The 131,255-nt window shown below is 54.1% G+C and overlaps 5 protein-coding genes and 1 long non-coding RNA gene across 38 annotated transcripts; 2 read left to right on the plus strand and 4 right to left on the minus strand.

Annotated features, from left to right (window-relative positions):
* The first annotated feature begins 5,340 nt into the window (after positions 1 to 5,340).
* Positions 5,341 to 62,501, plus strand: AXIN1 (axin 1). 7 transcript variants are annotated; one of them, XR_011424427.1, is made up of 11 exons: positions 5,341 to 8,265; positions 15,250 to 16,208; positions 41,448 to 41,588; positions 45,619 to 45,715; positions 51,874 to 52,011; positions 53,368 to 53,897; positions 54,562 to 54,732; positions 56,711 to 58,921; positions 59,079 to 59,186; positions 60,553 to 60,720; positions 61,676 to 62,501. XR_011424427.1 is itself a non-coding variant. In XM_070231287.1 (11 exons), exons 1-11 carry the CDS (start codon positions 8,200 to 8,202, stop codon positions 61,800 to 61,802), a joined length of 2,751 nt encoding a protein of 916 aa, XP_070087388.1. In that variant the 5' UTR covers positions 5,341 to 8,199; the 3' UTR covers positions 61,803 to 62,501. The 7 variants fall into 7 exon arrangements, 5 of the variants coding, with proteins under 5 accessions (XP_070087388.1, XP_070087390.1, XP_070087391.1 ...); XM_070231287.1 differs by having other exon boundaries at positions 56,711 to 56,956; XR_011424428.1 differs by lacking the exon at positions 5,341 to 8,265 and adding an exon at positions 10,970 to 11,107.
* A 408-nt stretch (positions 62,502 to 62,909) lies between these two features.
* Positions 62,910 to 66,130, minus strand: PDIA2 (protein disulfide isomerase family A member 2). Of its 2 annotated transcripts, none has more exons than XM_023616764.2 (11): positions 65,805 to 66,130; positions 64,996 to 65,202; positions 64,795 to 64,928; positions 64,573 to 64,710; positions 64,386 to 64,502; positions 64,171 to 64,296; positions 63,903 to 64,100; positions 63,689 to 63,809; positions 63,438 to 63,619; positions 63,161 to 63,271; positions 62,910 to 63,011 (listed from the first exon to the last, which is right to left on the minus strand). In XM_023616764.2, the coding sequence occupies exons 1-11, from the start codon at positions 66,019 to 66,021 to the stop codon at positions 62,931 to 62,933; spliced, it is 1,632 nt and encodes a 543-aa protein (XP_023472532.2). In that variant the 5' UTR covers positions 66,022 to 66,130; the 3' UTR covers positions 62,910 to 62,930. The 2 variants fall into 2 exon arrangements, with proteins under 2 accessions (XP_023472532.2, XP_023472533.2); XM_023616765.2 differs by having other exon boundaries at positions 62,910 to 63,036; positions 65,805 to 66,128.
* Positions 66,131 to 66,175: 45 nt separating this feature from the next.
* ARHGDIG (Rho GDP dissociation inhibitor gamma) lies at positions 66,176 to 68,875 on the minus strand. Its single transcript, XM_023616766.2, has 6 exons — positions 68,673 to 68,875; positions 67,403 to 67,582; positions 67,125 to 67,208; positions 66,811 to 66,887; positions 66,671 to 66,734; positions 66,176 to 66,582 (listed from the first exon to the last, which is right to left on the minus strand). The coding sequence occupies exons 1-6, from the start codon at positions 68,743 to 68,745 to the stop codon at positions 66,383 to 66,385; spliced, it is 678 nt and encodes a 225-aa protein (XP_023472534.1). The 5' UTR covers positions 68,746 to 68,875; the 3' UTR covers positions 66,176 to 66,382.
* A 1,829-nt stretch (positions 68,876 to 70,704) lies between these two features.
* RGS11 (regulator of G protein signaling 11) lies at positions 70,705 to 81,412 on the plus strand. Of its 22 annotated transcripts, none has more exons than XM_023616759.2 (17): positions 71,097 to 71,242; positions 71,633 to 71,729; positions 71,808 to 71,858; positions 72,042 to 72,148; positions 72,874 to 72,925; positions 73,045 to 73,103; positions 73,284 to 73,360; positions 73,493 to 73,574; positions 74,784 to 74,852; positions 75,936 to 75,965; positions 76,042 to 76,103; positions 76,221 to 76,334; positions 76,422 to 76,537; positions 76,650 to 76,737; positions 76,818 to 76,956; positions 80,155 to 80,237; positions 80,336 to 81,412. In XM_023616759.2, the coding sequence occupies exons 1-17, from the start codon at positions 71,180 to 71,182 to the stop codon at positions 80,448 to 80,450; spliced, it is 1,404 nt and encodes a 467-aa protein (XP_023472527.2). In that variant the 5' UTR covers positions 71,097 to 71,179; the 3' UTR covers positions 80,451 to 81,412. The 22 variants fall into 22 exon arrangements, 19 of the variants coding, with proteins under 19 accessions (XP_023472527.2, XP_023472528.2, XP_023472521.2 ...); XM_023616760.2 differs by having other exon boundaries at positions 75,942 to 75,965; XR_011424894.1 differs by having other exon boundaries at positions 70,705 to 71,242; positions 71,633 to 71,858; positions 74,784 to 74,839.
* On the minus strand, positions 77,180 to 79,226 carry LOC138917194 (uncharacterized). The gene is made up of 2 exons (XR_011424896.1): positions 78,712 to 79,226; positions 77,180 to 78,544 (listed from the first exon to the last, which is right to left on the minus strand). It is a non-coding gene; the product is annotated as an uncharacterized lncRNA (long non-coding RNA).
* A 1,265-nt stretch (positions 81,413 to 82,677) lies between the features above and the next one.
* FAM234A (family with sequence similarity 234 member A) lies at positions 82,678 to 116,785 on the minus strand. Of its 5 annotated transcripts, none has more exons than XM_001496735.4 (12): positions 116,358 to 116,785; positions 93,989 to 94,289; positions 88,300 to 88,419; positions 87,795 to 87,986; positions 86,667 to 86,797; positions 86,162 to 86,294; positions 85,711 to 85,840; positions 85,261 to 85,401; positions 84,866 to 84,941; positions 84,506 to 84,661; positions 83,884 to 83,986; positions 82,678 to 83,794 (listed from the first exon to the last, which is right to left on the minus strand). In XM_001496735.4, the coding sequence occupies exons 2-12, from the start codon at positions 94,254 to 94,256 to the stop codon at positions 83,583 to 83,585; spliced, it is 1,662 nt and encodes a 553-aa protein (XP_001496785.2). In that variant the 5' UTR covers positions 94,257 to 94,289; positions 116,358 to 116,785; the 3' UTR covers positions 82,678 to 83,582. The 5 variants fall into 5 exon arrangements, with proteins under 5 accessions (XP_001496785.2, XP_070088637.1, XP_005599149.2 ...); XM_070232536.1 differs by lacking the exon at positions 116,358 to 116,785 and adding an exon at positions 103,066 to 103,745; XM_005599092.4 differs by lacking the exon at positions 116,358 to 116,785 and adding an exon at positions 94,517 to 94,851.
* Positions 116,786 to 131,255: the final 14,470 nt, after the last annotated feature.

Consider the following 131,255-nt stretch of genomic DNA (forward strand, 5'->3'; position numbering starts at 1 on the left):
GGGTCTGCCTGCTCTGGTCCTGGCAGTTGACTGAGGGGTACTGGGCTCCTATCAGGGGCGCTATGGGAGTGACGATGTCTGGACGGTGCTCAGGGAGGCAGAGGCCAGAGGGAGCTGCAGCCAGGCAGTGGGCACGGCTGGGGCCGGAGGTCCCGGGGCTCCTAAGGAGGTCATTGAGGGGTGTGGCCTGCCTTGCCTGGGGGTAGTGCCCAGGGGTCTCTGTCCCCAGCTCCTCCAGGGGTGCCTGTGACCCCGCGTGTGCTGAAGCTTCCTGCACACGAGTGTTTTCTCATGTAATCCCTGCCTGGTGAACAGTTTTTAATTCTTAAAAAATTTTACCAAAAGCTGACAACACCCAGCTCTGCTCTGGTGGGCTGGCAAGTCCTAGCCACTTGTCCGAACGACAGCCTCTGGCTCCAGCCAGATCCGTGATGCTCTGGAGGGACCAGCCCTCCCTATGTTCACGTCCACATCATGCTTTTCATGTTAGCCCTGAACTGAGTCACACTCATGCCTCCGCAGCCCCTCAGCCTGTCACTTGGGACCCTGAGATGTGTACCCAGGACATGCCCCGTTCATGGACCTTGGGCCTCAGTTACCCTTGCTCACCTGCTCTCCCGGCCCCAACTGAGATCACTGGTTGAGGGGCTCCTGTGTCAGAACCCTCGGGCTCCCAGGGACCTGGGGCTGGCACAGGGTGAGTAGCTGGAGCAGGGAGGGGACTGGGCCTCCTGTGGGCCATGGTGGGGAGGGGGTAGACCCACGCCTCAGTCTGCCCATCAGCACTGGTGGGATGAGCGAGTGTCGGTCTTGCCCTGCCCTGACTCAGGCTGCCGCTCTGCTCCCCCAAGGGCCCCTGGGTTACCACCAGGATGGCCCAGTGCTGCTGGCTGGTAGGGGGAGCTTGGCGTGGCCTCAGCCTGTCACTCACCTCCCCAAAACCTGAGGCTGGCTGAGGTTGGGGTCTGAGTGTGGCCTTGACCCTGAATCTCCAAAATGTGAGCCTTTTTCTGGTTGGAGGCAGCATCAATTTCATCAAGTTCTCACGAATATCTTTGACTCAGGAAAGGTTAAGAAGCCCTCAGTGAGGGACACTTGCCCCCCGCCCCATGTAAAGCAATAACCCCTGTCTGGGACAGGCCCTGGCAGGCCGGTCTGCTGTGCTGTTCCACTGCCCAGAGTCGGGGCAGGGAGGGGGACACGGCTGCACTTGCCCACATGGCGCACAGAACCAGGAGCTGAGTTGTGGGGGCCCATCTGGTGAGTGTCCCCCTCCAGGCGCTGAGCTGCCTTCCATGTCTCTCCCCCGTCAACCACAGCTCCACCAGTCCTTGGTTGCCCTGTCTGTCTTGCCGGGAACCCCCAGTTCTGCCCTCGCTGAGGCCTTGCAGCCCCTCGGCCCCTGGATTGGTCTGGGAGGATTTGCATTGACCGAGGTCAAACCTGCAGAAGCCAGAGCTGCTCTGCCCTGGCCCATGGCGGGCAAGCGGGCATGCCCCTGTCCCCGCACCAGCTCAGTCCAACCCTCCCCAGCTGTCCAGGGGCAAGCCCCCTTCCTCCACCGTGTGTCCCACGTGTTTTCATGACAACAGAGCTCAACCAGTCAGCTTCAGTGTCGGCCATGGCTGGGCCATGGACGCGAGGGTGGACCATCGCTGTGGCTGTGGACTGGAGAGGGGTCCTTGACAAGAAAGCGGCCATCAACACATGGTGTCCTGAGGCCCTGTTGTGTCCGCTCTGTCATTCAGATGTCCTTGAGTCCCAGGAAGGGCGAGAGGATGGACTCTGTCTAGAGATGGGTGACCAAGGCCAGGAAGGGTGGGCCCGGGCCGGGGCTCTGTGCCTGCCCCCTCCTCCTGAGGGTCTTGCCTGAGTCTCGCTCACCTGTGCATTGGCTTCAGGGCGGCAGGTGTGGAGAGAGCAGGCCGGTCCTGGGCCCCGTCAGGGTCTTGGGTGCTGTGAAGCCCACCCACCCGTGCTGTTTGCCCTTCCCCGGGCCTGCGCTTGGACTCCACCTCCACCTTCACCATCCACTGCGCACCCTTAAACCTTCTGCTGGCTGTGGGCTCCCTCCCACCCCTCCCAGCCCCGCCCATCTGGCACCCTCTGCTACAGCTCACTGGAGCCCTTTCTGAGCCAACAAGCCCCAGAATGGGGCTCCAGCCCCTGGACCCTTCTCCACTACCCGCAGCTGGTTCTGGCTTCTGTCTCCACACACACCTTGCCCCTGGGCGAGACCAACTGGGGCTCGGTCCTGTGATGAGTTGGCTGGGGGTTGGGCTGGGCAGTGTAAGACCAAGTCCAGGGGGCTGGCTGGGGGCCCTGAGCCCGTCCCGTTGGATGTGCAACCCCTGTGGACCTGTGTTCCAGGCTCCCTCTGGCTCCTGGGTCCCTCTGGCCTCAGCAGTAGCCTCGCCAGCAGTCTCTGGGCCCCCAGGGGCCTGCCTCAGCCTTGGCCTCCTCCCTGGGGCTCGAGGCTCGAGGCTTGCCTTCTGGCAGCCCCGCTGCTCCGCATTTGATCTCTTTAGCAGGTGGGCTGGGCCTGGGCCAGGAAGTGGGACGTGGCCTCCCCCAGCTCACGGGGGCCTTGACCAGGTGTTGCTGATCCCAGAAGCATTTGGACAGGCCAGGAGCCTTCACAGAAATGGAGGAAGGGTGGCCTGGGGCACTCACTGCCCTGCAACACCCTGGATGGTCAGTTCTTGAAGTGAGGCTGCGTTGTGGCCTTGCTCAGAAGCCCTGGTCTTGAGACATCTGGGAAGGCCTCACTGAGGGGCCGGTGCTGACAGTCTGGGGGCGCAGGCCAAGAGAAGAGCAGGTGCAAGTCACAGGTGTGTGGCAGTTTGCACAGGGTTGGAGAGCGCTTAGCGTGGTGAAGTCCCAGAGTCCTGCCAGGTGGGGACGCAAGGTCTGGGGCAGTGGAGCCATGCTGGGGCCTTTGAAGAGTCTTGGGAGGGCACTGTGTGAGCGAGTCCATGAGTTCAACAGGCTAATGAGGGTGTGGAGGAGGGCTTGGCAGGCAGGGGTCTAAAGTGGATTGAGACTCTTGTGGTCTGAAGTGGATGGAGAGCTTGGCTCTGCCCCCTGCGGCTGGGGAGTGCCCTGCTCTTCCTCCCCTTGCCCTCGTCCATTATTTTGTCACTAGACTGAGCCTGGCCTCCAGCCCCTAGGGCAAGCCTGACCTGAAGTCCTTCTCTTAGCAGAGGCTACAAGGACACTGTTCCTGCCTCTACCAGAGGGTCAGGCAGGGCATGGAGTGGCCTGGGACACGTCCCAGGGACAGGGACTTCTCACATTGGACATGCGTGAAACACACACATGAAAACACTCAACAGTGGATGCAGGAGTGGTCACTGTCTGGCCACACCTGACCCAACCCTCTGAGGGGATCCCGGCATGGGCCCACTGGCAGCGCCGCCTGCTCCCTCGGCAGTCAGGAGTGGCTCGGGGGTGGCGGTGTCTAAAGGGGCTGGTTGCCATGGCTACCATAGGGTTCCGAGGCCGTCATCTGGTCCCTGCCTCAGCCAATCGGCGGTGGGAGCCCGAGCTGCAGCCTGGAGTCACGCTTCTTCCTCCCAGCCACACAGTGGCCAAGAGCAGGGACCCGCTTCCTGGAGTGGCTGAAAGTGCTCAGACGGACGGCCAAGCCCATCATGGCGGACCGAGGGATGGCGGGGCGCGAGCAGGCACACGGAGCCAGGCAGGTGAGGTAAGCCGAGGGGGTGGATGGACAGACGGACGGACAGGTGGACAGGTGGACATGCCCTCTGCTGCCCATTGTTCTCGTGGCCGAGGCGCTGCCCTCAGCCCACCCCGCCCTGCGCGCCCTCCCTTGCACGCACACGCACACGCACACACCCACACCCGGACCCCCACCCTGGGACCCTCTCCCCAAATGTCCCAGGGAAGGGTCATGGGAGAGACAAAGGAAGCAGCACGAGGCAGAACGAACCCCACCGCGCCGCGTCCCGAAGCTGGCGCTCACAGCTCACGTCAGATTTCACATGGAGGCGGCATCAAAGACCCCCAACTGGCTGGGCCCTCGGCAGGACGGCCACCGGCCCTTCTCCCGGCCACCGCTCCCAGGGCTAGGCGACAGGTCACGTCAACTCAGTGCGGTTTAAGGAGCATTTTTTCGAGAAGAGAAAAAAGAAGCGAAAAAAAGGGAAAAAATGTCCACCTATGACGGGAGCAGCCAGCCCAAGATGGATCAGAAGCGCCAAATCCCATTACTCGGGACTTCAGAGGACAGGCCTGGAAAAGCAGCTGCGATTACGAGCTTGCAAATGGAGGGTCCTTTGGAGATCAAAGAGTGACACGTTTGTGTGTGTGTGTGTGTGCGCGCGCGCGCGTGCGCGTGTGCGAGTGCACGCGTGTGTGCAGGAACGCGCACTGTGGGGCGACGGCAGTGGGGCTGTGCGCCGCAGCGTGGTGGAGCCTGCCATGTCACCTGCCCACCACGGCCACCACCACCCTCCATGTTGCTTGTGTCCTTGCTGCTGTGTGCAATGTGTGGATGCGCCGAGGGGGCCGGTCTGGGTGCCGGTGAGGCCCGGGCCCCACCACCCACACCTGGCCTCAGGCAGTGGGCCCTCTAGAAGGTGGTCCTGGCTGGACCTCGTCTGCCCACCTGGGCCTCCACCTTCTCCTGGAGTCGGTCCCGTGCCAAGTTTGGCCCAGATGGGCCTGGCAGGAGCTGAGGGGGCAGGCCCGGCTGCGGGCAGAGCCGGCGTGAGGACAGCCGGTGGCTGCCTGTAACCACCCCTTCTGCTGTCCTGCCCGCAGAGGCCGAGAGCTCCCAGATGGCCTGGCGAGCGTGTCCTGGAGGTTCAAAGCCTCCGTCAGCGGGATTGTTAGGTTATTAGGTAAACTCTGAGAAGCAAATCTTTTAATCCACTGTGGCTAATCCAGTGCACTTTTGTGTGCCACGCAGACCCTGCAGCAACAAAGGGCCCAGGGACCCCGGCATACATAATCACACACTCAGACCTTGGCCCCGGTGGCCGCAGGGCTCCTAGGCAGCCAAGAGAGACATCGTGGGGCGGCAGAGTGGAGGGCGGGTGGGGCAGAGCTGGAGGGCGTGGGCTGTGGGCGGGGCAGCTGGCCCGCCTCCCGTTATGAAGCCCCCCCGAGCTGCAGTGAGGGGGTAGCCCCTGGTCCCCGTGACCGTGCAGGCCTGCGGGGGCTGAACGAGGTGCGTCCGGTCCGGTGGTAGGAGAAACATGAGCTCCCAGCCCCAGGAGAGGCCTTCGGGGATGGAGTGGTCAGACGGGGAAGGGCATTCCTGGTGAGGGAACAGCAAGGACAAAGCAAAAGTCCGCCTGGCGTGAGGGTCAGTGCAGCAGGAGGGCAGGCATGCCTGAGTCCAGGGGGGAGGTGGTCTGAGCCTACCCGGAGGGTGGGCTTCCGCTGCTGCTTCCAGAGGCCAGAGCCCCCCCGTCAGGCACACGACCCCTCCTCTCAGACACTACTGTTCCTGGGGTCCGGGGAGGCCAGCAGGCCCTTCCCTCTGCTCATGAGGGGTCTGAGACACTTGACAGGGCCACAGCCAGCATAGGCTCCAGCCTGCACCCTAGGCCATTCTCGGAGGGTCACTCACGGGCCTCTGAGCCCAGCAGGGTCGGGTCAGCACCCTCACTCTGCTGGGGAGGGTACTCTGGTGTACCCAGGGCCACCAGCTGGCCAGAGACACAGTAGACGCTCAAGTCTCCACGGAGGCGAAGGCTGGGCAGCGCTGGCCACACCCCCAGGTCCCTGAGGCTCCCAAGTTGGCGAGGAGCCTGGTTGGGGGTGGGTGGGCTGCTCTCCCCTCCTCCTTCCTAGGCCCGCCGGTGGGGGCCATCTGGGACCTCAAACCCTCAATGCCACCCCTTTCGCCCTGACCCTACTCAACCATCTCCTGGAACCCTGCACAAATCCCTGGGGTCAGAATCCTCCAGAAAGGCAGTGTGGGAAGGTGTCCCTGCTGTGCCCCTCAGCCTGGGTGACAGGACCCCCATCAGGACATGAGGTGAGACCCGAGTTGGGCTGTGGAGGGCACCCTGGGATGGAGTGTACTGCCCTGGGGGCCACATCTGCCGCCATGCCGCTGTTGTCCTGTCTGCCCGGGGTGGGACCCTCGACTCACGGGAGCCATTGGGGCTGTGGGGGCTGTATCAGGTCTGCTGGGTGAGTTGTCCATGCAGGGGACACAGGATGAGCATGGCACTGGCCGGCTGGGCTGGGACCCTGCACTGAGAGTGAGTGGGAACCAGCACAATACACAGTGACCACACTGGCCTTTTGTGAGAGGATGCCAAGTACCCGTGGTGGGGGGACCTCCTCCCCTGTGAAAGGGGAGAGCATGGAAGGTGTGGCAAGCCCTGAAAGCAGCTGACAATGACTCTTAGGAGCAGGGATTCAGACCAGGACGACATACAGCTGCAGGATAGAAGCTGACAGTCACGCCAGGTGTCATGCACTGAGCGGTGGGCACTGGGCTGACACTGGAGCTGGCGTGTTTGAGGCAAAGCCCTGGTCTCATCCCCCTACCTTCCCAGATTGGCCATGAGAACCCTGTCACGCCTAGGGCATCTGCTTGAGGCAGCTTCAGCCGAAGGGCTGGCCAGAGAACTCCAGATAGCAAGAGGGATGCAAGATGCCAGCCTGGACGACACACCTGCCCCAGGTGTGAAAGGCAAGAGGAGCCGAACACAGGAGGAAAGAGGCAGGGGGACCTGCCTGAGGCAGAGTCAGGACCCAGGGAGCCCCAGCCCAGGGTGCCCACGGGGAGCCGGGCTGGCCCAGGAAGCTCAAGGCGGCACCGTCTTGCTGGTCCTGGGCCCGACTTGGGGCGACTGCAACAGTTTCAGGACAGGGCCCGCCACCCTGCCCCACACTGCCCAACTAGTCAGTTCTGTCGACCCCAGGCCTCACCCCCCGCCCCCCCCCCCCACTCGCTCCAGCAGATTAATTTATACTGACGTGGAGGTAGAGACTGTGCCTGCTGCAGAGCTTTGGGGTTTCCCTGTGATTGGAAAGGCAACATTGTTGCAGCACTTCCCCCTGAAGGCACAAAGGAGAGAAGGGAGCCTGACCCTACTTTCCAGCAACAACTGCTGTCAATGCTCCAGGACAGTTCTTTAGTCTTCTTGACTCTGTGCCCACATTTCCTGTGTTCACGAAAGTGGGCACCGTGCATGCACCGTCTCCTAATCTTCTTGGTGATACATCTCTCCACCTCGGTGTGGTGTCACCGCATCCTCTTTTGGGCCTGCGATGGGGGCAGAAACAACACACGGCCCTCCCCCGAGCTCAGAACGGATGGAAAAAGGACACTGAGGGACCAGACGGAGCCCAGGGGGCTGGGCTGATGGCCAGTGTGGCTGGGGCTGCACCTCGGAAGGGAAGTCCACTCCTGTGGTTGGAATTGGACGAGCCAGGCCTCACCTGCCTGCCCACCCCACCTCCAGAAGCCCTGTCCTCCCCTCCCAGGGAGACGATGGGGATCTGCCAGTGTCGCATCTCTGCAGCTGCCCCTCTGGGGCTGGTGTTCACCGTCGCGCATCGGGCCCAGCATGCCTCCTCACTGCATCCTCGGCGATTTCTACGCATCGCTTTTCAGAGCTGGTCTCCTCAGCCAGGAGGATGAACGCGTGTGAGGCTTCAAAGCTGACTTTATTTTAAAGTATTCCTTTTTTTGTCTAAGTTGAAGAAAATAATTTCATTTCTGCTCTTAAGTTTTTCGCTTAGTTCCTGGAAAGCCTGCACATATGTCATCAACAGTTAATCAGATTGAAGCCTCAGTGGCCAACTCTGGCTCCAGCGAAGGGGAGTTGCATTTTAAAGGACCTTAAAAGAAAGGAGGCTGCTCCATCTCGGAACTCGCCTGTTTGGACTCCCTCGGCTCTGCCTCTGGTCTCAGCTCTGGGAGGCTGACGCAGTCCCCACCAGGTCACCCCTGCTTCATCACAGGCCTGCAGTGCTGCCCTTCCCGCCTCCCTCTCTTCAGAGGCTTCCCTGAGCTCCCTCATCCAGCCCACCCCTCCCCCTGCTCGGACAGTGTCGCCTCCATGCCCACGGCCGTACCCACCGGGGCAGGGCTGCCGCAGTGCCTCCAGGCTTTCTGATTCCCTTCCTGTCCCTGCAGGGCGGGGGCCCTGAAGAGCTGGAAGCCCAAGGGCCCTGTTCTGGCCCCAGGGCCTGGGGGCACCTGCCGCCATGGGCCAGGAGGAGGATGGACATGGACGCAACCCTGGGACGCAGCAGCAGCTCTGCAGAACCAAGGCAAGCATTGGGGGCCCGTGTCTGGGAGTGGGGAGGCAGCTTGAGAGCCAATGTCCAGGAGGTCCTGCTGTCTGTCCAGCCCACCCAGGACTCCACACTCCACAGAGACCACACTGTGCCATGAGGGCCACCACTCTGCCTCCTCTGAGGCTCTGAGGCTTAACAAGTTGGGGGAGGAGCTGCGAGGGCGTCCCCCATGCCCAGCACTGCAAGGCCTGGGGCCATTCTAGCCGGATGCGGGCGAGAGTGACACTGCTGCCAGGACCCCAGTGGGGTCAGTGTGGGTTCAGCAGTGCAGCTCCTGTGATGTGCTGTCCTAACCCATGGCCTCCGCCCCTGCCAAGCCGGCCCCGAGGCATGATGATGACCCTAGGAGGGGGCCTGGGCCCTTGGCAGGCTGGGGATGCTTCCCTGGTCCTCATTCCTCACTGCTCCTCTTTCCTACAAAACCCTGGGCAGTGGATGGTATGTCGAGTCCTCGGAGAGGCAGGATGCCAGTGGCTGGGGGCTGGGATGCCTCTGTACCCACTCCCCCCAGGCAAGCACCACCAATGGGCAGCTGGGTGGGAGGTTGGCTGGTGGCTCAAGGAACACTGAGCCAGGACTTCTGTCCTTGCTTGGGAGCTGTGAAGGATGAGAGTGGGCAGGGAGGGTGAGCAGTGTCCAGGAGAAGATGCGGTGGCATTAGAGGTGACCTGGGGGATTCGGGGGGGCAGGGTAGTGGAAGGATGAAGGTGGGCAAGTGACCAGATACACCCAGGGAGGGTGGTGTGGAGGAGATGTCAGGGAGGGGCCCTGACGGGCTATGGGAACCAGAGAGCAGATCAGATGGGGGCTGTTGGGGAAGGTGTGGGATGGACGAGGCGCTGGGGAGCCCTGGGCTAGGAGGTTAGGTCTCTCTGTGGCCTGAGCTGTACCCTCCTCGTCTATAGAATGGGGGTATAGCCCTTCCCTGGAGGCTGCTGGTAGCATTTCTTGAGGTGCCAGGCCTGGCATGGCTCTGCAGAGGACAGGGTCCTGGGTGGTGGCAGAAGTGATTCCTTAGGGGCAATAATCAATTCCTGGTGCTCACATCCATCCCTTGGGGAGGAGTTGGTGGTGGGTGGGAAACATGGAGTCGGCCACCTGGGCTTGTGCATAGGACAAGGGCTGCTATGGTGACAGTGGGGGGTGTGGGGAGTGCAGGGGATGGGGAGGGCAGTGGGTGCAGGGATCAGCACATCCAGAAGCCCTTGCTCTCAGGCTGGCCTGGGCGAGTGGGACCCACAGCCTGTGGTGGGAAGGGGAGCCCTGTCCAGAACCTGGATGGTGCCTGGGAGAAATCGAGGCAGATGGGCCCAGCTGGGGTGAGGCCTCAGCCAGTCTCAGCCACAGCTCTTTGGCAGTGGGGTTACTGCCTAAGTGACAGCCAGCATTTATGGGATGTCTCCTGCCCACTGTGTGCCTTGGCCCTCTCTGAGTCCAGACTGCCTGGGGACTCAGGGAGTGCAGAGCCCTGGCCCATCTTCTCAGGGTCCTGGCCAGCTAGGGGGCAGCCGGCATGGAGAAGGTGGAGACTGGGGCTGGTGGTCACCAGGGGCTCAGGTACCGGTCAGCCTGGCTCTGCCCTCCAACCACCCAACTCCTGGACACTTGCTTCCTTCAGTCCGCGGGCAGTTGGTGGCCGTCCTCCTGCAAAGGTCCTCCTGTCCAGGGTGGCGGGCAGGGAGCCCCGAGGTCTCCAGTCCGTCTGGCCACCACGTCCGCCCGGGCACCAGCTGCTCGCCCCGAGCGGGTGGGAGGCCGGCTGGGCGCGGGCCGACCTTGGGAGGTGGACACCGGTGTGGGCGGCAGAAATGGGCTGCCTCCTAGCGTGTGCCCACATGAGGGGCACCGGGCTAGTTGGGTGCCAGGCCGGTCCTCTCGGTGGCCGGGGTCCTTCAGGGAACCTCGCGGGGACGTCTCCCCACGCCGCGTTCCGGGACGCCATAGCCCAGGTGGACGAGCGTAGCGTCCCGCCGCCCGTCCAGGGTCCCTTCGACGGCATCCTCGCCGCGCGGCGCGACCACGGCCCCGCCCCACGTCAGTGCATCTCGTCTCGCCCGCTCGCTCCGCCCGCCTCGCGCCGCAGGCCCGCCGGGACGCTCTGGCCCCGCCTCCGCGCCCTGGCCCCGCCCCCCTCAGGCTCCGCCCTCCCCGGCGCTCCGGCTCCGCTCCCGCTCTCGGCCCCGTCCACACGCTTGGCCCCGCCTCCGCGGCAGAGGCTCCGCCCACACGTTCCCCGCCTTGTTTCCGCAGTCTGGTTCGGTCTCGCGTTCTCGGCGCCGCCCCACGTCCCGGCCCCGCCCCGCGCTCCCGGCCCCGCCCCACAGTCTCAGTTCCGCCCCACGTCCCGGCCCCGCCCCCACGCTTGCGGCCCCGCCCCCGCTCTCCGCCACGCCCCACGCCCTTGGCGCGCCCCACGTTCCGGCCCCGCCCCACGCTTGCGGCCCCGCCCCGCGCCCGGCCCCGCCCCCGCACTTCCGGGCGGCGCCGGCGGGGGCGCTCCGGCCTGGGCTTGTGCGTCGGGTCCGGCTCCCCGCTCGGGGAAGCGATCGCGGCTGCTGCCGCCGCCGCAGGACCGGCCGGAGTCGGGCCGGACCGCGTCCCCGGGACCAGGCCAGGGAGAGCGGCGGCCGGCCTCGGCGGCGCCCCGCGGCCTGCCCCGCGCCCGCCTCCGGGCCGCCGCGCCGCCGCCGCGATGGGGGCCGCCCCGGGCCGCGCCCCCGCCCCGTCCCGCCCGCCGCGCCGCCGCTGAGCGCATGGGCCGCGCCGTGCCGCGCCGCTCCGGGAGCCGGGCCCGGGGCCCCGCCGCCGCGCGCGGGTGAGTGCGGGCTGGCGCGCGTTCCCGAGGGCGCGGGCCTGTGCGGCCCCATTGTAGGCCGCGTAGGCCGGGCGGGCGGGACCCGGAAGAGGGGCTCGGGGGGTGCGGGCCGGGAGGGGGTGCGGGCTCCGCGGGTGTGCGGGGAGGCTGTGCGGACCGGGCCGGGCGTGGGGAGGGTGTGCGGGCTCCGAGGCTGTGCGGGGAGGCTGTGCGGGCCGGGAGGGTGAGGGGAGTCTGTGCAGGCTCCGAGGGTGTGCGGGGAGGCTGTGCGGGGCCGGGAGGGTGAGGGGAGGGTGTGCGGGCCAGGGCGGTCGAGGGGAGGGTTTGCAGGCTCCAAGGCTGTGCGGGGGAGGCGAGGGGAGCCTGTGCGGCCCGGGAGTGTGCGAGGGGAGGGTGCAAGAGCAGGCATGCCGGAGTGCCCAGGCTGTGCGTGTGGGGTCCAAGGCGGTGGGGGCAGGTGTGTCAGAGGGGGCATGCTAGCGGGGGATGGAGAGTGCAAGGACTCTTGACACTGGCCTGTGTGAACGGGGAAGACTGCGGGGCTTGGTTCAGAAAGTGCAGACTCTTGGTCTAGGGGAGTGGAAGGGTGTAAGGAAGACCCAGGTTTCTGAGCAGGGGTGGGGGGTGATCCTGGAGGAGCCTGGAGTTGGAAGCTGGTGTGTTTGATTGGATGGTGCCAGGTGTGCTGTGCTCCTCCTGCTTGGGGCATGTTTTGGGATGTGGGTGGGGTGCAGAGTGGCTGCTGGGGCCAGACATTGTGGCAGGGATCCTGGAGAGAGGCAGTGCGGTGGAGCGTCCCTTCCCCCTCCCCAGCAAAGAGTGGGAGTGAGTGAGTCTGAAACCCAAGGAGGGCACTCCCTCTGAGGGCAGAGGTGCCCTGGGCTGGATCCAGCTGTGGGTGGCTTGTCCGAGTGGCTTTGCTCTCTCAGACTGACGCCTTGCCCCCAGAACTCTCTCTCGGGCGTGGACCTTAGATTCTACCCCCACCGCGTATTTTGGAATTCAGACCCCGCAGAACTAGAGCTGCACAGCCAGGGCAGTGAAACTTTTAGCTGGGCACTGAGGACAGTAGAGAATGATATGTCAGTTCTCTGGGGATTTTTCTCAGTCCATCTCTAAGGGAATTTATAGAGTTCTTATGGTGCATCTTGACTACTCCTTTTTGCTTGCGTTTATGTTCTTTGTTCTTTAGGAAGAATCTCAGGGGTATTTGGACCCACAGGCTCTGTTTTGGAGAACACATACACTCTAAACTTGACCTCCCAAGATGATCGGCAATATCTGGGTTTCAGTTTTAAGAACTATTCAGGGACAAGGATGGGAGAGCATGCAAAACACAATGTTTCTGTTTGATTTTTGGCAGGTGTTGATGTTTCTTGGATTTCTAGTTTCAGAAAAGCTAAGTGGACCTTTTTGGGTTATATTAGTCATTGAGAACTTATGTGCTGGGGGAATGGATTACATGTAAAACAGCAGACCTGACCCTTCAAGAGTTTAATTAGTGGACGGTTTGGAAGATGTCAGAGTCATTCTCTGTTACTTCCATACTCCACATAAATCAAAAGTCTGAAAGTTGTATTTAAGTAAAATAAATAAATACATGCACATCTATAGCATTGAGCTGGCTGCCGTGGTACCCAGGAGGGATGCCTTGGTGACTAGATGGGATTTTAAATGCGGTATCAGAGTTGTAGATTCCTTTTATGGAAGCCCTTTATTGATGGTGGTTACTGGCTGTTGGCCAGATTCAGTGCTTGTGGGCATTTGACTCTAGCCTGAGTTAGTGTGACTGCATTCTGCGTGGTCTGCACATGTGCGTCCACTAACTGCTCGGTGTGCCTCTCTGTGGGGACCCAGAGACTGCGGGAACTGGAGCACATCTCAGTGCTGTCCATACCTTGGAGAGGTGCCCATGTGCTTCCAGGGACAGGAAAGGTCTTCTGTCAGTTGACAGCCAAAAATAGATGTGAATGGTAAGGAATGCTTCTTTTGGGCAATGAAAAATAGTCTAAAATGATTAGAGGGACTTGTTCACACATGAATTAAAATGGTAGCCTTTTAAGACAGCCATGGTTTTGTAATCAAGGGCTAGGTCATGAATTTGCTGCTGTCTATAGCACGATAGTTCAGCATCTGTAAAGAGAGAACATTCGGCATCGATGACAAGTGTTGTTTTCCTTTATGTCAATGAATTAAATATTTGTTGGTGTGTCTTAGTTGCAAGACTTTGTGCTGGCTGCTGTGATGCTGCAGAAAGCGTCTGAATCAGCCTGCTACAGATCATTTACATAGGACACATAGCGCCTTAGGAGGAAGTGGCAGTGGCTCTTACTTAGCTATCCGTTTGCAAACAGTGACTTGGTTCTTTCTTGAGGCTAGTGACACAGGGTGTCTCCAAGGGTGAGGCTCAGGGGCCAGGTGCGGGCCTTCTCTCCTAGGCCGGCGTCCCGGACACAAGGATGTTAGACATCCAATCCAGGAGCTGGTGTGGGTGCTTGTTCTGTGTTGACAGGGCTCAGAGACAGCGACTTTGCATTTGAAGTGGTCCCGAGCAGCAGGGGGCCACAGCCCATGGGCCTTGACCTTAAGAAGCAGGCCGTTCCTGCTGAGGCCCAGATTACAGCCTACCAAGTAGTTTACATACGAAGTCATTAGCTGCAGAAATGTCGTTTGGGGCACATAATTGTGACCCACTCTCTGTCTCTAGATGCTTCTCACTTCTAGCCATCGGCAGCCGCTGGCAGGTGAAGTGTGTGCCGTGTGATTATGCAGGTGTGGGGGCGTGGATTACATGTAGGCCATGGCTGAGAGCGCCAAGCGGTGGCCAGGGAGAGCTACGCTTTATGCTGAAACCAGATTTTAGGGTTGTCCTTTGCTCCCTCTGGCTTTTTCAGTGCTCCAGGCGTTCGGACCTGACACGCTTCTCTCCAGCCCACTGCTAGCCAGCCCTCTTACGTCATGGCGGGCTGTGTTGTAGTCACCCCGTTGGCTGGGTTGGGAGGTGTCGCCGGAGCTCGTGGGCTCCGCGAGCTCCTGTAGGATGCGGCAGGAGGACTGAAGACCATGGCAGAGTCCTGATCCGGGGCAGTCCTCCCTCACACCCCGGGAGGTTTGTAGCTGCGACAGTAGAACCCGTAGTTCTCTGACCTCCAAGAGGGCGGGTGGCTTGGTTTTCAGCTTACGAGCTAAATCTCCTGAGCTGTATGCTTCCTGCGCTGAAAGGTTTGACTATTTGGCTGTTGTTTTTCTGTATCTTCTCTGTTTCTCAGAGTGCTCACCATTTGTTGTCAGAAGGACACTTGCCTTATAAGTCAGGTTTTAGAAGTCAAGTGCAGCTTTCTGCTGGAAGCATTTTCCAGATGCTCCACATTGGTGGCGTGAGGGCCCTTGCACGTGTGCGTGTGGGTGGTGTCCTTTGATCGCCCAGTTGAAGATGCTGAAGGTGACCCCCGTTAGCAGCTCTTTCAGGCGTGTGCTGAGAGTTAGACAACTCGCCGTGTGTGTGCACACGTTGTGAAGCATACAGAGTGTGATGTAGTGGGGTAGGCAGAAAGCACAGTGGCTGTGGGCCTACAGGACATGCGAGCAGATGCCCGCGCCCGCCTTCTGGTGTGTGATGTGCCTTCCCGTCCGTGTCTGAGTCTCACAGTGACCCTGTGGGGCCCGTGGGATGGTCATCTTCATCTCTCACGTGAGGGACCGGCTCTCACCCAGGTGTGTACAACTAGAAGGACCAGAAGCCCCTTTCTCCTCCAGTCCTCCTGCCTTCCTGGAGCTGGCAGAGAAGGCCTTCCTGGAGCTGGCAGAGAAGGCCTGGTCACTCAGCTCTGCGGCCGAGATGGGGTTCCCCAGGCTGCTGGTCTCTGATGTGCTCGCAGTATGAACTTGAGGGGAGTGCTGCTCTCCCTGTCTGGGCAGTCCTTTCTTAGCGCCAGAGGCATTCCTGCAGTTGTAAGAGTTTCCAGGACGTGTTTTAATGTAGCACAAACCTTGTGACAAAAGACTGAAAACTTAAACTGAGTTTTTGGCCTTGAGTTCGAGCGGGAGGGCGTCATTACGAGTCTTGTCTTGAGAAAGCCTCTGTGGCCATGTTTCCGTGGACCCACCTTTCCTAATCCTTGTCCTCTTAATGGTTTCAACAGGACAGATTGATTCACTTTGGAGCCGTAAGTACTGATGTATTAGGGTGCAGCCCTCGTTGTTCATTGACGCAGAGCCCCAAAATGAGTGTCCAAGAGCAGGGTTTCCCCTTGGACCTCGGAGCAAGTTTCACCGAAGATGCCCCCCGGCCCCCAGTGCCTGGTGAGGAGGGTGAACTGGTGTCCACAGACCCCAGGCCCGTCAGCCACAGCTTCTGCTCCGGGAAAGGCCCCGGGATCAAAGGTGAGACATCAACAGCCACTCCGAGGCGCTCGGATCTGGACCTGGGGTACGAGCCCGAGGGCAGCGCCTCCCCCACCCCCCCGTACTTGAAGTGGGCCGAGTCACTGCACTCCTTGCTAGACGATCAAGATGGGATAAACCTGTTTAGGACTTTCCTGAAGCAGGAGGACTGTGCTGACCTGCTGGACTTCTGGTTTGCCTGCAGCGGCTTCAGGAAGCTGGAGCCCTGTGACTCGAATGAGGAAAAGAGGCTGAAGCTGGCCAAAGCTATTTACCGAAAGTACATCCTTGATAACAATGGCATCGTGTCCAGGCAAACCAAGCCAGCCACCAAGAGCTTCATAAAGGACTGCATCATGAAGCAGCTGATCGATCCTGCCATGTTCGACCAGGCCCAGACGGAAATCCAGTCCACCATGGAGGAGAACACCTACCCGTCCTTCCTCAAGTCCGATATTTATTTGGAGTACACGAGGACAGGCTCAGAGAGCCCGAAGCTCTGTAGCGACCAGAGCTCTGGGTCAGGGACAGGGAAGGGCATACCTGGATACCTGCCCACTTTGAATGAAGACGAGGAGTGGAAATGTGACCAAGATGTAGATGAAGACGATGGCAGAGACCCTGGTCCCCCTGGCAGGCTCACGCAGAAGCTGCTGCTGGAGACGGCTGCCCCGCGGGCCTCCGCAAGTAGACGGTACAGCGAAGGCAGAGAATTCAGGTGAGTGAGACACGGGCGTCCGCTTCTGTGCTCACCTCTGAGACCCGGAGAACTCGCGCGGGAGAGGTGTTGCTGAGGCGTGGTCTTGTCTTGCAGCCCAGAGTGGGCATACGCCCGCTGCCGGGGGTGAGGCGTGCATTTCGTTCTTACTGATGATAGCTTCACCTTTGTCATTAGATGTTTTTAATGTTTTTATGTTGAGGATACTTCTGTGCAGAACAGACTGAAATATATGGCTTTGTAAGTCATTAGGAGCAGTAGAGTTCTTAGACGGCATCATGACATTTAAACTTACCCTTTAGCAGTCGAATATGTATCCTCACGCACAAACGATTTACCTGGTAGGCATAATCCTTGTGGCTTAATAAAGGGAGGAGTGGACGTTTAAATGCATTCTGGAATCACTGCTTTTTATAACGATCTTCTAAGATTCTTCCTCGAGGTTGGGAAGTGGTGGTGGGGCGGCTGCCGTGCGGCAGCTCGAGCACTTTGGGAACTCCTCTGGCTGTGGCCACAGTTCCAGGGTTGGACCCTTGCCTGCCCACCACATGAGTCAGCGCTGCTGTGCAGTGGGTCCCAGCGACTGGGCTTCCTGAAGTTAGGGTCACTGCCTCGGCGTGCAGGCACACGGGCACCTTGGCCGCTTGGCCTTGGTGGCCTTTGCAGGTGTTAGCAGGGCACCGCTGTCTCTCACTCCTTGCCCTGGAGCCGTCCTGGTCCTCGACGCACCTGCCTGTGGCTCCACTGGTTCAATCAAGAGTCTGAAAAGACAGTCCAGCGCCGGGGGTCTCCCGTGGAGCTGTTAAAAACCTGGACTGTTTCTCCAAGCTTCCTGTGGCAGAGAAATTGACTGCTTGCTAATAAACACAGGATTAAACGCTTCTAAGACTTAACCATCCTTTAAGTGATGTGATTCGAGAGACACTGTTTGAGATGATTTCTTTGCCTTTTGTTCATTGTCTTTAGCTAAGCGCTGTCGATCTTGCGAGGTTTTGAGGACAGAATATGCCATAAAGTTGTCCTGTTAAGTAAGGCTAGTAACCGACACAGTTTTAAACCTCACCTGGAAGTTTTTGTGGTTGAATAGAACAGTTTTAAGATGGCATTGTGTTTGAGGCCCGGGTTGCGGGGGGAAAACCTTGAGCTCAATTCTGATTTCTAATTTTAAAAGTTCCTGAGTGCCACTCCTCCCCCAGCCAGCCCAGTCTGCACACTTTTCAGTTCTTGGTCGTAAGTGGCAACTTTGCCTTTTCCTTCTTTGGTTTGTTCTATTTGTAATAAGTAAGCTTTGCTGTCAAATTAATAGAATCTGTTGGCTGTGCCCGTCTCATAGCGTGCAGCTGTGAGGACTGTGGCAAGTTGTGGTTTTAACTGTTGTGGAGCTGCTGGTGGCTGGCAGAGCCTGGAGTTCAGGAGTCCTGTGTGTGATGAAACACCGTCCCACTCGTGGTTGTCCGTGGTAGTTTTGTGAGTGGAGGATCTCCGACATCGGGGTCATCGTTTCTTAGTACTGACGGGGTATGGAGTCCATCACATTCTGCTTGTCCTGAGAGCGTGTGCAGTCAGGGTACATCACGTTGGAAGTCACAGAAAATCCAGGCCGCCTGGCTTAAACAGTACAGGGGTTGACTCAGATAAATAGAAAGTCTGGTGGCAGTGCCAGCTTCAGATATGGTTTGATCCAGGCTCCAGCCATTTTTCTTTTAAAGACTTCAGCTTTTTAGAGCAGTTTTAGGTTACCAGAAAAATTGAAAGGAAGGTGCAGAGAGTTCTCCTGTCCCCCTGCCCCACACATGACAGCGTCTCCCATTGTCAACCCCTGGGGTGGCACGTTTGTCCCAGCTGATGAACCTCCGTGACACATCACGGTCACCCACAGTCCGCAGTTTACATCCATTGCCAGTTTTCTTCTATTTTGTATGTGGGACACCACCACTGCGTGGTTAGTGAGTGGAGCGGGTCTGTGCCTAGGGTCCGAACCTGTGAGCCCGGTCCACCGAAGTGGAGTGCATGGAACTTTAACCACTTGTCCACGGGGCCAGACCCCCAACCTGTGCCTTTTCTTGATGCCTCTTTGCCTCGCCTTCCTCTGGCCAGCTTTGCTGTCTGGTTGGCTCCCTGTGTTGGAGGTGGCTGCCACACCAGCATGACCGTGTGTAAGGCCTGAGCCTGTGCCGCTAAGCTGACACCTCCCCTCAGAGGGGCAGTGGGGTGCCCCTCCCAGATAGCATCTCCATTCTCCAGTGGGGGAGAGTATCCTTCAAAGGAAGATTGGGGTTCATGGAAAGGGAAAAGGAAGGTGGCGCTGAATAAATAGGCAGATAGTGAGCGCCCGCTACAAAGAGGAGGGATGGAAGCCGAACCCTCCACGTGGGGATGCAGGTCTGTGGACAGCAGGTGCCTCAGCGTTGACTGCGTGTGGAGGAGCGTCATGAGGGCGTGTCTAGGGCAGGACAACCCAGGGATCCTGAACCAAGAGCATCCTGGTCCCACGGGCTCTGCAGCGCGGGCTGCTCCGACTGTGCTCGCTGGCGTAGTTCCGCCTCCCTGTCCCACGCACGTGTCTCAGGCGTGGTGCTCCCTGTCCCCGGCAGGAGGCCTGAGCGGCAGCCCTCGTTTAGCTTTATGTGTGCGCGCGTGGCTGTTTTTCATATAGACAACATGAGAAAAGTTAAGTGAGTTTTACTCAGGTCTCTGTCAGAACAGTGATGCCCTGGCCCTTTTCTGTGTTCGTCCTCCTCACCGGGGGTCGTTGTGAGCTCTTGGGCTGAGGGACTTTCTTGCCGCTCTGCGTTTTCTGTGTCTCTGTATGGAAGACTTCCCCAGTCTTTAGTGCCTGTCATCGTCAGTGGAATTTTGAACGTACCTTTAGTTGGTTCACGCCCACCGCTTAAGTGTGGTGGGAATTGTCAGAGGGTCCTGTGATGCAGGTGCTTGACTGGCCATTTACTTGTGATTTGGCGTTAGGGCTCAGGGGCCACAAGACAGTAGCTGGCAGGCTCAGGCTTCGCTCCCCTCCAAAGCTTGGCCTGGTGTGGGTGCCGAGTGTGGTCAGGGCCTGGCCATGGGAGGGCCCAGCTAGCATTCTCCTGCGCGGCCTGGTTGGTCAGGCCTGACACCAGGCCGGCTCCCTCAGCCCTCCACCGCCTGTGCTCACCAGTGGCTGCTGGCTTTTGACGTGTGACGTCAGCAGATGTCTCCATTGCTGTTTACTACCCTTGCCTTCCTCCTCGGCTGAGAAGTTCCCCCAGGACAGCATCTCCAGGGATCTTTTTTTGAGTCTTCTTGATGGGCCAGCTGAGTTAGGTGCTCCTGGTCAGGGCTGGTCATCATGGCCGAGGCCGAAGGGTGGACCACCGATGCCATTCACAGCAGGAGCAGCTCGGCGACTTGTGGGTCCTGGAAGGGGTAGGCGACCAGCCTTGCTCTCCAGGGTCCCCTCAGAGTTTGACTGAGGAACTGTCTGACTTGTTTGTTGGTTTAGTGACTGTATTTCTGGTGACGGCTTAAAAGGTCAAGAGGAGAAATGTAGAAAGAGGAAGCGCCCAAAATGTGTACAATTGTATATGGAAAGCAGAAAAGTGAGATTGATTTGGGGTTTTGATTGGTGTTCGAATGGGGTGGGGTGGCGTTTGGGCGGGGCCTCTGGTGAAGGCCTGCAGGGGGGTCCCGTCAACAAGGTGGAATGTGTGCCCGCTGTGTTTGGGGATGGCCACGGCCCATGGGGTCTCAGGACACACTTGTGAGCAGCAGGCCTGTTTGATTTGACCTCTAGCAAGTTCTCTTCACTGTCAAGCTTTCAGGCCATTTGTGAAGGTGGGTAGCTCGTTTTTAGTCTGGCTCTCCCTGCAGCCCTCCCCCTTCTTTCCTACTGCTGTGTTTGTGGTTACTCCAGGCAGGGCTCGAAGCTTAGGGAGAGAGCATGGCCCTGCTGCCCTTCCCTCGTCATCTTCCAGATGTGTGACTTGTCCAACTGGGTGAATTCTTTTAACTGAACAGATGCCCCCAAAGGAGGCGACTGGAGATGTTTTCAGACAAGACTGGTACGCAGCTGTGGGGCTCTCGAGACAGGAGTTTATGAATCTTTTCACTCACCTTGCTGGCTGGATGAGGAGGACCTTAAGCTTGGGGGCTTAACTTAATCTCTTGCGTGATGACTTTTCCACTAGGCGGCGTCTTGTGGGGTCAGCTCTCTCTTGGCTTTGTGACGGTGGGAAAGTTACTACACCTGTCTGTACGTATCTGTGAAATGGAGAGGATGAAGTAAGGACCTCCAAATGTGGTTGTCATGGAGGTTCCGTGAGATACACCTAGAGGTGCATAGACCAGCCAGTGCCTGTACACAGCAGGTACACGGTACATTTCAGCTCTTGCTGAAACTTCATCGTCAGCATCATCATCTCAGTTTAGTGGTCTGCTGGATGTTGGTGAAATTCACATCCAGGTTACAGGTGGTCTCAAAGACAGGGTAGTAAATGACACATTCAGATTGTAATAATCACATTTCCTTAAAGCAAGGCATGTTAATTCGCCACCCTAAACCTGTTCCTCTTGTAACCATTCTTGCAGTGGCACCACGATTGACCAGGTCAACCCAGACCACCGGGTCCTGCTTTGCTCCCCCCACCAGTGCTGCAGCAGGTCCTGGCCCCTCCTGTGGGAACCCTGTGCCTCTCGCTGTCTGCGCTCTGCCTCCCACTCCTCCCGGACCGCTGCACAGCCTTCTGGTCGGGTCTCTGCCTCCGTGTCTTCTCCCCACAGGGCCAAAAGGATCTTTTCTAAATGCAAGTCTGGTCACGCCGTCCCCTCTCCCAGCGCTGCTGGGCCTTCCCACTGCCCCTGGCGTCAGCCCCAAGCTCCTAGGACACAGAGTGCCGTGGTGGACTGCGTCACAGCAGCACCAGCAAGCTGTGTGCACTTTATATGCCTGCCAGCGGGGTAGGACTGGCCGTGAAAATATTTTTAAACCCAAGTTATAGGAGGGTCTAAAAATATTTTTTCTCTGCCTAAGTCATACAAAACTTAGGATCTTTGACAGGTTCCAGCAGGGTCCAGGAAAGTCTCCCTAGTTAGCCGTCAGGCTGCGGAGTTCTGGGTGCAGGGGCCACTTTGCCAGGGCCTCCGTCAGTAGGTTCTGGAAGGGAAGCCCTTGTAGCGAGCAGGTGGCAGACGCTGGCCGAGTCCTCTGGTGGGCCGCTGCCCCCTGCCCTGACGGCAGCAGCCGTTTCAGGAGAGCGCAGGGTCGATGTGCTTGGCGGGGCGTGCGGGGCGTGTGTGTCCCGTCCTGCCGCTGTTGGAACGGAGCCATGCCCGTGGGTCAGCTGCCTGGTGACCGGCAGAGCTTGGGTCTGTGCGCCCATCGGCGTCACAGATTGGAATTTGATTTGCGCTCCCTGGCTCTGTAGATCTTTTCTAGAAGCCTGGCTTTGTTTATGCCCGTTTACCCTGCAGTTTGGAGAAATCGGGCCTTGGCTGAGTGGTGGCGCTTCATTGAGGAAAGGAAGGCAGGCTAAGAGTCCTTTCTTTAGTGCATGAACCACGTGAGGCTGCAGACCTGTGTGCGTGGGGGAAAATCAGCATCGCTTTGTTGTCCCCTGTGTCACATCGCTACAGGTGCAGAGTTTTGTGGGTCACTCAGGGTCCTCTCAGAGCCCGTTAATTCCAAAAAGCGTGTGATCTGAGGAAATGACTCAGGAAATCTCGGTCCCTTCCCAGGACCCAGGCTGGCCAGCGGACTTGGTGACAAGGGCTCAGCCTCGCCCCTCCCCTTCCCCTCCCGCGGTGGCCCCGGGCGCCAGTGTGTTACAGTCTCGGCCTGCAAGCCTTCCCTGTGCACCAGGAAACTTCTGGTAGCAGCTGAACTCAGCTCTTTTGTTGGGAGCAAACTCCTCCAGTTTTGATGGGCAGAGGTGAGCCCTGCACAGCGTGACTGGGTGGCTGGGTGGGCACTGCCCTTACCCCCCAGCGGGAGAGGCCTCTTCCCATTCCTGAGCCTGTGCCCGCCCAGTTTTGTGCCCTTTGAGTTATTTAAATGTTGGGTTTTTTGGTATTGGCCCTCTCTGGACCTTTACTAACTCATCTTCAGTCTCTGGGGCCAATGTCTTCTCTTGAACAAACTTTTGAAAATAATCATAAAGAGAGGCCGGCCCCATGGCCCAGTGGTTAAAGTTCCACACGCTCTGTTTTGGTGGCCCAGGTTCGCAGGTTCGGATCCCAGGTGCGGACCTACTTTACTCATCAGCCATGCTGTGGAGGCGTCCCACATGCAAAGTCCAGGAAGATTGGCACAGATGTTAGCTCAGGGCTAATCTTCCTTAAGGAAAAAAAAAAGGAGGATTGGCAACAGATGAATCTTCCTCACACGCATGCAAATAATAATCATAAAGACTGCTGTTTGTAATAGCTGATGGCTAAAATAACGTGAATGTCCAGTAGCAGGGCTGGTTGTACAGGGATTTTTTTCTGTATGGTTAGAGAACATAGGCTCGCTGTTTTCTTCTGTTTGTTTTTCTACATTTTCCAAATTCGTATAAAACATACTTCTTTGTAATTAGAAAGTGTATTATTAAAATATATACAATAATATATATACAAGTAAACAATATATATAGATATACAATACAATAAAATATGTACCAAGATATATCACAAGAAGGTCCGTGATGTGCAACTTTACAAAAGCGTATTTTTTTCTTTAAAAAGGATGCATGTAAATGTTTCCTTTTCATATGACCTTAGGTCTTCTTGACGTTTGCACTACTATACCAGTATTTTAAATTAATTTTAATTTTTATTAAAACAATGGAAACAAGGAAAATTTCAAATCATGCTGAAGGCTGATAACTAAACTTTACCGTGTGGTGTCCCCCTGGTCTTTCTGGGATGGTCACGTCCCGCTGTTTCCTCCCCTGGTGTGTTAGTCTGCTCAGACTGCCACAGTGCAGCACCATGGACTTGGGGCTTAACAGCAGGCATTCACTCACTTCTCACAGCTCTGGAGGCGCCGGCACCATAGTTTCATCGCGAGGCTGCTGCTTGTGGCTCGTCGTCGGCCGCCAGCTCCTGTGCTCCCCTGGCCCTTCCTCAGCGTGGACAGCTCCCTCTTGGCTCAGGGCCCCGGTCCTGGACCTCAGCTAACCTCTGACTTCCTTAGAGGCCCCGTCTCTGAACACAGCCACACTGGGGGCCAGGACTTCAACACGTGGATTTTGGGGGGACTCAGACTTCCAGTCCATCGCACCCCCTTTTCTGAGCACTGTGCTCATACTGCTGTCTTGGGCCATCTGTTCTGAGACACCCTGTTGGTGGTCTCCCCTCCCACCACCTGTCCTCATTATTAATGTATCCTCGATTTGGTTTAGATCCGTAGTCGGTGTTCTCATTGCTGAGCCATGTTGGGCCAAGTGTTTTCTTTCTTGTACTATTTTTTAGTGTATCTTTTTGGGTTATAATTGCTGCATTTTTTTCATTTGCTTAGATATTTGACTTTCTGACATAAATCTTCCTTTAGGCTGCATCTGCTTAAAAAGTGCCTATGAATATACTTCTCCACATTATAAAACCTGTCAGATAAACTTGTTTTGTATTTTTTTACAGGCAAGGATTCTCCCTGAGCTAACATCTGTTGCCAGTCTTACTCTTTTTTTCCTCCCCAAAGCCCCAGTACATGGTTGTATATTCTAGTTGTGAGACCTTCTGGTTCTTCTGTGTGAGCCCTCACCACAGCATGGCCACTGACAGATGGATGATGTGGTTGTGCGGCCAGGAAGCGAACCCGGGCCACCAAAGCGCTGAGAGCACCGAACTCTAACCACTAGGCCATCAGGGCTGGCTCCAGATAAACTATTTTTTCCCCAAGAGGCATCTCCTGAGACCTTCCCTGTCCCCACTGCACTGGAGATGGATGCTCTTCAGGCGTGCTGTGTGACTGCCGCGCCGTGTGACAGGCGTGCCGTGTGACAGGCGTGCCGTGTGACTGCCATGCTGTGTGACAGGCGTGCCGTGTGACAGGCGCACTGTGTGACTGCCGTGCCGTGTGACTGCCGTGCCGTGTGACAGGCGTGCCGTGTGACTGCCGCGCTGTGCTGATGCTGAAAGTCCCTGGAGGCAGCGCTGGTTGGGTTTAGGATTCTTGACTGGGCGGCACCTCCCTCAGAAATTAAAGGGCTAGCCTCGTCCCCTCTGTCCTCTGGAGCCGTCCTGGAGAGGCCCTAGCCACTCTGTGTGTATTCGCGTGTGACCCTCCCCTCCGCGTTTCCTGGGCGTTTTCTTTATAGCTGTGCCTTTTCATAGTACTGTGTCTTGCTCTGGGGCACTTTTCCTTTGTTGTGCTGAAGAAGCTAGTCTTGCAATCCTGGGAATTTATTGAATGTTGCTTCTTTGGTAACTTCCTGTTTTCTGTTTTCACATTTTAGAGCTCCTATTATTACGATGTTGGACCATCTGTAATGAGCCTTTGAATTTTAAATCTCTTTTTCTCCTGTTTTCCATTTCTTTTTGTGGCATTTTCAGATCTTTTATTAAGTTTTTCCCGCCCTTGTTTTCTGAATATACACTCTAAAAAGAAATGTCATCCTTTTTTTGTTCCTGGATCAACATTTAAAAATCTTTCTGGAGATGTTAGTTATCATTTCTTAGTTGTTATTTTGCCCTGCTTTCTGCACAGTGTAGTGTTTGTCCTCTGAGTTCCTTTCTTACAGGTTTGTTTTGGTTTCTGTTTTCCTTGCTTGAGGTTTTACCCAAATGATGGTCCTTGGCTGTTCCCTCTTGTTTACAAGTGAGGCCCTGGAGACGCTGATTCAGAGCTGTGTGGGGAGGGCCTTTGCGACTGCTGAGCTTGGGCTGTTCAGGTTGCCGGCTGACTCTGGCGTAGGGATCCCCTGTCTGTCTTTTTTCTGGGGTGATTGGCTTCCCCAGAGAGGGACGCGTGGTCTCCTTGTGGGGCTGGCTGTTGGATTCTGGAGCTGGAGAGGTGAAGGAGTTTGAGCTTTCCCAGGTGAGGATACAGATTTTCACCTGATTTCTGGGTTTTCATCCTAATCCCCTATCTGTCTCCTGTACCTGATTTCCCTGGATCTGGAGCCTTTCATACTCATTTTACAGAGATGACTTCTCCTGTGTCCTAGAGGGGCGTGTCAGGGGAGTCAGATGACTGCTGGGTGTGAGTGAGGACAGTTCCTGTCTCTGGCGTCCTGCCCCCAGGAGGGCAGCGTGGCTGGTTATCGCCCGGAAGTCCTCCGTGTGCTTGAGAAAGGCTGCCCCTTGTTTCTCTGATCATAGAGCTAGGCCTCGTTTGCAAAACTTACCTTCTTTTAAATACAAAAGGACGAGAAGAATTCAGTGAAGGGAAAGGAGATATGGGGCCTGGCTGTTCAGGGGCCGTGTGGTGTGAGCGCCATGAGACACACCGTCCACACTGCATGTTTGTCCAATGTGGGGCCGTGTCGTGAAAGGGTTCTTTCTTTCTCAGTGAAAGTTCACTTTGGGGTGCCCTTAGTAGCCTCAGGGTCACTGGTGAGCGAAGATTACGTCTGCACGTGTAACTTCAGGAGCCCCTGGGTCCATCCGGCAGGCTTTCCTGTGTCACACACAGCTGCAGGGTTTGGAGTCTTGGGGTAGCTGTGAGGGTTGTTTTTCACTCCTATATGACTCTTGGTTTTCTTATTGGATCTTCTTCTTTTTTTTTTTAACATTTTGTTCTTTTTTCTCCCCAAAGCCCCCCGGTACATAGTTGTGTATTTTTAGTTGTGAGTCCTTCTAGTTGTGGCATGTGGGATGCTGCCTCAGCGTGGCTTGATGAGCGGCGCCAGGTCCGCACCCAGGATCTGAACCAGCGAAACCCTGGGCTGCCACAGTGGAGCGTGCGAACTTAACCACTCGGCCACGGGGCCGCCCCTCTTGTTGGTTCTTCTCGAAGACCATTTTGTTCATCTTAGAGAGGGCGATTGATCCCTGTCCTGGTAATGCACTGTTAGATGATCACAGTGTTTTGGATTTGGGAGAACAAAAGGAGATTAAAGGACAGTGGCACGCACGTGTCTAAGGAGAGCGTGTCTGAACAGACAGGAGAAGTTCTCTCCGCTATGTGACCCAGATTCAGCTGACCCTGTGAAAGGAGAATCGACACATGTGCAGATTCATTCGTTCATCGAGCGCCCTCAGTGTGCCACATACTCTTCTGGGACCTGGGGATTCATGAGTGAAAAAGGCAGGCAAAACGCCTCCACTCTGGGAGCTTAAGTTTTACCAGGGAGAGACGCAGGGGAAAATGAGTGAGAAGGAGAGTGTTTCAGATGGTGACAGATACTGTGGCAGACCGTGGGGTGGGGAAGGACAGTGAGGGACAGAGGGAGGCGTGCGACTTTAACAAGAGTTGCAAAGAAGGTCCCATTCAAGAGGGTGACTTGGGAGCAAAACCTGAAGAAGGTGAAAGTGCAAACTCTGTACCTGGAGGAAGGTGATACTCACACCGAGGGCACTCAAGGAACGAGCCAAAGGCCAGAAAGGCCGCTGGGCTGGTGGGGAGGGAGCAAGGGGGCTCGCTCGGCAGAGTGGCTCCTGCTTGGCTCTCTCGGGCATCAGTGCGTGGATGGTATTTGGGCCGAGAGCCTCGTGGAGATGCGCAGTGAGTGACGTGGGCGGAGGAAAGGGGGACTCGAGTGACACTCCCGTGCTGAGGTGTGGGGATGGGAAGGAAGCAACAGGGAGATTGAGGAGACCCAACCAGTGAGGGAGGAGGAAAGTAGTGGAGTGTGGCATCTTGGCAGCCAGCTGAAGAAAGCGTGTCAAGAAACGTGGAGTGATGGGCTAGCAAAGGCTGCTAATGGTGAAGGAAAGGGGGACTGACAGCCGTCCCGCTTGGCGGTGTGGAGATGCCTGGTGACCAGGTTGTGGCGGAAGTCTGGGAGATGGCAAAAGCATGTGGAAATGACTTTCAAATTTACCTTTAAACAACTTAAAGCCCTTTGAGAAGGGACCGTGTCTTGTCTTACTTGTGGCCTTTGGCCTAAGATAGTGTCTTGCAGGTCTGCTCTTGGTAAATATGTGTTGAACTGAAATGACTCCAGCTGTGAGAAAATACTTGCAAGACTTGCAGGCTGGGATGGCTTTGTGCTTCTGAGCCGTGGCGTTCACAGCATCTTGGGTTCCCGTCTTTTCTTAAGGAGGCTGCAGCTTACACTGTGGCTTGTGATCATAGCCAGGAGCCACCTTTGCATTGGTTTTACACTTTTGGCCCTCTCACTTTTGATAAAGAAGTAGGTAGTTTTTAAAAAAAATTAGATAAAGTGTGAGATTCTGATTCCTTTTATTAAGTGTACGGAAAATGTTTCAGGAGTGCCACTGCTGTTGAATGTTGAGGCTGAATTTATTGGCTGCTATCTCTGATTGTGAGTGTGGGTTTCTCTGTATCTTATTTCTGTCAGGTTTTGCTTTATGTGTTTTGAGTCCGTAGTTTTATGTGCATACAAATTTAGGCTTGATATATATTCTGTGGATTGACCTTTTTATTATTAGGAAATCTCTCTCTTTATATCTCATAATGCTTCTTGCTTTAAAATCTGCTTTGTCTGATATTGGTATAGCTACCCACTTCCTTTTATTAGTATTTGCATGATTTATGTGTCTCCCAATATTTTTTTTTTTTTGAGGAAGATTAGCCCTGAGCTAACATCTGCTGCCAATCCCCTCCCCTTTTTGCTGAGTAAGACTGGCCCTGAGCTAACGTCCGTGCCCATCTTCCTCTGCTTTCTATGTGGGACGCCTACCACAGCATGCTTGCTGAGCGGTGCCATGTCTGCACCCAGGATGCTAACTGGTGACGCCTAGCCCACTGAAGTGGAATGTGCACACTTAACTGGTGCGCCACCACGCCGACCCCTATATTTCTGTATTTAACTTATTTCTCTTATTTTCTGGATATGGTTATTTTTTTAAAAATCCTTATTATCTACTTTTAATTGGCATATTTAGTTGATTTATATGTGTTGTAACTACCGATACATTTGGATGTACAGCTTTCTCCTAGTATTTATGTTCTATTTGTTCCACCTCTCTCTGGCTTTCTTTTGGGTTAATTGAATGTCTTCTGTTATTCAAATTTCCCCCTCTGTTAGCTTGTTGCACATTTATGTACTCCTTTTTTTTTTGAGGAAGATTATTTCTGAGCTAACATCTGCTGCCAATCCTTCTTTCTGCTGAGGAAGACTGGCCCTGAGCTAACGTCCTGGCCATCTTCCTCTACTTTATATGTGGGACGCCTATCACAGCATGGCTTGCCAAGCGGTGCCATGTCTGCACCCGGGATCCGAACCGGTGAACCCCGGGCTGCTGAAGTGGAACGTGTGCACTTAACCGCTGCGCCACCGGCCGGCCCTGTGTCCTGCTTTGTCAGTGGTTGCTCTATGGATTAGAACGTGCATCCCGGACCTAGTCAGGTATAATGTGAGTTGGTTCTTTCATCACTTGCCAGAAAATGCAAAGATTTACAGTTAAACTAACACTAATTACCCTTTACCTACCCCCCAGTGCTCTCTTTGCAGTTGTTTATTTTATTTATATATGTATTTTAAATTCTGCAAGACATAGTCATCATTTTTATGCAGGTTGTAGTCATTCAGATTTACCCAAATATCTACCCTTTCCATTTCCTTTTCTTCCTCCCTGCTTCTCTGAGCTCCCATTGGGATCATTTTTCTTCTATGGGTGGAACTCTCTAGTGTTTCTTTTGGTGTTTACTGGCTGGTGATGAATGCTCAGTTGGGTGCCTGGAACTGTCTTTCTCTCCTGCCCCCTTTGAGGAGTGCTCTTGTGGGCACAGAGCTCTGGGTTGGCATTTCCTTCCAGCTGTCCCCCCATTGTCTTCTGGCCACCAGTGTTTATGTGCAAAAGTCCAGCGTCTGTCTTACGGCTGCACATTCGAAGGTAATTTGTCATTTTTTGATGCTGCTGTTAAGATTTTCCTCTTTGTCTTTGGTAAAATGCTGAAGTTTTACTGTTGTGTTTATTTCTCTTTCTTGGGGTTGGAAGAGCTTTTGAATCTGCAGCTGGATGATTTTCGTGAATTTGGGGACGTTCTCAGTTACCTGCTCTTCAAATATTGCTTCTGCTTTATTCTCTCTCTCCTCCTTCTGGGCTTCCGGTTACTCGTACCTTAGACCTTTCCTCTTTTTAAAGCGTTTTCAGTCCTTTCTGTCCTTTGTCCTTGCCTGTTCAGTGTGGATGTTTTCCAGACTGTCTGCTGGCTCACTGGCTCCTCTTAGCTGTGTGTGCTCTACTCTTAGACCTGTCTGTGAGTTCTTAACTTCACTTACCATATTTTTCAGTTCCAGCGTGTTCATTTGATTCTGTTTTTTTTTTAAATTTACAGTTCTCTGCTCAAACTCTCCAGCTTGTCTTTTAACTTACTGAGTGTATTAATCACATATATTTTAATGTCCTGTTATTTCAAAACGGGGACTTTTTGCGATTCTGTCTCTCTTGTCTGTTTTCTCTTTTTTTCAGTCACTTGGTCTTGTCTCCTGGTGTGCTGGGCAGTTGTTTATTGAATAACTAGACATCGTATACGAGACGTTTTGAGATAGTTTGAGGGTCCCGATCATGTTTTTCTCTAGTGAGGGCTGCTTTTGCTCCTGACTGGCCCTAGTGTGGGGACACATCCCTGTGCTCCAGGCAGGAGCCAGTCTGATGGACACAGGGCCTCGGGCTTTGGGAAGGCTGGTTGAGTGCAGACGCATCCCCTCTCGGAGGATGTGGCCCGTGGGCTCTGCACCAGGGCTCGCCTCTCTGTGTGCTCGGAGCCCCCACGTAAGAATTCTGGAAGTTCTCCCTCCTCCGCCTCTAACTCACCACTCAAGGGCCTCGAGGGAGGAGAGTGGGACCAGATGTTAGACTTGCCTCTGTTTTCCCTTTTTCTCTCGTGTTTTGGCCCCTTAAGACCTCATTGCCTCCATTAGCTCTCTGGTGCCTTTAAACAGATCACAGCGTTTTTTTCTAGTTGTCCTTACTGTGGTTTGGTGTGCAAGCAGAGGTCCAAGGTCGCAGTGTTTTACGGATCAGCTGTTTGTTTAGAGCTTGATTGCGAGGAACCCTTGTATTCGATAGCTCTGTCATGTGGTTTTTTTTCTTTTCTCTTTTTCCCTGAGCAAGATTGGCCCTGAGCTAACGTCTGTGCCAGTCTTCCTCTCTTTTGTATGTGGGTCACCGCCATAGCGTGGCCTGGTAATCGGTGTATAGATCCATGCCCAGGATCTGAACCTGTGAACCCCAGGCCACTGAAGCGGAGCGTGTAAACTTAACTGCTATGCCACCAGGCCAGCCCCCTTAATACATTTTAAAATAGGAATTTTCTTATGAGAAATGGATGTGACCTAAAAAATTAGGTCAGTCTCACAGAATATGGTACATGTTGAGTATAAACTCTCCATCTATTGCACATATATTCATTTTTCAGGTTTAGAAATGACTTTCCTAGTTACCGTACACATTTTTAGGATTTTCTTTGTGTTTTGAGTTACATTCCTTTTACCCATGTGAATGTATTTGCCTGTTCCCCTGTGACAAAGGTACCTGGGTGTGTTAGTGGCCTGAGTTCATTATTGAGGAGGATGTTGAATGTAACTAACGGCCTAGACGAGGAACGCACTTGGCCTTGGCAGGTGTAGTGTTGCCAGGTAACACCTGCCACGTGGATTCCGCTCCACGTGTCCTGTGTGTGTCAGGCTGTGTGCAGGCCGCACAGGAGGGGGCTGTGCCCAGCGATGAGCTCTCCTCAGCAGACCAAGTGTTCAGACGCTTTGAGCCCGTGTCACTGACACTGTCACTGAGGGCACAGAAGACAAAGGCCATGGGCGCACCTGTGCTGGGGCCCTCCCCACCCCCACCTGGAGTGCCCAGGTGTTGGTCCTCGGTTCCCAGCATGTGGCCATGTGCCCCTCAGGGTGGCCTCTGCATCCACAGGCATGGGCCTGGTGGTGCTGCGCAGGGCCTGACGAGGCCTGGGGCTGACTCGAGACGGTGGTGGCCTTGGGGTTAGGCCAGCGGCAGAAAGCCTGCCTTGGTGGTGGTCCCAGCCCTGGAGGGGACAGGGCTGAAGGCATGTAGGGTCTGCGCCGTGGCTCTGTGAAGTTCCGTTTGCTTTGCAAAGTCAAGTTTTGTGGTGCTACCTGGAGTTGTGTGGAGACGTTTCCATGGTGAACGAACGGACTGGCGAGTGAGAGCAGCCCAGGCCCTTTGTTCCCACGCGTCCCGGTTGTCGCTGTACATCCTCTGTGCACGCGGGGGTCTGGGCAGCTAGGCTTTCCTGTAAGGGGGTCGTGTTAGCTTAATTGTTGATAAAGTGCAACTCCTTTAAAAAGAAAATCCTTTTGAAACAGTGTGAGAGAAAACTCATAAGCAGAAAAATCAAATAGCTCATAAAAACAAAGTTCCTAAAGATTTCCTCTTCCTCCCTCAGGGTTTCGCTTTCTCCAGAGGCTTCTTCCAGGTGCTCAGTCAGGGAGACGCGGGGCCTGCGGGCATCGGGGCTGTCAGCTTGGAAGAGGTCTTGAGAGCTGCCTGATGAAGTTGTGAAGCAGAGAGGGTGACCCGAGGCTTGGCATTTGTGATTTCTGAATTACTTCAAGGGAATAAATCATTCCGGTTTAAGAGCATAATTTTGACCTTGGCTAGATTCCTAAGTGTACGTTTTTTAGTTTTAATAAGCCATGTTTTTCAGAAGTCACTGATTTGGTCGTGTGGCTTCAACACTGGGAGCTGGTCTCTTGACCAGAGTCTTATGAGGTCTTGGGGTTGCGACTGTGAGTGTCCGTGTCCCGTTTCGGGTACTGATGGATTCAGACCTGTGTTAGAGAGGCTGCGACTGACACGTGGCTGCCGTCTCGAAATCAGCAAGGCCGTGTGCGGGTCTCCTGCGGTCCTCTAGCTCACGTTTGATGGCCCTCGGAGGGATAGGCACAGATAGCATCTTGCTAAGTGACTCTGAATTGCCTGCAGTGTGTTGGGAATTGCCCCTTCTGAATGCTTATCGCAGTTGTGACTGTTTGAGGTTGTAAAGTGTGGTTGGCGCTTCTTTGGAACCGGTAAATTCCTTGGCGCTTCTGTTTGAAGGTCAAGGCTGGAGTGAGGGGTTGGGTTCTCCAGGCAAGGCCGGTGCCACGACATGCAGGTGCAATATGCTGACCCGCATCGTTGCCATGAGAACGATTCATTAAAAATCATGATGGCAGATTCTGTAACACATGTCTTGTCCGCTTTTTAAACACAGCCACAAAAAGCTCCTCTTCATCAGATGCATGCGAACCTAAAAATCTGTGAAACGTTTGTATCGATCCAGGTCTGGAGGGACTTGTGCTGACGTGTAGGAACCCAGCGGTGCAGGCAAAGCTGAGTGGCACCGCAATGTTGATGCCGAGCAGAGGGGAGCGGGGCCTCCAGTCTGGTTTAGCTCACCACGTTTGAGCTCTCACCAATAAGTTCCTCAGCGGCTTCTGTAGGGTGCTTTTTAATTTTCAAAGTGCTTTTCACGTACATTGTTCTGTACACGTCATAGCTGCCCTGAGAGATAACGTACAGAGACATATTATTGTCAAAGCTACATAAGGAATACGTTTGTGCGGGGCAGTTGGAAAATACAGATAAGCAGCAGCTGATCTGATACCCACGGCCCAGAGAGCCCTGCTCTGTCTGGACCCCTCTCGCGTCTTCTGGGCGCGCCTGTTGTCCCCCACTGTGTGTGTCTTCAGCAGGTGTTTTGGGGAGTTGTTGGTGTGAGTAGCACAGCTACATAGAAGGATTGTGGCAAAGAGGAGACGATGCCGGGTGGGCCCCGCCCGCCCGCCTTCTCTCCTGTGGGGCTGCCTGCCTTTCCGCGTCCCGCGTGCAGGGGCTCCGTGGGGACGGGTGTTCTGACTCCAGAGCCTTGAATCTGGTTCCTTGTGCACTTGTGTCCACTCACAGAAAGTTGGAATTGTGCGATTTAACTGTGACCTGCATCTCTTACCACTCAGTCCTCCTCCCGCTGGATGCGAGGGGCACATGCCCGGACAGTGGGGTCTATGTCCAGGGCTTTCTGCGCCATATGCTGACCCTCAGCGAGCACTTTGGGGTGCGAGTCCTTCAGACGCTTGGAACCCTTATGAAGGAGCAGCTGTTGTGCTTCCTCTTTGCAGGGGAGGAATGCGACTTGCAGCGGTCAGGAGCTGGCACGTGGTGGTGAGGGGCCACTCTGGAGCCAGGGTCCTCCACTGCCTGCCTCTGGGGGGGCAAGTGCCAGTGGCCACTCAGCGGCCACGTGGCCCAGTCTGTGCCGTGCCTGTTCCACAGAACATGCGTCCTCCCATCTTACTGTTTGATTTCGCCCATGAAGGGCCTTTGATGTGTTGTGCAATTCAGAGTTCATTTGCGGCGGTGGGTAGGGTGCGCCAGCTATGTAATAAAAATAAAGAAAAGGCCTGCAGGAGTGAGAAAGCACGAGGTGACCGACATGGTGGCTGAGCAGGAAGCTCCCACCCAGTGCCGGCAGGTGACTCATGCCCTCAGCCTCTCCCCCCCATCCCGATCCATCGCTGAGCATTGTCGGAGCGGCAGGTGCCCTGTGGTCGCTGTGTGAGTGGAAGGCTGTCCGTTCAGTCTGACGTGTCTGTTCCTGCCCCCGCGGTGACCCCGAGTGTCTGTCATCTAAGTAGAGCTCACCATGGTTGTAAGAGTGGGGGCGTGTGGGGGACTCTGTGGAGGGGGCTGTTAACTTTGGCTGAGCGTTTGCATAGATGCCAAATTCCTGGTTTCTCGTGGAGGAAGTGAAATAAAGATTTTTTTAGATAGTGGTTTTATTTGTCTCACAGTTTTTAGTGTAAACTTTTTGACCTTTGGATGGAGAGGTAAGTTATTTGTTCTTTAAGTAATAGTATGTGTGTGTGAACACGAGCAACACGCAGTTAAATTGTTGCTGCTGCTCAAAGAAACCAAAGCACGTCTCACCGCGGTCAGCGCCTCCACTCTGTGCAGAGAGGAGTGTCATCCTGCACATTCTGGCACCTTCGTGTCCATCGTTTCCGTGTGCTTTGGAGGCCGCCGTGTGTGAGAAGGCGGAGCTCTCGGGGCATGTTCTTTGTAGGGAAGCTGCCCGCCGCCTCCTCCTGAGGGTCAGGCCTGTGAGTGACACACGGATGCCAGGCAGAGCCCTGTCCCAAGGCTGCTGGTGTCTCTGGGTTTGGGTGGTGACCTTCTCACTCAGTTGTCAGCTCCCTGAGGGTGGAAAGGAGCTCTGGTCTGGGACCCTCCACCCACGTTCGGGTCTAGACTCACACTCCTTCCCGTTGTAAAGTCGGGGGTGGGGTGCTGGGCTTTGCCAGCTGTGAAGTGCTGTGCACACGCGAGCTGTTGCTGTGGGAGGTGTGTGCCCCCCAGTTCTAGGAACAGGCCAGGCGGCCTCTGCCAGGCAAGTGGAGAAACAAGCCGCGGGGCCTCCGTACCACAGAAGACCACTCGGGATGAGACGACGGGCTGGTTGATAGGGCAGTGGCCTGCGTGGATCACAGGATCAAAGTGCCTGGTGAAAGAAGCCAGACAAAAGGGAGCGTGTACTCCCTGTGTGGTGCCGTTTATACAGAATTCTGGAAACCTCTAGGGACAGAGGTGGGGGTGGGGGGGACTGGAGAGAAGAATGGCAAAGGAGCTCGAGGAAATCTTGTGGTGATGGTTGCGGTGATTGTCTTGGTTGTGGTGATGGTTTCATGGGTGTAGACATACGTCAGCACTTATCGCATTGTCTGCTCTGATTATGTGAGTGTATTGTATGTCACACTTGAGTGAAGCTGTTTTTAAAAAGCAGTTTACGCACCTTCATCTGAGGGATCTGGGCTTTTAGGAGTGGAGGGCAGAGCAGTATCCACCTCCCTGAGGGCTTGGGCAGGGCCCAGCTGTCCGCTTCCGCAGGGCTGTGACCGGTGGGCTTGTGCTCACGGGCACTGTCCATTGGGCCTCAGTGAGGACCCGGCTCTGGGAAGGTGCTGGTGTTGGCAGGAGACTGCTTGGTAATGGGCACTGGCTGTTCTCGCCTGCCCCGTCTGCTGGCTCCCTGGGTCAGGCTAATGGCCACCCTGGCAGCGTCTGGGCTCAGCGGATCCCCCTGCCCCTTGGTGGTTCTGTGGAGATGAAGTGAATAGCACGGATGGTCACTGTTTCTAGTGTAAATTACTCGTCTCGTCAGAATAGCTATCAGGTGAGTTTATCTGTACATCTCACAAGCTAATGTGCAGTTTGTGACTCTGTGATCTCATGCTGTGAGCTTCTAATGACATTATTTCCAATTGTTTTTGTCGAGCTTCTGTTTACCCATAAAGCCTGACCGGTACTGTTGACGAGTCAGTCTGGAAGCTGCTCGTCACCACCGGCCACGTGGTCCCTGTAGACTGCACCAGACAACCGTCTGCTAAGTGGTGCCTTGTGCCTGAGTGTCCCTCCAATCACTGCTCATCTCCCGTGCCTGTTTCCAGCCTCTGCCAGGTGCGTGCGTCACGCCTCCACCCTCTGCCTCAGGAGGCTCGGGAAGGACCAAACAGGAAGATACACTTGATGTGACTGGAGTGCTCGGTGAGGTGGCCATGTCCTTGTGCTGACCATCCTGCGATCAAGAACCACCTTCTGACCCGGAGGCCGTTAGTGCGAGGGTCCTGGGCGAGTTGGGTTCAGCTGCCCATGGGCTGGGCCCCCATGGGCTGGCTGTGCACCTGGGCTCTTTATTGAGCACAATGTTCAATCCTCTTGTGCAGTTTATGCCTGTTCCCCCTTGTCCCTGAGGTGCCGAAGGCCATGTGCCCCCAGCTGCACCCCTAGGTTTACATTTCTGGTAGCCAGCGGCAGTGGTGTCCATGCATCTGTCTTCCCAGTGGCAGTCCCTTGCCTTTCTGGTGCCAGAACCCTTTCCCTGGACATGGGCAGGGTCCGACAGTGGGAACGTGGCTGAGGCCAGTCCCTTAACTGAGGTCAGCTGTGGACTCTAGGCTCGGGCAGGAGCTGGTCTGAGAGAACAGGCCATCCCTCGTGGAGAGCCAGCCATCGGCTTGCCAGGTCTCTCCAGACCCGCCCAGCTGCCTGCTGCAGGCTCCCATGGCTTTCTTGCTCTCTTTTTTTCTCACATTGTCTTGCCTCCTTGAGTGTTCACAGACCGATGGGGCGATGCTTGGGTATGAGCAGAAATGAAAGGAATGGATTATAATCCTCTGGATAAAATCCGAATCCAGGAGTCCACATGTAAATAAATGTAGGCGGAGGGAAAGTCGTCCTTACAGTAGAATGCCACCTAGTAAATGCAGCTCAGATGGTGAAGTCAGAAATTACTGGGTATTAACAGAATTTGTGTATAATCTCAAAGTAGCTCCCCATAAATTACCTGCTAATTAGGAAGAAAAGTAATAAATTTAGGGTGGAAACTGGGCAGGCACTTGGTTTGCCACCAGCGATGGGACCACCCAGCATGGCGTTCTTCTTGATGGGGGGCAGCGTCACTTCCGTGCATTCCTGCCGAAAACGCCCCACACGACCTTGGCCCCGAGGACAGAGGGACGTTCTGCAGCATGACTGCCCTGGACTCTTGAGAAAATCACGGCTGGGACGGATGAAGACTGAGGAGCCGCCCAGTTTAGAGGAGACTGAAGATATGTGACGATCAGTGGAGTTATGGTCCCTGCCTGGGAAGAAGACAGTGACTCGAAAGGCCATGGCTGGACAGTGGAGGGAACCTATGTTTGACTTTTGGATTATTGGTATTATCTCAGTGCCAGGCGGCCTGCTTCCGTTGGTCTGTGGCGTGTCAGGGTTCGGCGAGGGAGCAGAGCCTCTGTGAGCTACAGGAAGGAGTTGATGTGGCTCCTTGGCCTTGAGCGCTGGGGTGGGAGGAGGAGCTGTCACAGCCCGAGACCCTGGCGCCAGTGGCCACAGTAGGGCAGGTGGGCGGGGCTGGCACCTTGTCACCTTCCAAGGAGCGGAAGGTGGAGAAGTCAGTGACAAGAGTGGCATTTCCAAGGGCCTGGGTGTACTAGTGTCTTTCTGACCGTGCTTTCAGTTCTTCTGAGTGTGTACCAAGGGGTGGAGTTGTCAGATCATAAGGTAATTCTGTTTTAATTTTTTTGCCATATTGTGTTCCATAATGGCTGCACCATTTTCCATTTCCACCAGAATGCTCAAAGGTTCCCTAGAAGTTGAAAATAACTACCAACCTAGAACTCCAACCCAGTGACAATACCCTTGAAGAATGAAGGGGAAACAGAGACAGCTTCAGATCGACAAACTGAGAAAGTCACCAGCAGCCGCTTGGTACAGGGGATATTTCAGGACTTTCTTCAGGCAGAAAGAAAATGCTCCGAAGTGGAAACTCCTCGATACAGAAAGGAAAGGGCAGATGTGTGGGTGACTCTAGGTGACTGCCGTTGGGGTAAAACAATGCAGTGATGTCTTGTGGGGTGTAAGCATGCATAGAATTCAAATACAGACGCAGACCGCACAGCACTGTGTGAGGAGGTGATGGAGTTAATTCTGACCTTGTCTTGCCTGGGAGGAGGTAAAATGGGCTAACTGGACTTTGATACATCAAGGGTACTGTTATAATCTTTACGAGAACCACTGAAAGAAGAGTAAAAGGGTTACTTTATTAGTGGGAGGAGATGGAAAATAAAAAAACATTCCGGAAGAGCAAAAGAAAACAGAAGAGATGTCACCAACAGAAAGCAGATGATAGGCTGGTGGACCCACCCTCTCAGTGGTCACACCAAATGCAGAGGGACCAGATGATAGGCTGGTGGATGCACCCTCTCAGTAGTCACATCAAATGCAGAGGGACCAAATGATCTGATTAAGGGGAAAATTGTCGAAGTGGATTTTGAAAAGGCTGGCTGCTTACAAAAGACACAAAATAGAAGACTATAGAAAGGTTAAATGTGCAAAGATGGAAGATAGCAACAGAGAGAACGGCCGCGTGGAGGCCTGTTCGTGTGGGTCCCATCGAGGTTTTGTTCTGAGAACATGGAAGCTACAGAAAAATTGGGAGTTTCCTTAGAGGCACCAGCTGGGAAGTTTGCCGTGTCCTCTGTGCCTGTCTCTGTGTGGGTGTGTGTATCTGCACACAAGCACACACGTGCATGAGCACACACATGCACATGCATGCCTGGACACACTCCCTCCCGCCCCCGGTTCCCGGCTGTCTTGTAGGGTCTGGTCCTGGAGTCCCCCACATGACATTTCCTCTCACACATCATTGGCCAGACTTTCTGTCATGTCTGTCTACAGCGAAGGCCCTGCGGTGTCTGTTTCCACTGCAGGAGATGGGCACTCGTGGTCTCTGTCCCAGGAGCCAGCTTTCCTGTTAGCACAATAAACAGGTGACAGCTGTTTCTTCTCTCTTCCCTTTGTCTAAACTTGGAGCTCAGGTACATAGTGAGGTTTGCTCTGTCCTGGGGGCTATAGAAAATTCAGAATCCATGTTTTTCCTGCTTATTGCCTTAAAGATGGATTTTCTATACATGTGAAAGACACACCTGGGACCTGTCAGGGCAGGAAGGCAGACCGTTTCAGACGCATCAAAGCTGAAAGCTTGTTCCTGCTGGACGTGGTTCTCGCCACACTGGAGGAGGGTGAAGGTGGGTGCGTGTGGGTGTGCGGGGTACAGAGCACAGACCCCCATGCTCGTCAGCTGCAGTGTGGGCTCGGGCTTCTGTGCTGAGAAAAATTTTTTCTCTTTAATTTGAATTCTCTTTTTTTTTGTTTCACCAAATAGATGTTTATAGAAAGTTGCCAAAGTTTAATATTCCTTAAATGTAGCAGAGAAACGGAAAAGTAGTATAGCACTTAGCCTGTGATCTGAATACCGTGCAGTGGTCATTATGGTGACAATATGTGTGGTTGTATTTTTTTCAGCACCAGAGGAATAGCAGTGTCCTTTAAAAATAATGGTTTATGATGCTTAAAGCAGAGTGTGATGTTGCAGGTGGGCATCGTCTTGTCTGCTCCCTGTCCGGCATTATCCAGACAAGGAAGCATACACAAACACAGGAGCCCGGACGGATGTCCAAGTCTCTGAAGATGTCCCCTCCCTCCTGTAAGCCTTTGGACGGGCGCAGTCCTCAGAGCCTTCGCAGCCCTCTCACTGCCCTCCTGTGGCTGGAATGTGGCAGTGGCCTGCAGGGATGCCCTTAGGCTGTAGTAGGGAATGAGAAAGACTGTGTGTGGTGTTGGACAATGACTAACCCCTCTGAGCCTCATTCCCCGTCTGTGGAGTGGGGACGATGAGCACCTGCTTTCTGAGCTAGCGGGTTAGTTATGTGGCTGTGTCACCATCCACTGCGGTGGCCTCGAGGGCTGGAATAAGAGGGGCATCGTGGCTGGCACTGTTTTCATGTTTGTGGCCTCAGGTGCCGCTCCATCCAGAAATGCAGAGGCCGAGACCCCTGGGGGAGGTGGCCCAGCTCCCTAGGGCCTCTCTTCCAGCCACAGTGCCTGGCCCAGCCCAGCTACCACGTCCTATGTGATGGATGTCCAAGATACTGAGGCGCCTGGTCCTGCCGTCTTGTCAAAATGCCTTTTCCTGAGTGTGCACAGCACTAATTAGGGTTTCCAGAAGGTTCTGTTCAGTAGGCGATGAGTGTCCACAAGGGGTTCTGTTGCCTTAGAAACTATCTGGTTTCCCCTCTTTCTGCATTGAGGGCACTGAAGTCTGAGGGACGAGGTGACTCCTCCAGGTCCCTGGCGTCAGTCACTCACGGCAGGCTGTCACTCACGAATATGGCAAGGGCCCGGGGACTGTTAGCAGCAACGCCCTAGTCAGAAGTGAGCCTGGAGCTCTGAGGGCCATGACTGTGGCCGAGGGTGCAAATCGCTGAGCATTCAGCAGGTACCCAAGCCACCTGCACAGGCTTGCTGGGCCCCATCACCTCATGGCCTTCAGGGGACCTCTTGGTCATTGCCCACGTTCTCTGTGAGCTATGGAGATGTGACAGATGTTGTTCTCCAGGGACAGTCTTTGGGAAGGGGAGGAGACACTGCGGACGGCAGCGAGGGGTGGGTAGAGCTGATGCGCGGATCAGCGGAACAGCGCAGAGCCCAGACTGGATGTGTATGTGAGGGGAGTTAGGATATGAGGAAGAGCAGGTTTAAAACTATTCAGAACAAGAGGGATTGTTCAGTAGGTAGCGCTAATAGCTGGCTCTCCACCTCAATGCGAGGGAGTGAGGTAGACCTTACACACGCATCTCAGGTCAAGATCTGAATTAAAAAAACTACTGAACCATTTGAAGAAAAATAGAAGGATGTATTTATAGTCTTGGAATGAAAGATACAAAAAAAATCTATGAAGAAAAAGATTGGTAAATCTGATTTCGTAGAAATAAAAAACTTGTGTGTGACTAAAATCAACATAAACAAAGTTGAAAAAGAAGAGTGACATTTAGGGAGAAGATGTTTTTGCGTATTAACCAGAGGTTGATGGTAAGAGTGTTTAAAGACTTCTGTAAATCACTAAGAAGCTTCCAAACAGCCCAGTAGAAAATGGACAAAAGGTATGAACAGATAAGGAAAAAGAAACTTAAGTGACACTAAAACCACCAGCCTGACATTAACCAGGGAAATGCACACTATAGCTAATCACGTGACAACAGGTGGCAGTGAATCCACCCAGGGATGGTCACTGCTCCTGGTAGGAAGTGACTAGAGGGCAGTGTGACAGCCTCTGTTAAGCCCACACTTCCCCCACGTTCCATCTGGTGGCGCTTCTCAGACTGGTGCACAAGAGTCCTGGTTGGCTCTGTGACGGGGTTGTGACATGCTGTGTCATCAGGTTCTTGTGAGAACCAGCACCAATGTCAATGCTGCTGCTGCTGGCGACACCCAGGGGGGCGGTTTCCTCTTGAGCAAATAAGTCTGCATGCAAGGCTCTTTAGGAGAAGAAAGAGCAGAACAGCTGGGTCCCGTTTCTAGTTATATGCGTGAAAACCAAACCCAAATGATGACCTGTGTGCTCACTTGCTTGTCTCCCTAAATGCCCTGGGCATCTTCCGGTCTTAACCAGCCCCTCTGGGAAGAGCAGTGAGGCAGGAAGCAAGGTGGAGACGCCAGCCCTTTGTGCTCTGCGTTTTTTGTGAATCGTTTGCATTTGTAGTTCATATATTAGGATATCTATCCAGATGACTCTGAAAATGTGGGTTAATGCGAGAGGGCCTTGTGGAGCCGCTGCTAACGTGCCCTCCTTGTTCTCAGGTATGGATCCTGGCGGGAGCCTGTCAACCCCTACTATGTCAACTCCGGCTACGCCCTCGCCCCAGCCACCAGCGCCAACGACAGCGAGCAGCAGAGCCTGTCCAGCGATGCCGACAGCCTGTCCCTCACCGACAGCAGCGTGTAAGTGCCCCGCCTGGGCAGTGCAGCCCCTCGGAGCACAGCAGCCCGTGCCAGGCCTAGCTGGGCTTTGTCTTCATGGACGGTGTTTCACTGTCCTCCCCCAGCTTGATGGTAGCGCATCGGTTGTGGACAAACTGCATTGCAGGAAGAGTCGTTGAAAATCCTTGCGCACGAGAACTGCGTTTTGCATTAGTTGCTTCTCTCTGAGGCCAAGGCTGCTGGAGCTTTTGAAAGGGGAAGACCAGGGGGTGATGCAGAGTCCAGAGCTGCTGGGGCTGGAGTGCTTTGCTGCATAGTCTAGGGGTTCCCTTTAAAGGTAGGCGACCAAGTGGGGTGACTGCCTGCCCGGGTGGTGGTGACACCAGCCCTGTCCTTGGAAGGCCGCGTTGCTGTGTGAGCACATCTCTTGTTGATGCTGTTCTGGACTTGTCAGTTTTTTTAATCCAGAAACTGTCATATCAGGTCAGCGGTCACTGTCGTCTGCTCAGTGTTGGGGGACGGAGGCAGGAGCAAGAGGGGAAGTCGGCGCAGCTGGTTCTGTGCGGGCTCTGGTGCGCGCATGACTCAGGGACAGCCGCTGGGGCTGTGTCCGAGAGGCCTTGGTGACCACATTGAGCCTCTGTGTCCCTTGGTGGGGACAGCGGACCTCACTCTTTCATCATCCTCTCCAGGGAAGCCCTCTCTTTGAGGGAAAGTGCTTGTTTTCTGACACCTCCTTTGCGTCAGCAGGTGGCTTTAGGAGTTTGAAGGTGTGCAGCACTCTCTTGTTATGTCAGGGCATTGCCCATCCAGCCCTTGAGGTCATTTGGGGGCTTGACTGGGCCGCCAGGAATGTCAGACTTGCCCAGCTTTCGTTCCGTACGCCATTTGCATCTGACCACCCCTGATGGGAAGTTTCTGGTCAAGGCCGGGGCCTCAGGCCGGGGCTTTGGGCCGGGGGCCGGGGCCGACCCTTGGGTGCCTTCCATCAGTGTCAGGGCAGAAAGGAAGCCTTTGGCTGTGATGATGAGCAGGAGTGAGTCTGCCGACAGTGACAGCAGATGTCTTTTGCCCACGAGGCCGGTGGGCCCGGCTGGGACGCCTAGTGGTGGGGCATCAGCTGCCAGCTGGTCACCAGGGACTTCTCCCCACTCGGCTTGTCTCTTCATGCGAAGAGTTTGGGAGTCAGATAGGTTTAAATAAGAAAGAAGAACAGGGCTCCTAAACCCTTGTTTTTGTCGGTGGACATGTTTTTGACTCGCTGTCCCCCTTGATATGCTGTCTCTATAGTTGCCCCTTTCTTTTGCTCTGTTGTTAAGCGTCTTCCAGCACCTGACGTGGAGCACCGGACAGCCTCTCACAGCTGTTCTGAGCCGGTGGCCAGCCCTGTCACAGTGCAGCTTGGGCTCTCTCCCCTGCAGTGACCACACGGTGGTGACCTCACTGGGCGGCTCTGCCCCTGCAGGTCGGGCTTCTGTCGGGGTGTTTCTTGTTGATCATTTCATTCTCCTTTAGTCTGAATCTTCAAGATAAAATGTTCACATGTTTTCAGCAACTTCTTGTTTGAAATTTGAATATTTTCAAACAGTATCTGCCATGACTATAAAGTGTCATGTAAAACACTTGTAGCCCACACAGCCCCACTCAGCCCCACACAGCCCCACACAGCCCCACACAGCCCCACACAGCCCCACACAGCCCCACTCAGCCCCACTCAGCCCCACTCAGCCCCACTCAGCCCCACACAGCCCCACACAGCCCCACTCAGCCCCACTCAGCCCCACTCAGCCCCACTCAGCCCCACACAGCCCCCACAGCCCCAGCAGCCCTACACAGCACCCCTGCAGCCCCACACTGCCCCACTCAGCTCTACACGGCCCCACGTGGCCCCACACAGCCCCATGCAGCCCCACACAGCCCCACACAGCCCCCCGCAGCCCCCCGCAGCCCCACACAGCCCCCCGCAGCCCCACACAGCCCCACGCAGCCCCACTCAGCCCCACTCAGCCCCACTCAGCCCCACACAGCCCCCACAGTCCCACACAGCCCCACACAGCCCACACAGCCCCCACAGCCCTACACAGCACCCCTGCAGCCCCACACTGCCCCACTCAGCTCTACACGGCCCCACATGGCCCCACGCAGCCCCACGCAGCCCCACGCAGCCCCCCGCAGCCCCACACAGCCCCACGCAGCCCCACGCAGCCCCACACAGCGCCCCCGTAGCCCCCCGCAGCCCCCCCGTAGCCCCACGCAGCCCACACAGCCCCTCCAGTCCCCCAGAGTCCCCACGAGCAGCTGGCAGCATAAGATTGTGCATTTGTAGCATCTGGTTTTCCTCTTCCCTGAAACTCTGTTACTATGATGAAAATTAATCTGCCCAAGCAGTTTTCTCGAAGTCTCTTAATTCTCTCCAAGGAAAGGACATATGTTTGCTAAAGGGAAGATCTAAAATTTTAAAAATAGAGTTTTTTCCTGATATTCTGTTCATCTTGGTTTACACTGAGACTCAGAAATGTAGGAATAGTCAAGAATTGAGAATGTCAAGTTGTGACAGATATTTGAACATGTATCAGAGGCAGAAGACGCGATGGCGTGTTTCGTCTGCACTATTTCTTGGGGGGCAGCTACATGCAGTGCCTCCCCTGCGCGACAGAAGCATGGGCTGGCCTAGTGGTCTGTGACTGTGGACCCGACCCTGGCTCAGGGGCATGTGACAAACCCAGGGGCAGGTAGAGACGTTTTAAATGTGAGTGACTCACTTGTTCTTGATGCCTGTCCCCTCGATGGCCCCTGCCCCCCTGGGTCGCTGAGCCAGCTGCACGGCAGCACCCGTTGGCGCCCTGACAGCAGGGTACTGGGGTAGCGACAGGAGGGAGAGGCCGTCACAGCCCCTCTCACCCCTGCTCTGAAGCAGAGCGCGCCCTTTCCATCCAGACTGGGGCTCTGAGGCCTGTGGTCTTAAGAGAAGGACATTGCAGCCCGGCCTGCTGACGGAGCTGCCAGGCTGGTGGTGTACGGCTGACTAGGACATGGGCTGGGCACCAAGGGGCACGGTGGTGGCTGCGCTGCGCCATCCAGCAGTTAACACAGCCAGGACAGAATGGTTGCGGCTGTGTGTGCATCCTGCTGTTGAGTGAGAGCAGCACTGCTCTGGCAGCACCCCGGCCCCTGCGACGCGCCCCACCCCCTGGGCATGCTGGGGAAGGAGGCGAGTGGCCAGGAGTCCTGATGTGGATCTCCACCGCACCGCTGGAGGACGGGGAGGCCGTGGTCCTTCCATAGCTGGACGCTCAGAGACCCTCCTTTTTAGCCGTCGGAGGCGGTGGCCCCCTCCCGAGTCCTTCACTGAGAAGGGAAGCCACTCTCTGGGTGTCTTGCCCTGGCAGGCGTCTTTGGGTGGCGCTGCTCCTCTTAGCTGCTGCGCTCCCCAGGGTAGCTCTTGAAGAGTGGGGAGAGGACTAGAGAGTTTTTAGGGACTGCATCTGTGGGGTGAATTTTGTGTTAAATCTGGCATCCGTCTTAAGTAAGCGCATTTACTTATATTAAAGACAATGTATAATTTTCTTTAGATGTTTGTCATAACCTTCAGAAGGGTTCGTAACTAAAACTTACGTCAAGAGATCTAATTGGAGCCTCCCTCAGAGAGGTTACACTGCTCTGCCAGTTCACCCTGGAAGGAGGCGGCACGATGGAGTCTTGGAATCTCTTTCCATGGGGTCTCGGTGGTCCTGGCCACCCACTTCGTAGTCCTCCAGTGCTCCCGGTCCATCTAGAGCCCCCGCCCAGCGAGGCACAGCGCGTCCCCCGCCACGATAAAGCAGGAGTCGGCCAGCCTTTTCTGTAAAGGGCCAGTAGTAAATATTTTAGGCTTTGTGGCCACATACGGTCTCTGTCACATATTCCTTCTCTACTTTAAAAACGTAAAAACCATTCTTAGCTCTTGGGACTAAGAAGAACAGGCTGTGTGGGCCCTGCTGTGGGTGAAGCCAGCACAGCGAAGCTTTGTGGAGCTGTTCATTGTGCTCACGCCAGGCTCTCTCTCTGACAGGGATGGAGTCCCTCCGTACAGGATCCGCAAGCAGCACCGCCGGGAGATGCAGGAGAGCGTCCAGGTCAATGGGCGGGTGCCTCTACCTCACATTCCCGTAAGTCCGGCCGTGTGGCCTCGTGCTCCTCGTCGCCAAGTTCGGGGCTCACCAGTCCTCTTGGACCTGTGCCCATCCGTTCTCCCCACCCTGACTGGCAGCTGTGGCACCGGCAGGTGGGAAAGGTCCTGGCCTGGCCTCCTGTGAGCTTGGCTCGCGTCCAGGCCGAGTGTGGGGCCAGTGGCTTACTGGCCTGGCCCACGCATTGGTTCAGAAGAGCAGGAGTGCCCTCACCCAGCACCCACCATTTGGTCTTTGCCCACCGTGTTAGCAAGATGCTTCTCCTCTAGGTGGGCGAGCGGCTCTGAGCCTCCGTTGCCGGCTCTGTGCCCAGGCTGGGCTCCTGCACAGGCCACCTGACTGCAGCTCTATCAGAAAGCCTGTAGGCGCCCCTTGGTGCCCCCGATCTCAGGTTACCTTGTTCTTCAAGTGAGCACTGCTCATTTAAGATGAAACGAGGCGTCGGCCTCTTGGGGGCTGAACGGTGGCAGTCATCACGTGGTCATCCTGACTTCAAAGCTTTGACTCCTGGATAAAGATAATAAGATGACGGTGGTTCTCCCGATTGTGGGCACTGGGGGCTTCTCAGAGCCCAGTGTGGAGCGGGCGAGCACAGCCTGCCTCCCTCCGCCTGCACAGAGCTCCTTTGTAGATGAGCATGTGGAACACAGGGACTCTAATGGGAAGGACTTGCAGAGGGAGAGTGGAAGCCTACGAGGGGGTCTTCACCCGATGGGCCTGCAGCCTCCGAGGGTGACGCCATTCATTTGCAGTTTCTTTGCAGGGTAGCACCCACCCTAATCGGGATGCCTTGGTTAGTCTTTTAGCTTCTCTGCAGATACTTGAATTTCCAAATAAGAAAAGTGATTGTTTATGACTGAGAAGAAAGGATGTTGGTTTGTTGTCACTTCTAAGAAAAGGATGGTTGAGCATTTTGTCACCTCCCAGTCAACCCTTGACACAGATTTGGCCTGAACGAGACACTGATGGTGTCTCCTTAGGGACAAGTGGAAGGCGCTGTGGGTAGTGTGTGTGTACACATATGTGTGCACATGTGTGCCTGCACGTGTGTGCATGCTGCAGGTGACCTCCCAGGAAACACCCAGTCTGGCTTGTATGACCTGGAGCTGTCTGGGCCCCGGCCTAGGCAGGGGACTGCACACATCTCCGCCTTGCTTTGCAGTGATGCACATGGCTGTTCAGCTCTGCTTGGTGTACACTCACACTCAGGACCAGGGCTGAGCAGGGGAAGCAGAAGGGAGCCTGGCTCCTGTGTCCCTCACTCTCTCGCTTTTTGCGACACAGGAGCCACTCACAAGGGCTCCTGTCCCCCAGACAGTAAGAACATCCAAGTTAGTGGCAGTAAGGTCAGAATTCCTCTGTCTACACTGACATAACCAGTGACCTAGGTGTTTGACGAGGAACAGGATATTTACGTTGTCCCAGATAGCCCCTCGCAAAATACTGACTCACAGTAGGGAAAGCAACTTCAGGGGACTGCCTGCAGGCCCTCCTGGGTCAGTGGTCAGGGGCTGTCGTCAGCGACAGGACAGACGGATGTTGGCCCTGCTAAGACAGTGAGAAGGGCCTGGCACCCCCGGGGGGCCTCCTGCCGGGAATGTCACCAGAACATGGCCCAAGTTGAGGGCCGTGCTATATAAGAACTGGCTTGTGATTTTCAAAAGTCTAGGGGTCATGGAAGTCCAGGTAAGACTGAGGCTTGGTCCAGACGGAAGGTGGCCTGAGAGACAGCCCAGCTGAGCCACCGTGGGGCTTCAGGGCCTGGGGGTGCTTGTGTCAGAAAGTCCTCATGTGTGGGAGACATGCCAACAAATTCTGCATGATGGGGCATCAGGTAGGCAACTTCCTCTCAAAAGATTTGGAAAAAGCTTCTTTGTATCATTCTTGCAACTTTTCTGCAAGTTTAAGGGTTTTCCAAAGTAAAATTGTTATAATTCGATAAACAGAATATTAGGCAAAACCTAAAGTGCAAATTGGCGAGCTGGAGAACAGACCTGGAAAGACTTCTCAGATGTGCCACAGAGAGGAGGGTATGACAGCTGGGGGGAGGCAAGAGTCAGGGGTGCCGCTGGGAGAGTGTTCCAGGATGAAGAAAAGCTAGGTGTCCTCGGGTTCTGGAAGATCTCAACTAACTGTCGGTGGGAATTGGAGCTGAGAGAGGCGGTGGGCACTGGTGAGAACCTGGCCTGACCACTGGGTGGACAGTCCATAGCCTGGCAGGCCACCCGGCATGATCTCTGGGCCGTCGCATGGTCGCTGAGAGGAGCTGCAGGTGCAGCACTCAGATCAGGCCTGGCCCTGGCTAGACCTTCAGTGAAAGCAGGAGGTGCTGTGTGTTCCAGAGAGAACCCGGTGGTTTCTGAGTCCTGAGTGCTGGCCAGGGGAGGTTTAATGAGCCAATGCTTTTTGAGCTGTGTGCACGTTCAGGGGGATGGGCTGAGGCCCAAGTGGCCTGGGCACAGTGAGGCAGCGAGCACCGAGGGGGCACAGCTCCACCACTGCCTGGCCTTTGTTCCCAGGGCCTGGCGAGAGGAGAAGCTCTCGGTGGCCTGCTTCTCTGCAGCGTGGGAGCTTCTTGGTGCCCGAGGCCTGGCTGTCATCGTCATTGGCGTGTCTGGAGGCTCAGCGGAGGGGCCTCGAGGTGCCTTCTTTGGGGGGTGCAGCTGCGCGGGACTTGGAGAGGGTGGGGCCGCAGGGGGCGGAGCTCTGCCTGGGAGGAGAGGCTGGGTCCCTGGAGAGCGGCCGTGTGGCCGTGCTGGGAGGCATGGATGGCGGCCTGGTGCTCAGCCCAGCATGTGTCCGGGACAGAAGGTGCAGCCTTTGGCTCAGTGATGGTGGTTTCAAGTTCAGAGTGAAGAGACTTGGCGTTCCGTCCGTGTATCCCACGTGGACGCCCGTCCCACAGACGAGGAGGGATGCTGTTTCCCGTCCTCCTGGCGGCTGCCGAGTCTTGGGAGTGGCCGTCTCTTCTGTGACCGGTGACCGTGCCGCCTCAGGAGCCTGTGCACATTCGCTTCATCGTCGGGCCAGAGGTGTGGTGGCGGGCGGAGGCGGGTCCAGGGAGTGTGGTGCTCCCGCTGGACGCGCGTGGCCCGTGGCCTCCTGCCTTCCTCCGTTGCCTGAGTTGGGGATGTAGCTCAGGCTCTGCTGGAGTCTCTGTTCTGTTTACGAGCTGTTTCTCTTTGTTATTATTATTATTATTATTATTTTTGAGGAAGATTAGCCCTGAGCTAACATCTGCCACCAGTCCTCCTCTTTTTGCTGAGGAAGACTGGCCCTGAGCTAACGTCTGTGCCCATCTTCCTCTACTTTATATGTGGGACGCCTGCCACAACATGGCTTGACAAGTGGTGCCATGTCCACACCCAGATCCGAACCGGCGAACCCTGGGCTGCCGAAGCGGAATGTGAGAACTTAACTGCTGCGCCACCAGGCTGGCCCCTAGGAGCCATTTCTAAGCGGATCTGAGTGGCCTGCCGCATGCAGGGGTCCTGGCGGCGTGACCCACAGGGTTTTGGGGGCCAGCTTAGGGGGACAGTGTGGGTGACTGCTGTGGCACGGAGGTGCCAGCACTTGGGGGACCCTGGAGTCGTGAAGTGTCTGGTCCTCAGATCCTTGCAACTGAGGGAGGGGTCTCTTTTCTGCCTTTATAATTCTGCAGAAGTTTCACATTTTCAATTTACTTAAATTTTTTCCTTTGTGTTTTTTTTCTTCCTCCAAAGATAGAAAGGTTACCATCGCCTAAGTCTGGTAATTGTGACTTTGGGCAGTTTTCCTGTTTTCAGAAGTGTAACTGCGCAGCCTGGAGGCTGTTTCTAGGATGGACTGGCTCGGCAGGTCTTGGCCGTCCCGGGGCTGAGCCGGCCAGCGTCCTGTCGTCAGGTCGCCTGGTTCCATGTGTCTGGGCCTCATGGAGGGATTTTTTTTTCGTTTTGCCCTTGCTCTGTGTGGGCCGTCGGCCAGTTAGAACCATGAGCTCTCGCCATCTGGGCATCCGGCTGTCCCCTCTCAGTCCTGTGTGTGTCATGGCACTCTGCATCAGCACTGTGCCCAGAGAAACTGGCTCTCCAGGCCTCTCCAGCCAGCGGGCTTGGCAGGGCAAGTCCAGCCTCAGGCCCTCTGTTGTCTGTCCAAACACCCCACTGGTGAAGACTCTTTCCAGGGTCTTCGCCTCTTGGCCATCCCCGCTGCCCAGTCCCTGGGGCTCTCTGTCCACGCCCACCTTCTCTCTCAGGCTCCTCTTCTGGGATCATTTAGAAGCCTGGACACCCTGACTGCCCCTTCTAGGGTCTGGCCTCCTTGGCTCCAGGACAAACTCCAGCCCCTTAGGCACTACCCGGCCTTCTGCACCAACTTTTTCCACCACTGAAGCATTGGCCCGTGTTCTGGGCTTGCCCTCGGCCCCCTTTCCTCTCCAGGCCCCTCATAGGTTCCCGCGGCCGCCTCTGAGCCCATCGTGGTCAGCGTCAGCCCCACACGTGCATGTTTGTCTCTGAGCCCTTCACACGATTTTTTACCTAACCTTCCACGTTTCCGAGGTCTTAGGCACAGTCTTCACTCCTGTTTTGTAGATGAGAAACGAGTGGGCAGAGTGGAGGCTGCGCAGAGCCCTCCAGCGGGAGGGTGGCGGGGCAGCGCCTCGCTCAAGGCCCCCTCCCCGAGTCTTCCCTTTTCGCCTTGCTCACGCGTAGAGTCAGAGAGCACCCCTGTGTGCCAGCCTGTCCGCAGGCCACCTCCCTCTCCACCGTCTGCCCTCCTGCACCTCCTCAGCCCTCCTCCCTTGGGCCCCCTCTGTCCTTGTCCTCACAGCAGCAGCCACCCTTGCACAGACCTTGGTGGCTGAAGTGTTTAGAACACGTTTTGCTGTAAAGGGCATTGTTGGGACAGCTGGTGAAATTGGAATAAGATCTGCTAAAATAGTGTTGTTTCAGTTCTTTCATGTGTGGTAGTTGTCCTGTGGTCAGGAACCAGAACATCCTTGGTGTTTGTTAATACGCTCTCGGGTGCTTAGGGGTGAACAGGCATCGTCTCTCTACTGGCTCAGAGGAGTGCGTGCCTGTCTCTGTGTGCATGTGTGCAGTGCCTGTGTGTCTCCATGTGCGTATGTGTGCACCCATGCATGCATGTCTGTGTGCATGTGCCCACATGCCTGTGAATGTGCGTGCGTGTGTGCACATGTGCCTGCGTGTCTGCGTGCATGCCCATGCGTGTGTGCGCGCATGTGCTTGTATGCCTGCGTGTGAGACAATGACAGGGTAAACATGGCAAAAGTCAGCAGTTGGGGGATCTGGGTGAAGGGTGAACAGGAGTTCTTTGTGTTATTCTTGCAACTGTTTTGCATTTGAAATTATTTCAGAATAAAGCCACTCCCCCGAAAAAGTTACAGTGTTTTCCTGTAAAATACATTGTGGAGTTATATTCTCTGAAAAGGGGAGTCCTCCGTGTCCCTGCCTTTCCCTGATGTTTTCCCCGTGCCCAGTGTGGCGGAGCCCGAGGAGGCCGCAGCCTGGCCTGCAGACACCTGAGTGCCGGGGGCTGCTGCCCTCTTGTGTGCGGGGCGGGCACTGCAGGGAGAAGTTGGTCCGGTCCTGTGTGTGCTGCAGGCTTGTCTCTGCCATGCTCTGAGCTCAGCCCCTCCCTCCTCTGCAGTCTTTGCAGCTCTGCCTGCCCAGATGCCTCGGCCCCAGACCCCGGGCCTCACTGGGTCTTTGCCTGGCCAGTCGCTTCTCTGGACAGGCTGGGAGGCCCTTGGTGCAGGGCATCCCTGGGCTCAGGGCATCAGAGCCTCCCAGTCATGGGACCTGCAGGCCACCGCCCTGACGACCCAGCTCCAGGAGACCGCGTGCCTGCCCTGCTCAGTGTCTCTGGTCTGTGGTTGTGGGAGGCTAGAGAGAAACGGTGTCGGTGCTCCGTTCTCCTCGATCAGCGCTGGACGAGGGGGCCTGTAGTCTGATGAGGAGACAGGGCACCGACGAGGCCGGTTCCCAGGCGAAAGGGACAAAGGCAACACTGGCTTTACAGCAGATGCGGATTTCCTGATACTTCCTCTCACCCAGAAAGGGCCCAGGGCCTCCTTGGCACAGAGCGTGGTGGCGCGAAGCTGCCCAGGGCCACTGATCAGCAGTGTCTTCTCACAGCGCACTTACCGAATGCCAAAGGAGATCCGCGTGGAGCCGCAGAAGTTTGCCGCGGAGCTCATCCACCGCCTGGAGGCCATCCAGCGGACGCGGGAGGCTGAGGAGAAGCTGGAGGAGCGGCTGAAGCGCGTCCGGATGGTGAGTGGGCCCATGTCGGGGTGGCCCCTGGTGGTTTGGCCGCGGCCAGATTGAGTTCGGGGCAGTGTCAGGCCCCAGGAGCTCCCTCCAGGGCCTCCCAGACTAACCTCTCCCTGCTTAGTCATGCTCTGACCCTGTCTCCTGTGACACATGCCCCCTCAAAGCCCCCACTCCTTGTCCCCAGCCTGTGCTGTCTCCCAGGGAGTGTTGTGTAGGCCTGGGGCGTGACTAGCAGTGCCTGGCCCCAGCTCCTGGCCCCGTGCAGCCCTTGGGTGCCAGGATTGGGCTTCCTACTTGCATTTCTGTGGGAAGGCAGTTGACAGGGGGCTGAGATGACGCCCAGCTGTCATCCCTCGGCCCTGCAGAGCACGGGCCGGGACAGGGTCGTGGGATGGGGGCAGAAGCCCAGGGGTACGAGTCTCTGCTGAGGCAGCTCTGAGCTGTGCCCATAAAGGGGCACGTTCACCCCCCATCCGCCAGTCTGTCCTTTCTCTCGCCGTCCGTCTCTCTGTCCGTCTCTTTGATACCGTTTTCCCCCCGAGCACCAATTGCAGTGCCCGCAGCTGGTCACTGTCCTGTGGTGTTCAGGTACTCTGTGTTTGTGAGAACCTCATGGGAAACTTCTGGAGATTTGTTTCTGCTAAAATCTAGGAGTAGCTGGTTCCCCATTCTTTTCAGTTATTACCAAATTTACTCATTATTCTGTTTCGACAATTCAGTAGGATGAGAAAATAAATACGAGATATATCTTTTGGAGTAAAAGTGATCAAATGTTTAAGGTTACAGATACAGTTGCATAAATTCTTAGAGAATCAAATGAAATTCAGGTAGTTTACTGTGAGAACTTACCAAGAAACACGTAGTGAGATAAGCAAAAAACAAGAGTTCTTCCATACAAGGGACTATTTCCTTTGAAAATATAATGAGAAATAAGGCAATAAAATTGAGGAATAGAAGAAAACAACTGAAGAAAACAAAAATCTTTATTGAGAAACATAAAAGAAGGCTCAGTGGCTGCAGGGGTCTCTGAGCAGCTCCCTGGGGCCCTCCCTGAGCCACTGGTGCGAGCCGCACAGCGGCCACCTGCCCGTCCACTCTCGCTGGGTTCCCCGTCCTCATCCGTCTGTGCCCCGTCCTGCGCGCCGTGCTCGCTCGGGGATCAGCAGGGACAGAAAAGGCCCCAGGGGCCGTGTGGGAGGTGGGTGGCTCCTCAGACCTCTGCTGGCACGGCCTCACCCCGGGCTCCTGACCCCAGGGCACAGAATTTCCCAGCTCCTGGCTCTTCTGGTTCCCCGAGTGTGAAGTCTGCACGGTATGGCTGGTGCCAGGAGGTGACGTGTGGCCTTGTCCCCACAGGAGGAAGAAGGTGAGGACGGCGACGTGTCCTGTGGCCCCCCAGGAGCCAGTCACAAGCTGCCTTCTGCCCCAGCCTGGCACCACTTCCCGCCCCGCTATGCGGACATGGGCTGCACCGGGCTGCGGGATGCGCACGAGGAGAACCCCGAGAGCATCCTGGACGAGCACGTGCAGCGGGTCATGAGGACGCCTGGCTGCCAGTCCCCGGGGCCCGGCCACCGTTCCCCTGACAGCGTACACGTGCCCAAGGTGCCAGGGGTGCTGGGGGGCATAGCTCCCGGGCACGGTAAGCACGCACTCAAGTCGGGGGCGAAGCTGGACGCCGCCGGCCTGCATCTCCACAGGCACAGCCACCACCATGGCCACCACGGCTTGGCCAGGCCCAAAGAGCAGGCCGAGGCCGAGGCTGCCCGCCGGGTCCAGAGCAGCTTCTCGTGGGCCCTGGAGCAGCATGGCCACACGGCCAAACCCCGCAGCCACTCCGAGAGTGTGGGCGCTGCCCATATCACCAGCGACGGCCTGACCTACAGGTGAGCATCCGCAGCGGCCCGAGCTGCGCCTTGAGATCAGGGCTGTGGCTTCTTCATCCTGGGCCCGTGACAGTGGGGCCTGTCTTCCCAGGGGGGAAGGGGCCGCTGCAAGAGGCCGTGTCTCCTGTGTATTTTTTCCTGGTTTCCTAGGCCAGAATTCCCCTTTAAAGGTCATTAAACAAGGTCAGCCATAGAGACTGCGGGTGTGTGGTGGGCAAGAGCTCGGGCGCCAGGCCTGGGCGCTGGGCTGGCTGGGGCTTTGGCCTTGAGATGTGGTTGGATAAAGATGTGCCCGAGTCAGAGGGAGGTGTCTGGTGAGGAGGGGTGGCCAGATCCTGGTGCTGCCGCTGGGCTGGTGATCTGGCCTGGGCAGGGCGAGGACAAGCCCTGCAGCCTGCCCGAGCCCCGGCCCTCCCAGCTGGTGTGGCCGGGGTGCCCCCTTCCCTTCCTGCCCTGGGGATGGCCTGAAACAGCCCAGACAACCCTGCAGAACGGGCAGAGGCCACTGGCATGTCCCGCTCCGTCAGGGCCCCCGTGTTCAGGGAGCAGGGGCCCTTCCAGGCCCTTTTCCTGCCAGCTTTCGGGGTGCAGAGCGCCAGCGGCCAGCTGTCCAGTGACGGGCCGGGTGAAGTCAGCCGGTGACGCCCAGGTCTTACTCTTACAGCGGGAAGGCGGGCACCACCTGCAAAAGAAACACCAAGAAGGCCGAGTCAGGGAAGAGCATGGGGGCCGAGGCACCAGGCCCCTCAGAGGACGCGGAGAAGAACCAGAAGATCATGCAGTGGATCATCGAGGGGGAGAAGGAGATCAGCAGGCACAGGAAGGCGGGCCACGGGTGAGTCCTGGGGCGTGGGTGCAGGCGTGCGCAGATGACTTGCCAGCCCCTGGAACTGCTTGGCCAGTGTCTGCGCAGCTGTGTTGTGGCCCCACCCGCCGTCTTACTGCAGACCACCCACGGTTTAGGCGTGAATTCCACAGCGTCAGCTCCCATCCATCGCTGCCTGAGCTCGCTAACGCCACCCCTGTGTGGGCCTGTGATGGGCCTTCAGTGTCCTGGGCCTGCTTGTGAGGCCAGCGCGGGGTCACTGCACCCCTGTCCGCGAGCTCCTCTCCCTGCAGCCCCACTTGCTGAGGAGGGCGCTGCTGTCACACGGCTGCTCTTGGGACTATTTCTGGAATGTGATGCTGCCATGTGACAATGACCCGAGTCGCTGGGGAAGTTAGGCAGGCGCCCGATTGTCACTGCAGACAGAGCCCGCAGGAAGAGGCTGTTTGCACGTGGCCGTCCCCCGGGGTCGGTGGGGAAGGTTCTCACTTAGTCCTCATCCCTCCGACCTCGACGTCAACCCCACGGGGCCAGAGGCTGCTCTGGGGGGTGTGGAGCTGGGCCCCGGAAATACCCTTGCCACCCCACATGGGCGGGTCCATCTGGGCCTGGCTCAGACAGGGCAGGTCACACCTGAGCAGGTGGCAGGGCTGGAGCAGGTGGGATCTGCCCGTCAGTGTGCAGGCTGGCCCTCCTTCCTTGGTCTCAGACTTCCCCGACCTCGGCCTGCCTTGGCTGCAATGAGGAGGGCTGCGTGTGCGTGTGCGAAGGAGATGACACCTGCCTCGCCGTCCTGAGTGGCGACTCGGGGTCCCTGAGTCCTGTGTCCACGTGGTCTTAGGAATGAGCCCCCCGCCGGTGTCCAGACCCCTTTGCAATCACAAAGCTTGTCCTCTCTATTGGGATGGGGTGGATTCTCGGCTTCTCTAGATTTCTCTCTTTTGTGGGTTTTCACAAGGAATGAGTCTGTCCTGCCCACCCCCAACCCCAAATGAAGGGTTTGTGGTTGACAAGTAAGAGGCGTGTCTGGAAACAGCCTCCTGGGGGGAGGGGGAGGGTGCTCCTGCCGTTGGGATAGGCTGTTTTAAATGCTGGCACCTTGGTGTCCCCACCAGGCCCTCGGTGACCTCCCCGGAGCCCCGGGCCATGGGGCCTTGGCCCTTGTTGTTCTTACCTAAGGCAGGTGGGCTGGGCCGGGGAGGTGGGCCCCGGCTGATGTCTCTCTGTGGCCACCTAGTGGGAGGACCCCACCTCCCCCAGGTCCTTCCCTTGGGCAGTTCTGCGTCACGAGGGCGCTGGCCCGACCCACTGCCCAGGTGCTCTTGTTGGGGACCCTCATCTGCTCCTGGTGCCGAGCCCCCTGCCTGATCCCTCTGCCACAGTGCAGTGAGGTGGCTGTTTTCACACGACCTCGTCTGCTGGTCGTGGCGGCACGTGCATGGGTGTGAACGCGCCCTCTGTGTCCGATAATGGGGGAAAGGCATTTATCATGTTGAGGGAAAATTATACGTTTAGAATTACGCCAATGACGGTAAATGTTTCTGTGGGGGAAGGAAATAACCAGTATACTGAGAGTGATTGTTTCTAAGCTGTGAAATTATGGATTATTTATCTTTTTTCTGTAAGTTTCCTGTGTGTTTCAGGTTTTTCACAAAGAGCATCTATTTTAACATTAAAATATTTTTTAAAAAGCACTGAAAACTTTTTCTTAAAAAAGGTCTTTATTTAGGATATGATTTATATTTCAGTAAACCTGTTAAAAATAAGTTACAGAGAAAAAAGTGTGAGAAAGGGATGTTTGTTTATGTGGCACAGGAGGAAATGCAGAGGTTCACGTGGCCTTCGGTGGCCAGGGGCACAAGGGCACTGCTGCCCAGCGCCTGGGGGTCAGGGCCACACCACCTCTGCCGGCCCTGCCCCCCCTCCCGGCACTGCCCAGGGCCCAGGATTGCCAATGGTGCCACAGCTGGTGCTCTTACTCCCGCAGATCTTCCGGGACAAAGAAGCAGCAGGGGCATGAGAGCTCCAGGCCCCTGTCCATCGAGCGTCCGGGGGCCGTGCACCCCTGGGTCAGCGCTCAGCTCCGGAACTCCGTCCAGCCCTCTCATCTCTTCATTCAAGACCCTACCATGCCGCCCAACCCAGCCCCCAACCCTCTGACCCAGCTGGAGGAGGCCCGCAGGCGCCTGGAGGAGGAAGAGAAGAGAGCCAGCAAGCTCCCCTCGAAGCAGAGGTACGGGGCAGGGGGAGGAGGAGAGAGCCGGCAAGCTCCCCTCGAAGCAGAGGTACGGGGCAGGGGGAGGAGGAGAGAGCCGGCAAGCTCCCCTCGAAGCAGAGGTACGGGGCAGGGGGAGGAGGAGAGAGCCGGCAAGCTCCCCTCGAAGCAGAGGTATGGGGCAGGGGGAGGAGGAGAGAGCCGGCAAGCGGGGACAGGTGGGCCATGCTGGGCACCCACCCCCTGGCAGTACTGGCTTCTTCCTTTTGTCGAGGGCCACCTAGGGCGTGACAGGTGGCCCTGTTGTGTGATCAGGGCTGGGAGGGCAGCTGGTCACCACTCTGTCCTGGGGAAGGACAGGGCCCCTCCCTCTGACCGTGCCCGCTCTGCTCTGAGTGTGTACTCACCCCGGGGCCCGTCGCGATGTAGAAGTGCGGGAGGTCACACAGTCGGTTGCACTGGCTGCTGTGCAGGCTGAGCTCAGGGCGGGGATCCGGCCGCCTCCCTGCACAGCCACCCTTCGAGGAGCCCCGAGCGTGTCATTGGCTGGGTGGAGGTAGACGGTGCTGAGATTCGTGTAGACTCTTCTCTGGGGCCCCGGGCCCACAGCCGCTCTTCATTCGCTCTCCTGGGCCTTGAGGGCTAGAACGTCAACCCGCTGTCGCCGTGGCTGCACACCAGGCCCCGTTCTCTTCTCCAGGGAGTGGGGAGCCCTCCCCTTTGTGGTGGCAGCTTCTCTCAAGGCCGGAATGTGGCTGTCCCAGGTCTTCCAGGGCCTTGAGGTCAATTTCCCCGGACGTACTGGTTCCTTCAAATTCCCAGGTGGATCAGGGTCTCTGTGAGGGGCCTGAAAGCTGTATTTCTCCCCCAGAGCTGGGGATCCACAATGGCCACGGTTTGCCTCCGCTGTTACTGGCTCCCTTGCCCAGTTTTCAGTCAGCTGGGCATCTGGGGTTCGACTCCCCTTACTGTTGGCCTCACTGTGTGTGGGGCGGCCCTGCTCTGGGGGATCCGGGGTCAGGGTGCAGACCGTCCCCTGTGTCCATCTCGTCGGCGCAGCCGGAAGCCAGAATGTGTCCCCCGGGTCATCGAGGCGACCACATTTGCGGCCAGCTGTGTCACGCCACGATCCTGGTCAGTCAGCAGAGTCATCTCTGGGCAGTAGATCTTGCCTCATACTGGGGGACGCGCTCCCGTCTGTCAGGCCTGTGACCCGGAGGCAGCCGGGGCAGCGAGAGGCCGCCTCCTGCTGCGCAGACCACCTGCTGGGCTTCCTGGGGTCGTCGCCGCCCAACTCGGGGGCAGGGCTTGCGTCTTCTTTTCTGCAGGTTAGCAGGGTGGCGTCTTTCTCGCCGGTGACACGAGTGGAGCCACACGGCCTCTGTGCTGCGTGTTCGGGGTGCGAGCCTCCTGCTGGGGTCTCAGCTGGTGGCTGTGGTGTCTCCGCGTGTTGTCAGTCGGGGCTCATGGCCTTTTGTGAATGGCTGCAGACCGAGCAGAGGTCTGGAGGCCCAGTAGGGGTGCGGGCCCTCCCTGAGCCCCTCATGGGTGACCCCTGCCAGGCCGGCCAAAGTAGAGGTCATCATCAGGGCCACACAGAATCATGCCTGGAGGTGGACAGCCTTGGAGAGCAGTTGCTGGGCAGCGAGCCCCAGGACAGGCCTCCCCAGCTGCTTCGGATGTGGCAGTGGTCAGGCTCCAGCACCCGAATCCACGTCGGAGCGCTGAGCGGGCAGAGCCGCACCCACAGAGAGGAGGCGAGGGGCAGACTCTCTCTGGAAGCTCTTCTCAGGGTGGACGAAGTGACGAGATCCCCATGCCGCAGATCAGCGCTTCCCCAAAGTTCTTCCTGGGAACCCAAGGGCTCTGTGACCAGATGAGGACTCTGGGAACTCCGGATCCGCTAAAGCCACAGCCGTTCTGACTGGTCCTGACAGAGCCCTTGGTGCTCGAGTCAGCCCTGTGCTCCGCGCTCCGAGGAGGGTTGGTGTGCCGTCTGTCCCACACCGTGGGAGCCTCGTTTGTGGTGATGGAGCCTCTTGGGGAGCCCCTGCTCCGTCTGCCTGCCTGTCACCCGCTGTCACGCGGAGCGCTGGTGGAGCCCGCTGGGCGTGCGCTCACTGACGCGGTTGTTCCCTAGGTATGTGCAGGAGGTCATCCAGCGGGGGCGCTCCTGCGCCAGGCCAGCGTGCACGCCCGTGCTGAGCGTGGTGCCAGCGGTGTCCGACCTGGAGCTCTCCGAGACAGAGTACGTGCCCCCGGGGATCTTCCCGGGACCGCCCGCCCACCCGTGTCGCGGGCCAGGTCCTGCGTGGAGCACTGTTCCCAGGATGGGAGCTTGGGCAGCACACTGGAAGAGCCAGGCCTGCAAGCCGTTCCTTTCCGTCTCCGTCTCAGGAGGCGCTGACCTCCACGTGGTGACAGATGACCCACAGGCCACAGAGGCAGTCACTCTGCCTCCTTTGCTCTGACCACGCGACCCTGCCCGCCTTGAGTTTCCTGAGCTTCCCAGCCAGGCCTCGGGCCTCGCTGAGCTGAGACTGGCTCACTGACAGGGTTGGGGTTGCAGCCGCAGTCCCCCTGGCGTGCTGGAGGCGTCAGCTCCGTTGGTGCGCGTGCCAGTGCTTGTGTGGGTGACACGGGGATCAGAGCTCTGTGTTCCACTCCCCAGGCTCACCAGGAGCAGGGTGGGTGTTGGGGACCCGTCAGCCTTGTGTAGGCAGTGCTGGCCGCCCCATCCCTCTACTTTTGCTCCAGACAGAGCAGAAGGGGCCCTTCAGCCTGCGTAGTCACCCCAGACAGCACTTAGCACGTCTGGCTGGTGCGTCACATGGGGACGAGTGGCGCTAGGAGACGGGGTGCTGCCTGTCATCCCAGATGCAGCGTGGCTGCCCGGCACCCCTCAGGATAAGGGTCCCACCCAGCTGGACAGGAGAGGGTGCGGCCTCACAACCCACTCCAGAAGCCTGGCCGACCGCTGCCCCTGGTCTTGGACAAGCTCTCTTGTGGAGAGGTCCATGTCAAGACCCGTCTTGGTTCTCTGTCCATACTGGCCTTCAGGTGTTTCTGAAGCTTTGGGGTCTGAGGCCTTGCTAGGATGCACGCAGGGTGGCCCCGACGGAAGTGGGCTGTGTTGGTCCGGTGGCCTGGCAGCTTAAGAAGCCCAGTGGAGGGACCCACCGTGGGCTCCGGCCCCGGGAAGCCTGCTCGCCCATTTGTGTGTGGTCGGGGTTGGGGTGCCGCCCACCAGCCAGCTCAGGCCATGGAGCCCTGGGGCCTCACCACACGTGAAGGAGGGTGGGGGGCGAGCTGAGGCAGTGGCTGGGCACGGGGCAGGCAGGCAATGAACTGATATCTGTGCTGTTTCTGTGTAGAGCAGGCTGGTGCGGGGCTGGGCCCTGGGTTGAGATGTTGCGAGGGGTGAGGCCCCCAGGGGGCTGGATGCGGCTGTGTGGCTGGGCCGGGCATCGGGCCCATGCTGATGTGGTTGTCTGAACGTGGCACGGCTTGCTCCTGCAGCCCTGCCTCCTCAGTCACTGGGGAGTCCAAGGCCCACCAGGGGTGCCCCGTGGGACCCTGAGACCTTGCCATCACAGCTGCATCTCTGCTCCCAGGATGAAGTCGCAGAGGAAGGTGGGCAGTAGCAGCACCCAGCCGTGTGACAGCATCGTTGTGGCCTACTACTTCTGTGGGGAGCCCATCCCCTACCGGACCCTGGTGAGGGGCCGCGCCGTCACCCTGGGCCAGTTCAAGGAGCTGCTGACCAAGAAGGGCAACTACAGGTAAGACCGGGGCTGGGTGGGGCTGCCCGTTGGGTGGGGTCTCTGATGAGCAGGCGCCCACCCAGGAGATGGTGCCATGTGCTGGGTGCCTTGTCCACACCTCTGTCTGTGTCTCGTTCAGCCCTGGTCTCCACCATAACCCGCCCATCCCACCCGGCTGCTGATGTGGCCCCTCCTGGGTAAGCTGCAGGTGGCCTCGGGCTGCGGGCTGACTCCGGCCCCATTTGACTGAGGCCTCCAGGCTGACTGAGGGGTCTGGAGAGTCTGGAGGGACCCGGTTCAGGGCCCTTTCCCCGAAGGTAGGAATAGATGCCTGAACACAGCAGTCTGTCGGTCCCCGTGCTGGTCTGACCTGGGTTGGCCCTGTTTTCCGCTTCCTGATTCGGCCCGTTTTTACTGGTCTGGGAAGCCATGGCCCCCTCTCCAGGGTCCATGCTGTGCTGCTCGGCCCTATGGCCTGAGACCAGCCCTGAGAGGCTCCTGAGTGAGCACTGTAGGAGGAGCAGGGGCAGACGGGGTCTCAGCCGGGGTCTGCCCGTTGGGCATGGGTAGGTGGTTGCCTCTGTCCACCGGGTGGCCGAGAAAGCACCCCTTGGAGATCCTGGCCACTGGGGGAGGGCCCAGTTCCACTGGCTTCCACTTGGGCCTGAGTTGGGGGAACATTACCCCAATGGAGACAATAAACTCAGCTCTTGGGGAGCAGAAACCCTGTGCCCATCCACTCCTCCCCCATGGCACCCTCGAGTCCAGAGTGGGGACCCCCGCCTGTGGTCACTGTCGGCCCACGGGCAGGCAGGCCCTAGGCAGAACCAGCTCTGTGCCCTGCAGGAGACCCCTGGAGCACGGCCACCAAGCTGCTGTGCGCACGCGGATGATGGGCCGGGGCTGGGGGGGCGGCCCAGGGCGGGGTGCGGGCAGACCCTCATGCCCCGACGCCTCCCTCGCCCCGATGCAGATACTACTTCAAGAAAGTGAGCGATGAGTTCGACTGTGGGGTGGTGTTTGAGGAGGTTCGCGAGGATGAGGCCGTCCTGCCCGTCTTCGAGGAGAAGATCATCGGCAAGGTGGAGAAGGTGGACTGACCGCAGCCTGGCCTCTGCGCCCGGCTGGGCCCTGTCAGGTGGGCGGGGCAGCCACGCTGAGCCACGAAGGGTGCGCATGTCATGTGCTGTCATGTGTGTGCCTGACACACGGCTGCTGGGGAGGCCAGCTGCTGCCCGCCCCCCGCCACCCACCCCTTGGTCCATCTGTCCAGGTGGTGGTCCCTCCGAGTGGTCCCACAGGCTTCCAGCCCGCTGCCGACGAGGAGGGAGCCCGTCTGCCCTCCACAGCAATACTCGGAGGGGCCGCCCCAATGACCCACCCCAGCGGCCCTGCTGCTGACCACAGGCTGGCCCACTGGCGCCTCGCCGGGTCACCCCACCACGGGCTCTGCTTCTGCCTCTGGGACTCACCACCACGCCCTGCCCTGGTCGGGACCCGCGAGGCCTCTGTAAACTGTACATGTCACCGAGTGCCTTCAACGCAGCTTGTCTCTTGCCCGCCACTATGGACCTGGCAGCGGAGCGCCGCGGTGCCCTCCCTTCTCCGCCCTCAGGTCCCCAAGCGCCGGCTGTGCGGGACCTAGGTCCCCCTTCCCAAGGGCCCGTGTAAATATGTACATTTCTCAGGCCAGGGCCAGCGGGGGGCTGCCCCGGGCCCGTTTTTCATGCGCTGACTTGTACAATTATCTTTTCAAAGGTACTTGGATAAGAATGAAATAAAACCATTTTTGAACCTTCTCTGCCTGTGGAGGGCACCTGTGTTCAGTGGGTCTGACTGGCAGGCCTGTCATCCTCGACCAGCTCCTGGGGCATGCAGCCTGTCCCCTCTAGCCTGGCCTGGCCATGTGAGCCCTTGTCAGCCCCTGGCGGCGAAGGCGGTCACACCAGCCTCCGAGGGACATGGGGTGGGGTGTCTTGTGCAGCCACGCTCTAGGGCTCCGGAGAGGGTGGGGCTGAAGCCGGCAGCCACGCCAGGTCCCCCTTCCTGTCCAGGTGGGGCCCCAGGCCCAGACCTGAGCCAGGCATCCACCCAGGTGAGCTGGGCGCCCAGGCTGGGTCCATCCAGGATGGAATAGGCCCCAGGAGGCTGAGATTTGGCCAAAGCCAAGGGCCAAGGGGAGCCGTGCTCAGGAACCACGCACATAGTCCAGGACCAAAGTTCTTTATTCATGGCCCACCGCTTCCTTGGGTGCCGGAGCAGACGGTTCCCCCGCGGTGACCTGGGCGGCTACAGCTCCTCCTTGGGCCCTGTGGTGGAATTGGCTGGCGTCTCCTGGAAAGTCACCGAGGCCCAGCTGGAAGCTGCACCCTCTGCCACCCCTGCCCCCGTCAGCCCCACAGCCATGCATCCAGAGGACTTGTCTACAAGCCAGGAAGCGTGGGACAGAGGCACCCACCGGGAAGGGGGCTACGGGCTCCTCGGTGGGCTCCTCTGCAGGCAGCTGGCCCCCGCTGTCCAGGAACTTGGAGAAGGTCTCCAGGTCCCTGGTGCTTTTGTAGTCAATCACCTGAGGGGAGACAGGAGGATCTGGAGGACACACCCACCCTGTCCCACACCCGGGGCACCCTCCCAGGCAGCCCCCTCCAAGGCTGCACCCCATCTCCCGGGCACAGGACAGCCCGAGGAACTCCCAGACCAAACCTCAGACCAAGGGAGACAGGGTCCCGCCTCACCTTCCGCCCGGGCCCTGCGGGGAAGTACTTGAGGGTGGGGAAGCTGTGCACTGCGAAGGCCTCCAGCTCGTTGGCTGTGGCGTCCAGCTCGGCAATGACGATGTCCTCATGATCCTTGTACTTCTCAGCCAGTGCCTCCCACGCGGGGGCCATCTCCTTGCAGTGGGGGCACCAGGGGGCATCTAGGACAGGGCGTGTCAGCAAGGCCAGCAGGGGCCCCCCCCCGCCCGCCCACTACCTTCTGCACTCACAGAACTTGATAAACACGTTCTTGGTTTCGTCAAAAGCCACCTGCTCGAAATTCTTGCCTACGAGGGTCTTGAGCGGCTGCTGGTCCCAGTCGGGGGGCACCTCCTGGCTCAGGTGGTAGGGCTGTGGGGAACCGGGCCCAGTGCTTCGTTGGGGATCTCTCTCAATTGCTGTTGCTCCCGCCCCCGTCCCTGGCTGGGCAGCCCAGCAGCAGACCTTGACCTGGCCGCTGAGGACTGCATGGCAGAAGGCCGTGATGGTGGCTGCGGTGACCAGCTCCCCGGCCGCAGGCGCGTACTTCTTGGTGGTGTCCATGTCGATGAAGCGCAGGGTGGGGGCCTCCTCGGCCCCGAGACCGAAGTACCGCAGCACGTGGTCGTTGTCGGCACCCACGTCCACCACCACAAACAGCACCTGCCACAGGGAGACCGCGCTGGGCACCCCGCCTCCCTGCTGCCCCGCCCTCCCGCCCCCCCCCCAGTACCTGCCCCCGGAATGGGGGAGCCGCCTCCCCAAAGCCCGCCAGCAGCTCCTGGTGCGGGGCCAGCGTCTGGTTGATGAACAGCAGCAGGTGGTTGGGAATCTTGGCCGCAAATATCTTAGGGGATGTCTGCAGGGGCAGGCCAGACTCATGGGGACCGGCTCGGGGGCACCCTCCCACTCCCCCACCCCCGCCCCTGCACCTGCAGCCCGACGCACCTGGCTGTTGAACTCCGTGACCAGGTGCATGCTGTGTGTGAGGAGGAAGCGTGACAGATCTCCCTGGTCCAGGCCCAGCTCCTCGTCCACAGGGAAGTCTGCTCGCCCCTCATCAAACTGGACAACACCGGGTGGGTCAGCAGGAGCCATAGCGCCAACCCTGAGCCCTGCCTCGGCCCTGACCCACCTTCTTAAAGAGGACCACGGTGTCCTTGGTGAGGCCAAACTTCTGGAAGAGCTCTGGCTGGTCAGTGAGGCCAAAGGTCATATCCAGGGCATCCTGGGCCAGGGCCAGGAATGCAGCCGCGTCCTCGTCCTGCAGGTCCTGAGAAGCCCAAGCCTGTGAGGCCAGCTGGCGCCACAGGCCCTGCTCCCACGGCCTGGCCCCTGCCCCGTGCCACCAGCTCACCCGGAAGAAGCCGATGACCACTACGTCCTGGGCATCTATCAGTGCTCGGGCGCCTTCCTCGTTCTCCAGCCGTGTGGCGCTGGACCCCACCCGCCGCCTCAGCCACTCAGCGATGCCTTCGGCCTCCCGGGGGCCTGTGGAGAGCCCCCTCAGCATGGGTCCAGCTGCTGCCCCCGCCCCCCACATGCCCACGCCCCGCACCAGTGTACTCCTCCGGGTGCAGGCGGTCCCCGTCACGGAAGAACTTGAGCGTGGGGTACTCGGTCACAGAAAACTCCTCCGTCAGCTCCGGCTCCGCGTGCCCGTCCACCTTGGCCAGCCTGGCTGTGGCCAACTCTGCTGCCAGCAGGGCAGCCGCCTTGCTGTACTCGGGGGCCAGCACCTTGCAGGGCCCACACCATGGGGCGTCTGGTGGACAGGGCCATGAGTGCCCTGGCCTCCGCGGCCCCAGCCACAGCTCCCGCTCCCGCCTGGCCGGAACCGGCAGACCTTGGGGTCAGTCAGGTCTGGAGGGAACAAGCACGACCCGTCCATGCCTTCCTCCTTCAGGGATCCTCCTAAGCCCCAGCCACACTGAGCCCAGCAGCACAGGGCAGCTCCTCAAGGCCCCCAGCTCGGGTGCAGTGGCCAGCAGCCCCCGACAGCGAGTGTCAGGAGGACCCACATGATGCAGCTCCCTGAGGCCAGCTCCTCGGCCACAGGCTGCCCACTGGGGCCTGCTGGCCAGGAATGGCTTTCACACATGTAAAGAGCCACAGAAGGCGCAAGGCCTGAGTGCAGCCTGGGCCTTTACAGAAAGAGTTTGCGAAGGACAAGGACCTTGGTCTCCCCTGCAGCTGTGCCCCTACCTGCTCAGGACCCCCAGGCCCAGCTCAGTCCCACGGCTCTGCCTCAGGTGCCCTCCGACGGATCCCCAGGAGCACAAGGGGGGCCGAGTGACCTCAGAGGAAGCCCCCATGTGCATGGAGTGGGGGATTGAATCCCCAGCCCCGCTGGCCCCGAGCACTCACAGAACTCCACCAGCAAGGCAGGGTGCTCCTGGAGAGCTCGGGCCAGGGTGCGCCGGCTCAGCACCAAGATCCCATTCTCCTCCTCGGTGACCTCCTCCTCGGGGAACTCCTCCTTGAGGAGCTCCTCCGAGGGACCCTCGGGCCCTGGCCCCTGTCCCCATGGGCCTGAGGCCCCAAGCAGCAAAAGCAGCAGCACAAGCAGCAGCTGGCCGTCCATGGCAGTGCCGGGCCCACAGGGCAGGGGCAGATAAGGGGGCCGGGGGCCAAGCTGCAGCCGCCACGTGGCACCCAGGCCCAGTCGCACGGAAGATAAGGCCCCAAGGCTCCCCCCACCCCGAGGGAGGGGAGGCAGACAGAGGCGACACCGAGGGCACAGAGACAGGGCCACGTTTAATAGGGCTGTTCAGGGCACAGTGCCAGGCCCAGGGAGGAGGGGTCCCAGGACAGGGCAGAGGGCATGGAGGGTCTGGTCACTGACAGAGGGGGTGGGGGAGTGCATGGGGGTCCCTGTGCAGTGACAGACAGGCGGGGGAGACAAGGACCCCGAGTGGGAAGACAGCCCCAGGCAGGGGTGGTGCTCAGCTCTCCCAGTCTCGGCAGATTTGGAGGCCCCACTGCCAGGACAGGTGGTCCGTCCTGTCGTCATCGGTGAAGAAGGATGTGACCACGTAGGCACCCCGCACCAGCGCGCCCCGCGGCGCCTCCTCCACCGGAGTTACGAACTCATACTCCTGGGCGCTCGGGCCGTAACTGCCCACCATGTACACGGCCTTGTCCACTGGGGGAGGGCCGGGGCATCAGGGACCGCCCTCTGCCCACCCACCACGCCCCGCAGTCCCCCAGCCGCCCTGTCATGCCGCCCTCACCACGCAGGCCCTGGCGGTAGGTGTGATGCAGACATCTCAGGCCACTGACGATCTCCTTATTGACCTGAGGGACAGAGGGTGTAAGGGTCCCCGGGGGCTGGGCCTGAGGTCGGCTGGCGCCCCGGGGACAGCAGCCTCACCTTGAAGGTGATCTTCACTCTGTAATCCACACCCTCCTTCAGGATGAACACCTGGTTTTTCAGCGCAGCCAGCTCCCCTGCAGGGAAAGTGCGCCTAAGGCGTGACCTCCAGCCACGGCCGAGACCCAGGAGCCCCGTGGTGGGTGGCACTTGTGAGGTCTACAGTGACGGGAGATGGGGCACAGGGGTCTTAAGAATCCATGGCAAGGAGCCCAGGTCTCTATCCCAAAGGTCAGTTTGTAGTCTGCAGCAGGGAGTTCCCTGTGAGGTCCCTGGCCGCGGCTCAGGGTTGCACCTGGCATCCTGAGAGTTACCTGTGAGGTCCATAGTGATGGGCCCTGGAGCCTGCTCGGACATCAGTGTCAGCCTGGTCACCTGCACGTTGGGCAGGCTTGGGTCTGAGGAGAAACCAGGAGTATCTACAGGATGCCCCCCCCCACCCGGGGGCCCCCGCATACCCACCACGGGAGGCAGGGGCCCCCCACCCCACCCTCAACGCCCCCCCACCCTGGGGCCCCCGCATACCCACCACGGGAGGCAGGGGCCCCCCACCCCGCCCTCAAACCCCCCCCCGCCCGGGGTCCCCACATACCCGCCACGGGAGGCAGGGGCCCCAGCAGCGCCTGCTTGTACTTGGCCAGGCTCTGGTCATCTGGGTCCAGCTGCTGGATCTCCAGGAGGCTCTTCCTCCCCGGGGCCCGGTACTCCGGCACGGCCTCGTCGAGCGCCTCGTCTGGTGGCAGCTGCCCCCCCTCCTTGTCGGTCAGGAGGACTGGGGTCCGAGAGGTGCGTGAGCAGCTGTGCCAGCTGCCCCTGGCATTTGCCGGCCCAACTGGAGCCCCCCATGTGGCCAGCTGTACCTCTCACTGCCCAAAGGAACTTAGGAGGAAGCCGGTGGGAGCTCTGAGAGGGAGGGGTGCACGGGGGCTCGGGGAGAGGGGTAGGCCAGGGAGATGCAGAGCAGCACCCACGCCCAAGTGCTTCAGGAGGGCGCTGGTGGCTGGAGAAGGCTCCCAAGAGACAAGAGCCAAGCGCAGCCCTGGAGGCACTGGCTGCCTTCTCCTGGCCCAGCCAGCCAGCCAGGGCTCCTCCCTGACTCCGAGGCCAAAGGTGAGGGGAAAGGAGACCCCAAATCGGGGACAGCCCCGAGGACTGGGCCACCCCTGTAGAGGGAGACTCCCAGGCCTCCCCTGAGCAGAGGCTTAGCCCCCCAGGCTCCCTAGGGTCTCCCAGTGCTCCCTGGCCGCTTCCCATATCCCACAATGCTCTTGGACGCCTCTGGGTCCCCATATCCTGCTCTGGGAATGCGTCTCTGTACACCTGCCCACAGTCCTACGGGTTCCTCCCCAGAATACTCCTGGGGGGGGTTCTCTCTGAAACCCTGGCTGATGCTCTGGGGCCCCCTCCCTGGTGCCTCCAGGGCCAGTCTCCTAGAGCCCCTTCCCAGGGTGCCTTGGGGTAGGGGTCTTTCTAGGCCCCCTCCCATAGTGTCGTGGGACAGTCTTTCTGAGTCTCTGGCCACTGTGCCCCAATTTTCTCAGGGGTCACCATACGCCCTGAAGGGGCCGGAGCCCCACCCAAGGGAGAGGGTATCTCAAGGCAGGTTCTCCAGGGTAGGGGGTTCCCCTGCCGCCCTGGCCTCCCAAACAGACCCGCCCACTCCTGGCTCCTTTCCCGTGAGTGTCTAGCTGGACGAAGCCCCCACCCCTACCAGAGCCCAGCCCGGGGACCGCCCACGAGGTCCCCACGCGCGCCCCCAAAGTTTCCGCGGGGGAGGGGCCCGCCCCGCCCCGGCCCGAACCCCCTCCCCTCCCGCCGAGCCCCCCGCCCACGTGGCCGCCCGGGGCCCGCCGGCCGCTCACCTCGGGCGCACAGCGCCAGCCGGAGCAGCTCCAGCAGCTGCGACCCCAGCTCGCACGCGTCCAGGCCCAGCATGGTGGCCGCGGCCCGGGCGCCGCGGAGCCGCCGAGAGCCGCCGCCGCCCCGCCGCCGCCCGGCTCGGCGCTCAGCCCCGGCGCGACTGCGGTGAGCTCATCCCGGCCGGGAGCGCCCCCCGCGCCCAGCGCCGCGCCCGCGCCGCGCGCCCCCAGCCGCTCCGCGGACCCCGCGCAGCCCGCAGAGACGCGCGTGTCGCCCGCACGGCGCCGGCACCGGTCGTCCCCGCCGCGGGCGCACCCGGACCCCGCACGGCCGCCGCGGACACGGACGCACACGGCCGCGTCACGGTCCCAGCCGCCGCCCGGCCCGCACCCCGCTCTGGCCACTGGGGCCGCCCCACCCAACGGCGCCGCGGGCGTCTGGGGAGTCTCCGGGGAAGCCCCCTGGGCGGGGCGGGTGGGGCTGGGGGCGCCGAGCGGAGCAGGTGCGTGTGTGTCCCCCCTCCCGCGTGTCCCCAGGCCCTCATTACCTGCAGGCAGTGCAGGCTGCACCTGGAGCCCAACAGTCCCCCACCCTCCCCCACCCCGCTCCCGCTGGAGCTCCTGTCTGGGCAGAGGGGACTCCTGGAGTCCGTCCAGCCTTGCGGAGCAGGGGGCTGTGTGTGTCTGCACAGCCTCCTGGCCCCGCACCCCAGAGGTTCGCAGTGTCCACACACAGGGATCCCGGGTCCCACGCACACGGTGAGGTGCAATCAGGAGACACACAGCCATCACTCAAGTGTTTATTGACTGAGCTGTGTCAGTATGGCAGGGTGGGGTCTCTGTTGGCTGTGGGGACCTGGACGATTCCAATGGCCCGTCCTTGGGGAGAAACAGACACTGATCCAAAACAGAACCCCCTGGGTGCAGTGCTGAGAAGGGAGCTTGGAGGGCTGGTCTTGATACCTAAACAAACGTGGGGTGAGTAGCCAGGGGTCAGCCCGCACAGAGAACAAGGGTGAGCTGGACCTTGGGCTGAGGACAGCCGGAGTGAAGGCCGAGGTCTGAGCTGGGGAGGAGGCAGAATGCCAGCCTGAGTCCTTCCACCCCATCCACCCCCACCTTCATTTCTGAGGACGCCCAGGGATCAGACCCACCCTTTCCCAAAGGTGCCCCTGAGCAGGAGGCCAGCAGGCCATGGGTGCCAGAGAGCTGCCCCCCTTGCGGCCCCACCCGCCCACAATCTTTCAAGGCAGGATCCCCCCAGCTGGGGCCCAGGCCCTTCTAGGGCCCCGTCCCTGCTGCCCCTTCCCTGGGACGATGGGTGTCAGTCAAGGAAGCCAGTTGTCCCCAGGCTGGGGACAGCTCCGGCCTCTGGTGGTCTCCAGCCTCTGTGGATGCCCCCCGTCCAGAGGACAGCCAGGCCTGGGGCCAGCCTGACCCGCCTGTGTGGGGGGAGGACTTCACTGGGGGACAGTGCCCTGGCAGAGGTAGGGGCCCCCCAGTGCCCCGGCCGGGACTCCTGCGGGACCTGGCCTTGTGGGCAGTGGAAATAGATTCAGACAGCTATGTCTGAGGCTGCTGGCCAAAGGAAAAACCCCCATCCTGCCCCGCCCCCAGCTCCCCCTGAGTGGGGAGGGGAGGGGAGGGACTCTATCCCTGAAAAGCAGAAATAGACCTGTTTGCACCTCTTAAAAATGTCCCCAGCAAAGGCGGGGGTGGGGGCGAAGCTGTTGGAGGAGAGAAAAAGGGCCAAGATTGAGCCCCCAGCCCTGGGGCGAACCTTGGGGGTGTGGGTGCTTGTTGAGATCCTGCCTCCTCAGTGAAGCCCCTCTCCCACCGTCTAGGGGTATCCTGGATGTGGTCTCTGTCTGCTCCTCCACTGGCCCCACCCAGGCCTCCTGCAGCTGAGGGGAACTGAGCCCGCTGCCACCTTCCCCCAAGCCTCCAAGGGCCCCCATGCAGCACACCTATGCAGCCACAGCGTCACAGCAACCTGGTGGCACACACACAGTCATGTATGGGATCAAACAATTGCAGGGACACACTCCTAGGGCAGTCAGACCCCTCATGTGACCCCACAGCCCCCTCCACTGCTGGTCCCCACATCCTGAGGGTGCTAGGGTGCTGCACGTAGGGTGGGTATGCGGGGCGGGGGGGACAGCAGACCCGAAACCTTTGTCCCCCACCGCAGCCCACCTTCGCCCCGGGGCCCCTCTCCTGGAGACCCTCCCCGCACGGAGCGCCCTCCCTCTCCCGGAGCCCCCTCCTCTCCCAGGTGGGCCCCGATTCCCTCACAAGCCCCCTCGCAAGGTCCCCAGCGAGTCCCTGGGGCAGGGTCTGAGGTTCTCGTGTCGTGGGGGAGACTCCTCGGGCGCCGGCCGGTTCCGCACCCGGAGTGGGCGCTGGGCCGACCCAGGCCGCGCGGCCGCCCAGGGTTAACTGGGGCGGGGCGGGGCGCGGGCGGGCGCGGGGCGGGGCGGCGGGACACCCTCACCCTCCCGGCCGTCGCCATGGCCGCCGGCCCCGCGCCCCCCGGCGGGTGCCCCAGCGCGCAGAGGCCGCATCTGAGCAAGGTGGGTGCCGGGCGGACGTCCCACCGTGCCCCAGGTTCCCGACATCCGAGGGCAGGAGGGGCCGGAGAGGAGTGGGTGCGGGTGCGCGCGAGTGTGGACGCTGCGCGAGCGCGCGAGTGTGGACGCGGGGCTGGGGGCGCTGGCTCTGTGTGGGGCGGAGCGGCGCCGGGCGGGCGGCGGAAACCCCCGAGCTGAGGGTCGCCCCTCGCGTCTGCCCGCTCCCCCAACCCCCGCTCGCGCCTCCACCTCCAGCCGCGGCCTGAAATACCCCATCGCTGCGCGTTAATCCCCTCTGAGCGCCCTGATCCGGGCAGCCTGGCCGGTCCGGGAATCAGGGTCTCGGGTGGGGGAGGCCGGCCAGAGCGGACCCTCAAGGCCCCCTTCGCCCAGATGGAGCGGGTGGTCGTGAGTATGCAAGACCCCGACCAGGGCGTGAAGATGCGGAGCCAGCGCCTGCTCATCACTGTCATCCCCCACGCGGTTGCCGGTGAGGGGCCGCGGAGGCTGGGGTGGGGGGCGAGCGGCCCTGCCTTGGCCTCCCCCCACCCCAGTCTCTGCTGTGCAGGCAGCGACATCGTGGAGTGGTTGATCCAGAAGTACTGCATCTCGGAGGAGGGTGAGGGGTCGGCCCGCTGCCCGTCCCTCCCCCCACCCCCCTGGGGGTCGCCCTGCGGATGGCCTGGGCGGGGCATCTCCGGCGCACCCATGTCAGACCAAGCCCAGTGCGCTGGGGAGGGGAGCTTGTGGGGTGGGGGTCCAGCTCGGCTCTCCCCGCTGAGCACTCCCCACGCGCCCCCAGAGGCCCTGCACCTGGGCACCCTCCTCGTGCGCCACGGCTACCTGTACCCACTGCGGGACCCCCTCAGCCTCCTGCTCCAGCCAGACGACACGCCCTACAGGTTCCAGGTCAGGCTCAGCTGGGAGCAGGTGGAACGTCCCCCCCTCCAGCAGCCCAACGAGTGGGGACCCCTGGAAGGGGCAGGGCTGGGGTTGGAGCAGGGTACTGGGTGATTTCACTGCAGGCCTGGTGGTCCAGCCACGCTTCCCCAAATGGGCTGGACTGGAAGGGTCCTTGTGGTAGAGACACCAAGTTAAGGGGCGGGACTTTCAATTTTTCTGGGGCCACAGTAGGGCCCCCATAAAGGGTAGTGCCTGGGGAGGATCCTCCAGGGGTCCTTTGACCCCTGCCCCTGAAGGAGGCTGTGTGGGGCCTGAGTGCAGGAGCCTTCCACCTCACTGTGTCCTCAGTCATGACGGACGCCCCCTCCTGCCCTCCCTGGCCACAAACAGGCACCCAGGCTGGGCCTGCCCTCAGTCCCTGCCCCTCCCTGGCCTCTCAGCACAGGCTGTGACTGCAGTGGGGACTTGGGCTCCTCCCCACCCTGCCCTGGGGCTGCACCTCGGAGCCCGGAGTCAGGGAGGCCATCCCTGCACAGGGCCCCAGGCGTGAGTGGAGCTTGGTTCAAGGTGGAGAGAATGGCCCGGGTCAGTGACCCTCGGGGCCATGGGCGGACAGGCAGATCCTGGCAGCCAGCCCATTCTCCTCCCAAGGGACCTGAGAGGGTGGGGGCAACTCCTGGGGAGGGAAGGCCCAGGAGGTCCCAGACATTCTTGTCCCTGCACTGCACCAGACGCCCTATTTCTGGACGAGCACCCAGTGGCCAGCCGCCGAGCTGGACTATGGTGAGTGGGGAGCGGCAGGCTAGCCTGCACAAGCTCCCAGGACTGGTGGCCTCTGGGTAATGCCAAAGGGAAGGAGGGGCAGAGATTGCTCTTGGCAGCCTGTCCCCCTGTCCTTCCAGCCATCTATCTGGCCAAGAAGAACATCCGAAAGCAAGGAGCATTGGTCGACCATGAGAAGGTGGGCTCCCCGCCAGGCTGAGTCCAACCCTTGGACCTCAAGCCCCACTTGTGGCCCCAGGGCCTCACAGTTTGCCCTGGAGCCCACAGCCCAGGCCCCAGGATAATGCACATGCGCACAACCTCTAAGGCTCAGAGCCGGGCACGGGAGGGGTCACCCACTGAGACCTCGACCCCCCAGGAGCACTACAACCAGCTGCACAGGAAGATCAGCCACACGTGGGACCTGGTAGTGATGCAGGCGAGGGAACAGCTGCGGTGAGGCCCGGCCCTGCAGCCTTGGGACCAGAAGGCACGGCCGGCTTGGCTGCCTGCCCGGGCCCTGGCCTGATGGGGTGGGGGAGGCGCTGTGGTGGGCACGGTGTCCTCCCAACGCCACCTCCCCCCCAGAGCAGCTAAGCAGCGCAGGAAGGGGGACAGGCTGGTCATCGCGTGCCAGGAGCAGACCTTCTGGCTGGTGCACAGACCCCCGGTGAGCCCCGTGTGGGGATGGGGCGGGTTGCGGACGGCAGTGGGGTCCTGCTGGGAGTTGGTGTGTCTTGCTCAAACGGCTCACGCAGACCTGTGCTTTGAGCCTGTGGGAAGGACGTGCCTTTTGGGGTCCTGGTGGGTGACGGGAGGTTCTAGTTATGTGGCTCATCCGAACCCAGAGACCACAAGGCCAGGCCTCGCTGCCCCACACTCCCGGACCCCAGGACAAACCAATTTCTCTCCAGGTCTGAGGGAAAGGCACTGGGAAGCAGAATGGGGGTCCTGAGGACCCTTGGGAGGAGGCAAAGTGGAGCCAGAGCATGAGGGACAGAGGTCAGAGGCCAAGAGCTTCTGGTGGGTTCCTGCCTTACCCAGGGCCGTGGTCCTCGTGGGTTGTTTGAGGTCCCCTATTGTGTGGGCCTGTAGAGAGATGAAGTGGGCACAGCCAGGGGTGGCCGGGCAGTCACAGCTACCGTGAATGGAAGCTCCTGTGGGAAAAATCCATGAAAAAAAGTGAGAGGAACCCACAGCCCATCCAGTGTGTGGGGGGCGGGGGGATCTGGGAAAACAACTCGTCGTGCACCTGAGGGCCAGGCAAGAGGGCATAGTGGGCGTGGCCCCAAGGCTGTGCGCATGGCCCGGGGTCAGCCAGGCTGACCATGAGGGGTGGGGGTCCATGTGGAGGGGACCTCAGGGCGAGTGGGCACGAGGCGGCGGTGAGGGAGGGGCCAGCCCGGGGTGTGTGACTGAGGAAGGGGTGGTGGGACGTACGGCTGTGGTGAGGGACTCTCTGGAGAACGTCAGGTTTCTGCTTGAGCAGGCGGCTTGTGGAGGTGAGCTTGGCGGAGGCGAGGAAGAACGGGGAGCTTTGGGGAGAAAGTCAAGGATTTCGCCTGAGTGGCAGAGCCAGGCTGGGGCGAGGTGTGCATGTGGAGCTCAGGGGGCCATGCGCTGGGCGAGGTGCTGGAGAGGAACCTGGAGCCGGCTCTGGGAGGGGAGGTGGCCAGGAGCTGGGAATGGGTGGAGAGGGGACTCAGAGAGGCTCAAGGCTCAGGCTCCTGGGTTCCTCTGAATCTGTTTTCACACTAACGGCATGGCATGTGGCTGCAGAGCTTCGGCATTGGGGGCTAGTGGGGGCAGGAACGTAGCCCCGGGCTGGGTCTCAGCAGCCCACCTCAGCCCCCCACCTCATCTCCTCTCCCCTCTGCAGCCTGGGGTCCCCAGCGTGCTGGAGCAGGGTCCAGAGCGGGGCTCCTGCACAGCCAGGCGAGTGCAGATGGTGAGGGCCCTGCACGCAGCCCCCAGCCCCCCCCAACTCCTGCACCACTGTGGGACTACTTGGGGGCTGCCGTCCATCCTTCTGTCCATCTGTCCATCCAAATGGCAATTGACGCAGCTGCTCCGCTGTATCACTGCCCCGCTCCTGGTCTCCCTCTCCCCTCGCTCAGTCCCCTCTCCCAGCCCCCTGCTAACTCTCGCCTTCTCTCGCCTCCCACCTGCTGCCCTGGGTGCAAGTAAGTGCAATGACTCCAGGCGGGGGGACGGGAGTGCTCTTCCCCAAGACCAGGGCAGCATCAGGGTCCACAGGGAGTTGGAGGGGTGACAAGCAGGGCCATGGGCCTGAGGGACTTGGGCCAGACCAGCCACCTCCCTCCAAGGCCTCTGGTGGCCTCTGGAACCAGAGGGAACTGGACCTGCACAGACATGTCCAAACTTTGTAACAGCAGGGCCCTCTGTTCAAATCCTGTGAAATCTAAAATACGGAACAGGTTCGCCTGGGGCCTTACTGACAAAGCTTCTTCCTAACCTCGAAACCCTAAGCTCACGGTCATAGGTTTATAGTTCCCCCATCATAAAGTCGGTCAAAGAGAACTGAGAAAGACTGAAATCACAGGCCTCCTGAGGGTGCTGTGGCCCTCGCCTCCGCCTGTTCCCGTGTTGGTTGTGAGTGTTGGGAGGGGCCAGTCATTCCGTGGTCACACTCTGTCCCAGAGCCCATGAGCAGACGGCAGGCGGGGTCTGAGCTCTGCACACAATGAGTTAAACTTGGAGATAAGTTAACAAGGCCAGGGGCCCAGCATGAGCCCATAGCAGCATCTCTTGTGCATAGGTTGTTTATATAAAGGATCTAAATACATCTGAAAATATGAAAGAGTGACAATTGGGGAACCTCAAAGCAACTTTGAGAACCTAAGGGCTCCATGGAACATTCTGGAAAATGCCAGACCATAGGCCCCTAGACGTTTCCTGGGAAGTCAGACCCCTCATTGGAGGAGGGGGCTCTGAGGGCTGGGACAGGGGTGGGATGTCAGTCCCCAACAGGGGCCTGCCTCCTGACTGCAGCCCACCCGGCCCTTTCCAGACCAAGAACATGGATTTCTACAGGCGGGAGGTATGTCCTGGGGGCCACTGGGAGGGGAGGGCTGGCCGACCCCTGCGCAGGCCACCTCACAGGTCTCGTGTCCCAGATCGAGTACTGCAGGAAGGCGCTGGGCCGGACCCGGGTGAAGTCCTCAGTCTGCCTCGAGGCGTGAGTGGGATGGGGGGTGGTGGCTGGGGACCCCCAGCCCAGAACCCAGACCCTCCTCCCTGGCCCTCGTCCCCACAGCCCCTCCCTGCCCTGGCCCTGGCCCATCCCCACCCCCAGGTACCTCAAGTTCAGCAGCCAGCACGGGCCGCATGACCCCATCATGTCCGGGTGCCTGCCCAGCAACCCTTGGATCGCAGACAGCGACACCTACTGGGTCGTGAACGCACCCAGGTGAGCCCAGGATGGCCCGTGTCCTCCCCACCTCCCCACCTGCCCCACATTCCTTGTGCTCCTGGCTGACCCCGCCCTCTCCCCCAGCGTGGCTGCGCCCACGAAGCTCCGTGTGGACCGATGGGGCTTCAGTTTCCGGGAGCTCTTGGAAGACCCCATGGGACGCGCCCATTTCATGGAATTTCTCAGGAAGGAGTTCAGTGGTGAGAAGCTAGAGGCCCTGCTCAAGGTCCCAGGGCGGAACACCCCCGACCCTGTTCCCACCAGCCCTGCCTGCAGCTCGGGGTGGGCCTGACCTGGTGCCTGGACCCCCAGCCGAGAACCTCAGCTTCTGGGAGGCATGCGAGGAGCTGCGCCACGGAGGGCAGGCCCAGGTCCCCGCCCTGGTGGACGCCGTGTACGAGTGAGTGCTGAGTGGCGGGTGCTGGCCGGCGGCCGGCTGGGGTGAAGAGCCTGGACCACCCGGCTGTTCCCCGTACACAGGCAGTTCCTGGCCCCTGGTGCCGCCCGCTGGGTCAACATCGACAGCCACACGATGGAGCGGACCCTGGAGGGGCTGCGCCGGCCCCACCGCTACGTGCTGGACGACGCCCAGCTGCACATCTACATGCTGATGAAGAAGGTAGGCACCCCCTCCCTGTGCCGCCTGGGAGGCTCAGGGGCATCCAGCCCAGGCCAGGCCTCAGTGTCCCCCACCCCCAGAGCAGGGTCAAAGGGCCACCGCCCTGGAGCCCTGTCTATACACTCACGCCCCCAGGGGGCTGCCCTTACTCTGCCCTTTATAGCAGAACAAACTGAGCCTCCGAGGGGCTGCCCCAGGCACGCGCTTAATGAGGGCCCAGCGCTGACTTTAAGAAGCATTTTAATAGGGAACAATTCAGATATACACAAAAATAAAGTGAAATGATGAATCCCCTGGAACCTACTGCCTGGCTTCAAAAATGGTCACCCAGGGCCTGTCCAGACTCACGGTCACTCCTGCCCACTGCACCCACCCCATGACTTTAGCGCCGTTTCCAGCCTTCCTATCTGCAGGTGTTTCGGGAAGTTCCTCTGAAGGACATGGACCTTCTCCCTTTTCAACTTGACCGCACATGCCAGCATCACATGCTGAACACGAGCAGCTTTCCCTCCACGGCCTCAGTCGGGGTCCTCGCTCCCCAACGGCCTCCCTCCGTGTTCGTTCTTGTTGCCACTGCAAAAACACGCCCCCAGCTTGGTGGCTTAAAGCCATACAGATTTATGCTCTCGCAGTTGTGGAGGCCAGAAGTCTGACACGGTCTCCCTGGGCTAACATCAAGGGGTCTGCAGGGCTGGTTCCTTCTAGAGGTTCCAGGGGAGAATCCGTTTCTGGCCTTTTCCAACTTCGGAAGGCGCCGCATTCGTTGGCTCCCGGCTCCTTCTCCCATCCTCGCAGCCAGCAGAGCACAGCTTCAGATTTCTCTGTCTCTGACGCTCCTGCCTCCCACTTCAACTTATAGGGGCCCCTGTGATCACGCTGAGCCCGGCTGGGTCATCTGGGGTGCCTCCCAACCTCGAGAGGATTAACTTGATCACATCTGCAGAGTCTCTCTGCCTTTTAAGGGACATAGTCACAGCTTCCAGGGCCCAGGGCTTGACATCGCTGGGGGCTTTTATTCTTTATACCACGGCCTAGAAATAGTTCTCTTTCTATTTTCTTTTCAATTTGCTTGAATTTGGATCCAAACGAGGTCCATACGTCAGAATTGATTAAGTCTCTTAAGCCTCTTTTTGAAGTGTCGGTTTCTTCTCTAGATCTTTTTTTTCTGATTTCTGGTTTTGTTTTGGAGGAATTGAGTCCTTTGTCCTGTAGCATTTCCCACCGTCTGGATTTTTGCTGACCACACCCCTGTGGCATCTTGGACGTGTTTCTCTTTGAGGTCTCCCCTATGTTTCTGCAAATCGGTAGTCACATTTAAAGTTTGTCAGATTCATCTTCGGTTTCATTGTTTGTGTCTTTGGTCGGTTTTGTCAAGAATATTTACTGCAGAGACGTGCTTGCTGTGTCTCCATCAGAAGGTCTGAGAGCTCCACCCCTCCTCTCTCTGTGACATATACAGCAACTCACAATCGTGGCTCAGATCCGTGATTTCTTTAGGGTTTGACGTTCTGATCCCATCACGGCTGAGCTGGAAGCTTCCTGTGAGATGCCTCCCTCGCCTGCTCTTTGCTGGCCCAGCGGCCCCATCCTAGAAGAAAAGCAGAATCAGTGCTCGATTCTTTCCTTTTTTACCACTTTTAAAAATAATAAGTGGGACCCCCTCGTATCTGCAAAGGGTGGTCAGTGAGGGTGGGATGTTTTTAATACCCTCATAAATTCACATTTTCACCAGATTTGATGGGTTTTTATTCTTACATGATGTTCAGAGTGCCACGTCTCCGGCCAGCTGGCTCTTGAGTCATTTGATGTGCCCCGCCAGCCCCGGGGGCTTCCTTGCTTTCTCGCATGGTGGCTTGTCCCACAGCACAAATTTGGACGACTCCTGCCCGGACGTAGAGGCAGCAATTTCCACAGAAGCCCTGGCCCTTTTTCCAGGGTGGTGTTTAGACACCTTGACCTGCACTCCAGTTGTGTCATTGAGACTGGGGTGGCCATCGTGCTCAGGCCTTTCAGTGGACAGAAGTGGGACATAGGTGTGTTTTAAATAAAATCTATCCAGAGTTCATCCTAAGACCTGTAATTCAGATCCAGGATTGCCGCTTCCTCAAGTTCCTTGACCTTCCCTCTCTGTCCTCACTCCCCTACCGAAGATCTTTCCATCTGCTTTTCTTGAAGTTCACGCAGGAGCACCGACGAGCAGCACAGCTCTGCCGTTTACAACGCAGTCACAAAAACGGCTTCCTTCTTTCCCTTTTCTGTCCTTGGTGTGTGTCCTACGGGGACGTCTCCACGAACAGCTCCACCATGTGGTTCGGGTGGTGTCACCCACCGGATGCCCAGCTAGACTTGTTCCACTTCACTTTCAGTGTTTGCGGATTACTTATTTATTTATTTTAAGATTTTATTTTTCCTTTTTCTCCCCAAGGGCCCCCGGTACATAGTTGTGTATTTTTAGTTGTGGGTCCTTCTAGCTGTGGCATGTGGGACGTCGCCTCAGCATGGCCTGGTGAGAGGTGCCGTGTCCGCGCCCAGGATCTGAACCAGCGAAACCCTGGGCCCCCGAAGCAGAGCACGCGAACATAACCACTCGGCCATGGGGCCGGTCCCCTTATTTTATTTTTATAATTATGTAAAATATCAACACAGTTTCAAAATCCAGTATACGAAACAAAGTACATTCAAATAAACCTGCTCGTGTCCCTGCCCCTCCATCTTCCCTTCTTCCCACTAATGTTAACAACTTGACTTTTATATTTATTTGTCTTTTAAAAATATGAGCAATTCAGTTCGTAGATTCCCCTTCCTCTTTACTGAACACTATGCAGTTTTCCTCAACCTTGTTTTTTATTTGGCTCCATGTCCTTGCCCTCACTCTGCTGTTACACAGAGAACAGGGGTACGCTGGCTCCCTGTGACAGCTGCTCAGGAGTCCCCTGCTGGAGGGGCCGTGGTCCGTGCTCCAGGCATGGGCACTGGGCTCCTACCCTCCTTTTGCTGGTAAATGGCCCAGCTGGATGGGAGCCCAGGTCTCCCTGAGGCTGTCTGACTTGGTGTGGCAGGTCTGGGACCGCCACCTCCAGCACTGTCCCCTGGGGGACCTGAGGGTTGGAGGAGACCCCAGCAGCGCCAGCTGCACCGCGGGGAAGCTGGCTGAGGCGAGGGGCTCAAGGGGTCAGGGCTGCACACTGTCTCTTGCAGGATTCCTATCCCAGGTTCCTGAAGTCCGACATGTACAGAGGCCTGCTGGCGGAGGCCGTGGTCCCCCCGGAGACCAAGTGGCGGTGAGCCGCGGTGGGGCCCAGCGCCTGGAGCCGGCCAAGCCCACAGCGAGGTGGGCAGGAGGTCGCCGCCCTGCACTCAGGCCCGGTCTTGCCCCCAGGGTGTTCCCGTTCATGCGGAAGCCCAGGCGCTCGAGCCCCAGCCCTGCTCTCCTCGCTTCCATGGAGCCCGCTGCCGCTGCTGGCGGCCCCAGGGGTGGTGACGGGGAGGCCTAGGTGGGCCTGACAGCAGGAGGAGGTGGCCATTCTCAACTCTCATCACTGTCCCCTCGGTCCTGGAAGCTGCTGAGGCCCCGGCACGGCGTCCCCTCGTGCCCAAAGGGCCTGGCCTTGCTGCAGGGCCAGGAGCCTCTCGTGGGCTTCCCACCTTTCCCTTGGGCCCCCCCCCCCCAGAAGGGACCGGTCCAGGTGCTGGCTCCAAGGGAGGGGCTGTCATTGGCCGAGCTTGGGTCACCTGGAGAACGGGGAGATGGGATGGGCAGACCAGACTGCTGCCACGCGGAGCTCCTGGCGTTCTGTGGTCTTCAGCTGAATGGTACTGGGTGCCCACGCCCATCCCCAGAACCATTAAATGGGCGGCGAATACCTGGGGAGCAAGATGCACACACAGACTGGCGGTTTCCCGCAGGCAGCACTTGCCTGTGGTGAGGACGTGCCGGCCTCAGGGCGAGTTCACCCGCTCCACTCGCCCGCAGGATGCTGATGGGGACCCACAGAGGTGGGGACACACGGAGCTCCCCCAACTCCACTGGGGCCGTGCTCAGCCTTCCGACGAGCACAGAGCCATGTGCAAAGGCATCGCCCTAGCCTCAGCCGTCACTGCGTGTCTCAGACCTCGTCCTGAAGGTGCACCTCCGTCTGGTCTCCTTGAGGCCGTGGCTTCTCCGCCAGAGTCATACAGAGGTGGCTCCCGTGTCATCACCCCTCTGACAGCCGTCCTGGTTCATGGCCAGGGCGGATCTTTGCCAGGGCTGACAGGTGGAGTCTTTGGGGGAAGAGGTGGTGACACCCATCACCATCTCTCGCGGGGCCCCCAGACGCAGGCTGAAGGTGCAGCCACTCCTCTGGGAGGCAGCTCTGACTGACACAGCTGGGGTGCCACCCTTCCCACAGGGCTGGCCCCCTCCCTCCCTCTCCTGCCCACGCCTGGCACAGAAATAAAAGACCTTCAGCCATCACTCTAGGCCCTGCTGCTGTGGTCCATATTGTGGCGTGAGTGTAGATGTAGGGTGTGTGTGTGCATATGTGTGGGTGTGTGTGCATACGTCTGTGGGGGGTTTGCGTGCGTGTGTGCATGTGTGTGTGGTGTGTGAGCATGTGTGCGTGTGGGGGTGTGTGTGCATGAGGTGTGCAGTGGTGAGGGAGGTGGTGAAGGACAATGAGGGGAGTTCACTGTCAAAGGCAGTGGCTTGGATGGTCCCATGTGTGGGGTCCACAGCAGAGGAAGGACCCAGCCCTCAGTCCTCAGGCTCAGACGTGGGGTGTGGTCCTTGGGGAGAGTGGGGAACGTTCTTTGTGTTCTGGCAGGACAAGGATGTGAGTGTGCCAGGGGACAGTGAGGAAACCAAGTCCAAGGGCCCCATGGTGGGGAGACTCCTAGTGTTGAATGCAGGGTCTCCCGGGCTTCTGGTGCCCAAGGCCTCAGAGTTGCAGGGAGCCCGGCAGAGGCCGACCCCCAGGCACCGAGTGACTGTGCGCAGCTGCTTGATTTACAAGTCCAGGTGCAGTATGCCCACCTGTGACAGCGTCCCCTGGCTCAGGTCCCAACTCTGCTTACTGTCCCAGGGCTTGCGGGTAGTTCCTTCCCAGAGCCAGCTCCTCCATCCAGCACTGCAGGCCCGACCTAGACCCTGGGAGACTGTGGGTGGCGCTGAGCCCCAGCCCTGCCTGCCCCTGGTGACTTTCACTCACAGGACTCGTCATCGCAGCCCCGTCATGCTGAGGCCCTATTGGCTGGGCAGCTTTTCACAGGGACAAGGGACATGCTTCATTCAAACTCAGCCCCCTGTCACCCGCCCCAGGCCTTCGGATGTGGTTCTGTGTGGCTAGAAAACAAGGCTTTCGTATTTCAATGTCCACAGGAAATTCCGCAGGATCCTCCAAAGCCACGGCCCTCATCACTTTGGTACCCAGATCTGGTCTCACTGAGGCCCCCTGGGGGTCCCCCTGCCAGAGCTCACCCCCAGCCCCTCCCTGGCCAGCCTCGGGGACGCACGGGTGCTGGGGGACTCCTTGCCTGCCCCGGGCGGAGCACATCCACGTCCATGGCCGGGTTTCCGGCTTGCTGTGGGTGGGGCGCTCCGAGAAGCACAGGTAGAGGGTCCCTCACCCCCTCAGCCACCCTCCCCACCCTGCTCCAGCAGCCCGGCCGGCAGCAGATCCACTTCGCCCCTCTGGAGCAGACAGACAGACATGAGGCACGTGCGCCCTCACGGGCTCTTCGGTCAGTGCAAGATGTTTATTCTGCTTTCTTCCTGCGGTGCCTGGGTCAGGCTGCTTTTTCTCATCTGGGCACAGCTGACCGCACAGAGCACCATGGCGGGGCGGGCCTGGGCGCACAAGGCACAGAGGTGAGTCCCGCGTCAGGTGACACCGACTGCCGGGGCCGTCCGAGCACCAGGAAGGAGGAGAGGCGCTGGCCACACCCAGGGGTGCAGGGACCCAGGAGACAAGCAGCTCCAGTGTGCATCAAGGGGGCGCGTCCTGCGGCCAGTTCCCTGGGACATTCACAGCACAAGCAGCCAGCACGGGGGCGTGAACCCTCCGAAGGACACCCTCGAGTGGCTGGCGGGCCTCCCGGCCCATACAGCCCCGCCCCCCATGGGCCCAGTCAAGGGGACACCTCAGGGCAAGTCACCACCAGCCACGCTAACGCCTTCCCTTCCTTGCAGTACGAAGGGCGGGGCTGGAACTGCCATCCAGGGCCCACCACCCTCTGAGCGCCATGACCCCAGCGGACAGTGCAGAGAGAAAGGCTCAGACGGGTCGAGGGGAGGGATGTCTGTGGATGGAGCCCAGGCTCTCCCACAGCAACAGCCCCTCTGGCTAGTGGATGAGTGAGGTGGGCCGCCGCAGGGCCAAGCACGGCCCACAGTGGCCCAGCGACACCGCCGGGAAGGCAGGTGGCCTTGAGCATGACCCCAGTGTCCTCACAGCATGCTGGGCAGGAGAGGGCAGAGGCCTGGGCGTCCCCTCGCCCACGCGCATCCCTGGGCAGGACGAGGACCTGGCAGAGAGTGTCGGCAGGGTCGGGAGTGGGGGTCGGAGTGCAGACTGAGTGGGCGAGGGGGCGACGTCCCAGGACCTTTAATGTCAGCAGCTGGAGCCTCTCCCGTAGCTCCGGCGTGGCTAGGCCTCGCTCCGGTACCGCAGGCGGGAGAACCGGTCCCTGACAGTCTCGTCACTGTCAGGTCCGCCCTCGGCCAGGTGGACCACCCTGCTGCTCAGGATGAGGTCCCGCACCTTGTGCTTGGCCACGGAGACCAGGCCGGGTACGTCTGGGCTGGCTGGGCCGGTCAGCAGGAGGCAGGCAGCGTGGCGGCTTGGCTCAAACAGGACCGCTGTGGGGGACACGGCCATCAGGTCTGGGAACCAGCCAGAGCAGCCCTCGCAGCGGGTGGAGCCCAGGCCACGTGGAGGCCGCACCCACCATGGAAGGCGATGATATTGGCAGAGACGTTGGCCAGCTCCAGCAGCACGCTAGGCAGGGTGGGGTGGAACATGTACAGGCTGTGCTGGGCATCTCCGGGCTCCTAGGGCAAGAACAGGCCATGGGGCGTGGGTGACTGGGGCCACGACCAGCTCCATGTCCGGGTGGCAGACACCAAGCGTCCTTGGCCAGGTGGCCAGGCAATGCTGAGCTCACCCCTCACGGGATGCTCCTGACAGTGACGACGCCCAGAGCTGTGTCCACCAGCGTCCCCACCCGGGGCCCAAAAATGCCCATTCTAACTCCACCCACCTGCCGCCTCTCCCCTCAACCAACCCGGACCCTCCTCGGTGTCCTCTAGCTGAACACTGTGCCCGTCTTCCTGTGCCCCCACTTATTCCCAGGTTCCCCTCATCCGCCCCAAGGCAGACCCCAGCCCCGGCTTCCCCTGTGGCCTTTCAGCTGCCGCATCCCGCCCGCTCTCACACAGCTGCTGTTTATCTGGGCTCGCCGGGTCACAGTCACCGGCTAGCTCCTGGCGCCTCAAGGCAGGACCCAGGCCTGTCCGCTGGACTCTGGATGCTCCTGGCGGGCGTGCCCCGAGCACCTGCCCTGCCCGTACCATCTGGTTGGTGCCCATCAGCTCGTGGAGGCCCCAGAAGAAGAAGGCCGAGCGGTGGTCTGCGGTGGGCAGGCTGGCGGACTGAGGGTCCCCGGGGAGGCCCGGGAGGACCTGGCTCCACAGGACGGCCCCGCTGCTGAGGTCCAGGAGCAGGATCTGGGGAGGGAGGGGCAGCGTGCGGGGCTCGGCGGGGCTTGCACAGGCACACGGCCAGCCCTGCCAGCCCTGAGGAGCTGTCCCCCAAAGGCAAACAGGACGGGTCACTGGGGCTCAGCCTCCCGGCCACAGCCAGGTGCTGTTCAGACTAGTTCTCCTCAGCTGTGGACAAAGGCAGGCCCCTCAGAAGGAAGTGCAGCCGACCTGTCTGTCAGTGCCGGTCCCATTTTCAATGACCACGGCCCAGGTGTCAGGCTTGTAGTAGCCGAGGACGGGTTTCCTGGAAGGAGAAGAGGGCAGGAGAACTCACAAGGGCCTCTGGAAGCAGACACCTGGGGACAGGCCCGCCCCACCTTCTTTGGCCACACCTCGGCAGAGCGGGGGCAGCCCATGCCAGGGCCCTGACGGGAAGCCGACACCAGGGGCTTCACCAGCCCCTTGATGTGGGCACAGGGCAGCACCAGGTGACAGGCAGGAGGCTCTGGCAGAAGCTCATGGCCCTCCAGCCCCCCAGTGTCATCCCCAGGGCCACCAAGGGGATAGGCTGGGGGTGCCTGGCTTGCAGCGATCGCACAGGTTCCTGGAGAAGGACCCCATACCTCAGGACCTGGGCTGCACTGAGGGTCCACCTGGGGGCCAGGTCCTGCCCGTCCAGCAGCTTGCAGGCCTCTGAGCTCACGAGGAGGAGGTCCTCGCCGGCTTTCCCCGGGACCACCATCAGGAAGCGGACAGCTCCAGAGCTGCAGAGGCAGGGGACTGGGCTCAACACAGAGGTGGTAGGAGGCCGGGACCCCCCATGTGCTGCTGGGCTGCGTCCCTCGGGTTCCCGTGGCACAGCCCGCACTCCCAGTTCTCTGAAACGAGACCCTCCGGGGAGACCAGGAAAAGCCCACTGTCAGGACCCTGTCTTCTCTGCTTTTCATCCAGCTTCTCTTTGCCGACTTTGGCTCATGGTTCCCAACAGCAAGGCCCTCGTCCCCTCCGCCGGCTCGACGGCTCTGGGCACTCGGGAGCGGCCCCGACCCGTAGGAGCTGCCGCCCAGACCAACCTGTGCAGAAGCAGCCTGTGGGTGGTGGCGTTGAGCATGCCCTCCCAGCGGGGGTCTTTCTTCAGGGGGCTGTCCCTCCCGGTCACCTTCTCGTAGAGGCCCTTCACGGAGTAGCCACACAGCGAACCCGCTGTTCAAACATGGAAGAGCCTCAAGTCATGGGGGCCTCTGCCGGGGTCTGGGGAGGAGGCGCGCCCACCAGCCCCGCTTCCAGGACACGCGGTGCCCTCCCCGAGCCTCGGGGAGCTGGGGCTCCTGAGGTTTTCTGAGCCCGATGGTGTTGACTCGCATCCCTGGAATTAAGGCAGAAGCTGACAAGTGTGGCTGCGGTCAGACTTCCTCACACTCTGTCCTCCCCGAGGGGCTGAGCTCCTCTGAGACCAGCACGGCCTCCGAGACCAGCACGGCCTCCGAGGCTGGGGCGGCCCTGGGAAGAGCAGATGTGACATACCGCAGGGGAGAAGGATGTAGGGGGCACCCGCCCTAGTGACGTGGAGCAGGGAGCCGCTGGTCCCGTCTACACCGAGGCTGCCTCGGCGGCCGATCTGGTGCCCAGTGCTGCCTGAATGGACATAGCCATGAACCTGCAACACACAGGAGGGGTCAGCAGTCTGTCGTCCGAGGAGGTGGTTGTGATTTAGTGTCTGATACCGGGTGCCTGTGCGCAGCCCTCCTGGGAGACGCGGGCAGCCCCATCTCAGCCCGCGGAGCCCTCCATCCGTGGAGCTTCACCCCAGCGCCGCATGGCACCCATGAGAGGCACTCCCCGCTCCCTGCTCTTGGGGCGGCCGGAAGCTGCGGGCAGGGACAGAGCTTCCCAGCGTGCTGAGTCTGCAGATGCCAGGGGCGCAGGGCCCTGGGCGCGTCCCCGGAGAGGTGGTCAGACCCAAACTCTGCTGGGAAGTGGTAGTGGACTGGAGGCAGAGGAGGCTGTGGGGACTCGGGAGGAGCCCTACCTCCCCGTCCTCCCGGGTGAGAACCAGCAGGTCAGGGGCACCATCGGCGTCAACGTCGGGCACCTGGAGCAGAGGGCGCAGCACAGAAGCATTCCCACCGAAGCTGCTGGGACGGCTCCACAGTGTTTCCCCTAAAGCCAAGGGCAGTGTCACTGCCTGTGGGTGCAGCCCCTTCCCCGCGCTCAGACACACAACCAGCACCAGTGGGAGGCTCCTGGCAGGTGCAGGCCACACCCGCTGAACACTGATTCACGGTGCTGGCGCTCCAGCTGGGCCAGCGACGCTGGGAGCCACAGAGTCCCCTCCTTTCCGGCTTGTCTGCATTTTCTGACATTCGGCTCTAGAACATCTTAGGGCCGACGCTCCCCACCCGGAGGGACAGGGCCTGATTGCTACCTCCTGAGGCCTCTCAGGACCCCGTCTCCTGCTGGGGTCACAGGTGGACCCCCTGCCTCCACAAGGGCCTTTCCCCGTGCCCCGCACATGGGAGGGAGAGAGTGAAGTGCATGCTCATGGTGGGACCGAGGGACCACAGGTCCTCACCCAGATATAATCTTGCCCACATCTTTTTTAACTGGAGTCCTCTCCTCTTAAAATATTTCCAGCCTGCTCTTCATTTTCCTCTCTATCCTTGAAACCATAACTGGTAAGGGAAATGCTAACACTCACCAAATTCCTTAGGACCTTGGTAAGCTACGAGGGGCCATCGCTCAGTGCCTAAACATGCCTGTTACACTAAGCGCCTGCAAATCCATGGCACGGACAGGTCCTGGCTGCCCTGGTGGGCTCGATGCGGAGGCACGGCCTGGCTCGCTCTGGCTGCCCCATGTACCGCCCGGGAGCCAGTGGCAGCTCAGCTCCTCCTCACCTCTGCTAACCCCCAGCAGGTGCTCTGCTGTGACCCATGAGCAGGATTTAAACCGGAGGTGACAAGACACCGTGGAGTGTGACATGTCAGAGTAGCCGAGGCATATGATACCTTGTGTGGGAGTTACCTCCCACCCCTGTAATCTCCCTTCCCATCCAGTCACGCCACCCCTGCTGTCACGGGCTGACCCTTCTCAGAGCATCGTGGCCTTGGACCCCAGGCGTGAGGCCCAGGTGAAGCCACAGAGAGAAGTGGCCTACCTGTGAACGAGTTGACTGCGATCAAAGAACTGGGTCTGCCCACGAGGATGCAGGCAGAAGATGCCCCGCTGTCCCTCGGCTGGGGGACGGCGCACTCCACCAGAGCCCCGTCCTGGGCTGCGGGTCTCTCCCAGAGCACGCTGCCGTTGGCCCCTGACACTGCAGCCACAAAGGTGCAGGGAGAGGAAAAGCCTGCAGGGGGAGACCCAACTCTGTGGGCCAGGTGCGCACCCTGCTCCCGGCCACAGCCCCACCGCCTGGGCTCCTTCCCTTTGTCCCTGGGCCCTTGACCCCCAGACTCATGGGTGCCCTGGTGTTCACCCCACAGGGGTCAGCAGCCACCTGGGTGCCTAGACCAGAGCCTGTCTCCTTGTCTCTTTCTAGTCCTGCTAGGAAGGAAGGGCAATGTGACAGTTCCCAGAAATTCCACCAGTGCTCCCCAGATACTGCAGAGTGAGAGGATTCCTCCTCCCACCCCTCCTTTTCCAGATAAAAACAAAATTACCTTCATCGGCACAGGATCGGTTGATGAAACTGTTGCTGCTGTTGGTACTTTTATAAAGAAAGAGAACATCTTGGATCCTGTCTCTGTTTACATCTTCTGTAGCCAGAAAGTCGTACGTGACTGAAAAAGAAAACCACATACTACGTTCCTCGGGCCGTGTCCGCTGCGAAGGCCAGGCCACGTTGGACACCACCTGTTTCTCTGCTCCGTGGGGCTCCGTGGCAGTGAGCATCCGCCCCCATGAGATCACCAGCACAGGACCTGTGGCTTCTGCCTCACCAGGACGAGCAGTCCCCATGCTCTGCCGCACCAGCAAGGCCGCATGAGCAGGACGGGCGCAGGTGCCACGTGTGAGCTTTAGGGAGGGACAGTGTCACACACGGATGTTCTGAAACTTCTCTTCAGGAAGGGACCCTCCCCTACATCCGCTTGGGATCTGGAGTCCACATTCCATACTCGTAAGGTCTACTCCTTCCTTTCATTCAAGGACTCAAATGACAAACTATATGCTTTAAAATGAAACAACAAAAGAATGAAGTTGGCCCCTTACCTCACACCATACATAAAAATGAACTCAAAATGGATCAAAGACCTAAACTTTAGAGCTAAAACTATATTGGGGCCAGCCTGGTGGTGTAGTGGTTAAGTTTGCACACTCCACTTCAGCAGCCCAGGGTTCGCCGGTTCAGATCCCGGGTGCAGATCTACACACTACTCATTACTCCATGCTGTGGCAGCATCCCACATACAAAAGTAGAGGAAGATCGGCACAGATGTTAGCTCAGGGCCAATCTTCCTCACCAAAAGAAAAATTAATAAAATAAAGATTTCCCAGTGGGAAAACAAACAAACAAACAAACAAAAGAGCTCAAACTACAAAAGAAAAAACATAAGGAAAAATCTTCATGACATTGATTTTGGAGATGATTTTTTTAATATGACACCAAAAGCATAGGCAACAAAAAATAGATAAATTGGACTTCAAAATTAAGAACTTTTGTGCATTAAGGACACTACCAAGAGAATGAGGGGCCAGCCTCGTGGCTGAGTGGTTAAGTTCATGTGCTCTACTTCAGGGGCCTAGGGTTTCGCCACTTCAAATCCTGGGCACAGACATGGTACCGCTCATCAGGCCATGCTGAGGTGGTGTCCCACATAGCAGAGCCAGAAGGACCTACAACTAGAATACACAACTATGTACTAGGGGGGCGCTTTGGGGAGAAGAAGAAGAAGAAAAAAGAGAGAGAGTGAAAAGACAATCCACAGATTAAAAGAAAATACTCGCAAATCATCTATCTGATAAAAAATTAATATCCAGAATATATAAAGAACTCCTACAACTCAACAACAAAAAAGAAAACCCAAGTGAAAAATGGGCAAAGGACTTGTATAGACATTTCTTCTAGGAAGATATACAAATGACCATAAGCACATGAACACTCACTAGTAATGAGGGAAAAGCAAATCGAAACCATAACAAGACACCATTTCACACTTGTTCAGACAGCTGTTATCTAAAAACAGAGAGAGAGAAAACAAGAGCTGGAGAAACTGGAGCCCTGTGCTTTGCTGGTGGGAACATAAGACGGTGCAGCCCCTGTGGAAAACAGTCCAGCAGTTTCTCAAAAGTTAAACACAGAATTAGCATGTGACGCAGCAATTTCATTCTTTGGGGAAACACCCGAAATAAGTGAGAGCAGGGGTTCAACTAAGCACTTGCACACCCGTGTTCACAGCAGCATTATTCACAGCAGCCAAAAGGTGGAAACAACCCAAGTGTCCATCAACAGAAGAATGGACAAACAAAATGTGGTCCAGCCATACAATGGAATATTATTTGCCCATAAAAAGGAAGGAAATTCTGACATATGCTACAACATAGATGAAACTTGAGGAAACTTATGCTCAGTGAAATTGGCCAGACACAAAAGGACAAATATGATATGATTCTACTACTATGAGGTCCCTAGAGTTGGAAAATTCATAGAGACAGAGAGTAGATTGGAGGTTCCTACAGGATGGAGAGCGGGGAGGAATGGGGAGTTACTGTCTGCTGAGTACAGAGTTTCTGTCTGAGACGATTAGAAGTTCTGGAAATAAAATACATAAGGAACTTACAAAACTCAACAAAAAAGTGAACAACCCGATCAAAAAATAGGGAGAGGATATGAAGAGACATTTTTCCAAAGAAGATACACAGATGGTGACAGACACATGAAAAGAGGTTCAACATCACTAATTATTAAGGAAATGCAAATCAAAACTACAATGAGATATCGCCTTACACCTGTCAGAATGGCTATAATTACCAAGACAAAAAATAACAAATGTTGGAGAGGACGTGGAGAAAATGGAACCCTTATACACTGCTGGTGGGAATGCAAACTGGTGCAGCCACTATGGAAAACAGTATGGAGATTTCTCAAAAAATAAAAAATAGAAATACCATACAATCCAGTTATCTCACTCTTGGGCATTTATTTAAAGAACATGAAATCAACACTTCAAAGAGACTTATGCATCCCTATGTTTATTGCAGCATTACGCACGATAGCCAAAATGACTGGATAAAGATGTGGTATACACACACACACACACACACACACACACACACACACACACACACAATGGAATACTACTCAGCCATCAAAAAGACAAATCGTCCTATATGTGACAACATGGATAGAGCTTGAGGGTGTGACGTTAAGTGAAATAAGCCAGACAGAGAAAGACAAACAGCCTATGATTTCACTCATACGTGGAAGATAAACAAACACATGGATAAAGAGAACAGATCAGCGATTACCAGAGGGGAAGGGGGTTGGGGGTGGGCACAAGGGGTAAAGGGGCACATATGCATGGTGATGGATAAAAACTAGACTACTGGTGGTGAGCACAATGCTCTCTATACAGAAACTGATAAATAATAATGTACACCTGAAATTACACAACGTTATAAAGCACTATGACCTCTATAAAATAACTGGGGGGAAAAAAAGAACATACACATAAACCTACCAGTCTCATTAATGAGTTCAACAAGGTCACAAGATGAAAGATTAATATAATAACCAGTAGTATTTCTACATACTATCAATGAGCAACCTGAAAATTAAGTTCACAAAACAATTCCCTTCACAGTAGCATCAGACAGAACATTTTGGAATAAATTTAACAAAAGAAGTGCAAGACTTGTCCATGGAACACTATAAAACATTGTTAAGAGAAATTAAAGATCTGAATAAATGGAGATATACTCCATTTACACGGACTGGAAGATTAATTGTTAAGATGGCATTTTACCCAAACTAATCTATAGATTCTACACAATTTCCATCAAAACCCCAGAAGGCTTTTTTACAGAAATTGACAAGTTGATCCTAAAATTTACATAAAAATGCAAAGGACCCAAAAGAGCCAAACCATTTTGAGGAAAAAAAAAACAAAGTCGGCAGACTTATACTTCCCTATTTCAAAACACCGTAAAGCTATAATCAAGACAATGTGGTGTGAGGACAGACAGAGGCAAACCCAACAGGACTGACAGTCAATCGAGTGTCAAAGCGGGAGCCGAGGCGATTCAGCGGCAAAAGGACAACGTCCTCAACAAAGAGCATTGGGACCAGTGGGTGCTGACATGTGAGCTACCCTCCCCCAGACTCACGGAGGCTGCTGGGCTGCTTTCCAGAAATTCCACCATTTGCTTCCACTGGCCACAAAAACTACCTCAAAATGGATTGCAGACCTAAATAGGAGAGCTAAAACTATAACATTTCTAGAAGGAAATACAGGAAAAGATCTTCATGACCTTAAATGAGGCAGAGTTCAGTGGCTGAGTGGTTAAGTTCGTGCGCTCTGCTTCGGTGGCCCAAGGGTTTCGCCGGTTCGGATCCTGGGCCCGGACATGGCACCGCTCATCAGGCCATGCTGAGGTGGCGTCCCACATGCCACAACTAGAAGGACCCACACCTAGAATATACAACTGTGTACTGGGGCACTTTATGGAGAAGAAGAAAAAAGAAGATGGACAACAGATGTTAGCTCAGGTGTCAATCTTTAAAAAAAAAAGAAATTAGGCAGAGTTCTTATGCCAAAAGCACAATCCATAATAAAAAACTGATAAATTTGACTTCATCAAAATTTAAAACTTTGGTGCTTCAGAAGACATCCTTTGAACACAAGCCACAGACCGGTTGTAAATATTTGCGAATCATATATCTGATAAAAGACTTGTATCTAGAATATATAAAGAACTTTAATAATTCAATAATAATCAGATTTTTTAAATGAGCAAAAGATTTGAATAGATATTTACCAAAGAAGATGTAGGAATGGCTAATAACCACATGAAGAGATGCTCAACATCATTAGCCATTAGGGAAATTCAAATTAAAAACACAGTGAGATACCACTTCTCACGCACTAGGATGGCTACAATCAAAAAGACAGATGGTAACAAGTGTGAGCAAGGATGTGGAGAACTGGAATTCTCTCCACTGGTGCTGTGGAAAACAGCCCGGCTGCTCCCTAGAAAGTTACACATACAATTCCACTCCTAGCAATCTACCCAGGAGAGATAAAAACACGTCCGCGTGAGACCTGTACATAAATGCTCATCGCAGTATTACTAATAAAAGTCAAAACCTGAAGACCATCTAAATGTCCACCACCTGGTGAACAGATGAACAATATGGTCTCTCCCTACAAAGGAAGACTGGTCGGTGATAAACAGGAAGGAGTATGCTACACGGACGAGCTCACGCTGAGTGAAAGGAGCTGGACTCAGAAGATACGTATTATACGATTTCATTTGCATGAAACGTGCAGAAAAGGCAAGTCTACAAAGACAGACAGACCAGTGGCCGCCTAGGGCTGGGGAGGGGGACGGCACTGATGGAATCCCACAGGGACGACAGAAATGCTCTAAAACTGGATTGTGGTGACAGTTACATAGCTGCTCTGTGAACTAACTAAAATCGTGGAACTGTATACTCAAGACAAGTGAATATTATGTAAACTATACCTCAATAAAGCTGCAAAAAATAAACACAGAAACATATTATTCCTCCCCCTCAAAATTAAGCACCAAATTCTGAACAGAACTGACCCCGAGTGAGGCTGAAACAAGAAAGTCTCTTTACTCCACAGAGAAGCCCTTGGGTCTATGCAAAGCAGCACTCCGAGGCCGCGAGCGCTCACATCCACCCACACGGTGACTGCAGGGCTGTCCCCGGCTCCAGAAGCCAGCGTCCAGAGAAAGGCTGACTCAGCTCTCAGGAAGGCCAGGGTCCAGGCTGCCCATCGTCAGGGAGAAGTGAAAGTGCGCTTTACTCTGGCTGAGCAGACCGGGTCTGGACGACAAAATCAGCCGCACACTCTTCATTTCACGACAGCTTCTCTGTGTCTGTTCTGCCCACTGTGCCTTTTCATTAATTTCTTTTTTAATTCAGAAAAGGAACCAAATGGGCCACTTTCCTTTATTGCCCCAACCCACCCTTCCTGTGCTCCCACGGTGGTCCTTCCATGTTTCCTTAGAGGCCGCTCTGCTGATCCCTAAAAGTCCAGGAAAACCGTGAACACTGTACTGGCGGCCACTCAGGGGTGATTCACTGTCAAAGACACCTCTGGACTCTGGGACACCTGCCGCCCCACCGCCCACCCCTCAGACCGCGCTGGGGAGGGGGCGCACCTGCTGTGTTGTAATGGATCCGCCACGTCCCCTGGGATGCTGGCCGGTCTGGACACGGGATGATGAAGGAAACCACAAACACCACAAGAAGGCAGATGAACAGCGAAAGGAAAAACGCCACCGCCCGGCAGCGGGAGAGGCGGGACTGCGGAGGCGTCCTTGTCAGGATGTCTTCCTTCTTCGCTCGGTTCTCCAGATCCTCCTGCAACTTCCTGTCTTCATTCTTCAAGGGGTGGATTTCAGCTTCTAAGTCCTTGGTGTCCGTCATCGTGCGCACATCCCCAACTTTGACTCCTGGTCACTGCATCAACAGAACAGGGCACAGTCAACAAGCGGCAGAGACAGTCTCCCGGGGCTTTGCTGTTTTCAGCCTCTTAGGAGCCTGGCTGCAGCTGTGACCTTGCACCATCCGCCAGGAAATAAAGCTAAATAAATGTTTAGGGTGGCACAGCTTCCACCTGAGAAGTCTTTACTTCAGAGGCAGACCGGTTGCGTAGAGCCAGCAGGCGGAAAGTTTTTCATCCTTACATTCGGGGCCTCCGCCTGCGGACTCTGGGGCAGCTGAGGGAGCCACAGGGCGACGCTGGGGCCAGGCTACTGCTGCTAGACCCACAGGCTAAACATTAACTAAGCCCCGAGGCTCAAAGTCTGGGCGCCTGACCGCCTTCCGCAGCCTCAAGCATAGATGGAAAGGGCAGCCCCGGTGGGAATCGGCTGAAGCCAGCCTCACACGGGGCCTCCCTGGAGCCAAAAGCTTCGTGAGGGCGGGCTGTGCAGTCCCAGCCCCGCCCTCGCCCCTGGACCGGCGGGTCCATGTCTGTGAAAGGGAAGCAGCAGTGACTTTAGAGGACGGTCTCAGGATTAAACTAGCAAGTGCACACAAAGCAGTTATAACAGTGTCTGACACATACTCAGCACTCAGATGCCAGATGATTATCACTAATAACAAGATGAAACATACCGGAAGTCCCATGGAGGAGGGGGGACGAGTACAAGTCTGCCCACGACTTCAGAGCCCGCCTGCGGGACAAGAACACGCTCTCCCCCTACCTCTGCTGCTTCTCCCCTGCCTGGTGCCCCTCCCGCCACTCCTGCCGGCTGCTCCCTGGGGGGTGTGAGGAGGGAATCTGGAGCAGCCACCTTGGCAAATAAGACAGAAAACACTTTTGAAGACGGTGATGCCACAGGACAGAAGGAGCGCAGGTCCCTGAGAGCTGGAAACCACCACCACCAATCCTTGAGTTCTACACTCTGTTACGTGAGAACGAAACAAACTTCTATCTTGTGTGAGGCAAGATACTTGTTATCTTAGTCCTTTTTCAACAGCCAAACCAGTGTCCTAACTAAGGAGAGAAGGGAAGGGATCCTATGGGTCTGAGTGAGTTATAATCCTCGTCTACCCAAAAAGGGACTCAGTGGTTCAGATTCAAATGGACAAATGAGGCTACGCCAGAGGTTAACTGAAGGTGAGAACCCCAAGAAGCAGCTGAGAGCTGGAAGTGGCTCTCTTGAGGGACAGGTGGAGGAAGATGGAAAGAGACGAGAGGCTGCTGGGTGTTTTGGTGAGGAAGGTTGCCCCTGAGCTAACATCCGTGCCAGTCCTGCTCTATTATTGTCTGTGGGATGCCTCCACAGCATGGCTTGATGAGTGGGCGCCAGGTCCGCACCCAGGATCCAAACCTGAGAACCCCAGGCCACCGAAGCGAGCTCATGAACTAAACCACCGTGCCACCGGGCCAGCCCCAAGACTGCTGTTTTCTGTATAAACTTTTCACTTTCTGACTTTAACTGTTTTTCTCCAATTATTCAATAAAAATAATTCATTTTAAAACCTGCGTATACATCCACTAGGGTAGCTTTAATAAAAAAGAAGAATGACAAGTGTAGGTGAGGACGTGGAGAAACTGGGAGCCATGTACATTGCTGGTGGGAATGTAAAATGGGGCAGCTGCTGTGGAAAACAGCCTGGCAGGTCCTCAGAAAGTTAAACATAGAAATACCATATGATCCAGCAATTCCACTTCTAGGTATACACCCAAGAGAACTGAAAACAGAGACTCACACGAAAACTTGTAAACAAATATTCATAGCTTCGTTAGTCGTGACAACCCAAATAGCCATCAACAGATGATGGATAAACACAATGTGGTCCATCCACACAATGGAGTATTATGCAGCCATAAAAAGGAGTAAGCACTGACACGCTACAACGTGGATGGATCCTGAAGACATTTGTGCTCAGTGAAATAATCCAGACATGAAAGGTTACCTACTGTATGACTCCATTTATATGCAACGCCCAGCACGGGCAAATCCACAGTGGCAGAAAGCAGACGAGTGGTTGCCAGGGGCTGGGGCAGGGGGTGGGGTGTGCCTGATGATGGGTGCAGGGTTTCCTTCTGGGATGATGACAATGGTGGTGATGGTTGCAAAACGTCGTGAATGTACTAAATGTTACTAATGGTAAATTTTGTGTTATGTGTATTTTACCACTATTTAAAAAGAAAACAAATCTGTGTGCGTTCTCCTTAGTGCTGAGACATGAGTTCTTAACATCTTGGAAGTCAGAGGAGGTGTGCCTGTCGAAGGTAAAGAGCTGGACACAGGAAGATCGAACAGTGACTCACCAGCAGGGCCTCCGTGAACCCCAGCCCCTGACGTGGGGCGGCCAGGCGGGCTGTCTGGAAGAGGGAACTAGGGAGCCAGAGACAGAACCTGGATCAGGCCTGAGGGACGGGACATAGCTGCTCACCCAGCAGATCTAGCCACTATGTCCCCAGTGAGGGGATGTTTCAAATACTTAAAACACACAAAGGAATCTTTGATAAAGGAAAGAAAACCAAGTGAGATAGCAGAATGCTAACATTCTTCATTTTAAAAGCTCTGTCTTTAAAGTTCTCTTACATAAGAGCTTTAAAACATTGGGCTGCAGCCGCCCTCACCTGCCAGAAGCTGGAACATCTACAGGCGACGGCAGGAAAGCACCCTAAGACTGTCCATGCAGGAACAAGGGGCATCCGCTCTAAATGACAGTGTTCACGCCCAGGCCACGACCCCCTTCTCCCAGACCCACGCTGCAGCAGCAGCCCTGGGAGACATGTTCAACATGAGAGCTGGACGGCCGCGGGCACGTGTGGTGACCAGGTCTGGACAGGGCATCTGCCCTTATAAGCCCAGGAGGGTGTAGGGACTGTAAAGTCCTTGGGGAAATGCATCTCAAGCAGCCTGTGAATGCATTGGGAGAAGGACGTAGCTAAGCCATGATTCTCAGCCTCGGTTCCACATTAGAACCCAGACCGATTAAATCAGCATCTCCGGGTGGGGGTCCCGGGCAGGAGCAGCTGTTAAGGCTCTCAAGGGGACTCCAAGGAACAGCCACGTAGAGAAGTGCAGACCAAGAAGTCCGCCCTTCTCTTGTCCTGGTCGCCCCAGTAGCGCCAGCAGATGACTTCTCCTGCCTCCGGGCCCTGAGCTGGAGACTCCGTCTCCCCACTGCCAGCCCAGAGGGAAGCAAAGCGGAGGGAGGAAGAGCCTCTCCCCTCCACCGAGCTGCCTAAGGCTGCCTTCTGGGTGTTCTCGAATCCTCGGCCAGCCTAGCAAAGTACTGTAAAGCCAAACGCAGGCCCCAACCTCGTAAGTCAAATCACACATTTCCTAATCATTTTTTGAATCCCTGAGTGACGTGGCTCCCTAAAGCTAAACAAGGGACAGCGCAGAACAATCATCACTGACGACGCTTGGGTTTTTATTTTTTTAATTTAATTTTTTTGGGGGGAAGCTTAGCCCTGAGCTAACTGCTGCCAGTCCTCCTCTTTTTGCTGAGGAAGGCTGGCCCTGAGCTAACATCCGTGCCCATCTTCCTTTACTTTATATGCGGGACGGCTGCCACACATGGTGTGCCACACGGTGCCATGTCTGCACCCGGGATCCGAACCGGTGAACCCCGGGCCGCCGAAGCAGAACACGCGCACTTAATCACTGCGCCATTGGGCTGGCCCCGGGTTTTTATTTTTTTAAGTCAGCAATAGATATACATGACACATTTGAATCAGGTGAAAGCATAAATCTCCTTCCTCTTGTGGCCCTCAGGTTTGAGAAGGGAAGCGCGTTACTAGTTTCTTACGGGCCTCCAGAATCATCCTGTGCATTGCCAAGAATAAAGCATGTTTTATAATGTGACTGGAATAGCCAAGTCATAAATCTGACCTCTGAAAATTAAAGGGAAAATAAGCTCAAACTATTCTCTTATCTCTACTACGTGGTTTACGTCGCTAAATCAGACCAAATGGTGTATCCTCCAGCAGGAAGACAGGGAATACTGTCATTTCCACAACGACCGGCTTTCACCTGGAGAGCCTGGCTGAAGGAAACAACCCTCCCCATGCTGCCACCCATCTCTGCAATGAGGTCCAGAAGCAGAGGGAAAAGTCTCCCCAAATGGCCATCAGAACACGGTTGGGCAGGGGAGCAATCCACTTCCTGTCAGCGCCTGCAATCTGGCTGTGCCCCACGTGCACAGGGAACGAAACATGACACATCACAGCCAAGGGGAAGACAGACACAGGCTTCAAGAGGCAGCTCCCACCCTCAGAGGCACCTCTTCTGAACCAGCCCAGCTCGGCGGGGGGACCGTCAGGCCCCAGGCAGCCCTGCGGAGCCCACCACACCCTGTGGCTGACCTGGGCCAGGGTGGCACGCTGTACTCAACATTTTTGTGGGAAGCATCATTTCAACTGGCAAGTGTTGGTTTTTAAACCTGAACCAGCCATTAAGACGTTTGTAGAGGTCATAACCTGATCTAAGATCAAAAAGAATTTGTGAGAAACTAGTTTAAAATCATCAATGAGATCCCCGTCTCCATCTTAGCTGAGCCTAGTATTTTTAAAGATTTTATTTTTCCTTTTTCTCCCCAAAGCCCCCTGGTACATAGCTGTATATTTTTAGTTGTGGGTCCTTCTAGTTGTGGCATGTGGGACACTGCCTCAGCGTGGTGGCTTGATGAGCGGTGCCATGTCCTCGCCCAGGATCCGAACCGGTGAAACCCTGGGCCACCAAAGCAGAGCGTGTGAACTCAACCACTCGGCCACAGGGCCGCCCCTAGCTTAGCCTAGTATTTCATTTGTAGTTTGAATCATTGAACTCTAATGAGAATATCAGTTGAGAATGTTTTTCTTTCCAAGTTTTATATCCTATAAATGAAGGCCTAAAAAAATGATGTGGTGTGTAAAATGAAACGCAACCAACATGCAAAATTCATTTTTACTTCTATTACATAAAAATAATTTGAGTGCTTACCTAATAAATCACTAGATAGGAGGTGTCTTTCAACAAATACGTTAACATTTTCTGAAGGAATAAAGATTTCATTTTAAAATAAAAACTAAATAATCAAGTGTTCTGAATTAGGAATTGTTAAGTATGCCTTTCTAAGGTCACTTTTGTGTGTCATTATTTTTACTCTGAAACTTTTAACTAGTCACAGTAATGGTTCAAAGTAAACTTCAGAGAGGCCGGCCGGGTGGCGCAGTGGTTAAGTCTGCACGCTCTGCTTTGGCAGCCCAGGGTTCACGGATTTGGATCCCAGGAGTGGACCTACACACGCTCATCAAGCCACATTGTGGTGGCGTCCCACATACAAAATGGAGGAAGATGGACATACATGTTAGCTCAGGGACAATCTTTCTCACCAAAAAATAACTAAATAAATTTTAGAAAATCTAGGGGAGTACTGATTCTGCTCCTGTAACAGAATCTCAATGGAATATTTTCCCCAAGACCAACGTGGATTTAATCTGATCGTAGTTTCTCACATTTTAGACTTTGTCAGCTTCCACTTAAACGAGAGTAACAAGCGTCCACATGTTAGTGGCATTTCTCATGTTTGTTCTTCAGACAAGCTGAAGTGATTTTAATAAAGCTTAGTGATATTTAAATAACAACCTTCTCTACCGTTGTTTTAAAAACGTAGTCTTTGACTATTTTGACTTTAAACACGTGCTACCTTATCAAGTGCACTGCAAGGTCTACCACTGGCAGAACGGGCTCAACAAGAACTTGTGGCGCTAAGTCACTGACTGACGGTGAACACTGCAAATGGCGCATGTTGTTAGTTACAAAATCATCAAGAGGGCATTTTGTCAAGCTCCAGAATCGATATATATGTTCAGGCCATGAGAGGTGATAGTTTTATTTATAACTTTGTAAACTGCTGTTTATGTATGAAACGTAGCAGGAAAATACACTGAGAAGGGGTAATGCTTACAGAGGGCTGCTTTAATGTGTTACTTTTCTTTAAAGATTTTATTTTATTTTTTCCTTTTTCTCCCCAAAGCCCCCTGGTACATAGTTGTATATTCTTTGTTGTGGGTCCTTCTAGTTGTGGCATGTGGGACGCTGCCTCAGTGTGGTTTGATGAGCAGTGCCACGTCCGCGCCCAGGATTCGAACCAACGAAACACTGGGCCACCTGCAGCGGAGCGCGCGAACTTAACCACTCAGCCACGGGGCCAGCCCCTATGTGTTACTTTTCCTAAATGTGAACATTTTTAGTGCACACTTGAGTAATATTTAAGGTAATCAAGCAAAGTAATAATACAATTGCACTGTTGTGAATGTTGTCAATGACAAAAATAAAACCACGCTGGTCATTAAGAAAAAAAGGAAGATATTAGCACCAAAATAAAGGAACCCTAAATCCATGTCCACGTGGTACAGGATAGTGAAAAAGAGCAGATTTTGAAGCTGGGTTTGGTAGCGAGCTCTACCTCCAGCTCTGCAGCTTTCTGCGGACTTTTTTTTTTTTTTTTTTCTGCTTTATCTCCCCAAACCCCACCTTGTACATAGTTGTGTATCTTACTTGCAGGTCCTTCCAGTTGTGGGATGTGGGACACCGCCTCAACGTGGCCTGACAAGCGGCGCCATGTCCACGCCCAGGATCTGAACCCTGGGCCACCGCAGCGGAGCGCGCGAACTTAACTGCTTGGCCACGGAGCCGGCCCCTCTGCGGACTTTTTAAACTCCATTTCCTTTATTTGTCTGTGGGGAACTGTCTGTCTTGCAGGGCTGTTGGGAAGGTTTTAGACAATGTTTATAAAGTCCCAGGCTCAGAGTGTCATTTAGGGGGCGCCCCCTTCTCATCGCCACCTTTTCTTCAGTGTCTTCATCTTCATCTTCATCGTCGGCAACCTGTGCTGCCCCTACTCTTCTCCAGCCATTGTCTCGCTGGCAGCCTCTTGTCCTGTTGAAAAAACTGTTTCAAGTCTGAAGCTGCCCACGCAGTCAAGGGTCTATACTTGAGATCCTGAGAACCTGAACTTCACTAAGGAACACAGACTCCTTGCATTGCAGGCTCCTGGGAGTCCTCCAGTGAAGTCTTGTGACCTCCCACCACCTTAGGAATATCCTCCGTAGGGGGCCTCACAAAGAAAGGCTCCTACACCACTGGCGGTGTGCAAGACAGTTTAGGTGGTACACAAACGAACATTTTAATTTCAATAGTTAAATAGATATATTTTTCACAGATGTCTTTCCATTTATGGTAAGTGATAATGGTCTCAGACTTCTGACAACTGATAAAGTTTCCTTCTTAACTGCTTATTTTGAAACAAGTGATTTACAGGAAGTTGCAAAGATGGTCCTGAGAGGTCCAGTCTCGCTCTCCCCCCAGCCACCTGAGCAGCTACAGCACGACACCACCACGGGAGAGCGACACTAGCACACTGTGCGCACACAGCTCTAGGCCATCTTATCACAAGCGAGGATTCATGTGTGTCGAGAAACAGGCCCACCCAAGACCACAAAGATGTCCCCGTGCTCTCTCTTTAGAGTCACACCCATCTCCTCCTCCCCACCGTCCCTAACCACTGGCAACCACCAATCTGTTCTCCATTTTTAAAATTTTGTCATTTTGAGAATGTCATGTAAATGGAATCACACAGCAAACATAAACACTCCTTGAAATTGGCTTTTTTCACTCTGCACAATGCCCTGAGGGCCCTCCACGTTGTTGCTGTATCAACACTTGATTCCTTTTTATTGCTGAGTAGTACTCCACCGTATGGATGTACCAGTTTCTTTAACCAAGGCCGTCTGGGTTGTTACTAGTTTTCGGCTATTACAAATGATGTTGCAGGGGCCGGCCTGGTGGTGCAGCGGTTAAGTGTGCACGTTCTTCTTCGGCGGCCCGGGGTTCGCCGGATCTAATCTCGCGTGTGGATATGGCACCGCTTGTCAAGCCATGCTGTGGCAGGCATCCCGCATATAAAGTAGAGGAAGATGGGCACGGATGTTAGCTCAGGGCCAGTCTTCCTCAGCAAAAAGAGGAGGATTGGCAGCAGATGTTAGCTCAGGGCTAATCTTCCTCAAAAAAAAACAACAACAACAACAAATGATGTTGCTATGAACCTTCACACATGGGGTTTTGTATGGATACAGGTTTCCACATCCCTGGGATAAATGCCCAGCAGTGAGGCTGCTGAACTGTATGGAGTTAGATGTTTGGTTTTCAAAGACACTGCAGCCCTGTGGCTGGCTGCACACGTTTAGGCTGAAACTTCCGTGTGCACTGACTCTTTATCACTGCACAGTGCCCACCCCGTCCCGAGTGATTTCCTGCTCTGAAGTCTACTCCACTTGATGCTAACATGGTTATTCTTATCTTCCTTTGATTAATGTTTGTATGGTGTATCTTTTCCCGTCCTCTTACTTTGAGTCACCTGTACCATTCTATTTGAAGCAGCTTTCTTTTAGACAGCATATGGACCCTGTTTCTTTTTTAAATCCACTCTGCCAATCTGGCTTTTATTTTCAGACTTCTAAGGAAATTATCAATATGTGAGGCCTTTAATCTACCTTTTTGTTCTCTTTGTTCCCTGTTTTTTGCTTCTTGGTTTTCTTTTTCCTGACTTCCTGTGGATTACTGAACGTTATTTAGAATTGCGCTTTGATTTATTTAGAGTGTTTCTGAGTGCATAGACTTTTTAGTGGTTGCTCGGGGTATTATAAGAGACACACAACTTATCACAATCTACTGGTGTCAGCATCTCACTAGTTAGTCCGAGTAGAGTGTAGAAAACTTACCTCCCTTTAAGCCCTTTTAGCTGCCTCTGTGTAACATAACTGTATTAACTATGTTCTTGACATATGTTGAGAGCTACATCAATGTTCAATATACTTCTTGCTTCAACCATCAAACATGACGCAGAAAACTCAAGAGAAGGAAAGTCTACTATATTTACTCATATTTTGGCTTTTTCTCTTGTTCTTTCTTCCTAATGTTCCAAGATTCCCTCTTTTATCATTTCCTTTCTGTTTCAAGAACTTTCTTTAGTCATTCTTTTAGAGTAGGTCTGCAGGAGACAAATTAATTTTCCTTCATTTGGTAATGTCTTTATTTCTCCATCATTCCTGAAGAGTAATTTCCCAGGTACAGAATTCAGGGTTTGATAGGCTCTTTTCTTCCAGCTCTTGAAAAACGTTATGCCACTTCCTTCTCGCCTTCATGGTTTCCAACAAGAAATCTGCTGTGGTTTGAATTGTTTTTCCCCATAAGGAAGATGTCAATTCTCTCTTGCTGCTTTCAAATTTTCTTCTTTGCTTCTAGTTTTTAGAAGTTTAATTATAATCTGTCTTTCCATGGCTTTCTTTGGGTTCATTCTGTGTGAGGTTTGCTCAGCTTCCTGAACCTGTACGTTTACCTCTTTTGTCAAATGACGGATCTCTCCAGCCAGGGTTTCAGTTTCCTGGAGCAGCAGCAGCACCTGCAAGAGGTACAGGGGTGCGGGAGCTGCAGCCCAGGCCGTGGGGGCCTGGAGGAGGGAAGCAAGTGCCGGGGGCCTGGGACCCTGGGTTCTGCCAGTTCCTCTGTGCTCTGTCCTCTAGCTCTAAGCCCTCAGCCCCTCCAAGGTTTCATTTTAAAGTATATTTAAATAGAAAAAGTGAGTTGATTAAAGAAAAGTATTAAACAGAAATAAGTATATAGTTGTTCTGCAGATATGGCAAAATTCCTGAGTGATAAATGAATGAAGTCTGGAAACACTGCTTTCTGCAACCCTGCAGATGGTGACGCCTCAGCTTGAACACTCGCAGGAAGAGAAAGTTGAAACACCTTATATTGCTGCACAGTCCCAGCTGTCAGAAAGTCTGCCAAATTCTGAACTAAAACATGCTCTCCTATAACTGCCTCCTGATCCAGATTCTGTGCTTCGGAATAATATCTATGAAAATTAATAAAGGGAAACCTCATTTCAAGTGGAGTCAGGACACCAGAAGGGGGAGCTCCCAGGCAGTACCACTCTCCCTCAATTACAGGAAGATGGTCGATTACAGGATCCAACAGAAAGAAGGGTCAACGGGAAAGAATCTACGACAGCAAGAATTGCACACGCATCCCAAACGGAAGTTGACAATGACCCCAGCAACTCGGCCACTGAGAGACCACCACCCTGAACTCCTGCTTTTCTCCAATGGACTTTCCTTCAAAACAACCCCTCCCAATTTCCTCCTTTTTCTCTATAAAATAATGTTCCTCTCCATTGTTTGTTGGACTTGTCTGTGGTCCACCATAGCATGCACAACCCAAATTGTAATTCTTTGGCTATTCCTGAAAAAACTTATTTTGCTGATAAAACAACTGGCTGTTTTATTATTTTTTATTCATTTATTTTTTGCTAAGGAAGATTCACCCTGAGCAAATATCTATGCCGGTCTTCTTCTATTTTTCAGCATGTGGCCCATCAGTGCAGCATGGCCGCTAACAGAGCAGTGTAGGTCCACACCCGGGAACTGAACCTGGGCTACTGAGCGGGGCTGAACTTAACCACTCAGCCACGGGGCTGGCCCTAGCTGTTTAAGATTGATATATCTAATCTCTTTTTCTACATGTAAGCCTTTCAAGTGTCTAAAGAGTATTAATGAACAAACTGTATTCAGGTGGTTTTCCCCTGCCACACTTACAACTGTTGCTCAGACACCATGGGCTGTATAGGTCCTTCAGTGTCCCTGAAAAGCCTAACTCTAACAGTTTCCCATTGTCTAAGTCTGCTTAAAACATCCTTCCCTTTCAAATCCTACCCATCCCTCAAGGCACATGGTAAACGCCATCTTATTTATGAAGGTTTTTCTGGTTTTCTAGCCATGTCTGGCTGTTCTGGAGGGAGGGGAGTACCTGTTTAATTTAGGAACACTGAGTCCCTACCTAATCTAATTCACTGATGGTGAGGGTGCAGCCGAGAGGAGTGGCTGGGACTGGAGGACCACCTACCATCTGAGACACCTTGGTCCCATCCGAGACCCAGCCCCTCTAATAAATCAGTCAAGGTTCTTACTTGCCAAAAAGACCTTAGCTAATTTAGGTAGAAAGGGGATTTGCTGGAAAGAGACTGGATAGTACCCAGAATTGATGGGAAGACTAGAGAGCCACGCTCAGAAAATGGGTGGCCGTCAAGCGACGCTAGGTGGTCAAGCCTACAGCAATACCCTGGCATGGAAGCAGTCTGGTTGGGACACCACTGCTGCCACCATGCACCCTGGATACTGCCCCTGCCGCCCACAGGACTCACAGTGGGATTCTCCCAGGACAGGCGGGGCACCTCCAATTGTTGATTCTGTGAATGAGCCAATATCCTCAGGCTAGGCCCTCCAAGTACATACCAATGCCCCTCCCACCCACGCACTTTCTTCACCAGGGCCCCAGAGAAGTTTGGAGACAGCAACAAGCACACAGCACAAAGTCCTATGGAAGAAACAAACAGAACTATCCCAAAAGAAAAACATCTTCTAAACATAGAGAAGTAAGAAGAAAATGTTACATCTGGGCTTTCCTAGTCCTGCTGGTTGAGCCACGTAGTTGCCCAGGCCTCACTACATTACACTGTGAGCAATGCCAAAGGCCACAGGTCTCACCTCGGGCAAAGTCTAACCTCAGAGGGTTATTTTTATATTGGGGTCAATAATAAACAATCCTGAAAAGTGAGATATTAAATTCTGCCTTGTAATGTCTTCAAATATTTGAAAGGCTTCATACGGAAGGGGTGGCAGTAGGACTAGGTCAACGGATAGAAGCCACAAGAAGCTATTTCAGCTAAAACAAGAACGAACCTAGTCAGCACAGCACCAAGGCTTACTGAACCTCCCGGGGAGGCAACAATCCGCCTTCAATGGAGGATTCAAGCGCAGGGTGACAGGACCACCTGGCAGGAATGTCTCAGGACATTCTAACCCTGATGTTCTATGACTAGAGGTCAAACCCCAAAACTGGTCTTACAGCTCTGGCTTGCCGTCATCTCTTTAAAAGCAAGGACTGTCACTTACTGTTTCTGTATAAATCACTGACATTTAAATGACTCTGAAAAATTTCTTTCCTTATTTTTTTTCCTTTAAATCATTAATAGAGTGCTAAGACTTTTGTGCCAGTAAAATTAAAGATACTTTTTAACAAATAGGTGAAAGATACTGTGATCCTTCTCTGAAGGTTTCTATTCTTTATGAGAGAAAACTGAGTCGGGACACATACCCAACTCAAATAATACAACTTTATTTACCTAAGAACAAACTGAGTTAAACAGATAGAGAGATGACAGCCTCACTATTTGACTCCCTCAGGGAACGACAATAAATTATCTCCCGCAGTTCATTCCCTCTAGAATCCTCCCTCACTGGGTTTCCAATGGCAAACCACACAGGCTCCACCGTGAAGCGTGCAGTGGTTCCAACGTGCAGGAACTAGGCAGCAGTTACGATGAGGGAGCGGGAGTACAAAGCAGCCGCACGGGGAGGGCTTTGTCACGACGGGTCAGTTCTGTATCCTTATCGTGCTGCTGGTTGCAGAAATATCTACTTGTGAAGAAACTTCATACAATTAGATGGGTGCATGTAAAAACTGGTGAAATCGACGGGAGGAAGGTCTGTAGTCCAGTTAACTGCCTGTGCCAACGTCCATTTCCTGCTTCTGATAACATGCCACAGTTACGTAAGGTGTGCTATTCGAGGATGCTGCCCAAAGTACAGTCGGACAGCTCTGGACAATTTTTATAACATCCTTGAGTCTATAGTTAGTTCAAAATAAACAGTTAAAAATAAAATCAAAAAAGAAAAGAAAATCTTTACAAGGAGGGGCGGGGTCAGAGCTTCATTCCACGTGAAGAAGAACCAGCTTCCCCACAGGCAGCCCTGGGTAAAGCCTCAAAGCTACCCTTTTCTGAAGCTCTTTTGTTCCAGAGGCAGGAACTTTCCGTGTCTTGCTTTGTTTGTGTTTGGCGGGATGTCCACAACGGTGGAGCTCTGTGGTAACTTGAAGACATCTGAAAGAATGGCCAAGCCCTGACGCACTGCAATCCTCTATTTCAAAACAATTACCGGCTTTCTGAAAACCACCATAGCAATCTCTCCCTTCCCACTGTGGGAAAGAAAGATACTTGCAGTTCCTCCCAGCATAACTCATGCATAATGATACCCCAAAACACTCCGAGCACACAGCAAATGCCAGAATTCAGCAAGGGTCACTTGGCCAATGTAAATGCCCAAAGGGATGGGAGCTTTCACTGCCTAACACACTCTATGCAGCGTGAATGTTGTTCAGAAAGGGTGTGCACACTCAACACGGGTCAAACTGTCTGGAAAATTAAGAAGTTGATCAGATATTGCTTCACAGTGTGGCAATTAATAAAGAAACCTTAACTAAACTGGAGTCAGGAAGGCTTATGGGGGAGCTCTCACCCCATCACACATGTCAATTACTGCAAACAAGAAGAGGGGGTGGGTCCTTGCATCTCCAACAGGAAGTACAACTACTTTACTACTGAGTGAAGACTCCTCTCCCTGCTTGGCAACAGCCCAGCCAATGAGAGAAGCTACAGCCCAAACAATGAGAGACACTGCAGCTCAGCCAATGAGAAGCCATTGCTACCCTGAACTGTTACTCTCCCCCAAGGGATTTCCCTTTAGAACAGCCCGGCCTTACTCCCTCTTCTCCTCTACAAAAGCAGCTCCCTTCCTTTGTTCTGCCGATTTGCCTGTGGTTTGCCATCCATGCACATCCCCATTTGCAATTCTTTTGGCTATTCCCAAATAAACTTGTTTTGAGGGTATAAAATAAGTGGCGAATTTGCTTTTTAAGCTGACAACAGGATCCCCAGGTAGGACTCTTCCCAGAACCCTGGTTACTCAGTCACAGAAAATGGGTCCATTATCAGAGGCCAACAGTGACACAGCCAAGGCCAGTCAGTTCACATCTCACCCCGTTTGCACATAAGGACGTAGTGAGTGAGGATCCATGGCAAGAAGGTATGCATGTTCTTGCCTGCTGCGTTTCAAAAAGACCCAGAGCACTAACCAAAGCTTCAGGAGACCTGGGAGCCAGAGAACATCCTCGTGGAGTCCAGGTCAGGCAAACCAGGCCAGCACTGTGCCTGCTGCACTTCAGCATCTATACTCATAACCATCTAGAGTCAGGCCATTTGGCTATTTAAAAACTAAAACAAAAAAGCGAGCTAATAACCCAAAATTTTCTCAATCCTACTGTTAACCTAAAGTTTCTGACATGAGTGGGCTCCCAAAGAGAGTATTTTTAACTTCACAGCACTTGGATTTCTCAGGGCTCTTTCTCCTGTGGTACGAGAAAACTTTCAAAGTTAACAAGGCGTGAAGAAAGTCTTTTTAGATGAAGTTGACCCCGACTGGCCTCCCCACCTGGCTTTGTTTCTCAGCCTCTTCCTCTTACATCCCCAACTGCTTCTCAAACAGCAAAGTGCTTTCAGCCCGCTGGCTACCAGGCAGAGAAACTGCAGGGTGAACACATGATCTTCTGGAGGATTCGGGAGGAGCATATAAAATTGTTTTCTGCTGGGAGCAGAGAAGGTTCCAGACTCCCCAGGGCACGTATTCACTCTGGCTTGCCTTGAGGAGTAGGGTCAGCAGAGGAAAAGTCTCAGAAGTCCTGGCAGGCATGCTGGGCAGGGTCTCTATGTCCACTCTGGAGAGTACCGAGGACAATGCTGGAATTGAGTGGTCCACTTAAGGACAAACCTCTTCCCTCCAAGTTAAGAGTCTGGGGTATTGTGAAGCACATAGCTTGCAACCTAATTAACAGGAGTGGCTCAAAGTGCCAACCTGATCCAAAGAGACTCAAAAATAAAATACCCGAGTTTTCTCCCTAAACTGAATTTTTATGTCTATGAACTCCCAGGTTTTTTCTTTTTAGTTTCTTCTTTTTTTTTTTTTTTGTGAGGAAGATTGTCCCTGAGCTAACATCTGTGCCAATCTTCGTCTATTTTGTATGTGGGACATTGCCACAGCATGGTTTGATGAGCAGTGTGTAGGTCCGTGCCTGGGATCTGAACCCGCGAACCCTGGGCTGCTGAAGTAGAGCACACAAACTTAATCACTATGCCACCAGGCTAGCCCCTCCTTGTTTCAAATTGTAGCTACTGTTGTTAAATTCCACATAAAGAGGGAGTAAGAGAAACTTAAAAAGTATTTTGCTTCTAATACCACAGTGAAGCATCTGCAAACGATAAACCTGGAAAGAACCATATCCCTGACATCAAGTGTCTTTATTAATTCCTTATTTGCTAGCATAGGAAAGATCCATAGCCAGTAGGCCTATGGGCTTTAAATAACCATGCCTACTTAAAAGACAGAGGCTTCATACTCAGCCATAAAAAAAGACAAAATTGGCCCATTCACAACAACGTGGATGGACCTCGAGGGCATTATGTTAAGCGAAATAAGTCAGTCAGAGAAAGACGAACTCTGTATGACTCCACTCATAGGTGGAAATTAGTATATTGAGAAGGAGATCTGATCGGTGGTTACCAGGGAAAAGGGGGGGTGGGGGGAGGGTACGGAGGGGGAAGTGGTGTACCCACAACATGACTAACATAAATGTACAACTGAAATCTCACAAGGTTGTAATCTATCATAACATTAATAAAAAAAAAAAAAAAAAAGACAGAGGCTTCAAAAGTCTAACCTGGGGACAAAAATGTCTATCTCTATCCTAGAAAATTCAGTGTGAGCAGTCCAGAGAACAAGAGCCCTAGGGAGCTGTTCACATCAATAAATCGTCAAAGGAAAACAAAATCCCTATTTGTATACATATATATGAAATTAAATGAACACTTTCCAGATACTAAAAAGGAATTAAGAACTTTTCATTAAGATAAAAGCTGTTAAGACATAACAGATGAAGGAAAGATAATAAAGGAAAAAGAGCATGAGGTTAAGAGTTTTGTCTTTACCTCATTTGCATCCAATGTTCTTATGTGTCACTTCTAACAAGCTGGTGGTCTTGAGGACAGAAATGAGAAATAGAGTCACAGGATTTTCAGACAGTCATTGGCTGGAATTTTCTCCTATCAATTCGGAGCTTCTGAAATGATTAACTATAAAGTTCACTTTTTGACTCAATGTCATGTAAAACAAAACTAAAAACGATGAAGCAAAATGTGACAGATGAGAAAGAAAATGTATCGATATGATACGTATTGAGGTAACAGAGACTCTAAGGATAAGCTGAAGTGAGATGAACACATAATCCCTGTGTATGGTTTTTCAAACATTATTCCCCTGGTACTAAGGAAATATGAGGAACCACAGATACCCAGCTACGGTGGGTGTGTCTGTGCAAGGCCACTGGAGCTGCCACACCTGTCCTCGGAGTACAAGGGCTATCGCGTCCAGAACGGAAACTCTGATTATGGGGCAGAACAATAAAAAATCGAACAGTTCAGGCAGCTCGTTAACATTTCAAGGGGGTAGGAATACTACAGTATATGCAGAAAGGAAAGAGGTGTCTCCTTTTCCTCCAAGGGTTCTGTCTCTAAGAACAGTCTACTGAGTCAGAGAGAACAGAAAATTAAAAAGAAAACATTTTTTTAAAGTCCTACTCTAATTGTTTTTAATGGATAAAGAAAGCATAAAAATTCTAGCAAGGGCAGAAGGAAAAACTGCCAGAACAAATAAATGACAATTCCAAAGATAACACGAAAGTCGGGGGTCTAATTTTTTAAACTAAAATTTGATAACTTTTTTATTTTTTTGGAGAAAAGATCATTTCAAGGTACTTTAATAAGAAAGTCCCCCTAATTTTTAAAATTTGAATTTTACAGCATTCTTTTAAGGGAATTTTCAGACAATGAGCCAAAGAGATCAGATTTTCAAAATTAATCACTTCAATAAAAGGTAGTTTGCATATTTTAAAAATTGGTTTAAACTAAGTAAAATTTGTGTTTAGTTCTAACTGCATGTCTTAAACTCACAGCTTTGGTGTGATATGAGAATTTTGAGAAGAACTTGGCACTACAGTTTGCTCTCTGTGAGGGAATAAAGCGGGAGAAGGTCCTCTTCTGTTTATTTCAGCACAGCCAGCTAAATGCTTTCCACACTCAAAGAACATCTACTTCTTGCATTACTTGACCTCACCAGGGTGACAGTTTTACAAAGGAGATATTACTTTAGTCAAGGGTACTTGCAAATTTAAATAAATAAATTAATAAAGCAAGAGGAAAAAAGCACCTGCAAATTAAAAAACAGAGGGGGCGGGGGAAATAAGCAGAGGAGAGGCTTGGAGGAAACAGCAGATGAGTTTCTTAAATGGAGAAAATATGTAGGGAACACTTAGGGAAAAGCTCTGATTATAGGTCAACTTTATTATCTGGCTTTACCAGTTAGTGGCAGAAACTGAAAGGATTTTGTCAATGGAGTGAAAAACGAGAAGATCCCCTCAAAATTCTAGCACTACATGTTGGTCAGGCCAAGTCACTGGAGGTCTGGGTGAGAGCTGACTTCTTTCTCTCCATGGGGAACTCTGGCCCCGAGTTCACACTCGCTGGATCGCTGTCCAGAAGATGGGTGTCATACAGAGCAGAAACGCTGCGCCTTGTGACACACTCAGGGGCGTCTGTGCAGCTCACCTGTGAACCACCTTTGCCCACTGAATTGTGCTGACGTGAGCAGTAAGGGATGCTGACTTCCAGCACTTCCTGAATGCTGGTCCTGGAAGCCCTCTCAGTCCTCCAAGCCTCAGGTGGACCAGCATCAGCCCTGGGAAGTTTTGTGAGAGCACTACTGACCGGGCCAGCCACTTCCACCCCAGAGATCTTGGCCTTCTTCTTCCCAAGCACTCAATATTCCTCCTACGGCCGACTGAGAGCTATTTAAGGGAAGAGGACTCTGCCACGTCCCCTGTGCCAAACACATGGCAGACGCTCAGTAAATGTCAGGAGATGAATAACATAACACACGATCACTCTCTTCACTCCAGGGCCTGTCTTTTTGCACAGAGTTCATGATCTATAGTCACGAATAGATCTTACAGCAAGTGTGCTCAGGTGCTTGTCCCTAAAGCTGGCTGTTATACATACAAACAGCTTAAGAATGTCTTACATTGGGAGGCTGTGTCATGGCCAAGAGTGGCCCAAGGCTTCTGAGAGCAGTTCAGCATGAGGTATTTGAGAGACACCCACGATATCCAGCTGGGCACTGGATTTTAGGCTGAGCAAAGCACAAGTCAGACAATGACAACTAGTGTTCAGTTGTTTACAGCTGAACAACTATTTCCTCTCTTCACCAAGCAAATAATCTCAAGACGAAGAATAGGCCCTTATTCATCTTTCAGACAAGAAGAATTTTAAGGTCATGGTCCGCAGACAAAGGCAGACGTATCACAGCACATGAGTCAGGCTCACAAAGCTCAACACGCAGTTCCTTCCTTGACACGACCTCGGACTCTACAGTAACCGAGGACAGCTCACAGGGCCTCCGGAAAGAAGCGAAGGACGAGCCTCTGTCTGCATTTCAGACAAGGCACTGCTACACAGAATAAGCTGTGTAGCTTTGTCCAGAGAAAAACACGGAGTAAGGCTTTTTCCTGAATTCTAAGGCAGATTTTATTTCCCTTGACTCCCACACAAATCAGTGTTACTTCTTGTCCTGACATGAAGGGGGCAGGGAGGGGGAGAAGGAAAGGAGAAACTCTTAAAAAGATGAAGTATAACTCTTACTTGATCACTTTCGATCAACCCTACAAGACAAGTGGGTCTTAACTTCAATTTACTTATTTTTATCATTATTTATTTTTTAAACCTTTTGTCATGTAAATGTTTAAATATTCACAAAAGCAGAGAGCAGCAGCCCCACTAGCCAGGTTCAACAACACCGACACAGCTGATCATTCAGCTGCAAGCCAGTGCCCTTCTCCCCATGCCCCACTTCCGATTTTTAAAAAATTTGCTCCACTTTAGAGGTATGTCACTTGATGTCTCAGCATCTGCTTCCTGGTTATTCAGTTAGGAATCAGCATTCTTCTTCTTCTTTTTCTTCTTTTTTAAACCACATCCAGACAACCTAAGCTCCATGAAGGATTTTGCAAAGTGAGAATGGGAAGAAAATTCACTAAGTTTGTGGGCTTTATAAAGACCAATTTTGAGTGAGATATACAGGACATTTTGAAACATCCAACGAATCCAGCAGATTCTTTTTTTTTTTTTTTAAGGAAATCTATTTTGCAATCTGGCACATTCTTTTTTAAAGATTTTATTATTTTTTTTCCTTTTTATCCCCAAAGCCCCCTTTGTACGTAGTTGCATATTTTTAGTTGTGAGTCCTTCCAGTTGTGCATGTGGGACGCCACCTCAGCATGGCCTGATGAGCGGTGCCATGTCTGCGCCCAGGATCGGAACCAGTGAAAGCCTGGGCCAACGAAGCGGAGTGCTCGAACTTAACCACTCGGCCACGGGGCCGGCCCAAGCAGATTTTAACTTATCTATCTCTTCAATTCAGTTCCTCCTTTCGACGGCCACAGCCCTAACTCATATTTTAGTAGCTGCTCACCAGTATTTCCGTAGCCCTCTCAAATCTTCTTTCCTTGAGACTGAAAGAGACATCTTCCTAAAATATCTCCAGATCATGTCATTTCCCTACTTAAAACTCTTGAACGACCCTCACAACCTTAGAACAAAGCTCCCACACCTGAGCCGGGTTCCAGGCCTTTTCACCACCCAGCTCTCACCTACCTCTGGTGTTCTCTTTCCCCAAACCCTACGCCCAACATCTGTTCCCCCAGTCATACTGCTGATCTTTTGCACATGCTGTTCCTCTGCCTGTCTTCATCTGGTAACTCCTACTGTACCCTCAAAGCCGATTCAAACGTGGCCTCCCCCCAACACTGCTCCATGCTCACTGAGCCACTGGTCAGACCTCTCTGCCAGACTACGAGCAACTTGGGGGCATACACTTGTTTTTATTGCCTTTGTTTCCCCGGGACAAAGTATACTGCCTGGCATAAAATAAACACACGTTCGTGTCTAAATAAACGTCCAGTTCTTGCTATGCTCTGCTTATAAACTTTTCTTGGAAGAATAATTTATTGATGCATTTATTAACCATTTGCTCTGAAATCTACAGCTTGCAGGAGGAGTTGACTTTTAAGATCTGATCTGAAATAGATGGCATAAATCAGACGTAGGGGTCACTTTGACTACCTGACATCCATTCCTTCCCTCCTGTAACAGCTCCTTGATTTTCCTTGGGAAACTCGCTTTCCCACACGCTTACTGTGTTTCTAGTGGAACTGAGCTCTCCCCACCTTGAGGAGGGTTCTTCACCCAGACCTAGCTAACTGACCAGATTCACACTGATTACGGCCCAACTGAGTATCAGGCCCAGAACTTCAGCTGGAATTACAGGGAACAGGCCCTCTTTTCCCACAGGAGTGGTAAGTGGAATGGTGGTTTTAAAATATGTTCACAAACTCTTTGATATCAAAGAGTTACTAAGTCTTATACTTAGTAACACTGACCAATAGAACATGGCAGAAGTAACAGAATTCCAGAACCAGGTCATAAAAGGCACTGGGGCTTCCATCTCTCTCGCTCAGATCACTCACTCTGAGGGAAGACAACGTCCCTGTAAGGACACGGGGCTATGGAAAGGCCTACCAGGCAAGGAAATAAGGACTCCTACCAAGAGCCAGAGAGGAACTGAGGCCTCCAGTCATTAGCCATGTGAATAGCTGTCTTGGAATCAGATCCTCCAGTCCCAGTCAAGACTTTAGATGACTACAGCGCCATGTGAGTCCCTGAACCTTAATCACCTCACTAAGCCACTCCTGAATTCCTGACCCACAGAAACTGAGATAATAAATGTTTGACGTTTTAATCCATTAAACTTTGTGTTTTGTTATGCAGCAGCAGATAACTAACTTAAGTAGGTAGGATGGTGGGAACCTGAGAAAAAAGCCAACACAGAGGGAAACAGGGCAAACAGAAGGTATGCGAGGATGGAGGCTAATCAGAATCCCCTACACACCATTACCAAATCCTGAGGATCTCATTAAGCCCCTGGCTCCCTCTACTCCTGGTCTCCTGGACTTTCCCATACGAAGGCCAGTGGAATCCCTCCACAGGCTGAACCAGTTTTAATGGATTCCTGACACTTGAAGCCAAAAGCACTCCAATCAGGGCAACAAAGACCCAGAGAACAGGTAAAATGTCCCCAAAAATGTCCCCTTGCTACCAGGGTCATTTCCATGATTTCATATTTCCTACGGTGTATTTTCTCTTTAGCATACTCCATATTTTATGTATCTTATTATCTGCATCCTCCTGTAGAACTGAAGCTCCTTGAGGACAGGAATTCTGTTTTGTTGAGCGCTACGTCCTCGGCACCAGGACCATGCCTGGCACGCAGCAGACGCTCTCCAACTGCACCCTCACTGTGAAACTGCGATCAAAGAAGCGGTGCGGTCTGGTGGTGGCATTAGACAGACACCAGCAGCCGGTCCCTGGAGACGGGCACATCACACCAGCACCTCCGCTTTAAATCACGGGGTTTCTCGGAGAACCCCCGAGGAACTAACCTCAGGCGCCGCCCTGATAAGTAACTCATCAGTCTGCTCAAGGCAAACGCCCCCGGTCAGCGCTCGGCCGATCAGCTTGCGGGGGGTGGGCGCGCTCCCACAGCCCGGTGTCCTCTCCCTTCAGGAGGAGGATCCCCCCTACAGACGAGCCCTGGTCGCCGAGCGGGGCTTACTGCCAGGCTGACATGACAACGTCCTGACGCGAGGGCTGTGCTGCCCCCGGGGTGGGAAGTCTCCTACTGGGGGGTCCATCCAGTCTCCGGGGGAAGCCCAGGCCGCGGGCTCGGACCCGCCGACCCCCGGGGCTGAGCGGCCCCGGCTCCCTGCGCGGCCCCTAGCCCCCACGGCAGCACGGACACGCGTGGACTCAGTTCGGGGGAGGGAGGAGGGGCGTGGGCGGAGTCCTCGGGGCCGGGGCGTCCGGGGGGCGGGCCGCTGAGGTGGGGAGACGCGATCGGAAGGGAAGAGGGGGCCCGCGGCGGGCACGCGCGAGGAAGACAGCGCCGCGCTCACTCACCTGCCGCCGCGCCCTCTAGCCGGCGCTGCCGCCGAGCTCCTCGGCACCGCCCCCGAGCGTCACTTCCGGTCGCCCAGGGCGGGGGCGGAAGTGCGCGGGAGCGAGCCCCGCCCCGCGGCCGGCCTTGGTTGCTAAGCAACGCGCACCCCTTTGCTTGGGCCGCTGTTCTGGGTCCTGCGCGCCGGCTGGCGGACCTGGCCCGCACCTGTCCGCTCTGGGGTCCCCGGGACCGCGGGAGGGTGCGGTCGCCCCTGCCCAGCGCTGGCCTTGACAGTCCTATGGTTTTGAAGTCGAGTCTCCTGTGGCTTTATTCGCGTTCCACGATTATTAACGCGTCTGAGCATCTTCCATACGTTTATTGGCCAAGGCGTTTCCTCTTCTCTGAATGCCTTTTCTCGTCGTTGGTCCAGTTTTCTGTTGAATGGTTTGTCTCTTATTGTTTCCTAAGTTTTTATCAGTGACGTGTGTCGTGAACATCTCAGTTTGCGTCGTCTTTTCACTTCATGGTGCCTTTTGATGAACAAAAGTTTGTATTTTAATCTAGAAAATGAGTCAATCTTTTCTTTCATGGTTCATATTTCTTGTGTCTTGTTTAAGGATTCCTTCCCTACCCCAATTTACTCTCTCACTTTTTTTTCTAATGGTTTTAAAGTTTGATTTTAATATTTAAATCCTTAATTCAGTTTGGAATAGATTTAATGTGAGGTAAAGAGGTTATTTCATTTTCTTTTCCATTTGGATAACTAGTAGTCCTAGTGCCATTGATTGAGTTAGTCCCTCTTTTCCCCAGCGATGTGCAGTGTCACCTGCCATATTTTTTTTTAAAGATCGATACCTGAGCTGACCTCTGTTGCCAATATTCTTTTTAGTTTTTTTTATTTCTCCCCCAAAGCCCCCCAGTACATAGTTGTAGATTCTAGTTGTAGGTCCTTCTGGTTGTGCTATGTGGGATGCTGCCTCAGCATGGCTTGAGGAGTGGTGCTAGGTCCATGCCCAGGATCCAAACTGGTGAAACCCTGGGCCACCAAAGCAGAGCACACAACTTAACTAGTCAGCCACAGGGCCAGCCCCCACATCTGCCATATTTAAAAAAAAATTGTATATGCATGAATTTCTGGTGGTTTTTTAATGTTCAACTTTATTAATTTTATCCTAATGCTCACATGAGGTGTTCTGGATCAGATCAGTTTTTTTGTTTTTTTTTTAAGATTGGCCCTAAGCTAACATCTGTTGCCAATCTTTTTTTCTTCTTCTTCTCCTCAAAGCCCCCCAGTACATAGTTGTATATTCTAGTTGTAGGTTCTTCTAGCTGTGCTATGTGAGACACGGCCTCAGCATGGCTCGATGAGCGGTACTATGTCTGCACCCAGCATCTGAACCCGCGAAACCCTGGGGTGCAGTATCGTAGTGCACGATTTCTTAATAATTACCCCACAGTAATAATTCGCATGTTGAGTCCCTCACACCTACTCCCCATAGGCCTTACCCTGGGGCAGCACATAGAGAACTGATAGACATTTTTCCTGCCTGAGTGGCCCGACTCAACATTGGTGAGGGATGAGGAAAAATGACTGTTCTGTGTTTACAAAGGGGAAGAGGCAGCTGGCCTTCTGAAAGGGTCTCCTCACTGCTCCAGCCCTTTGATATGAAAATGAATCTAACCAGGGGCCAGGCAGCCCCAATGTCTCTTGTCTAACCTTTGACGTGTAAATATTGTGCCTAAAAAGATAACACTCCATTCTCCCCAGTCCCTAGGCACCTAATCCTGGCTGTAACCACTTGGCTCTCTGAGAGAGAGAGGGAAGCTATTACACTTTTGAATCAGAGCAATTAACTAGACAAATGGCTACAGGTCTAATTCTCACGGTATGTGAGGAGTCTGAGGTGACTAGGGCCCTTTCTGGGAGCTCTGGGGAATTGAAGGAAGTTCTATTTCCCCACAGCTTCTTTCTGGAATCTGTATTCTCTTCTGTTGTTCTCTCCAGCCATTCTCGTGCAGGTACACACAATCTCGGTTACAACATCCTTATAATAACTCATGATGTCCAGTTGGACAGATACCTCCACCTTATCCTTCTCTTGGAAAGCTTCAGCCATTCATCCTTCAGTAAAATTTTACAATCAGGCCAAGTTTCACAGAAGAACCTCATAGGGGTTTTTTAAAGAATTGCATTGAATCCACAAATCACTTTGCAGGAGAACTGACAAGATATTATCTTCTAGCCACTTAATTTAGGCCTTCTGCGATGTCTTACAGTAAGATTTTTATTTCCTGCGTACACGTCTTTTGAATCTTTTGTTCGATTTATTCCTAGGCATTTTGTGGTCTTCAATGCTTTCGAAAATGGTGTCTTCAGGGGCCAGCCCACTGGCTGGCATTCCGCTTCAGTGGCCTGGGGTTTTTGGGTTCAGATCCCCAGCACAGACCTAGCGCCACCCATCAAGCTACTCTATGGCGGCATCCCTCGTAAAATAGAGGAAGATTGCCACAGATGTTAGCTCAGCAACAATCTTCCTGAAGCAAAAAGAGGAAGACTGGCAGAGATGTTAGCTGAGGGCCAAACTTCCTCACCAAAAAAAAAAAAGAAAAAGAAAGAAAATAGTGTCTTTAAAAAATAAATTATATTTTCCATTCTTGGTATATAGAAATAGTGGATAGCCATCCATATATTATTTTTTAACCAGAAACTGTGCTAACCTCACTGTTTTTAATACTTTATTGGTGGATTCTTTTGAATTTTCTAGGAATATAATCATATCATCTGAAGAAAGACAATTTTGTTTTTTCCTCCTTGATCCTTGTGTCTTTAATTTCTCTTTCTTGCTATTCTGAGCTGACTGTTCAATAGAAGCAATAGTAGGCATCTTTGTCCTGTCCCTGATTTTAAAGGGAATACTTTCAAAAGTTGCCCATTTGCTCTAGGATTTTGATAGATATTCTTTAACAGGTTAGGAATGTTTCTTTCTATTCCTAATTTCCTAAGAGTTTTTATCATTGATGTGCATTGAATTTTAACTGCTTTTTCTGCATCTCTTGAGATGATTATGTGGTTTTTCTCCTTTAATCTTTTAATGTGGTAAATGCTGTTAGCTTTCTAATGACAAACCATCCTTGCATTCTTAGATTAAACCAATTTGCTGGTGGCCTATTATCATTTTACATAGTGCTAGATTTCATAGTGCTGACATTGTTTGGGATATTTGCCTCTATGTTTATGAGTGAAAAAAGATAATAATAGTTTATTTTACTCTCCTTGTCTGTTTTTGCTATCAATGTTATATTGGTCTCATAGAATGAATTGGGGAGCATTTAATCTTTTTCTATTTTTTGGAAAGGTTTGTATAAGATTGGAATAATCTGTTTCTTTAAAAGTTTGGTAGAAGTCACCAGTAAAACCATGTGGGCCTGATGCATTTTTGAGGAAGAATTTTAAAGTAAGATTTATTATTATCTTAATGTTAGTGCATAAAAAATAAGGTTAATTAGAGAAGGAGACAGAGGGAAACTTCAGATACTGAGGTGAAGATCTGGGCAGGCTCAAGGCTGTTAAAGATTGATGGCATAAGTCATTCTATTACCCCAAGATGTATGACATTCCTGATTTTTGACAATTCTCACTTGCTCTACTTAAAATGAAGCACAGTTACAACCTTTTGACTGTTGAGAAAAATGAAAATTTAGAGAAGGAGCAAAATAGAATTTTCCCTAGCATAAAGGGGTGTTGTTTTCCCTTTGTACTTTCCCATACATTGTAATATGTAAACTCAGAGCTTCATTTTATTAAGTATATATTAGTGTTTTGTTTGTTTTTTCACGGTCATGGTCTCCTCCTCCTCTGGGGCCTTCTTTGCCCTCCTCCTGGAGCTGCGGCCAGGCCCCTTTGAAAGGAGGGTGTGGGTCACTCCTGGCTGTGACTGCCTACCTGCCCCTGCTGAGGGTCAAAGTCGCTCCCCAGGCATCAAGGGGACCTGCAGGCCATTGTTTTCCTGCAGGTTCACATGCTTCAGAAATCACACAAACTGCTGCAAGGAGCCCAGGAAAGGTTTTCAATTACTCTTTTAACTTCCTTAATAGTTATATGACAACTATTATCAAATCAATTTTAGTCAGTTATTTTTCTAGGAATTAGTCCATTTAGCACAAGTTTTTGAATATAGTGACATACAGTTCACAGTGTTCTCTTAGTTTTTAATTTCTTCTCTCTCTGTAGTTACATTCCCATTTTATTCTTTATTTTGTGCCATTGCTCCCTTTTTTTTCTTTTGGTGAGGAGAGATTGGACCTGAGCTAACATCTGTTACCAATCTTCCTCTTTTTTTTTCCTTCCCAAAGCCCTTGTACGTAGTTGTATATCCTAGTTGTAAGTCATTCTAGTTCTTCTATGTGGGACACCACCACAACATGGCTTGATGAGTGGTGTGTAGGTCTGCACCCAGGATCGGAACTGGCGAACCCTGGGCTGCTAAAGTGGAGTACACGAATTTAACCACTCGGCCATGGGACTGGCCCCTCATCTCTCCCTTTTTTCCGTCAGTTTCACCAGAAGTTTGTCTCTTTTATTAATCTTTTCAAAGAACCACCTTTTGGCCCTGTTGATCTTTTCTATTGTGTGTTTATTTTCTATTACATTGGTTTTTGTCTTCTTTTTGTCTTCTCTTTCCTGCTTTATTTAGTCATAGTCTGTTTTCCTTTTCTAACTCAAGTTGAATGCTTATTAGGTCATTAAATCTTAGTCTTTAAAAAAATATTTTAAGCATTTAAGACTATGGATTGCCCTTTAAATACCATTTTTGGTGCAGCTCCCAAATTTGAATATATAGTATTTTCACTACCACTCATTTCTAAATATTTTTATTTTATTCAAAAGCTATTTATAGGGGGCTGGCCCCATGGTCGAGTGGTTAAGTTCGCGCGCTCTGCTTCAGCAGCCCAGTGTTTCGTTGGTTCGAATCCTGGGTATGGACATGGCGCCACTCATCAAGCCACGCTGAGGCAGCATCCCATGTACCACAACTAGAAGGACCCACAACTAAAATATACAACTACGTACTGGGGGGCTTTGGGGAGAAAAAGGAAAAAAAATAGAATCTTTTTAAAAAAAGCTATTTATATTTGTACTTTATAATCTCCAAATGTACAGGTATTTTTTAACTTACCTATTTATTATTGACTTCTAATTTAACTTACTTGTGGTAAAGATTGTGGGCTTTATGATGTGGAAATTAATAAGAGAAACCTCAACTAGATTGGAGTTGGGGGTGCCTGCAGGAGAGCTCTCATCCCCATCACACATGGTCAATTACACCAGACGGGAACAGACAGGACACTAGCAACTCCCACAGGAAGTACAACTACTTTGCTACTGAAGGAAGATTTCTCTCCCCACTTGGCAACAGCCCAGCCAATGAGAAACGCCCGTAGCTCAGCCAATCAGAAACACCACAGCTCAGCCAATCAGAAATGCCACAGCCCAGCCAATGAGAAACGCCTGTAGCTCAGCCAATCAGAAACACTGCAGCTCAGCCAATGAGAAGCCATCCCCACCCTGAACTGCTAATTTCCCCCAATGAACTTTCCTTTAGAACAGCCCCTCTCTCCTCCCCCTCTTCTCTATAAAAGCAGCTTCCATCCCTTGTTTTGTGGATTTGCCTATGGTTCACCATAGCATGCACATCCTGAGTTACAATTCTTTTTGCTATTCCTGAAGAAACTCATTTTGAGGATAAAATAGGCAAATTCACTTTTTAAGATGACAATGACACTGATTCTTTTAAATCTATTGACGTTTGCTTTATGTCCTTGTTATTGAACACAAACACAGGTTCTTTTACCCACTGCACGGGAGGGCCAAAAACTGGAAATGCCAGGCTTGCGGCAAGGAAAGAAGTTTATTATTGAAAGGCAGCCAGACAAGGAGATTAAAACTCAGATCCACCTCCTTGAAGGGAAAAGGGTAGAGGTTTTATCTGGGGTTTTAGGTAGGGGAGCGAGAGCATGTGCTGGGGATTTAGGTAGGAGAGAGGGAGCGTGTGGCCTTGCTGGTTGGTGCCTTCCCAGCAGCCTGCGTTTGGCCTTGAAGACTGAATTTCTTTTCCCTTGACTGTCTGGACTTCTCTGGTTAGTTTTCACCTTCAGCCTGCGTTTGGCCTTGTGAGGCTGAATCTTGACGTCTGGACCTTGACTTCCTGGAAAAGACAGCTCACTCATATACTAGAAGGGACAGAAAGACCTGGTTAGTTGTAAACAACAGTTGATTATGCTGAACATACATAGCTGCAGTTATCAAAGCTCATCTCAAAGTTTTTGCTCCAGGGAAGACTTTTTTGACTCCTTCATTCTCAGTGTCATCCTTGTTTCATGATTGATTTTTGAAAATGGCCTGTGTGCTTGAGAAAAATGTCTATTCTCTGATTGTTGGATGCAGAGTTCTATACATGTCCTTGTATCAAGCCTGTTAATTTGTTATTCAAATCTTTTATATCTTTACAGATTTTTGGGCTGTCTGATTAATACATTTTGAAAAGGGTATGTTGAAATCCTCTTTTATGATAGTGTGTTTGTTTTCTCTGTAGTTCTGTCATCTTGTGCTTTGCATAATTTGAGGCCATTTTATTAGGTGCATACATGTTTAGAATAGCTATATCTTCCTATGAACAAAACCTTTTTAAATACAGAGACTTCTCTTCTCTATTCTTAATAATATTATTTCCATTAAACCTTACACTGTAACTATATCAGGTTTGTTTATATTGTTGTTTGTCTACATATTTTTCAACACTTTTACATTCAACCTTTACATGTCTTTATAATTCACGTATATTGCTTCTGAATAGCGTAAAACTGAATTATCATAAAATCCTGATTTTCTCTTTTAACTGATAAATTTAATCTCTTTATAATTATTGTGATAATAATTTATTTGAATTTTTTTCTACCATATAATTTTTTAAATATACTTTTTCTTTTGGAATAATTTTAGAGTAAATTTGCAAAGACAGTACAAGAAGTTCCATGTCCCTTTCACTCAGTTTCCTCTAAAGCTGACATCTTACATTACTATGATACATTTGTCAAAATCAAGAAATTGGGGCCAGCCCCGTAGCCTAGTGGTTAAGTTCTATGTGCTACACTTTGGCAGCCCCCGTTTGGTTCCTGGGCTGGGATCTACGCTACTCATTTGTGGCCATGCTGTGACGACAACACTCATACAAAACAGAGGAAGATTGGCACAGCTGTTAGCTCAGGGGGAATCTCCCTCAGCAGAAAATAAAAACCAAAACACTAAGAAATTAACATTAGCACATTACTGTTAACTAAATCGCAGACTCTATTCAATTTCACCAGTTTTCCCACTAATGTTCTTTTTCTGTTCAAGGCTCCAGTCCAGGCTGCCACTTTGTATTTAGCCATATTATTTTAAATTTTTATTTACCCCACTTTTTCAATGCTTCTTTTGTGTTTTAGATTGATTACATTTGTTTATGTTCTTGGTCCGTTTTTTCCCATATGCCTGTTGGCGGTTTATATAATCCACTTATGTTTTTTAAGTGGTTACCCTTGAAATTTTACAATGTATATTTAGTTTAACAAAGTTAAATTTAAACAGTATCTTAATGAACCTCTGAAACAATACAAGGGCCACAGAACTCTTTAATTGTTCACCCTTCTTTTTTTTTTTTTTTTTTGAGTTAATGATAGGTTACAATCTTGTGAAATTTCAGTTGTACATTAATGTTTGTCAGTCATGTTGTAGGTGCACCACTTCACCCTTTGTGCCCACCCCCCACCCCCCCTTTCCCCTGGTAGCCACTAAACTGTTCTTAGTCCATAATTTTAAATTCCTCATACGAGTGGAGTCATACACAGATTATCCTTCTCTAGCTGGCTTATTTCACTTAACATAATTCCCTCAAGGTCCATCCATGTTATTGCAAATGGAATGATTTTGTTCTGTTTTGCAGCTGAGTAGTATTCCATTGTATATATGTACCACATCTTCTTTATCCATTCGTCTGTTGATGGGCACTTAGGTTGCTTCCATGTCTTGGCTATTGTAAATAATGCTGCAATGAACATTGGGGTGCATAGGACTTTTGGGATTGCTGACTTCAAGCTCTTTGTATAAATACCCAGTAGTGGGATGGCTGGATCGTATGGTAGTTCTATTTTTAATTTTTTGGGGAATCTCCATACTGTTTTCCATAGTGGCTGCACCAGTTTGCATTCCCACCACAGTGTATGAGGGTTCCTTTTTCTCCACAACCTCTCCAACATTTGTTACTATTAGTTGTAGATATTTTTGTCATTCTAATGGGTGTAAGATGATATCTTAGTGTAGTTTTGATTTTCATTTCCCTGACGATCAGCGATGATGAGCATCTTTTCATGTGCCTATTGGCCATCCGTATATCTTCTTTGGAGAAATGTCTGTTCATGTCTCCAGCCCATTTTTTGATTGGGTTGTTTGATTTTTTGTTGTTGAGTTTTGAGAGTTCTTTATATATTAAGGATATTAAGCCTTTGTCAGATATATGACTTGCAAATATTTTTTCCCAGTTAGTGGGTTGTTTTTTTGTTTCAATCCTGTTTTCATTTGCCTTGAAGAAGCTCTTTAGTCTAATGAAGTCCCATTTGTTTATTCTTTCTATTGTTTCCCTTCTCTGAGAAGGCATGGTGTCCGAAAAGATCCTTTTAATACTGATGTCAAAGAGTGTACTGCCTACGTTTTCTTCCAGAAGCCATATGGTTTCAGGTCTCACCTTTAGGTCTTTGATCCATTTTGAGTTTATTTTGGTGAATGGTGAAAAAGAATGGCCAGTTTTCATTCTTTTGCATGTGGCTTTCCAGTTTTCCCAGCACCATTTGTTGAAAAGACTTTCTTTTCTCCATTGTATGCCCTCAGCTCCTTTGTCAAAGATTAGCTATCCATAGATGTGTGGTTTTATTTCTGGGCTTTCAATTCTGTTCCATTGATCTGTGCACCTGTTTTTGTACCAGTACCATGCTGTTTTGATTACGGTAGCTTTGTAGTATGTTTTGAAGTCGGGGATTGTGATGCCTCCCGTTTTGTTCTTTTTTCTCAGGATTGCTTTAGAAATTCGGGGTCTTTTGTTGCCCCATATGAATTTTAGGATTCTTTGTTCTAATTCTGTAAAGAATGTCATTGGGATTCTGATTGGGATGGCATTGAATCTGTAGATTGCTTCAGGTAGAACGGACATTTTAACTATGTTTATTCTTCCAATGCATGTACATAGAATGTCTTTCCATCTCCTTATGTCGTCATCCAATTCTCTCAGAAAGGCCTTGTAATTTTCATTATATAGGTCTTTCACTTCCTTAGTTAAACTTACCCCGAGGTATTTTATTCTTTTTGTTGCGATTGTGAATGGTATTATGTTCTTGAGTTCTTTTTCTGAAAGTTCGTTATTGGAGTATAGAAATGCTACTGATTTATGCAAATTGATCTTGTACCCTGCAACTTTGCTGTAGTTGTTGATTACTTCTAAGAGTTTTCCAATGGATTCTTTGGGGTTTTCTATATATAAGATCATGTCGTCTGCAAACAGCGAGAGTTTCACTTCTTCCCTCCCTATTTGGATTCCTTTTATTCCTTTTTCTTGCCTGATTGCTCTGGCCAGGACCTCCAGTACTATGTTAAATAAGAGTGGTGATAGAGGGCATCCTTGTCTCGTTCCTGTTTTCAGGGGGATGGCGTTCAGTTTTTGCCCATTGAGTATGATGTTGGCTATGGGTTTGTCACATATGGCCTTTATTATGTTGAGGTAGTTTCCTTCTATGCCCATTTTGTTCAGAGTTTTTATCATAAATGGCTGTTGGATCTTGTCAAATGCCTTCTCTGCATCTATTGAGATGATCATGTCGTTTTTATTGCTCAGTTTGTTGATGTGGTGTATCACGTTGATTGATTTGCAGATGTTGAACCATCCCTGTGTCCCTGGTATGAATCCCACCTGATCATGATGTATGATCCTTTTGATGAATTGCTGAATTCTCGTTGCCAAAATTTTGTTTAGAACTTTTGCATCTATCTTCATCAGTGATATTGGCCTGTAGTTCTCTTTTTTCATAGTGTCCTTGTCAGGTTTTGGTATCAGCGTGATGTTGGCCTCATAGAATGTGTTAGGAAGTGTTCCATCTTCCCTAATTTTTTGGAATAGCTTGAAAAGGATAGGTATTAAATCCTCTCTGAAAGTTTGGTAGAATTCCCCAGGAAAGCCATCCAGTCCTGGGGTTTTATTCTTTGGGATGTTTTTGATTGCTGTTTCAATCTCTTTCCTTGTGATTGGCCTGTTCAAATTGTCTGCCTCTTCTTGAGTGACCTTTGGGAGATTGTAGGAGTCCAAGAATATTTATCCGTTTCTTCTAGGTTATCCATTCTGTTGGCATATAGTTTTTCATAGTATTCTCTTATAATCCGTTGTATTTCTGCAGAGTCTGTTGCTATTTCTCCTCTTTCATCTCTGATTTTGTTTATTTGAGCTTTCTCCCTTTTTTTTCATTGTAAGTCTGGTTAGTGGTTTGTCAATTTTATTTATCTTCTCAAAAAACCAGCTCTTTGTTTCATTGATCCTTTCTACTGCCTTTTTCATATCAATAGTATTTATTTCTGCTCTGATTTTTATTATTTCTCTCCTTCTGCTGACTTTGGGCTTTATTTGTTCTTTTTTCTCTAGTTCAGTTAGGTGTAGTTTAAGATTGCTTATTTGGGATTTTTCTTGTTTGTTAAGCTGTGCCTGTATTGAGATGAATTTTCCTCTTAATACAGCTTTTGCTGTATCCCATATGAGTTGGTATGGCATGCTATCATTTTCATTTGTTTCCAGGTATTTTTTAATTTCTTCTTTAATTTCTTCAATGATCCATTGCTTGTTCAGTAGTGTGTTGTTTAGTCTCCACATCTTTGTGCTTTTCTCAGCTTTTTTCTTGTAATTAATTTCTAGCCTTATAGCACTGTGATCGGAGAAGATGCTTGATGTTATTTCAATTTTTTTAAATTTGTAGAGGCTTGCCTTGTTTCCCAACATATGGTCTATCTTTGAGAATGTTCCATGTGCACTTGAGAAGAATGTGTATTCAGCTCTTTTAGGGTGAAATGATCTATATATGTCTATTTAATTGTTCACCCTTCTAACTTGCTATTGTTGTTCAGTATTTTATCAGTCTTTTTTTAAACTCCACAAACTAATTTATTCTTATTTTATACAGTCTTTGTCTCCAATTTTACATGTTCACCATTTTTTCCCTGTTTCACTCACCATTCCTTCTTACATCTCAGACTGTCTTTTGAGGTAATTTTCTTTCTGAATGACATCCTTTATAAATTCCTTTAGTGCAGGTCTCACTGTCTTAGCTTTGGTTCCCCAGAAAGCAGAACCTGACCGAGAAGCTTTTGTGCTGCTGCTGTGGGCTTGGCAAGCCGAGGAGTTGAGGGCAAGATATCTTGGACTCTCAAGGTCTGGTTGTAGTGCTCCTTTATTCAGAGAATAGCATGGGGACAGGACCCATGGGCAGTGAAGAGCTGCAATGTGTTGAGGGTAGGGCTAAATTTATAAGGCGTAGCCGTGTGAGTTATTTTTTACAAGACAAAGGAAAGATGACGTAAAAAAGTTGTTAAAATGGTGTCACTGCAGGTGGGGTCTGGTTCTCGTGTGGTCGTATAACTTTAGACACAAATAAGGTCAGGATGTCCTGTACATCCCAGAGGGTGATACAGATCAGCACGTGGGCCAGAATGCCTTGGGCTTCTCTCCTTGGGGCAGCCTTGATCCTAATCACTGCTACTCTACTGAAGGGCCTCAGTCCCAGGGAATTAGGAAAGGGAGTATTGACACAAATAATCCGTAACCAACTATAAGTGAAAATTTGGATGAGTTTATTCTGAGCCAAAATGTGAGGCTCATAGCCCAGGGCCTTCCTTCCCCAAGGAAGGACAGGCACCAAAGAAGTAGGCTGTACAGAGTGGTTATATACCCTCAAAGAAGATGTTTTACATATGATTGAAATGCCCCTTTTACAGTTGTCACGAGACTGCTCTGTCAGCCCAGTGATTGATGGACACAGCAGGCAGTAGGTGTGCTGTCTTGGTGGACACAGCAGGTCTGTTGTCTTGAGCTGGGTGGTCACAGGTGAGCACAGCAATCAATTCCTAGCCTAAGGAAAGATGCTCATCCTTAAGGAAATGCCAATGTGGAGGAAGTTGCACCTTTATCTTAAGGGCATTTGTTCTTGTCTTTGGGACATAGCAAATGTTTAAAGCAGATATACAATGCATGCTCAATGGCCACATCAGGCCCTTTTGGAAAAACAAAGTCAGGCTGAATTAGGCTCACACCAGATGGCTTCCTCATATACTGCAATATATCCTATTGCTTGCCATTTCTGTTTGTCAGGAGCAAAGGGAGTGAGGCATGGAAGGAGGAGAGCACAAACAAGGGTGAGTTAATGAGCTGGGCACTGTTTGGTATCAGGGACTCTGGACTGCTTGCTTTCCTAAGTCTGTCTTTGCCAGAGGATATGGACATTGGAGGGAAATAGTTCGGCGTGGCAACGGCTTCTCATAGGCTGGGCTGTTGCCACGTTTGGGAGAGAACTCTTCCTTCAGTAGTTAAGGAGTGGCACTTCCTGTCCAAGATGCAAGCGGCCGACTCTTCCTGTCTGGTATAACTGACACGTGTGATGGGGGTGAGAGCGCCCCCTACAGTCCTTCCTGACTCCAATTTAGTTAAGGTTTCTGTTAATTTCCACACCCCGTAGACTTAACTCCTCTGTGCTTCTGGGTTGCACCTGTGAGTTTACATCAGGCCTTGGTGACAACCGGGAAGCCCCTGGGTGGGGCAAGAAGCACAAATTGCACAAGGCGGTCACTGAGATCAATGGTGAGGTGTCACTACTGCTTCGCACCCTTAACTCCTAAGCCTTTGTATTTTAGCTGTTGGCGACTGTGGTCAGTAGTCTCCAAATATGGCTGCTGAAAGTTCCTCTCATCGTTGTACACAAGCTGCTCCTCACATTGAGAGGCAGCATCTGTTTCCCGTCCCCTTGAGTCTGCACTGGCTTTTTGACTTGCTTTGACCAATAGATAATGAAAGAACTAAAGTTTGGGGTCTGAGCCTAGGCCTTAAAAGAACTGACAGCTTCTACTCCCTCCCATACTATGAAGCAGCTTGGGCTAGACTTCTTGATGTCATACTCTTGTGTACGGAGAGAGAGGCCACATAGAGGACCACAGAGGAGCCAGGCATGTCAGTGAAGCCTTCTTGGAACTTCGCTCGGCCCAGTTTCATACAAGCAATCTTGTGAACCCAGCCAACACCACCTAGAGCAGAAGAGGCCACATCCCAGTGTGGGGGATCAGAATTGGCCACCCCAAAATGTGTCTCTTTGCCTTGATTATTATTATTATTTTTTAAAGATTTTATTTTTCCTTTTTCTCCCAAAGGCCGCCGGCATATAGTTGTGTATTTTTAGTTGTGGGTCCCTCTAGCTGTGGCATGTGGGACGCCACCTCAGCCATGTCCACGCCCAGGATTTGAACCAGCGAAATCCTGGGCAGCCAAAGCAGAGTGCGAGAACTTAACCACTTGGCCACGGGGGGCCACGGGGCCGGCCCCTACCTTGATTATTTTTAAGAACAAAAGACTCTGAAAGAAGCTTTCATCTCCCCCTCTAACTGCCTAAAAGAAATTTAAGGTAAAAGGCCTGGCCCCAGGACAGGCCATCACCATAGATAACTCTGGGTATTCGTAGACTGTCAGGGTCCTTCTAAGCCAATTCTTATCTACCAAACATTTGCTTTTCCTTCTCCGTGTGAATTGCCTTCCTCCCCTTTGAAGTCCCAAACCACTACCCCCAACACCCACCTTTGTCTTCAGCTGAAGATGGAATGTAAGGGAACAGCCTCTGCCATTTTGGCGAGTTACTCAGTTTTCCTGAGTTTCTCCTGTGTATACATCCTATTAAGATTTGTTTGACTTTCTCCTGTTATTCTGTCTCATGTTAGCTTAATTTGTAGACCAGCCAGAAGGATGTAGAACGGGTAAAAGAATTCTCTTCCTCCACTACACCAGCTAAGCCCTGAGTGAATTCCACAGAATCATGAGAAATAATAAATCATTTTTGTTTTACACCATTGAGTGTTTTGTTTCATTTCATTTTATTTTTTGCTGAAGAAGATTAGCCCTGAGCTAACATCTGTTGCCAATCGTCCTTCACTTTATATGTGGGTCGCTGTCACCACATGGCTGACAAGTGGTGTTGGTCCGTGCCTGGGATCCAAATCTGGGAACCCAGGCTGCCAAAGCAGAGTGTGCTGCTGGCCACTCTGCTGGCCATGGGGCTGGCCCCACACCATTGAGGTTTTTGTTTTTTTTTAAGATTTTATTTTTTTCCTTTTTCTCCCCAAATCCTCCTGGTACATAGTTGTATATTCTTTGTTGTGGGTCCTTCTAGTTGTGGCATGTGGGACGCTGCCTCAGCGTGGTTTGATGAGCAGTGCCATGTCCGCACCCAGGATTTGAACCAATGAAACACTGGGCCGCCTGCAGCAGAGCACACGAACTTAACCACTCGACCACAGGGCCAGCCCCAATACACACCATTGAGTTTTTAAGTGGCTTACTTACATAGAAATAGATAACTGACATGATTTACCATAAAATGGATCTCTTGGTATGAGGCAGTGTTGTGCAGAATCCCATGTCAGTGAATCAGGCACTCTGCAAGCCTTTCCATGTGTGTTTTGGTGTGGAAGCATTGTATTCAGGAAAAGCAAATACACATCTTGGATATGGTGACAGTTCAGTAAGGATGAATCACTGTCCCCCTAGAGTATAAAGGATCCAATGTAGTCAACCAACCTTCCAGTGGCTGGCTGC

Source organism: Equus caballus, chromosome 13, assembly GCF_041296265.1.
Source record: "Equus caballus isolate H_3958 breed thoroughbred chromosome 13, TB-T2T, whole genome shotgun sequence".
NCBI classification, from domain to species: Eukaryota; Metazoa; Chordata; class Mammalia; order Perissodactyla; family Equidae; genus Equus; species Equus caballus.

Coding starts and splice junctions, on each gene's coding strand:
- AXIN1 (XM_070231287.1), top strand. CDS start 8,200: ATGGGCCAGGAGGAGGATGGACATGGACGCAACCCTGGGACGCAGCAG. Junction 41,589..45,618: donor TCCCTCACCGACAGCAGCGT/GTAAGTGCCCCG, acceptor TCTCTCTGACAG/GGATGGAGTCCCTCCGTACA. Junction 52,012..53,367: donor GGCTGAAGCGCGTCCGGATG/GTGAGTGGGCCC, acceptor TTGTCCCCACAG/GAGGAAGAAGGTGAGGACGG.
- PDIA2 (XM_023616764.2), bottom strand. CDS start 66,021: ATGGACGGCCAGCTGCTGCTTGTGCTGCTGCTTTTGCTGCTTGGGGCC. Junction 64,101..64,170: donor CTCCCCCATTCCGGGGGCAG/GTACTGGGGGGG, acceptor TCCCTGTGGCAG/GTGCTGTTTGTGGTGGTGGA. Junction 63,272..63,437: donor CCGCAGGGCCCGGGCGGAAG/GTGAGGCGGGAC, acceptor GTCTCCCCTCAG/GTGATTGACTACAAAAGCAC.
- ARHGDIG (XM_023616766.2), bottom strand. CDS start 68,745: ATGCTGGGCCTGGACGCGTGCGAGCTGGGGTCGCAGCTGCTGGAGCTG. Junction 67,209..67,402: donor GCCCCTGCCTCCCGTGGCGG/GTATGTGGGGAC, acceptor GTTTCTCCTCAG/ACCCAAGCCTGCCCAACGTG. Junction 66,583..66,670: donor CTACCGCCAGGGCCTGCGTG/GTGAGGGCGGCA, acceptor GCCCTCCCCCAG/TGGACAAGGCCGTGTACATG.
- RGS11 (XM_023616752.2), top strand. CDS start 71,180: ATGGCCGCCGGCCCCGCGCCCCCCGGCGGGTGCCCCAGCGCGCAGAGG. Junction 73,361..73,492: donor CAGGCGAGGGAACAGCTGCG/GTGAGGCCCGGC, acceptor CCTCCCCCCCAG/AGCAGCTAAGCAGCGCAGGA. Junction 80,238..80,335: donor CCCCCGGAGACCAAGTGGCG/GTGAGCCGCGGT, acceptor TCTTGCCCCCAG/GGTGTTCCCGTTCATGCGGA.
- FAM234A (XM_001496735.4), bottom strand. CDS start 94,256: ATGACGGACACCAAGGACTTAGAAGCTGAAATCCACCCCTTGAAGAAT. Junction 87,987..88,299: donor CCGATCCTGTGCCGATGAAG/GTAATTTTGTTT, acceptor CTCCCCCTGCAG/GCTTTTCCTCTCCCTGCACC. Junction 84,662..84,865: donor GGACCGGCACTGACAGACAG/GTCGGCTGCACT, acceptor CTCCCTCCCCAG/ATCCTGCTCCTGGACCTCAG.